Source organism: Phodopus roborovskii, unplaced genomic scaffold, assembly GCF_943737965.1.
Source record: "Phodopus roborovskii unplaced genomic scaffold, PHOROB, whole genome shotgun sequence".
In the NCBI taxonomy this organism is placed as follows: domain Eukaryota; kingdom Metazoa; phylum Chordata; class Mammalia; order Rodentia; family Cricetidae; genus Phodopus; species Phodopus roborovskii.
Window position 1 is genome coordinate 6,682,363 of NW_026126515.1, and position 144,179 is coordinate 6,826,541.

General features: G+C 43.6%; 2 protein-coding genes across 3 annotated transcripts; both read right to left on the minus strand.

Annotated features, from left to right (window-relative positions):
- Positions 1 to 1,867: 1,867 nt before the first annotated feature.
- Nek9 (NIMA related kinase 9) lies at positions 1,868 to 38,779 on the minus strand. 2 transcript variants are annotated; one of them, XM_051196351.1, is made up of 22 exons: positions 38,445 to 38,779; positions 35,812 to 35,989; positions 33,879 to 33,934; positions 33,266 to 33,336; positions 32,105 to 32,210; positions 30,065 to 30,196; positions 28,127 to 28,237; positions 25,869 to 25,933; positions 22,389 to 22,439; positions 21,423 to 21,615; positions 19,150 to 19,294; positions 18,030 to 18,230; positions 17,874 to 17,920; positions 16,680 to 16,835; positions 15,243 to 15,351; positions 14,036 to 14,197; positions 12,416 to 12,586; positions 11,277 to 11,336; positions 9,448 to 9,656; positions 7,820 to 7,981; positions 5,647 to 5,853; positions 1,868 to 4,347 (listed from the first exon to the last, which is right to left on the minus strand). In XM_051196351.1, exons 1-22 carry the CDS (start codon positions 38,658 to 38,660, stop codon positions 4,225 to 4,227), a joined length of 2,931 nt encoding a protein of 976 aa, XP_051052308.1. In that variant the 5' UTR covers positions 38,661 to 38,779; the 3' UTR covers positions 1,868 to 4,224. The 2 variants fall into 2 exon arrangements, with proteins under 2 accessions (XP_051052308.1, XP_051052309.1); XM_051196352.1 differs by lacking the exon at positions 35,812 to 35,989 and adding an exon at positions 33,635 to 33,773 and having other exon boundaries at positions 38,445 to 38,581.
- A 4,513-nt stretch (positions 38,780 to 43,292) lies between these two features.
- Positions 43,293 to 79,090, minus strand: Tmed10 (transmembrane p24 trafficking protein 10). Its single transcript, XM_051196355.1, has 5 exons — positions 78,811 to 79,090; positions 60,638 to 60,749; positions 56,821 to 56,894; positions 46,953 to 47,079; positions 43,293 to 46,340 (listed from the first exon to the last, which is right to left on the minus strand). Exons 1-5 carry the CDS (start codon positions 79,033 to 79,035, stop codon positions 46,219 to 46,221), a joined length of 660 nt encoding a protein of 219 aa, XP_051052312.1. The 5' UTR covers positions 79,036 to 79,090; the 3' UTR covers positions 43,293 to 46,218.
- Between the last annotated feature and the right edge of the window lie 65,089 nt (positions 79,091 to 144,179).

Below are 144,179 nucleotides of genomic sequence, written 5' to 3' on the forward strand. Positions count from 1 at the left end.
AAGTTGTATCCCCATAGATGTTCTTTTTTGTTGTTGTTGTTGGTTGTTTGTTTTTAGAGACAGGGTTTCTCTGTAGCTTTGGAGAGGCTGTCCTGGAACTCACTCAGTAGCCCAGGCTGGCCTTGAACTCAGAGATCCACCTACCTCTGCTTCCGAGTCCTGGGATTAAAGATGTGTGCCACCCAGGTTCTCCAGCCCCACCCCTTCCTTTATTGTTATGAAACATTCAAAACTATGTTCTGACTTTTAAAATTTGGGGTAGGAGTATCTCTTGACAAACTGGAGGCGGTGGGAACTGGGCAGCAACCACACAGGTTCACAATCTGGGCAGGTTCACAATCTGTCACTCCTTCGGCTGGGAATGATGGCAAGTACAGCCAGATTCCCTTGCTTCATCTGCTGGGCCTCTTAGACATGTGGGTTTGGGATCCTACAATGTAATTAGGGCCACAACTTAGAGCTCTCAAGGGGAAACAACTGTGTGTGGGTTTTTCTATAGACCCAAGCAGTCACTCATTCTTAAATTGCCAAAGAAAGAAAACAAGAACCCAAGCCTTTGTGTTCCCTTTGGCCTCAGTTTTTGTCAGTCTTCTGAATTTAGCCAGCTTTGGCTCTGTGGTGTGTGTGTGTGTGTGTGTGTGTGTGTGTGTGTGTGTATGTATGTATGTTTAAGAGCTATTTTACAACCTCGATCTCTTCCTGGATAGGGGTCACATAGATGCTTGTAAATGTCCATAGTCTGTTACTTTAAGCACATGTTATAAACATTATACATTTTAAAGTTCAAGAAGCTAAGGGGAATTCTCATGGTGAAACTCACAAGGTAGCCCTCTGCATTTAGAAGTGTGTGCAGACATGTCGAAGCAGGATTTCCTAGCTCACACAGCACAGTGCCTCTTGTCAACATTTGCTCAGTCAGTTGATCACCCTACACAATACACAGATGGCAAGCAGAGCTGTGATAGATTTTCTTCCCCAAAGCCCATGACCTGTGAGCTTTAATGACCAGCATGTTTATGTCTGCAGTTAATCACTGAGGCAATAAATGACTCCTGGCTTTGCAGAGAATCTCGACAGCAGTGTACCCTACCCTCCTGCTATCATGACTGCTATGTCCTTTGAGGCTGGGGATCTCATGTGAAGGACTTTCTCTAAAGGACAGATTTTCTATGGGCTGCTCTCCCTATCATGAATGTTTCTGGATAACAAACCAAGGGAAACTGAAGCGTTAGGAGCCTTTCGTTTTAAACTTTAGTGCAAAGCTCAGCCAAGAAAAGTAACAGCTGTTATGCCAAGGAGACCAAATACAACTCAGCTTTCCTGAGGAACTTTTATAGACAACCTGGCATCATCACTTAGAGACTCCTCCTCATCAGGACCAAGGAGGTATGTAAAAGAAATCTGATGCCTCTCATTATTGTGTGTGTGAATGACGTGACAAGGGCAGGCACACACATGCCAGCGTGTGAGATCAGAGGCAGCTCTGTGGGTTCTGTGGGCTGAACCCAGGTCACAAGGCTTGCCCAGGAAGCCACTGTGAGCTGCTGAGCTACCCCGCTAGCCCAGGACACTTCTTTTAATGTCTTTCTTTTCCCTGTCTGCACTTTCTGAAATTTTCAAACTTTTGGAGGAAAAGAGTTGTAGCAGCAAAAAATATTTTTCTGGCAAGTATGAGATAGGAAAACAGCAGAGGTTATTTCTGTGTACTGTCTCTTGCACCGTTTCTGTTAAAAGAACATTTTTTTTTTCATTATTATCATTTATTTATAGAAGACTCACAGAATCAAAGATTTCCCGAGGTGCAGGACGAGTGTTTCGTCCCGTGACTGAGGTGGTATACAGGCTTACGCTGAAGTATAGCACTAGCTGGGAGTTTAAATGTTTATTTAAAACAGAAATGCCACACCACTCCACCCTCACCCTTTCCAGCATCTGGCTAACAATAAGCTGGCTTTTCAGCAAAGTGTTGGCACAGAGGGTAACGCAGGCTGTACTGTAATCAAAGCAACACTACTGGTGCGCCTCAAGCACCTAGCACTGCATAGAGGACAAGTAGGACAGTTAGCAAGATTTAGCTACAGGAAACCGTTTGAAGACACTTCTCCTGTCTTGTGTTTTCCTCAACCCAGTGTATGGCTGCCACCCTTGAACTGTTTTCTGTTTGCATAGCTGTTTGGGGGGGGGGGGACGGGACGGGACACGACACCTTATGGCTGTCCTAAGCACAATTCCGGAAAGTGCAAATTATCCTAAGGCACAGAACTCAGATCCTCAGCGGGATTAGTACAAACCTAGACTTCCATGGGAACATACCAGAGAAAACGACCACCACGCTCTCCTAGAGAATGACCCCCCGGGGCTCCTGCCCACCTCCACACTCAACTGTCAACACACCGTCAGCAACATGCTCATGCCCCTCAGCTCCCAAGCAGAAGCAGTGCTCAGAATGAAGACCTTACACCCTGCCTCTCAGGCCTGCTGAGATTGTAAGATAAGGATACGGGACGTCGAAAAGGCCAGCCAGTCCTGAAGAAAACCGAAGTTGCATTGATATGATGAACCAAAACTCTCTGACAGGGTTTAGAGCCAATGGCCAGACCCCTAGAACTTGTGACCTTACGTCAGGATTGGGCCTTCCCTTATTCTGGGAAAAGGCTTCAGTGATTACATAAGTACTATTGTACTAGGCTTCTCAGAATTGAGAAAACAATGGGACACCAGTAATCCCATTGAACAGAGTTGCCCATCCCCAGAGATGGGGTTTCCTCCCAGCACCAGCCTTTACACCACCAGTTTAGGGAAAGAGCAGAATTTCTCCTGCACAGGTAGGTCCTCCTGAAATATTGAAATAGACAGCAAACTTTTCTTTTGCTTTGGTTAAATGAAACAATATTAATTTAGCTGTATGTAGCATGGAGGATATGGTACTTATCAAAGCAGCTGCTGTGGCCCCAAACACAAGCAATTCACTAGACTTGGTGGAAGCACAAGGCTCACATTTAAGGGAAACCATCATATGCTTGCCTAGAAGGTTGGCTCTTCTAGGACACAGCCAGTCTTTGGAAAAGGTAGCTTGCTCCTCTCAACAGGAACACAGCAGAAGTGGGCTTGCAGCCAATTTCCTCTCACCTGGCAGGTTCTACCTGTCAAGTTTTTGGGACCCCAAGGATTTGGTGCTGGCTTTGGGCCACTCAAGTATGAAAGATGATACTGACTTACTGGGTATGATATGGCTTCAAAACACACCAAAGAGGAAAAATACTGACTAGACATAGAAAGGGGGTGCCTGGGGCTACTATCCCAGTCATTCAGACCCCTAAGGGTCATGACGCTAGAGGTACGAAGAAGCCTTCACAGAGGCGGAGTGCCCATGAGGCTCGCTCAGACTCCAAGGCAAGGCACTAAAGGAAGTGTCGCCTCCGCGCCTGCGCCTCCCACAGCTGCACCTATAACCCCTGATGGAGGGGCTCTCTCAGACCTTCCTCTCTTGGAGGAGTCCGCCAGAGCTGGGAAATCCCACCTTATACTAACAGTAGCCTGAAGGCTGGGCTATTGTGACGAGGGACCTGCCCTTTCTCTGCTCCTCATGATGTTCAAGGACCGCCACAGGGAAAGCAACCCAAGCTTTCCTCACAAAGCACTCTGCTGCACAAAGTAACTGAACTTCCTGAGGACAAGCTCGAGACTGACTCTGACAGGAAACTTGCCTGGACTCCGGGCTTCTGAGAAGACATGGAGACTTTACCACTCTCTGGAGGACCCTGGGCAGGCCAGGCCTGGCCACAGCCCATTCCAATTTTACATTTTTCCTTCCTCCACCCAGAGGTGCAATGCCTGGGGCTGAAATCCCAAGCAGCTTCCAATTAATGGCGAAAATGGGATATGAGCTGCTACCAGCGCAATTAAGGTGAGTACTGTGTCTCCTCTTCGAAGGTGGGATCAAAAGATGAGGTTCAGAGCTGCTGTCGCTATGGCAGTCACTGATGACAAAGCTAGGGCCACAGAGCCCTTCCATTCTCCAAAACAACAATATCACTCCTAGATCCTATCTAAAAGGCAATGCCACTCTCCAAATGCACAAGGAAAGTGCTTTAGAGCCTCCCTCTGCCCTGTGCTCCGTGTCTGCAAGTGAACAAAGCCAGGAAAGCTGCTCTCTGCACTCGGTAAGTGTGCGGTGAAGTTCTTTGGGTCCCAGTTTCCTGAGGGCTATGTGGACTCAGGAGACTAGAGGCTGGGTCGGCAAGAGTCTGTTCCAAGGAGGCACCAGGAATCCGAATCCAAGTCAGGCTTCGGATCCATTTCCAGCTCTTCCTTTGCTGTCTGAGTTCCTTTGGAATGCATCCCCACCTGTGCGGACAAAACAGTCCCACATTAGCCACAATGCTACTGGTCATGGCACTTCAGGACTGTGTTTTCAATAAGGTACACTCTCTCAGGGCCTGCTGTCTGGGTCTTGTGGAAGGCTCTGGTGGCACTGTCCTGGGAACGGTCTCCATCTTTACATTTACGAAGGTAGTGTAACTAGTTGTTCTGGTTGGCTCAGGCCCTTGGGGTTTGTAGTATGAAAAGTGAAATGGCTGGGGATGGTGGTGCACCCCTTTAATCCCGGCACTCAGGAGGCAGAAGCAGAAGGATCTGCCTCTGTGAGTTTAGAGCCAGCCTGGTCTACATAGTGAGTTCCAGACCAGCCAGGGCTATATCTCAAAAAACAAAAACAAACACCCCCCCCCCCACCATCCTGGATAAAACAATTTTGTGCCTACTACCACTGCCAATCTAATGTCAGGAAGTACATTACCTCCTGAAGTGTTTCATGGACATTGTCTCCCTCAGACTTCAAGACAACCATATGCAATAGGTTGTTCACAAAGTAACAAGTCCAAAGTCACATAAGACAAAGCCAAGGAATGGCTCTTCCCTTACTCATAGCTGCATCGAGATAGAGTGATACCAAAGAGCATCATATGCAAAATGTTTCCCCAAACTATTTAACCTGAATGCCATAGAGCCATAATTCTAACTCCAGAGTTCAGAAGAGAGCATGAGCATGTTCATGGCACTCTTGGAGTGCGCAGGTAAGAGGACAACCCTTGCCTGGGAGTTGATTCTTTCCTATCACTGTGAGTTCTGGGGACTGAATGCAGATTGTCAGGTCTATGTGGAAACGGCTTTACTTTCCCCAGCCTTTCATCAATTTTAGACTCTACTGTAAAATGGTTCAGCAAAGGCTGGGGATATAGTTTAGTGGTAGAGCATTTGCCTACCACGTGCAAGACACTGGGTTCAATCTTCACTACTGCACAAGTAAACAAATAAAATGGTTAATGTAAGTATGTTCATACATATATACACCAAATAGAGTGACATGTTAATAATTACTGATGGGCATTCATTATAATTTTAGACATTTTCATAATAAAAGAAAAATGCAACAACTAGTAATAGAAAACAATGAAAGTTCTGTGTTAAAAATGATAAAATCCAGGTACCCAAACTAGGTAGATTCAAGGCTTCTGGAATAAAAGTCACATCATTAAGAGACAGGGAATTACAAAGGGCTAAGTCTACTTAGTACCTTATGTTTTGTTTCTGTGAACTTGAAAGCAGATAAAGAAATTCAATTACTCTTTTCATGAATGATCTCACCTGCTGGCCTCCTTCCAATTTCTTGTTCAGCTTTTGTAGTTGGGTAAAAATCTGGAGGTTTTCTTGTTGTAGCTTCTGTTGTTCAGCCAGACACTTTAACACCAGAGCCTGCAACCTCTCAACCTCAGCCTGCAGAGCGCTGCACGCACAAGTGGGAGAGGCCAACACTTTCCCAGCACACGGTACTGCAGGGTTCAGCCGGGGAGGCTGTGGGTGAGAAGGGGATAATGCAAGGAGGGTCTGCAATGGGCCCCACGAGTACAAACAGCTTTTACTTTAACCAACACAGTAGGGCAAACATACACAAGAATAGGTGAAGGTAAAGCAGAAAAATTCCTGGATTTCAACTGCACTTGGTACTAACAGGACAAAGGAACTCTCAGTGCTTAGGCCTCATCAGGCTGCAGTAAGACTCATCGCTAGTTGGTGGTGGCACACGCCTTTATTCCCGGGGGGGGGGGGGGGGGGGAGCCAGAGGCAGGTGGATCTCTGTCAGTTCGAGGATAACTGGTTTACGGAGACCTCCAGGATAGGCTCCAAAGCTACACAGAGAAACCCTGTCTCAAAAAACAAACAAGCAAACAAACAAGCATGTCAGGGGCAAAATCCCAGTACTTGGAGGCAGGTGGATCTCTGAATTCAAAGCCAGCCTGGTCTACAGAGTGAGTTCCAGGACAGCCAAGGCTAAATAGAGAAACCCTGTCCAAAAATAGGAAACAAAACAAAACAAAACCCCACTTGCCAGTCACAGTGATGTACACCTTTAATCCCAGGGAGGAAGAGACAGGTAGATCTCTAAGTTCAAAGCCAGCCTAGTCTACAGAGTAAGTTCCAAAACAGCCAGGGCTGCACAGAGAAACCTTGCCTCAAAAAAGCCAAATAAATCAATAAAAATAATAATAAATCAGATCAGCAAATAACAGCCTACAGGTCAATTCTGGCCTACTTTGTAAATAAAACTTTATTGAAATATAGGCATACTCATTCATTATGTATTACAGGTTGAGCATGCCTATCTTGAAAATCCTAAATTTTCCTAAATCCAAAACTGTTGGAGCACTGATACGCTATCACAAGTGGAAAATGCCACATTTAAGCTCTTGAGATGGACTACAGCTCAGAATAGGTACATTAAAAGAAGACACATAAAAGAAGACCCCCCCCAAGCTAAATTCCTAAGGGCTCTATGGAAAGGAACTTATGTTTAGTCTTGGGTCCTAGCCCTAAAATACTATATATATGGAAATATATATATATGGAAATGTTCTAAAATCGAGCAAAAAATGAGGTTTAGAAGACTTCTAGGTCCCAAACATCTGGATAAGAGACACTCAACCTGCATGTGTGACTGCATTTGTGCTATAATGTTGGAGTTGTTGTCACAAAGTAGACTATACAACCCACAGAGTCAAGTGATGCCTGTGCAGCTTCTTTAGAAGAGGCTTGATGTCTCCTGGTTTAGAGTTGTTGATTTACCACAATTTCATTTCTACGCAGGTTGGATATATACACACTGCTCCTTTAGTATAATACAGGCATTCTTTTTTTTTTTTTTTTTTTTTTTTTTTTTTTTTAAAGAAAGGGTCTCTCTATATAATGGCCATGGCTGTCTCGGAACTTACTCTGTAGACCAGGCTGGCTTCGAACTTACAGAGCTCTACCTGCCTCTGCCTCCCCAGTGCTGAAATTAAAGGCAGGTGTGCCACCATGCCAGGCCCACACATTACTTCATATACACAGCTCACCTCTCTCATGGTGTCATGAAAACTGAGTTTGGGGGCTAGGACTGTGACTGTTTGTGGAGTACTTGCTTAGCACTGCATAACTGGGTGTGTGGCACATGCCTGTAATATCATTTGGGAGGTGGAGGCGAGAGCAGCAGAGAAGTTCAAAGTCATCTTCCATCCTTGGCTGAGCTACAAAATTTGTTTCACAAAGAAACAGACAAATTATCACAACAAAAAGACCAGTTTGCAAATGTGCAGTTCAGTTTTGGTACTTCTGAGGAAGAGGGGAAAACTTATCCTCTGGTGCTAGAAGGTAGAGAGTGGCTCTTAGAACTACCAGAGAGATAGTGTTGCAGTGGCCCAAGGAGCTAGAGACATGGTGAATCCAGGAGAACCCAAGAACTCACAGTCTACCTAGTTGAGGTAAAAGACAGAAGTTTAGTTACCCAGGCTCCTACTGGGGGCTGGTGTTCTGGAGGAACTTCAGATGCGACTTTGAGTCCTTGTAGCTCTTCATAGGGCAGGGTGTCCTTCTCTGACTCTGAAAATGCTGCACTCAGGGGAGTTGGGCTGTCAGGCATGGGGATGAACTCGGCATTTTCCAGCTCCTAGGTCCACAAGAAAGAATCTCATCAGTTTGCAGCAATTTACTTTCTCCCAAGTTCCCCTGTAGCTTTTACTTTCATTCTGTGTGACATCAGCACCCTCTAGTGGGAAGAAGAGTGGTGGCTAACAACATACACTATCTAACCTGAAAATAAACAGCCATCCTTTCTTCAGTGATGAAAAATCCAGACTCAAGTTCAAGACCAGTTGTATGTGGCTCATTTCCTCAACACAATTCTACTCACACCATGTAGCTGGTAAGGAGGCCGAGGTGGAGGCTGCTGTTTCCTCTGCTCTCTACCCCCACTTGACCAGTTAAGTCTCATTGGATGAAGAGCTTTAACTGTAGGCCACCACCACCACCCCTTCTGTAAAAAACTTGTGGTGGTGGTGGATGCCTTTAATCCCAGCATCCAGGAGGCAGAGGCTGTGAGTTTGGAGCCAGACTGGTCTACATGGTAGGTTCCAGGCCAGCAAGAAAAAAAAAATTCATAAACTGTAAATGTTTGCTGGCCATGTTAAACATGCTAGTGATTGAGTCAAGAAGGATGCAGCAAGAGGTAGTTTAAGGCCTCCAATAAAATGCAGCAATCTCATCACCCTGAGAAATAACCATCATACAGAGGTCACTAGATTGTCTGTCTCATCCACATTCTTTTGTGCAATGTGTTTTCTGAAAGAACAAGGTCTTACTGATAGAAATTCCATCTTTTCATATAAAATGAGTTACATTTTTACTGTCTGTACCTTATCTTTAATACACGATTCCCACTGTAAGGCATTTCAACTGCCCAATATTGCACTTCTATAAGGAATATATTCTCCGTGAGCTAAATTTTTGCACAGGGTCACTTCAATTCCATTTAGGTATGGTTGCTGGTAGGTTAACTAGATTCCAGCGGAAGGACATACATCTAAGAGTATATGGGAAGAACAAACTTAAAAATGAGGGGGCAAAGTTGGGTTCATAGAAAGAGGGAATGGATCTGGGAAGAGTTGAGGAAGAGGGATGAGTAAAATATAATCAAAATAGAATGTACGGAATTTTCAAAGAACTAATAAAAATGAAAGAAATATCTTTAAGATAGGTTACAAAAACAAAAAAGGTAAGTTACATGAATTTATTACATTCACTTTAATAATACAGGCATAAAGGAGCTGGGCTCACTGGTGGTGCATGCCGTTAGCCCCAGCATTTGGGTAGCAGAGACAGGTGGATCTCTGTGAGTTAAAGGACAGCAAGGGCTATAAACAGAGACCCTGTCTTAAAAAAAAAAAGAAAAAGAAAAACAAAACAAAAAGGGGTGTGAATGAAAACCCCTTCTTAGAAATGAAAACAGGATTAGCTTTGTGGTACCTTCTTTCTAGGTGGGAATCTGAAGCCTCATCTCCTGTCTAAATTAATAGGGCAGAAGAGACACAGAACTCGGCTCCTGCGACGACTCTGAAGTATCTGTCCAGGGATTACCTTTCGAAGCCAGCCAGGGCAGGAGCTGCTAGCCCCACAACTGTTCCCCACGGCTTCTGTAGGGCTGATTAACCCTTCCATTCCACGGTCTGCTTCCATTGTCCCTCGGAAGCCTCCACTTGGATCTGGAGTTTCAGATTCCTGTGGACTGTCTTCCTCTTCACCGCCGCCGCCGCCGCCTCCACCTGCTGGGCTGAAGCTCTGAACCACTGGTACATGTGTGGTACAGAAAGAGAGCTTTTCTATGCTGCAAAGAGACTGATCATCTGACTAACCCCCTCATCCCACAAAGGTTCCTAGAGTTGCACAAAGTAGAATGTTCAAGCAAATATTTAGACTAAACTGTTCGTTTTTACATAGGGCTTAAATTTTTAAAAATCACTTTTAAGAGATTTGTTTTATTTATGTGTATGAGTGTTTTGCCTGCATGTATGTCTGTGCACCATGTGCACACACTGCCCTCAGAGGCCAGAAGAGGGGGTCAGATCCTCTGTAACCCGAGTTACAGATGGTTGTTAGCTGCCATTTGAGTACTGACTGGGAACCAAACCCAGTTGTCAGTAAAAATCAACGAGTGCTCTTAACTGATGAACCATCTCTCCAGCTCCTCACTATTTTTAAACATTATTACATTAGTTTATTATGTGCATGCATGTGGGCATACGTAGAGGTGTAGACAACCTGCAGAGGTTAGATCTGTGCAACCATGTGGATCTTCTCAGGATTGAACTCAGGTTGTCAGGACAGCAGCATGAGCCTTTACTCAATGAGTCATCTTGTGGGCCCAAATTTTATCCTTTTGTTTTTTTGAGACAGGGTTTCTCTGTGTAGCTCCTGCTGTCCTAGAACTTTCTCTGTAGACCAGGCTGGATTTGAACTCACAGAAATCTACCTGTCTCTGCCTCCTAAGTGCTGGGATTAAAGGCTTGCACCACCACTGCCTGGCTTATAAATTTTTATTCTTGAGACAGAGTCCTTATGTTACCCAAGCTGGTCTTGAACTTGGCATGTAGCTGAGGATAGCCTTGATCTTACTGCTACATCTTCTCAGTGATAGGATTATGAGCATGTGCCACCATTCTAGGCTTACATAAAGGTATTTTTATGTTATGATCACCATAATTCATGTCTGGTTTCCAAATCCTAGTACATGTCTAGCAGGTAATTCACTAGCAGCATCATCCACTGGCATTTATTGTATATTAAAAAGTTCTTCAACAGTGAGTCAAACACCTCTTAAGTTTTCACAAAATAAGAAGATCGATTCTGAAACATTGGTATACACGTGGCTTCTCACAGGAAGAAATGGGGTACAGTTTTAGCTTCCTGGTGTGGACTCAAGTAATAGAGAATCATGAAGAAAACCATAGTTGGAAAGCTAGCAGAGGGTTTAGGCTAACTTTCCTAAGTTGAAGGCTTAACTGACTTTTCTTTCTGAGGGCCTATTTTGAAGGTAAATTTGGTATGGTTTTTGGAGACAGGTTTCACTATGTAGCTCTGACAGACCTGGAACTTGCTATCTACATCAGTCTGACCTTGAACTCACAGAAGTTTGCCTGCCTCTGCCTCACAATTGCTGTAACTTTTTAAAGACGAGAATACCTGGAATAGCATGAAAGTGAAAGGTTCATGTGCTGGTAAGGAATACAAACGTCACATCACAATGTGGAGACGCCTCTTAACTGCTACCACATGTGATGCTGGCATAGAAGACACAATTTCCCGGGTAACAATGCCAGAGCAGCAGCACCCACCAACATACAACTCTCCCTCTGAGTCACAACTTCTCAACCCACAGACCAAACTGGCACCTGGCCACCTTCACTCACCGGTTCCGATGGACAGGCCGCTGCTATTAGAACGGATGGTCTTAGAATTCAATACTTTCTCTGGGGAAAAATATGCAGCAGGTAAGCACTGTATACAGACACTGGCAGGAAGAGTGAAGGGAGGCAGGGCAGGGAGCAATGTCACTGATGTCCCTGACTACAATAACTTAGTACTTACTATATACAAGTTAATCTCACAAGTGAAACACGTACTGAGCTACCAAACACAGGTACCTTTGCTGTTCACTGGGAGCACCATGGAAGTTTTACAAAGTAATAATACCTAAATCTGACCCCAGAGATCCTGATTAAATTGCCTAAGGGTGGGGCAAGACTAAGATTTATAAAAGCTAAGGTTTTTTTTGTTTGTTTGTTTGTTTTTTTTTTTTATATATCATGGAGTTCAAAGTAATCTCTTTGCAAAAGCATTTGGAAATTTTCTTTTAAAAGAATAACTGAACTAAATGATGGTGGTGCACACTTAATCCCAACACTGGGGAAGCAGAGGCAGGTAGATCTCTGTGAGTTCAAAGCCAGCCTGGTTTACAAAGCAAGTTCTAGACAGCCAGAGCTGTTTCACAGAGAAACCTTGTCTCTAAAAACCAAAAAAGAAGAAAAAACAAAACAAAACAAAAAAAAACAAAAAAACCCAAGAAACCCCAAAACAAAACAACAAGAATTAAAGCTAATGCAGACAAAACATCATTAGATAAATGGAAGTAATAAATTCTATGACGTGAAGTATTTGGGTGGAACAGTTCAAAATTAATCACATTAAAGAAATGTCCACACTGACTGTGAGGGACCACGCTGTAATTCCTGTGCTCAGGAGCTGGAGGCAGGAGGGTCAGGGACTCAAGGTTACTCTCAGCTACTGAGTACTGAATTTAAGGTTACACTGAGCCACGCACAGACCCTGACACAAAACAGTTCACTAGAAGAAACAGCAGATGACTAACTTGGGGAATTGGAAAAGTTCTGTTCCTACCACTCTGTATGGAATCTCTGTCCAGGACAAGACTTGAAAAAACAGCCTCTGTTTCTGGATACTTCTGTTTCCAACAATGTCACCACTAGTACTTTAGGTGAGGGTCAATCCTGTCCAAGCCACCCCTACTCCAGATACACGAAACCCTTACCAACAATAAGAATGGTGTGCCAGCCACGGCAAGAAAGGTCTGGGACATGGTGCAAAGATCCAAAAATAGGTCGCGGCCATGAGGTACAGATATCAGAGCCGTGTGGTCTCTCGGTGGGAGTCATTGCCAGGCGGCCGTTGCCACCATTTCCCCAGGCAAAAATGTGATTATCTAGAAAAAAAAACCCCAGCGGGTTAATAGAACACTATCTGCCCAATTCTATGGGTAACCCACTGTCACACCCTGGAACTAGGAAGATGTCCTACTAAGTACCAAATGAGAGGAGAGCTGATGATTTCTCTATATAGAGCCTAAGACTCTTCCTGATCCCACCTGCGTAAATGAGTACTGTTCCTATGGCATCCATCCATCCATCCATCCATCCATCCATCCATCCATCCATCCATCCATCCAAACAAGTAAGCAGCAAGTGTTGCTTGAGGTGTCTGAGGCAGGACATAATCCAAGTGCGTGCTGCGTACTTCGGTGGGGACAATGACAACACAAAAACAAAGAGCTGTCCCCGTTTCAGGTAAGGGTACGTGCTATGGAGGAAGGGGAATGGAGGTAAAAGTCGAAGGATGTGAGTGGCAATGGGATGGCATTTCATCACTTTAGAGAAAGTAGTCAGAGGAGCACTCTTTGACACTTGAGCAGAGATTTAGCTGAACTGACGGGGTTTCCAGGCAGACATAAGAAGAAGAGCAAGGCTGCATGAACAGAAGGAGATCCCGAGCAAAAGTAAGAGAGGGACAAGCGGCAGGAGAGGTCCTCGTCATATGGAGCCACGCAAGCCTGACTGATGTACCAAGCCACGAGAGCCTCTTAGCAGGGGGATTTTAAGAGAACCTTCAAGGCTATGAGAACCATTGCAAGAAAGCTCAGGTGGAACCAGAGACCAGCTGAGTACTGACAACAGCAAGAAGTTGTGGGGCATATTCTGAAGACAGTCAAAGGATTTGCTGGTGGGTAGGATGGAGTGTGGGGGGAAGCTGGCTGGGGTAATGAGTCTGCAGAGGGACAGGTCAGGGCACAGACTCACAATGTTTGATGTGTCAATACTAGAAATCTGATTCTTGTCCAGTTCAGTCTCTCTCTCTCCCTCCCTCTCTAATGAAGGGTGGTTGATTAGTGATCACAACAGGACAACAGATTTGGATCACGACATGGGCTACACTGCCAACTCTGGCCTCAAAGTTGAGGGGCTGTGGGCCAAATGTCTTTAGGTCAGGGATGGTAGTACAAGCTGCAGGGTACCAAGGTGGGGAAGAGGGCTGAGTTCTGGAAAGAGGGGATGTTTCTACACAGCACCCGAAGACTGTGTATGTGCTCCTTCCCACACACCCAGCCAATGCCGACCAGGACCAACACAGTGCTATACAAGACAGACACAAGAACTCAATGTTAAAATCAAAATAAAATTGGGTGAACTTAAAAAAAAAAAAAATTGGGTGAACTTAGAATATTAACCTGCCATTATCGAGAAATCTAGCCTTTAAAAAAAATGTACTATATTGGACATAAAATCACATGTCACTTAAACAAAAACTTCCCTTTCCTAATAAAGAATTAAAACAGCTACCTGTCTGGAAAGCTTGAAAAGAACACAGACAGACTCACCATCAGTGGCAGCGATGGTGAACTCATCACCACAGGAGACCCTGATCACTTGCTTCCCACCAAGGGGTCCCCCCAACAGGTTGATTCCCAGGCGCTTCTTATAGTTTCCAACACCCAGCTGCCCACACTTATTACAGCCAAAAGTCAGCAGCCGGCCTCGTTCTAAGAGAGAAGCAAAAATAGCCAGTCACAAACGGATTATGAAACAGAAGATACAGCAATGTAGGCTCCATGCACTAGAAGATAGAAATATGAAGATTCCCACATGACTTGAGGTGAGGGTATCTAGGCAGCGTAACCAATTAGAACTAAACACAGCATTTCCTTTCCAATATTTCAAACAACATTAAAGCAATCCCCAACAAATGATTTATTTGTTGTGAGTGCATAGGTGGGTGCACATGCCATAGTTGAGGTCAGAAGATAATTTTTAGAGAACGAAACTCTCCTTTAACCCTGTAGGTTCCTTGGATCAAACTAAGGTGTGGTGGCTACCCTAACACTGCACTTTTAATGCAGAAAAAGGTACTACCTTAATTTAGAATACTTAGCATAGGTGACAATTATAAATGTGGTTTTTGTTTTAAGAGTATTTATAGCTGGGCATGGAGGTGCACGCTTTTAATCCTAGCACTAAGGAGGCAGAGGCAGGAGGAGATACAAATTTGAGTCTAGCCTAGTCTACAGACAGAACTCCAAGACAGCCAGAGCTACACAGAGATATCCTGCCTCAAAAAACAAACTATGACTGTATGTATGTATGTATGTGTGTGTGTGTGTGTGTGTGTGTGTGTATGTATGTATGTATGTATGTATGTATGTATGTATGTATGTATGTCTCTCTCTCTGTGTATGCTACATGTACAGAGGTGAGAAGAGGGCATCAGATCCCCTGAAGCTGAAGTTATAGTCAGTTATGAGCAGTCCAAAATAGGTGCTGGACACAGAATTCGGGCCATCTGGAAGACCTGCAAGTAAGCAGTATTAACCACTGAGCCATCTTTCCAGCTGGAAGTGCGGTATTCTTATTACAGGGTCTTTATAAAGACCATGTAAAAAATCTGTGCTTGAATGACTAATTTGTTAATAAAGTAATACTGAGTACTAGGGAGAAATCAGAAGGATGCATATGTCATTAAGAAAGCTAATACGGCATAGCAGAAAAGAACCAGAGCTTTAAAGCGTAAGATACAGCTGAACAACTTACCATCAATAGCAGCTGTATGAGTCTTGCCTGGGGCAATGGTACGAATTTTGTAAAAGGACAACTGTTTGGCCAAGGTAAAGGAGGTCGTATAGGGAACTTCATGGTATGCCTGAGACAAGTAAGACACAGAGCAACAGACTCATGAAGCAAACAATGGTGGTGGTGGAGTGGGGGGAACAGACTGAGGATGGCAAAGGCTTTCACACAAATCCTGCCACATAGCTCCCCGTCTTCAGCAGGACACAAGAAACAAGTTCAACACAGAATCAGAGAACTTGGTGTAGGAAGCAGAGATTTCTGGTTACAAAATCTACATTCTGACTTAAAGCATGCCATAAAAGAACTCTTCATCTCAGAAGATAATGATCTAAGGACAGAAAAATTGAATCTGTGTTGCTTGCATACTCTGCCTAGCTAACAAGGGCAGGGCAAAATTTTTTTTCAGCTTACAAAGAAATCAGTTATTATGATCTAATTTTACCTACAAGGTACTGTTTCATAAAATTTTACTACACATATTCCTCTGACTACACACACACACACACACACACCATACAGCAGGGCAGTGGTGGCACATACCTTCAATCCTAGCACCATGGAGGCAGAGACAGGTGAATCTACAGAGTGAGTTCCAGGACAGCTAGGACTATACAGAGAAAAACCACCACCAATAACAAAGCCAAAAACCAAAAACCCATGGAAACAAAGTTCACAACAAACCTGCATTTTAACAAACAACAAAATGGAATGCTCACCACTCTCCAGCCTTTACTCTTGAGTTTGTGCTCTCCCGAGATTGGACTTTAGACTACATACACATCAATCCACCTTTTCATCAAGTTAGGGAATGGTAAATTTACTTGATTTTTCTATTTATTTATTTACTTTTGCATTTGAAGGTGAGGGACAGGGAACAGCCTTGATCTTTAGAAATGACAAAAACTCATGATACTAATACAATTTGAAGGTGTAGAATGGTAATCACCCATAAGTTTATGTGGGGTGAGTGTTTTGGAAGCAGTAAGTCAGAAATCTACAGAGACACAGAAATTCTTTTCCAAGGCACAATACTTTTGTCCCTACCAGGCAGTAGTGGCACACACCTTTAATCCCGGCACTCAGGAGGCAGAGGCAGGTAGATCTGTGAGTTCAGGACCAGCCTGATCTATAGAGTAAGTCCAGGACAGCTAGGGCTGTTAGAGAAACGCTGTCACAAATAAACAAAACAAAACAATGCTCTTTTAGCCTGTCCCTGAACTTCATTCACATAACATAATCATACCGGGAACACTTTTGTGGCTGGCTTCTTTTGCTAAACATAGTATCTGTGAGATCACTTTATTCTTAAGTCAAATTCCATAGTCACTAACCTATAGTAACAAAGAAATCCCAACCCAGAATTCTGTCGATGTGGTTAAAATCTCAAGGGCCACTCACTTCATGGTTGATGATTCCAGACATGCACTGATTCAGCCCCAGTTTGTTGAACTCATTGAGTCCACAAGCCAACACTTTGCCTGACTGGGTGAGCAGAAAGGTCCCATCACAGCCACACTGAACTGCAACAATGATTAAGGCCTTTGGAACATCCACCTGCAAAGGAAAAAAAAAAAAAAAAAAAAAAAAAAAAACTAGAACACCCTTCCTAACATGGAGCTCAAGATTTACAACACAGAGGAAAAGGCTGTGGTTGGAATGAATACATGCTCCCTGTCAGTCTGTTTTAGGAATGGGCCCTACTTCTAGGCGAAGGCTTTTGTAGAGGGGAGACTATGCAGACGCTGGGAGAGGGGTAGCTCCAATCTCTAGGTGGCTTTGCCTTCTGACACGGAGGGCTCCTGGATAGCTTTAGAATAAACACAGCAGTCTAGACATTGTACAGAGGTAGCAGCTAGGACTTCCATATCCGTCTCCAGCTTGTAAGACAGGGTTAGAGAATGAAGGGTGTCAGATGGGGCCATGGATATGTGTTAAACCTTGAGCCTGTTTCTTTTCACAAGAGGAATGGCTGTTAATGTAAAGACAGTCTCTATACGCGCCATTTAATCCTTAAGATACAAATAAAAACTGGCCACCATAAATGGTAGTGTAGTTAGTGGTGGTTAACCTTGCAGTGTCAGGTAAGCCTGGGCCCTAAGGCACGTAAGAGCTGTGACTGTGCGTGTCCCTCAGCTGACTCAGGTCCTGGGAGCCTCTTACAGTGCCAGCTCCACCAGTCCTGACAGTAATCAGATATGATATCTCCTACTGCACAGCCTCTAAGCAAAGAGTGTCATCTGGTGTTCAACTCTAATAATGGAAGGCTGGGGTAAGAGATAACATGTCACTTCACACCATCTTAAGGAGATTGAGCTGTCTGTGACACTTTCTGTTTTATGTGCTGATTTTAACTTCATCTCTGAGTAAGATGTGACTGCAGTGTCCATAATAGCTGTATCCACTCTCTCAATTTTCTGTGATTTAGTCAGATGACAAGACCACATAGTGCTAAATCAGGAGCCCTAGATTGTCAGTCTCCTAGCCGGGAAAGACTTCAGAAATAAACACTGTGGTATGAGAAGTCAGGAGAAAGATGTCCTTTTGGAATCTGTGTTTTAGATGGGCTGTAGGAAAAGCTGTTTCTCAGTTTACCCTCTGTGGTGTATAGTAATCCTCTTCTGAATCCAAACCCAGGCGTCCTGAAACACACACAAGAATGACACATTACACCACGGGTGTTCTTCCCCCGGAAAAGACTGAAATCATGGTGAGCACCTGGAAGGAGCAGAAGGAACAGGCTTCACCTACCATATTCACCACAGCCCCAAGAATAGACTTCCTTGCTTCGAGTCAGAACCACCACATGGTTATCCCCACAGGAGACCTGCTCCACTGGATTGCTGAGGAAGAAGTTCAGCTGCATGGGTTCTAGCACTTCAGGGCCAGAAACCTTGTCCACCCCCATGCAGCCATAATAATCTGACCCAAAGGCATAGAGCTGACCCTCATCTGCAAAAGGAAAGAAAACCCATCACAGAAAGGAATTATTGTGTCCAATCAGAAAGCTCGGCAGAGCTGGAATAAGGGCTACCTTAGCCAATGGTCTCACATGAGATATGATCACATCAGTAGTCAGGAAGGTAGACTATACAAACAAGCAGAGTTGTTTGTAGATAGGGAACCACGTATAGTATTATTATTGTAATGAATCTAGGATTATCTAGATCTAAATGATCTTCAGATTTTCTGGAGTCTTCCCTGTTTTGTAGACAGAAAGAAATACCAAGGATGGGACCAGAGAGATAGCTTAGCAGTTAAGAATATGTACTGCTCTTCCAAATGGCCCTAGATTGATATCTAGCAAACGTACCAGGCAGCTCACAACTATACACCAGTTTCAGGGGGTGGGGGATCTGAGGCCCTCTTTTGGCCTCCACAATAAGAATTACACTGATGTGCACAAACCTATACTAAGATATACATATACAGGTAAAATTAAAAAAATATCAAAGACTTATAAAATAATGATAAAATCAAAACTATATATAACTTTTGATCCTGATTTTGTGTCGTACAAAACCTAAAGTAGGACACATAGTAGCTTTCTATCTCTTATCTTCTCCATTATCCTCCTTTCTTTTTCTTGCTCATCACTCTACATCATAGCATATTGGGAAGTTTCTTTTGTTTGTCTTAATTTTGGGAACTGAATTTACGGCCTTGCCTATGTTATACAAGTGCTCTACCACCGAGCTATTCTCCCCAAGTTTGGGAATGTTGTTATTAATGAGTACATTTACTATATACTCATTATAATGGGTAGACTTTTGCTATAAAATCTGAACTAAAATTGCATAACATTAGTACAATGTCCCATATTAAATGTACTCAAGATTAAATGTACTCAAGTGTTTTGTTAGTGGCTTACCTGTCACACAAACAGTGAAATCATCACCACATGACACTTGGTGGATAGCTTTTCCCTGCAACTTTTCCACATGCTTTGGCTGTCGATAGGAAGCTTTGTCTCCATGTCCTAGCTGACCATGAAGTTTAGTGCCCCCTTGCATGTTCTGTTAAAAAAGAGGTCTCGTGAAGTTTTAACTTGTCACACTAAAAGCTAATCTTTAGTATCCCTTCTTCTGAAGAAAAAGAGAAGAAAAAAATAGCTGGAAATTTAAAGACAAAAGTGGGTAAGGGGATTAAGCTTTCAAAAGACCTTTTTTTTTTTTTCTTTTTGAGACAGGGTCTCACTATATAGCACTGGCTATCCTCAAACTAACTCTCTGTATAGACCAGGCTGGGCAATCTGCCTGCCTCTGCCTCATGAGTGCTGAGATTAAAGGTGTTCACTGCTGTGCCCTGCTAGGATAAAGCATTTATTGGTTAATATAAACCCCTACCTACAGGTAAATAAGTTTTTAAAACACATCCGTATTCATACCCATCAGGGCAAATTCCAAATTGCCTTTATTTTCGTGTAAGATGTTTAACTATGGGTGATGATGAAAAAGTTCAATATAGCGTATATTTTGGTTGCTTTCTGTTCTAATTTGTTTTCTGCTACTGTGATAAATACCATGATTTAAAGCAACTTGGGAGGAAAGGGCTTACAGTTTACAATCTGTCATCAAGGGAAGCAAGGACAGGAGCTCAAGTCAGGAACTGAAGAAGCTACCACTGTTTACTGGTTTGCTCCTGGCGGTTTGCTTAGTTTGCTTACCCAGGACTACCTGCCCAGAGTAGCAACACCCACAGTGACCTGGGTCCTCCCCAAGCAATCATCAATCAAGGAAATGCCTCACAAAATGCCAATCTGATGGAGGCAACTCCTCAACTGAGGTTCCCTTTATCCAGGTGACTAGTTTACATCAAGTTGTCAAAAACTAACCAGAACATTTTCTAAATGAGTATAACCTCTTAAAAAGCACCTGCACTAGAAGTTTATAAATTTTGGGCAGCTTCCTTAAAACAAAACAGTTAAAAAAGACTGTAGCTGTACTAAAACAAAAACAAAAATCAGAGAGAATTTGGTTCCATCAAGGAAGGTGCTATGCGGTAATAAGAACTGTCTTTATAGCTTTGCAACAGTTAACACAGAGACAGCAATTCTTTCCATGCACTGACTCAATTATAAACCCTTTAATAAACAGTTGTAAGGCATCACTTTCATTCCATTTCATACTGCTGTGTGAGGCTAATTCTCTAAGGGATAAGGTTTTGGGAAATAACACCCCTCTGCTACAGAGGCCAAACCTCTCATTCTTTTAAGATTTTACAATTACTCGTGCTCCACTCTCACACAAGGGAGATAAATCACTGGATAAGCCAGTACAGTCTTTGCGCCTATGAAGAAAGCTGAAGCCACTGAAAAACAGAAGAGCTCCCTCAGATAGGGAGCAGGAGCAGGGCAGGGCTAGGTAGGAGCAAGTGCCTAAAATGCACGTGCAGAAGGCGCAGCAGCGAAACAGAAAGCCAAGCGCGTGTGCTACTGTGGAAGCCGGTTGACAACAGACCCTCGAGGCGGGAGAGGTCATATGCTAGGTGTTGCCGAGAGGTCAGCCTAGGTCAGGACAAAAGGGGTTATTTTATTTTAGCAGTTTACAGGTCATTTGGTCAAGACAGAAGCTGTCCTGTAGGTTAGTGAGAAGACTGGGAGAGCTGGAAAAGGCAGGAAGCGCATTCGTGGTGCACACCTGTAACCCCAGCACTTGGGAAACTGCAAATTCTAGATCAGCCTTGGCTACAGGGTTAAGACCCTGTCTCAAAAATAAAATACGACAATAAACAACAACAAACGACAGGGCTGAATTTAGAGGACAACAAAGGAAACTTCTAAGCCGTGTTCATTCAGAGACGAGGGTCTGGGGGTTTTGGCACGTGTTCCATTTGTTTACCACGTTCACAGGTACTAGCTGTTCTAACCCTGCTGACAGGACACAAGTGCCTGACATATCTGAAATCATCTGGTTGTCCAGGCTTCTGAGCCCAAACCCAAGGTTCTCTCATTTTCCTTTCCCTCTCTCATCCACAGGGACCACTCTGCCCTAGGAATGGAGCCACGTGAGTGAGCTACAAAAACTGCTCCCATGGGAGCTCGTGTCCAATAACCTGCCTCGTTCCTGCAGCACAGGGACAGCTAACAGACGCCCACACAGCTTGGGCCCAGAAGCGGTGATGCTTGCAGCACACTCTACTTACCACCCAAGTGTACAGTTCCTTCTCCACGGTGACCACAGCAAAGTGGGTGTTCCCTGCGCACACCTGTCGGGCACTACAGCCACTCTTGATGACGTCCAATTTCTGGGGTGTGGATTTCCCACCCCCCCAAACATAGACTTCACTGGTTCGTGATGTCACCACAGCAATAGGTGCTTCAGTCACGGTGCTTGACCTGCAGCAATCCCCAAACATATTTAACACATAACATAACAATAGTTTCAAAGAAGACAGGGCTTGACTAGGGAGCAGGAAGCCCTGGGTTTGATCCCTGGTGAGCCTCATAATAAAAGCAGGGTGGGTTGCATGCTTCTTTCAAAAAAGAAAGTCTATTCCCTCAGAAAAACTGCCAATTTTGGCACAAGAAAGTATGTTCTTTCAACCCTTTCTCATAACAGGCCTCATCATAGCTCAGCCAGAGCAGGTTTCAGCCAGTCCCGAACAGCTCTACTTTTCCACTTTTCAAAATTCATCATGGGAATAACACCCACTTTATTGTGAGGGAAAATTAGGGCTCTCTTTTTCTCTTCAGAAAAGACTGTCTGGAGGCTGGGGAGATGGCTCAGCGGTTAAGAGTGTGCAGTGCTCTTTCAGAGGACAGTTCCCAGCAACCTTATCAGGTGGTTCACAACTGCCTGAAAATCCAGCTCCAGGGGATCCAATGCCCTGTTCTAGCCTTTGAAGGCACCTGCATGCACATATTCCATACACACACACACACACACACACACACACACACACACACACTCACATCTATACAAATAAATCTTAAAAAAAGAAAAAAGAAAGAAAAGTAATGCTTGTCTGACACTTAAGCCGATGTTGGCTCCTAAATTGACATCACAGGCTGTGGGGATCAAATGATGCCATAGTAGGCTCAAGTAAGCTTCCCATATCAGGACCCGAGGATGCATACATAATATTTCCACAGAGCCTCCTGAGCATTACCTTGGTCTTCTTGTAGGCGCATTAAGCAGAGTGACTTTTTCTTCCATCTCTCTACCAAAAGAAGAATAAGTTACATCAGTGAAATGCCAGGTATATGGCAACCATGTCCCTTTAACACATTTCATGAATTAAATCTTATAACCATATGCATGCATCTACAACATGACAATATTTTTAGGAAGGCAACTCAACAAACTGAGTCGCACAGGCCTGACATTGTATTGGTTGAGAAACGGTCCAGGCTGGAATAGGGAGCCTTGAGAGCCTCTCCATCTGGTCTGCCCACTGACTCACAGACACAACATCTTCTATCCTGGGCACAAGCCATCTTTCTGCCAAGCCAGCTTTTCTTTCTGAGTTCCATAGTTTTGTAACTGACAATCCTCCTTCCTTCTCTCCTAATCAACTCTAGTCAATTCTGACTCTTATCTCCCTTTCTTTACCATGCCATTTCTACAGAGTCTACTTACATGGCACTTTTTAATATTTTCTCTCGGGTCTTCCTATATAGTTCAAACTGGCCTTGAACTTGCAATCCCCTGCCTTTCATTGTTGTATACCATTATACTCAACGACTGTACCCTTTCTGCTACTCTTCCTGGCCAATCCAATCTCACTACCTTGGTTCTCGGCGGCTTCACTTCCCATCTGACTCAGACACAGTAGTGCCTCCAGGCCAGCCTGGCTTAGGAGAATTCAAATCAGCCCTTATGTCCTAAATTAACCTAACAATGGATACACGTTCTGCTGTATAACTTCTTTGGGTACTCATCATATAAACTGTCTTCTAATTAGAACATCCAATTCTTGTATATTCTCTTTTCCTTTTAAGATTTACTTTATTTTACTTGTGTGTGTTGGGAAGTGGTATTTGCATATAAGTGCAGGTGCTAGCAGAGGCCAGAGGAGTCATATTACTTGGAGGTGGAGTTATAAGTGGCTGAGGGCTGCCTGAAGGGAATGCTGGAATTGAACTCAGATCCTCTGCAAAAACCAAGTGCTTAACCCCTATGACATCTCTCCAGCCTGTGCACTCTCGTGTGAACTAAGCTTGGCCTTTAAGAATCCCAACCCCTCTTCCTTTCCTCACAACCCGTATTCTAGCCAGGCTCACCATTCTGTACAAATCTATGAAATACTTTAATATCACTCAGGCATCAATAACTTTTGAAAGCTCTTCAGAGAACATGGCCAGGTTTAGAACCACTAATCTAGCCAAATAAAATTTGTGTTTCCAGAGTATTTTACATAACTTTCTGTATTTATGCTTTTCATGCTTATTATTCTCTACCTAGAATGTGGCACCTTATATTTTACAAAGTACAAAGAACAAAATAAAAAACTTAATTAAAAATTAATTGAAAAAGTTCAGTTAAGAGATTAAAGCCATATTTTATTGTTGAGAAATAAACTAGATAAAAATGTCAAATATGCTTAATGAATCCCAAATGATAATAGTGCCTGAATATGCACAGAACATATATAGAAGTTCATAGGCTGTATCTGGGTCTAACATAATTCTAGATATTGAACACTATTTATAAAACAACAAGGCTTAGCAAACACTGGGGAAGAGGAGGTGGAGAGGATGCAGGAGCTGCAGGATGGGGCAGAGTGCTATGCCATGCTGTCTTCTGGACATGACATGAAGTCACTGAGGGTATGGTTACCTGAGCAGATCAAATCAACAGGATCAGTTACCATCCCACAGGCAGGGTTAGTTAAGATTCAATGGGTTTTGTAAAAACAAAGTGAGAAGACATGAAGGTGGGAGGGGGTGCTGGGAGCTTCTGGGGATGAACTTGGGTTGGAGGTGGATACGATCAAGATATATTGCATACATGTATCAGACTGTCCGAGAACAAATAAAAGACACTGTTGTAATTTTAAAAATCAGCACAGGAGAGAAAGATGCCATGCGGCAGAACTTGGGTGGAGGGGTTTTTATTGGGGGGAAGTGAATGGGAAAAGGGGGGAGAGAAAAGGGGAGACACACCTCTGGGGACAGGAGCAGCAGAAGAGAAGAGAGAAAAATGGGAGGTGGGCAGGACCCTTTTAAAAGAAAACACAGTGAATATGCACAGGTGGTGCTCTTAGTGGCTGCAGCTGAGGACGTATCCTGTCAGAATCCCAAGGGCAGGCCAGTACAGATGCCAGAAGAAAACAAAGGGATAGAGAGATGGCTCAGTGGTTAAGAGCACTTACTGCTCTCACAGGAGCCAGAGCTCTGGTTCATCTATCTGTAGAGCAGCTCACAACTGACTATAGTTTCAGGCACAGGCTATCTGTTGCCCTCTTCTGATCTGGGCATCTGGTATGCATGTGGTGCATACATATATGCAAACAGAACACACACGAAAAATAAAATAGATAAATCTTAAAAAATAATAAAACAATTAGAAGCCAAGAAATGTCAATTATGGAATCAAAATTTCAATGTGCCCTAAACTATAGAAGGATTAGAAGAAAATACAGGAAAGGAGTTTCAGAACATGGACTAGACAAAGCAAAGGCAGTAAGAGCAAAAATTAAAACACAGGACACATCAAGTTAAAAAGTTTCTGTACAGCAAAGCAAACAACGAAGTCTCCTACAGAGTAGGAGAAAATATTGGCAAACTTCACTTGCTAATTTCTCAAATACATGAAGAACTTGAACTATTCAATTAAAAGAAAAAAACCCTAACCTTATCTTTTTGTTTGTTTTTTTGAAACAGGATTTCTCTGTGTAACAGCCCTGACTGTTACACTGGAACTCACTCTGTAGACTTGGCTGGCCTTGAACTCACGGAGATCCTACTTCTGCCTTCCGAGTGCTGGGATAACTCATATTTTAAGTAGTAACATGAATTAGAGACCTCTCAAACATAAAAAGGAAATTGCATGTGTATAAGAAATATTCAATATCACCATTACACACATAACAAGAGAGCAAATCAATGCCAGAAGAAATCTTCTTGCCCCCATTAGAAGACCTTCCTCAAAAAAGGCTAAAAAGTAACAAATATTAGCAAGAATGTGGAGAGACAGAAACTTACTTACTCACTGCTAATGGTAATACAAATTAGTAGGCTATGAAATGGTATGGAGGTTGTTTAAAAAAAAAAAAAAAAAAAACCAAAAACTAAAAATGGGCTGATGGATGCTTATAATCTCAGTGCTTGGGAAGCTGAGGCAGGAGGATAACACCTTTGATGTCAGCCTGGATTACAGAACAAGACCCTATCTCCAAACAAAAATTCCCCACTCCAAGTCCTTAAATGCAAATCTTAGGAAGCTAAAGCCTCAACTGTAGAATAAAAAGATAGGGAGGAACAGAGAGCTCTTGGGTCCTATCAGGACAACTCCACAATAGGATAAAGAGTTTGTAAAAGCAAGGAAGCACCCTTAAGCAATGAGGGCAGGGTGTTGGGGGAGGAACAGTACCCTTCCTTGTGAACTGTCAACCATCTCTGCATGAAGTGATTTCTTTGTAGATTACCTCCTGCGTTTCCTGAGAAGGGGGAGATCCAGAAGTTCATCTGCAGTCGGTCTCTGCTCAGGATCCTAAACAGTAAAAAAACAGTAATTTTCTTTTAAAGTGAATGGACAATATGAGATCTAGTGAAGAATTTTATTTTTGCTCAGAAGGCTGTAGATAAATTAGCTGAAGACCATAAGCACACATACTTTTATTTTAAAAATTATAATTTCCACAAATGAGAGGCTCAGAATGCCTGCTGATATATCCTGTCCCCTAGATACAACAGGGAAATGCATCCACGAACTATCAATAATATGGTTGCTGAATAAGACCAGCATAATGACACCACCAGTTAATATATCAGTAAGGATGGGAAATTCCACATGGTATCAGCCCTAGATGAAGAGCTACAGGTAGTCAATGGCCATTGAATAAGGAAGAATCAGTCTCCTCCACAAATGAGCTCTCACATAGGTTGTCCAAACCCAAGTGGTCAGCCCTAGACATGTGTACATACAAGAAAGAATGTTGGATCCTCTGGAACAGGAGTAACACATAGTTGTGAGCTACTGTGTGGGTTCTGGGGTCTGAACCTTGGTCCTCTGGAAGAGCATGCAGTACTCAGAACTGCTGAGCCATCTCTTAAGCCCCAATAATGCTATCTTTATATAACCAGGAACAATACAGTCATCTTTTTTCTTCTAGAACCTGGACTCCATAGGTTATACACACACACAGACACACATGAATATATTTACATGTGTATATACATGTAACAATAATTAAAGAAGAAATAAAAAATTTTGGAGGAGGGACATGGAAGGAGTTAGATGGGGAGGGAAGGAGGGGTGATGAAGCACACATGTATGAAGTTCTCAAAAAAATGGCTCAGCAGTTAAGAGCATTTGACTGCTCTTCCAGAAGTTCTGAGTTCAATTACCAGGAATGACACAGTGGCTTAAACCATTTGTAACGGATCTGATTCCCTCTTTTGGTGTGCATAAAGGCAGAGCACTCACATACATAAAACATATGAATATGTAAATATTTAAAACAATAACAAAATTATAATAAAAATTATAATTTCTTGCCAGCAATTAGGATGTAGAGGCAGGTAAATATTTGTGATTCAAGGTCAGCCTGGTCTATATAGCAAGTTCCTGGCCAGTCAAGGCTACATAATCAGACTTTGCTTCTAAAAATTATTTTTTTCTTATGTCACATTCCCATGTTTAATGCTTATTGATTGTCTTGCTATGACAAACACTGCACAGAGTAAGGGTTTGTATAATGTGCTCAGTTAAGACAGCAACTCTCAAAGCCTAACACAAAAGCACTGCATCACATTGGTCACTTGTCAAGACAGATTTCTGGGCTTTACTCAGATACTGAAGTTTGGTCTGAGGTAAAGGAATCTTCTTTCTCCTTATGAAACTGGGTGATTCTGACGCTAGTGGCTTTCTGGCCATGCCATCAGTAACACTAGAACTCAATACACAATAAAGGAGCTTTAATATAACTATATGTATTCTTTATGCTAAGAATTTAAAATTATACCTGTCTATAGGTTGTTTTTTCCCAAGACAGGGTTGTTCTGAAATTTTCTCTGTAGAGCAGGCTGACCTTGAACCCACAGAAATCCTCCTGTCTCTGCCTCCCCAGTGCTGGGATTAAAGGCATGTGCCACCACCACTCAGCATGACTGTAGTTTTAAAAAACCAAACTAATTTTCCTACAAGGTGTGATGATGTATATTTACAGTTTCAGCACTCAGGAGGCTGAGACTGAAGGATCATACATAGTAAGCTCAAGGCCAGTCTGAGCTATGTAGTCACAAACCTTGTTTTAAAAAAAAAAAAAAAAAAAGATAAAACTTGATCATAAAAAATGGAACACAATTTAGATGTTAAAATTACATATTGTCCAAAATAGAAAAAAGTAAGGGCTGGAGAGACCAATCATCCATTAAGAGTATTAGCTGTTCTTCCAGAGGACTATGGTTCAATTCCCAGCACCCATATGATAGCCCACAACGTCTGTAACTTCAGATACAGGGGATCAGACATCCTCACACAGACAAACATGCAGGCAAAACACCAATGCACATAAAATAAAAAAATCATTTACAAAATATTCTTTAAAAATAGAATAAAGCAAGGCTTTGTCTGCTAAAGCATACAGATACCACGGATTACCAATGGTTATCCTGTAACAAGTCTGAGGAGAGAGATGTGGTTTTGTGTGCTACATGAAATAAATGAATACACCAAGCCTACCTGGTCAAGGCACGCATGGACCAACTGGATCAGTTCCAAAGAATACTGACTAGAGTCAACTTCCATGGCCCGGATTCCCTGCACAATCTTCACACACAGGTTGAGTGGGTTCTAGAAGAAAAGGATAACTGCTTTGTTCTTTGTTATATAGAAGGCATCATTGGGGCTCAGCAGTTAAGAGGACTGATACTCTTCCAAAGAACTCAGGTTCAATCCCCAGCACCCACACAGTGGCTCACAACCATGTGTTACTCCTATTCCTGAGGATCCAACACTCTTTTCTGACCTCTGCAGACACCAGACATTTATGTGGTGCAAAGCCATGCACAAAGGCAAAATACCAATATGAATAAAACAATTAAAAACTTTAAAAAGGAAAACAAAAAGACAGCATTATCTCTATTAAGGAGATGTCCAGAGGAATCTGAGACTATGCAGGGAAGTGGCAACAGTTCTGTATTAGCCAATTCCATCTTAGAACTATCAGTATGCATCAGAAAGGTAAGATCTGTTTCTGCTATCAGATGGGATGAAACAAACTCTAGCACAGAGGTCAAAACTAGCTAATAGTATGTACGTTCCTTGGAATACAATACAATCTCACCCTTCAGCTGAATCTCAAGAAAAAGGGAAACATAACCAGGTGTAGGAGCATAGGGAGGCAGAGACAAGAGGATCAGGAGTTCAAGGTCATCCCTGGGTAGATAGTGAGAGAGGCCAGTGTGCTCTACTTGAGGCTTTGCTCCCACACACAAAAAAGAAGCATGATTAAGTATGCTTCTTGGCTTCCGGTAATTCCCTTGCTAACTAATTTGCCTCCAGTAAAATATTTACAAATTATCTTAAGATGAAACAATAGCTAACACCACCTGAGGAACTACCACAAACCAGACAGGCATATTACATACTTCTATTTTTATCTTTATAAATGTAATGTAAGTTTCTAGCATCATTAATTTGTACACAAAAAAGTGGAGCTCAGAAATATAAAATAACTTGTCCAAAGTCACAGATAGTAAAAATCAAGGGTTCAGAACATCCAAAGTCTGTGTATTCCATAAGTTATTTCTCTTCTACTCTGCTATTTGGGAGAATTAGAGGTATACCACTTGGGATAAAAAACAGATCTCATAATAGACCAGTGAGTCTGCATTAATTCACATTTGCCTCTTTCCATATGTGGTATCAGAAGATACACATCATTTCTATTTTACAGGATCACAGAAACGATTTGTCTATATTCTCACACCGGGTTGTAGCAAAGTGGCCGATTAGAATCCCCTTCAGCTTCAGCTACTCCAGAGTGTGGTCTATGGAGGAGAGCCAACAGTGACCTCTGGGAGCTTGTTAGAAACAGAGAACTCAGCCAATCCCACCCTACCTGGTCAACAGAATCTACATTGTAACCAGATGTCCAGGTGATTCCCAAAGTGTATTAAAGTTTGAGAAACAGGTTTTGTTTGGTTTATGTTGGGCTTTAAAGAAAAGATTTGCTGTCCACAGAAACAAAGGCCATCTTTATTTAGAGAGCGTGTGATATTTCAAAATACTTTGATAGGCATTATACATAATATGCCTTAGCTTGAAAATAAAACAAAACTGATGTAAAGTATAAGAAATGAAATCGTTTTTCTAAACTGTAGCATCACAAAGGTGACTCTAGAGACTGTATTAAAATTATAGTCAAAAAATTCAAGTTCAATGCTCCAACTGCTTGCTTACAGTTTTTTCATGGAGGAATTCAAGTTGGAGATAAACCCGGTGTGTGGCATTTTAATAACATACTATAATCCAGAATCTAACTACAAGTTTTTGTTTGTTTGTTTTCCTACAGGTGATTTCTGTTCAGTAAATCAGAAATTCAGGGATAAATGAAGTTGGATCACTTGAACATGTATTACATTACAAAGACATTATGGGGACAATACACCAACTTACTGTAGCATCAAATGTTCTTTTTAGAGTAAGTAGTTCAAAAATGACACAGCCAACTGCCCAGATATCAGACTTGAAATTGTACTTTACTCCTTGACAGAGCTCTGGAGACATGTAATATGGAGTGCCCACAAGCTAAACAACAAAAACAGCAGAATTAATTTCTCAGGTAACTAAATAAACATTTCGAGAGTTAACTTAAGAGTCACAGGAATTAGTAATAACAATCACAAAGCATCCATTAGCAGATGGCAAACAGGTTTTCATGAGATGACGTCAACTCGAGGAGAAACAGCAGTGCTGGGGACTGGGTTCAGAGGGGAGAGAAGGGGCCCAGCACATCAGGAGAAACAGTATTCACAGCAGCTCTCCTAAGCCACTTACCAAAGGGCAAACTTTGGTAAAGCACTATGGATAACTTGGAAGACTACAGCTCAGTGGTTCATGCCTCACACTGGCTTTACACATTCAAGGTCTACTCTAAACTTCAAACAGGTAAGTCATTGTGACAGCTACTGTGCTTGACAAGTTGACCACATCTGGAATCAACTAAAACCCGAGCAGTAGGGCACACCTGTGAGGGATTTTTCTTGACTGGAACATCTGACGTGGAAACACCCATCTGAGATCTGAAGTTGGGCACAGTGGCACACACCTGTAACCCTATTCCTGAGGCAGAAGAATCTCTAGATCAAGGCTTACCTGGGCTACACAGGAGTCACTACCTCAAAAAAAGAACACAAAGGTCTGAAAATACAAATGTGTATATTAACTAAACTACTTCCAGGATCACAGACATTTTTAATTAGCAAATCAAAATTTTCAAAAGGCTTACATGGCATTTATACATTTTTGTATCATTTCTTTATTACATTTAACTAGCTAAAAATAAGAGCCAAATTTTGATTTTATCAGATTGAGGTTGATGAGAAAAAAATATATAAGGAAAGAATAGCTTCTTTAGAAGTTCAATTTAGCCAGGTGGTAGTGATTCATGCCTTTAATCCCAGAACTGGGGAGAGGAGACAGAGGCAGGTGGATCTCTGTGAGTTTGAAGCCAGTCTTGTTTTCAGAGCAAGTTCCAGGATAGACAGAGCTACACAGAGAAATCCTGCCTCAAAAAAAAAAAAAAAAAAAAAAAACCCAAATTCATATGGCCACTACTATACAGACATCCCTGAAACAGAGACTATCTACCCTGGATATCTAAATTGTTTCCAGGCATGTCTTGACATTATCAGAAAACATCAGGACAAAGTTAATTCTATTAACTTAAAAAAAGAAAAAAGAAAAAAAAAAAAAAAAAAAAAAAAAAAAAAAAAAGACTATTTATTCATTATGTAGACAGCGTTCTACCTGCATGCAGGCCAGAAGAGGGCACCAGATCTCATTATGGATGGTTGTGAGCCACCATGTGGGTGCTGGGAATTGAACTCAGGTCCTCTGGAAGAGTAGGCAGTGTTCTTAACCACTGAGCCATCTCTCCAACCCCCTAATTCTATTAACTTATATTTTCAAGTCCTTTTAGAGACAGAGCACTGTAAAACCAGAAGAGCAATACTTGAGTTTTAAAGCTAAAAAGCTAAGATCACTGTCCTAAAGGCCAGCTTAGGCCTACCTTTTAATTAATGATCTTTTCTAAATTAGATAGCATGGCTCAGCTGCAAATGACACTTGCTGCTAAGCCTGACATCTGAGTTTGATTCTCAGGATCCACATGATAAAGGAGTGAAGTGACTCCCTCAATATGCATATATGCAAATAGGCATATATGCATGTGTACTCACAAAAAATAAACGAAATGTAACAAAAAACATATTAAGGGGGCTATAGAGATGGCTCTATGGTTAAGTATACTCGTAGTTCCCAACATCCACATTAGGTGGCTCTCAACTACCTATAACTCTAATACCTTCTTCTGATCTCCATGGGCACCTACACTCATGTGTATATAAACTCATGCAGATACACACACAACATGCCACATATATACATAAATAAAAAAGAATTTCAAATAAAGTTAAAGATAAAGGCTATACTCACTGTCTCAGCCATGGAATACTCAGAATTAAGTTTCTTTGCTAGGCCATAGTCTCCAAGCTTTATCAGGTTTGCCTTGGTCAGAAAAATATTTAATGTCTTTATATCTCTGAAAAAGAAGGTGTAACATATTAAACCCCTGTAACAATGACCTTTACCACCTCTTGGTTTCTGCCATGCTACTGAAGAAGGCTTAGGAAGGGAAAGTTAGAGAACTGTCTTCACAGCAAAGGAGTATCTCACAGGTCAGTGATGATATTGGGAGAAGAGTCAGATGACCTAACAGTGCTCCACACACCCATATTCCTATGACACACACTGCCTTTTCAGCTATCAGTTAATCCTTGAATTGCATACCTTAACAGACAGATGGCGTCAAGGTTTCAAATAATCTGTTAAGGCACAAAAGACTGCATGCCTCAGAAAAAACATGCTAGGCTGTTTTATCATCTAAATAAAGCTACTGGCCACTCTTTCAAAGATAAACCGATCATATAACACAATCTCTATCTGGCTTACACTCTAGCTTCTTTTATTGCAAAATGTGAGTTAAACAGAACAATATAGTTCTTTACTTTTAATAAGAAAGTAACAATCATGCAATGGAGGCATTTGGTAGCTTTAAAGAAATATAGTCTAACTAATTGGACTAACTACAAAAAGAAACTCTGGTATATTTTAATCAATCGCTAGCAATGGTCACTCGCTTAGGAAGGATATAATAATGCAGAAATTTGGTTCTACTGTAAGAACCAAATGGTAACCTTTCCTCCCGAAATTTTCATCAAGTAAAGACTTGGCAAAATCATATGAAATGAATATTCTATTTAAATTGAAATAAAGTTACAGTAGTAACAATTGCCAACTACTCTTCCTCAGAGAAAACATTTACTGTGAATTCCCTTCCCACCACTTTCCAGGCTTTAGAGATACACCAATGGACTTGACTAAGGTACAGCTAAAAGAAATAACTAAGAACTTAAGGTCTTAGCAGCTGAGGAGATTCTTCTCAGATCACAAACCTGGTCTGCCCTCAGAGGGAAGACAGCACCCTTCTTTATTTTCTCCTTCCCCCTAACTGCCAATGGGGAAACCGTGACAAGAATGACAATGAGAGGTCTAGTAGTGAAGACTCCAATCCACAAGTTCCTTTTCAGTCATTACCTATGGAGGATGCCAGCTCTATGGATACAGCTCACGGCTGAAACAATCTGGAAAAGGTACCACACCACCATCTGCAGATTCAAAATAAGTCACATTTGGATTAGAAACAGAAACTCCATTTAAATAAACACACACACACACACACACACACACACACACACACACACCAAAAGAAGGTGCAACCAGAGGTTACAACTCAACATGACTTGATAGCCCTTGCTGGTAGGTTGAGTAGGCAAAGAAAAGTAGTAAGGGTGAAAAGAAAATGCAGGAACTAAAATAGTTCCAAGTTCATGACATACAGATGGTAAAGCAGACTTGTGGAAAGAACCCCAGGAAGAATGCAAAGGTACAGAAAACTGGGCATACCAGTATGCAGTAATAGAACCAGGAAAGAAAGCCCATAGTGAATCATGGTGTGGAGGTAAAACGTTAGGAAGCAGCTATAGACAGCTTCCTTGTTAGAGGTTTCCTTTCTCATGAATATCACTCAGAGCCTGGAAGGAGTCTGAACAAAAGGAAAAAAACACTCTTCATTGTTGAAAGAGTAAATGCAGAACCAGAATGCAAGAATTAAACATAACTCTAGCTTCCTTCCACACATATGAATTACCTCTTCCTCGAACAACTTGTCCTTCTGACGAAGGATTTTGTCATACAGGTTCCCCCCTGCAATTAAACAAGAAACAGGTTGAGTTGCTCAAGGCAGAAAAAAGCTTGGATCCTGAATTGATAGAGGTTTTAAGAGGTGACATCAGGAAATGAAGGGTTCTGCTTCCTTTCCAAAGGAAATTATTTCTTCCCTCTTGGTTTTTCACATAGATATAAAATTCTTCCCATCTCCGTGTCAGAAATATTTGTCAAACGTCTCCTCTCCCAAGCCAAGAAGCTCAATACAAAAATGGGAACTATCTGCTTTGAAAAACCTGAGTAAAGATCACTCACATACCTCTAGGAAAACATTCAGTCAGAGCATTTTCTTTGCTAGACTCCCTTGTAAGGAATCTGCAATATTTTTGTAGAAATTCTGCCAGCATGATTATTAGAACCTGTGGATTTTACGTCTGATGCATGGATTTAAAAACACAGTGTTTATCAACAACTTCTGCTTTGCATTGAAAAGGTTCCTAAAATTTAGGATCGACCCCTAGATCATTTTAAGTTGTTCTTCCTCGTAAGTTATTATTTCTTCCTGTGGAATATGTGTAAATTTTGTCTTATTTCCTACGCACAGTTCCAGTTTATGATTAAATTTTTAGTAGTCTCCTCCCCTGCAATTCGGTAATGCAGAGTAGAAAAAAAAAAAAAAACAAAAAACAATTGTTCTACTTCCTCTTGGCCACAAAGGAAGTGAATCATGTAAGACTTGTGCTATTTCAAAAATTACTTGTACATTTAGGGTGGTTCAGAAGCAGAAATAATCTCCAAACAACAGTGCAGATGAGTGTGCTTGTATCTCCTTAGTGTGCACTCAGAAAAGCTCTTTGGGGATTCTTGTGTGCAATAAGGCCGATAGACAATAAGGCTGTATCAAATACTCGCTACGTATCAAGTACTCACTTAATAAATCTTTAGAATCAACAATTCATCTAAGATGAGGAAACAAGGTTATTATTTTGTACAAGGTTACAGAGCAATGGAACTTAGGATGTGAGGTCAGCTGATATCATATCTTTTTTTAAAGCTTTATTTATTTTTTTATTTTATATGCAGTGTTCAGTCTGCATGTATGCCTGCAGGCCAGAAGAGGGCACCAGATCTCATTATAGATGGTTGTGAGCCACCGTGTGGTTGCTAGGAATTGAACTCAGGACCTCTGGAAGAGCAGTCAGTGTTGGTGACCTCTGAGCTATCTCTCCGTCCCTGGTATTTTGTTTCTTAAACAACTAGACAAAGTTGCTCTCTATAAGAAAATTCATCCAAGAAATCAGAAACCAGAAAAATAAGGCTACATCATATTATCATTCTCATTCACTTATGATCTTTAGACTATTTATCAGCAGGATAGCATTAACTGAAGTTAATGTAAATAAGTGTTTCCTATAAGATTTCATTAAATATTACACTGTTTGGTACTATGTTATGTCTAAAATGTCAAACTAATGTCATTCCATGGGGAAAAACCCTGAAAAAAAATCTATACAAAATACAACTGAAAAAAATAATTTGAAGAGCCAGGAGTGGTAGCTCACAATCTCTGCACTGGACAGAAGGCTGCTATCAGTTCTAGGCCAGTTTGGGTTATATACTGAGTTCTCCATGAGCCCGAGATACAGCAAGACTCACAAAACCAAACAACAACAACAAAACCAGAAAAGAACCTCCTTCAACAACAAAACTCAATAATTTAAAATGGCCAGAACTATACCTACAAGAGAGTGACAACTCCTTTCCCATACTCTGAACAGCATCTTAAAACTCTCCGAGATCTCAACTTTTTCTCTTTAACTCCAGAAACCCATTTAAAGTGTTATCACTGTTCCTCTTTTCTTAGTCTTCTCCCTCACTAGGTAATATGGTCATGTCTCCTCTGAATTCTACCTTACCGTTACAATATTCCAGCTCAATCAGCAGAGTGGTATTGTCCATGAAGTGATTGTAGTAGGCAATAATGTTGTCATGCTGCAACAGTGCCAGAATGACAATCTCATTCAAGGCATCACGACGTTCCTTTTCAGAAAGTCGGGTCAAATCAACTTCCTTCCACACCACCAGTGAGTCATCCTACAACACAGTAGCAGGAGCATTGTGTTTTCCTCTTGCCTGGCAGAGCACTGATCCATACCCAACCTGTGAGCCTGGAAAGAAAACCTCCTAGAGGGGCAAGGAATGATTCTTTACTTTCTCCTCTTAATACACTTTAAAGTTTCTGCACACAATTATTATAATTTACTGAGGAACTAGGGGAAATAAGGCAATAAGGTATAATTTTCTGGCTTAGAGAGATGGTTCAGTGTTTAAGAGGGTGCATTGCTTTTGCAGAGAAACAGAGTTTGATTACCAATGTCTACCTTAGGCAGCTCACAAATGCCTCTAACTTTAGCTCTTGGGAGGACCTAGGTGGGATCCAATGTCCCTGACCTCTGAGGGGATCCATACTCCTTTGCATATACCCATGTACAGACAGTGAATTAATAATAAAACTAAATCTTAAAAATAAGTTATTCTGAGGGCTGGTAAGATGGCTCAGTGAGTAAAGTTGCCTCCTGTCAAACCAGATGACTTGAATTTGAGCCCAAGAGCCTGTATGGTGGAGAAAGTGACTCCCACAAGTTGTCCTCTGATGCCTCCATACATATGCACAAAATAAGTAAATGCAGAAAAAAATATTAAATCATTACTTTGTTGCTACCCTTAACTTGCACAGATGGAATCTCAAGGATTCTACTGAGGGGTGCTGTTTGTCCCTAGTCAAAATGGGTTTGTAGCAGAGCTACAATTTGGGGAAGAAAAGTGCATAGCAGCATCTACAGCTGACAATAGATCCTTGTAAAATCAAAGTATCAAGTCTGCCTGATTTCTAAAATTTAAACTTCATGAATTTCACTTATTTGTTCAGGATCAGAGCAAATATATCATCTTATCACCTGCAGTAACTTCCGTGCAAACTGACCTAACTCCATTTTGGGATGCATGTGATTCTTTATAGATGCTGCTTCTTAACCTATCAGCATCCTCACCTCCGTTAACATTCCTGTAGAATCCCTCTGTAATGCCCCTAAAACTTTCCTTTGGAAAACTTTGAGCCTTTCACCATACACGTAAATACACGAGTCATTCTTATTTTCAGCACCCACACACAGAGTTCTCCATTCTTTTCCCCCAGACTCACACCCTGTTTATTAACGTGGCTGACTGGTCTGCTTACTGAACTATTACCTAGAGGGTAAGGGCTGCTCCTAATAAGCTTTGTAAATTCAGATCGAACAAATGGTGATACAGATAATGGCATGCAGTTCTGAGGAGTGTGATAAAAATTAACTCAGAGCTAGTATTCAAGTTCAACATGACAATAAAGGAAAGAGATGTGAAGCTAGAGTCATCTATTGCCTGAGGTTTATTCTAAACCTTGGTAAGTCACCTTGGCTTAAGTGGGAGAAAAGAACAGTGATGCTCATTTTGAGCACAAATAAGAATACAGTCGATTACAGATGGCATTAATTCTAACCCTGTTTATTAATGGAGTACTGGAGTAAAAAAGAGCAGAGTTATCTCTTTGCTACCACTTTTCTTCCACCTCTCTGCCTTACACATGCATGCTGGGGGTTGGAAGTGGGGCTCAGTGGTAGCTGTTTTGACCCTAGCACCAAAAAAAGAAAAAGAAAAGAAAAAAAAAAAAAATGCTGGCTGGGAGCAGATACTAAAATTGCAGGCGGATGAATCACCTTGTGCAACCTCAGCAAGTTCTCATTAAATGTTTATCCTAAAGCTAGAGCTTTAAGGCTGTAGTGATTAAACCCAATTTATGGTTAGTTTGGGGGAGCAGAATCACCACTACAGCGTTTTACATCAGTACATATTCTTAATGTGGGAGTCAGGATCCATGGGTCTCTTCAATGGGTGCAAACTGATGCAAAAAGGCGGGAAAGATAACTCGGCTTTTCCGGAGTTCTCAAAGAAAGGAATCCCCCCCCCCCAATAGTTAAGAACTAACTATACCAATGAAGTGTTTGTCTTATACAAACACTGACACGATGATCTTCCTGTTGATCTAAAAAATGCTCCAACTGGGTGATCATTTATGACTAAAAATAACGACACTACTAGCAGAGTTGGTGTCAGCGCGGGTATTCAGAAGCATATACCAACTTCCCATCCCGACCTTGAACAGCTATATGAAACTAAGCAAGCTTTGGCAACAGACTGTTTACAGTGTGCAAAGCACCTTCGTTTGGGTCTCAAGATAACCTTAAAAAAAAGTAAAAGTAATTTTTTTTAAAGCGTAGTTATTGCTAGGTCCAATTACAAATGGCAAAACGAAAATTCGAAAGACTGCTCAGTGACTCTCACTCAGTTCGCCTGGTGAAATAAAAGTGACAGTGACAGAGGCGATCAAACCAATTTCCTAGTGCAGGTGAACCGAAAGCGCGCTGGAGCTCCGAGACTTAAAGCCAGTGGTTGCCTGCACAGGGGACTCGGGGCAAGCGGGGCCGGCCGGGAAGCGGGCGCGGGCCGCTACCTCGGTGCGGCGGTACAGCGTGGCCTCCCCGAAGGCGCCGCGGCCCAGGACGCGGATGGGGATGTAGTGCAGCTCCTCCTGCTCCGCCGCGCCGCCGGCTCGCGGCCCCGGGCTGGCGCTGGGCCCCGGGCCCGAGTCCCCGCCACCTCCGGACTCGCTTCCAAAGTCCGAGTTGATGGAATCGCAGTGTCGCTCGTACTCGCCCAGCACCGACATGGCGGAAGCCAGCGTGTCCGCGGCGGGCTGCGCCTCACTCGCCTCAGAAGCCCGCCAGCGGCTCAGGCAGCCCCACTGCCCCGGGAGCTTCCATGGTGGCTCCTGCCCCCTGCCCCGGAAGCAGTTCTCGGTGCTTCCGGCTCGCTGAGTTTTTCCTCCGCCTTCGCGTGCCCACTTGAAGCCGGGGAGGCCCCCATGCCTTGGGGGACGCTGGGCGTCCGCTACCAGCTCTCCGAACTCCCGCGGTGACCACTCTCACCTCGGAGCTGTGATTGGTGCAGCAGTCACTTGAATAGTTGGACAGGACTCTTGTTTGAAGCGATACTGTAACAAGCTGAAACGCTTCGCTTTTGACGTGAGCCAGCAGATCCAGCTCTTCCTCACAACTTGTTAATATATGTGTAAGTTTTTTTTTTTTTTTTTTTTTTTTTTTTGAGTCAGGGTTTGTCTGTGTAACAGCCCTGGTTGTCCTGGAACTCGCCCTGAACTCAGAGATCTGCTTGCCTATTATTCATAAATGCTGGGATTAAAGGAGCACGCCACCACCGCCCGGCATAACTCCTAAAATATCTTAACTCTGCTTCCCCTATTCTTTCCTCCCTCCTCATCTTCCAAATTCAACATAATCGGAGGCGTTTTTGCAGTCTTTGACAGACCGATCTAAAGAAACATTCCCGAAGCATCAAGGCCAGACATTCACGGTATTGGAGAACAGAGACTGGATGCTTCCATACCAAGTCCCCAAGGGGACTGCAATACAGTCAACAGTTTCATTATTATGTTACCTTAAGCAACTTCATAACTACTATAAACTTAACAATTTTTCCCCTATAAAGTTGCAGTACTATTACCTACATCACAGGGTTGCCCAAGAGGGCACTGTGCTAAAGGTTTTTATTTGTATTATGGCCCTCAATCTCACAGTACCATGGAACAAGGTGTGTGTGTTTGTCAGAATAGGGGGGCACCTTGTTTATCATAATACAGCTAGCTAAGAGGAGCTTGATAGTCAAACCCACAAAGGGCAGGATGTGACCAGGCTAAGAGGTTGTGGAGCTGGAGCCCACTGCCCATGTTAGGTAGAAGTAGAAAGTACAGCTTTGTGTGTTGTGCTGTTTGATGTTCCCTGTGGATGGTGGAAAAATTAATGAAAACTTTAAAGCAAAGGACTATATGGCGAAGGCCGTGTCTCAAGTGTTTTTGTGTGTGTGCTTTATTTTTCCAGACAGAGTTTCCCTGTGTAACAGTCTTAGCCATTCTGGAACTCACTCTGTAGACCAGGCTGGCCTCGATCTCACAGAGATCCACTTGTCTCTGCCTCCTGAGTGCTGGTATTAAAGGTGTGTACCATCACTCCCCAGCTCCCAAGAGGGTTGGTTTGTTTTTAATACCATTGTGTGTGCATATAAATGATGCGGGTGGTGTTTCCATGGCACATATATGGAAGGCAACTTTGTGGAGTCTTTCCTTAAACATATGCATGGGTTCTGGCTATCAAATCCAAGTTGCCAGATTGGCATGGCAAGCTCCTTTGCCCACAGAGCCTTACAGACTCTCAATTTGCCAGTCTTCTGAGGAAATCTGTTTCTGCTGTCTTCCTCTACACAGTGACTAAACATTCTTTTGCTCAAGTGCCGAGCTCAGTTATTACTCTGATTCCCTTAGGGTAGGAACCAATTTGATTTTTACAAAGAACTGTGAAAGCAGTGTGTAGAACACAAAGACTGGCAGGAATGTGGTCAGTTAGGAGGTGATTGCTATTCTAAGAGGTGCTAAGACAGTATCACTGAGTGACAAGGTTCAGATTTTAGAAATCAGTTGAGATACGGTAAGGCAGATGTAGCAAGTTCAATCCAGGACTTTAAGTAGCCAGAGATGGCACACTCAGGAGGAAGACAGAGTAGGTAGTGGTGTGAAACACTTCATTGGTGTTCCATTTAATATATGTTAAATGGAAAACATTTCACACTACATCTGGATAGTAGACTACAAGGGATTTCTGTTGTCTGAATTTAATTACTGCACCAATCTCTGTAATGATAGTTTGCTTGTATGATGCTCACACTGAACTAATCTAGCTCCTTTTTACATCCAAGTTAATAGGCCTTCCAGTCTATGAATGATGTTTTAAGGATGCCTATCTCTCACATTCTGATGTTACTGATTAATTGCTATCTCAATTTGTTATAATGTAAGCTCATGAGAGCTTAGGCCTTGCTTTTTTTTTTCGTTGCTATGTATCATCAGTTCCCAGAAATGTAAAGGTTGCATGAACAGGAGGTTATTATGCTATGGTATGTCACACTGCTTGCCTGACAACTCCCTTTTACTTGCTTTTGAAGTACTTTAGATTATACAAGTGTTAAATTTCAAATTCTCCATTTACCAAAGACCAAGTAACTTCATGTGCCAGGTGCTGGATTACAACACAGAATAAAAATGGTTCCTACCCTCATGGAGTTCAGGGTCTTCCACATAACCCCCCCAAAAAAAAACAAAACAAACAAACAAACAAACAGGCAGTGACAATTTTGTGTAAACGCTTTTAGAAGTCCAAGGTTCCAGAAAGCTGTTTCGGAGACATGGGTCCAAGCCGAACTTGTTGGGTGTGTGAAGGGTTCTCAGAGCACAATTCAAAGGAAAATGTTAATAGTGATTAAAAGGCACTTTGAGAATAAATAGTGTCTTCTATTTATCTGGGTACAATAGATTTTTGCTAAACTAATTCTACTAACAGAATAGGAAGTTGGTATATATCTGAACTGATATATGGAGGTGGGGGGTGGAGGTGGGATGGGGTTCAGATTACTTAAAATCAGAAGTGTTGACTTTCATTCCAAGAAAATAAGTCTTGCTGAAGCCTAACAATTCATTTTCCTGGTACCTTTGTAGTGAAGAACTATCTAGCTTTCTTTAACTTGACTGCCTAAAACTGTGAATGAATGGTTTTAGTTATAATGTCTGGAACTCTCTTTGTACATCAGGCTGGTCCCAAACTCACAGAGATCTGCCTGCCCACCACTACCCAGCTATAAAAATTTAAATTATGTATGTGGCTCATATATGGGATATCACCAAACAGAGTAATTTATATATAAAATGTATGTATCAACTATAACAAATATGCAGTGGTTTTATTGAAACAAGCTAATTCAGTTTTAAAAAAGACTTTATTTCATGTGTTTGAGTGTTTTGCCTCCATGTATGTACAGGTAGTTTGTAGCATGTGTATATCTGGTGCCCACAAAGGTCAGAGAGGGCACCCGTAGAACTAGAATTAGTATGTGGCTGCTAGGAACCAAGCCAGGGTCTTCGCAAGTGCTCTTTCCACTAAGCCATCTCTCCAGCCCCCCATTTATAAGTTTTGCCAAACTCAATATGCTCTCTAAAACAGCAGTTAGAAAACATTTTGGTGTGTATGTGTATGTGCAGGTACACACACAGAGGCTAGAGATCAGAAGCTATCCATCTTGGTTTTTTGAGACACGGCCTCTAATCAGTACCTAAAGCTCAATGATTAGGCTATGTCGACAGGCCAATGAGACACAAGGATCCACCTGTCTCCGCCTTCCCAGTACTGGGATCATAAGCACAGGCTACATTTTATGAGCACATGCTCAGCCTCTTATATGAGCACTAGGAATCAAACTCAGATGTTCATGTTTCTGTGTCATGCCCTTTACTGGCTGAGATATCTCTGCAGCTCCCACACTTTTTGATGTTAAATTTTCTTGGCCAGGTATGGTGGTTCATCCTTGCAATCATAGTACTTGAAAGACTGAGGCAAGGGGACTGCTATGAGTTTGTGGCCAGTTTGGCCTACATAGAGATTTTTTTTAAAAAAAGAACGAATGAATAAATAAATAAATCCCCAAATTTTGGGAAACACTATTTAAAATGGGCTCAAGTAGACTGTGGATTTACTAATTAACTCTGTGTGTGTGTGTGTGTGTGTGTGTGGCCAACTAGTGATCTATATAACACTTCATGTTGGCTCTTAGAAAGAAGATTCATGGGGAGATGGAGAAATGGCTCAGTAGTTAGAGTACTTGCTGCTTTTCCAGAGGACCCAGGTTTGATTCCCAAGGCGGATCACAACTCTAACTCCAGTCCCAGGAGATCTGACCCTCTTTTGGCTTTCAGCTTTCCCAGACATACATGCAGGCAAAACACCCATACATATAAGAATAAATAAATAAATAATTTTAAAGGAATATTCATGAAAAAATGTTAAAAAGTAAAAGGGGAAGAGAAACTGCTCTTTGTTGTCTGGGGTATAGTTTACTCAGATAGGCCAAAATTGTAAATATAAAACACTTCAGGGTTGTATTTCCAGGACAGAAGCACGCGGAAACTCTGGAGAAACTCCAGTGGTAGCTGCAAGAAAAGACACTACAGAGCAGTGTACAGCCCCAACCTATCCTTTCTGATGACACACAAGGAGTGATTAGTGACATACATGTATGTAAGGGTTTACTAGTTCACATATAGGCTTTATCCATGTGTAGTAAATCAGGGGCAACATTTTCTTCCATGTTTCATTTACTGCACCCTAAAAAGCAGCAATACTGAGGAATCATTGCTAAGTGGGACACAAAAGCACTAAAGAGTAATAGCAAAGCACACCTCAAATGGTTTCTGCTAGCCTTTATTTGTGAAAGTTTACACAAAAATCTCCAACAGGTGACTCTGTATAAATCCCACATGCCTCTTTCCATTAACAAACAGCAGAATGGCTCTTGGGGGGGGGGGGGTTCATGACAATGGTATATAACAAGGTTTGTTGAAACTACTATTCTCAGATCATCTTGAATATGCTGAAAATGGAGGGAAGCAGAAAACATACCTGTTTATAAAGCTGATATGCTTTTGTGCTAGCCTGTTGTCCAAGGCAAATGCTCTTCAATTAACTTTGTAACTGAAAACACAATGTCCAAGCTGGTTGTTTTTGGCATGAATCAAAACAAAGGATTTGAAAGAATTTCAGTTCTACAAAGCTTAAGTTTAGAGCTGTACTTGGAAAGAAAAAATATGGACAAAATACTTATTCTATCTTCTCCTACCTTCTTTGACATTTTTCAGAACAGAAAACCCTAAAAGAGTAGATTTCATTGCTCCTTAAAAGAGGGGAAGGCACAAGTCAGAAATAGGAGTCTCTTGTTAGGCTAATGGCACAGACTACGGTTTTGCATTTAAAAGTCTACAGATGGATTTTGACCCAAAACTTTGCTTATTCTTTTCCTACCTGAATTGTTCCTCTATGACTTGATATATGAATGTTACAGATTCCTGAACACCTGCTGTTGCTATGGTGAGGACTCAACTGCTAAATTCTTAGAAGGGAGACCTATCACTTCTCAACTGCAGGTGGCAGTGTTGTACCAGAGAACACTTCATGCCACCCAAGAGGAATTTACGGGAGTCATAAGACAAAAAAGGCTTTTGAGTTTACAGTAACTGGGACCTTAACAGAATAGCCTGAGACTGTAACAACAGAAATCATTCCCTTTCACCTTCGCACTCCATCCAGATCAACTCTACAGTGTTCTCTGACGACTTCAATATTCCACTTCCTTACGGCAAGCAACATGGGCCTAAGACCTATAATTCTCAGCTGAGCAATTAAGACAAGCCCTTGTCAGGTCAGCAGGGTTTAAAGATTACAGAAAGGACGAACGCCTACTTACTTTCCTGGGCGAAGTGGGAAAGATATCAGATGACAAATGAGTATTTGTCCTGTTTACAAACATTTGTACAACTTTCCCCCTAGTGTTGGGGATCAGGTTCAGCGCCTTCCATGTTAGGTAAGCACTCGACCACTGAGGTACACTCCCAGCCCCACATCTCTTTTGTATATTAGACTTAGCTTTGAGGTACCTAATACTCCCAAACAAGTGAACCTTTTACAACACATACTTTCAAGTATTTACCTTTCTATGACTTTCCTAGATGTCTATTTAAACCCCATGTCCAATTCTCTATAGATTAGGACAGGTGTTAAGGACATAGAAAGAATATAAGGACAGGAATTATAAGTCAGTGATTGGCCATGCATGAAGGGCTGGTAAAATGTACTTATTTCTCCCTGGTAGAAGTCACGTGAAAAATTCAAGCAACCACTTGTCTGATAAAGGACCTACACAAAACTCAACAGTGACATGAACAAATGATCCAAGTAGAAAATGGGCAAAAGCCATGAACAGACATTTCACTACCAAGGACATACAGATGGCAAATGACTAGCACACGAAAGGATGGTCAACACCATTCACCACTAGGAAAATGCAAATTAAAACCATAATGAGCTATTACAGGCACCTATCTAAAGGGGCTAAGTTACAACATCAGGAAGCACTAATGAGAACGTGGAAACGTAACATGCTGTAGCCACTCTAGACAAGAGCAGGAGAGTTTCTTTAAGAATTCTTCCCACACAGCATAGCAATTGCCCTCTTAGGCATGCATCCCAGAGTGATGAAAACTTACATTCACATAAGAACCTTCCTAGTTAAGGGCCAAATCCCAAACCCACCCCTATGACCTTTAAGAACAATGCAGTACCATCCATAACCCTGGAGTATTTGCCATGAAAAGGGAACAACCAGCAATACATGCAACAACCGGGAGGAGGCGCACTCCTGGGAGTTACGCTGAGAGGCAAGTCAGCCTCCAAAGGCTACTACACTCTTGATGATTCCACTTACATAACAAAGTAACAAAGTTACAGAGATGGTGAGCAGACTAGGGAGCCGGACAGAAGGGGTGTGGCTATGAAAGGGCAGTATGAAGACCACGTGATGGAACTACTCCACCTTGAAATGATCACTGGGATCCACACGTGACAAACTGAAATAGGACTAAACACACATACACACAAGGAGTTCAAGCAGTTGAACACAAACATTTTAATTGTCTAAAATGAGATTTTTCTTTTAAGAGATTATCTACAGTTCAAAACTCACTTTTTTATGTGTCCCATCCATGACCCCTTTAGGAAACAATATTATGAAGGATATCACCAGAAACTATGTAAACATTTCATCTAAGGGCCAAGAGAAAGTTCAGGGTGCTTTCACAAGGAAACCGAAGAGGACAACTGCCATGAAACAAGATGACCATGGCCATAGGAACATTGGGAGGAGAACTAGAGTGAAAGACCAAGGTGATGAGTAAGTGGGAGGGAAAAAAAGGGAAAACAAAACCAAACAGCTCAAATGATCACACGAGGAAACCCAGGACGAATGCTGGCTTTGGCATTATCTAGGTAACCCCTGTTTTTTTTTTTTTTTTTTTTTTTTGTCTTGTTTTTCCATCGGTGACTTTAATAATCTTGTCAAAAAAAACAGTCCAAATCCTACCGCATTAAAAAGAAGTCCTCATTGACTTGTTGGGTGTAGGTGGTGTCCCATATTTTCCCACACCAAAAGAAATCAGTTCTGGCAAGAAAGCTCCACTGTGCCTTGATGGTACTGTTAGTAGGATGGCCTTGAGCTAGGCCAGGCACATCCCAGCGATGTTCTGCCGGCTGAGATACCCGGGGACAGAAGACTGAGCCTCCTTACTCTATCAACTTCTTGGCCTTGAAGAAGCGACGCAGGTAGAAGACCTGCCAGGTGGCTAGTCCAATGAGGCAGAACATGGAAAAGATGCTGAAGTACAGGACTCGGGTGTTCGTGGACTCTGAGAAAGAGAAAGCATCATGAATGGAATGAAATAAGTTGCTTCAGTTGGCTAACAATGGCTAGGGGGAAGACCAGCAATTAACCTCATTATGTCCCTAAGTCTAAGAGCGCAAACAATTAAGAAAAATAAAAGAAAGCAAAAAGACAGGTGTAGTGTAGTAATGTACCCATGATGTCAGCACTCATGAAGTTTAAGCCAAGAGGAGTCTGAGTTTCAGGGCAGCCTAGGCTACACAGCAAGACCCTGTTAAAAAGCGTTGGCTGGGGAGGTGCCTCAGTGGCATACCACTTTCTTTGCATTACCAAGGCACTGAGTTCTAGCTCCAGTGCTGTTTTGCTTCTAATCCCATTTAAAAAGTTAAAAACTACAAATTGGTATTTGCTAACAAGCCAATCAAGCTCATGTTGATTGTATCACAGAAAATTCCATTCTTTGATAATCTAGCCAGCTGATTCACCTTTAAGTAGCAATAGCCCCAAAGAAGCAATTTTCTTTCTCTAAGTATGTTCCACTTTTCCCAAATGGAGAAAGGTGTACTCTAGCATTCAGGGTTCAGGACCTGTTTCCTCTACAGTTCACTCATCAACATGAGAGCCACCCTGCCCTCACCATTGGTGTCGCGCATCTCCTCTTCCCGCTTCTTCATGTAGGCAAAATCATTAACGATCGATTCTGAAAGGTCCTCTAGGCGACGTAACTCCACCTCCAAAGGTTTGAGTTTCTCAACCTTTGCAATCTGGAAAAGATCAGAGTTAGGGCTCCACTCCCTGAAAAAGCTGCTCAAGTAAAGAACATCAAGCACAAAAACAAAACAAGCTATCAAAGTGGGAGGGTTTGTAGGGCAGGGGTCAGCCAGTGTTGGAAAAAGGCCAAATGGGGGGAGAGAGGGAGGGAGGCCAGAATGCACTATATACAAGTATGAAATGTAAAAAGTCTTTTTACAAGTTTACCACATTCAAATTTTCTTCTGTCAATCATCCTAAGTATTTGAAAATTTGACTTTCTACCTTTGTCTGCAAACTATATTTTTTCCACCTTAGGTCTTTAATTTTGATTAAAATTTCTTTAAGACTAGGATAGTAGTAGTGCAGGTAAATCCTGTATTCAGGAGGCGGAGGCAGGCACAGAAGCTCCCTTTAAGAGACAAGCTCCGCCCACTCCTGCTCGCTTTCCTCCATTTCTCTGCTTTCTTTCCTCTGTTTCTCTGAAGAGGTAGGCGTGTCCTCCTCTCTTTTCCCTTCCCCCAAAAGTTCAGCCTGCATGGCATGTTTGTCCCTCACCCACCATGGGATCCACCATGGTCTCCCTCTTGCTCTACCATAACAGATAGACCCTGTTTCAAAAAAAAAAAAAAAAAAAAAAAAAAAAAAGGTTGGAGAGCAACAGAGGAAGGTGCTCAATGTCTTTCTCATGTTCATGACTTATACACCAAAACAAATAACCCACTTCTTCATAGGTACTGTACAATGAAGGCTATAAAGATGATACTCTATTTCCCCAGATTTACAAATGAAATAAAGCAGTTTATATTGCTTTTTCATTCATTGGAAGGCAACAGACACTACAATTAGTATGGTAGCTTTGAGAGTCATATTAGGTCAAATATACACAGAAGAAGAAAGTATATGTTCTTACACCACCATGGAGTAACTAAAAAGGATACAGCCAATTATCAAATCTCTAAGGTTGAGGTGTGAAGGATGGTAAGTAGAGGTACATATCACACAAGCAAACATGTAGTTGCTTTATGTTTGTTTATCAGCTATTATTTCATTAAAAAAATATATATATATACATACATACATACATACATACATACACCCTCCAGAAGTGGAGGCAGGAGATTTAGGTAATCCTAGGCTAGCTACACAGTGAGCTTGAGGTCAGCCTGGTCTACCCGAGGGCCTATTACAAATACACACAAATATTTTTAACAACCAATCCAAACAAACCAACAACTTCCCTAATAAGACGGTCTCATTATGGCCATTTGCACAGTTGATTCCAAATTTCTGAACTCCTCCCACTGCAGTGTCTCAAGTGGCTGAGAGTATAGGCACCTGCCATGTCTGGTTCATGATTTACTTTCAAAAGTCTCTCAGGAGGTTGAGGCAGAAGGATCCTGAGTTCAAGGCTAGCCTGGGCTATGTAAGAACACTCAAAAATAAGTAAATAAAGGAATATTTTGGAGCTTTTAAGTTTTCCCAAACAAAGGATTTTTCAATAATTCCCTTTCTACATTTGCCATTTGTTTATTTCTTTGTTTGGCAGAGTCAGCACAGGTTGACCACAAACTCAAAGCAACCCTCCTGCCCCACCTTCTGGAGTGTTTTCCATTAAATGCTACTAACATGGAATGAATGGAAAGGGTTAGGAGTGATTTCCATGTTCTTTTCTAACCTATATATATCTTCTTCCTGGCACAAGGTCTCACTATAATTTACTATCCTTCTATCTCAACCTCTAATGTGCTGTGATTACATGTGTGCACCAATCCACCCAGTTTATTTATCTACTCTTGGCTGAATGAGCACAGAACAAGATAGACATTATTAATTATAAAAATATAATCACTCAAATGTTAAAAGAAACCAGCTGCTAAGGCAGGGATAGAGAAGCTGTGCTGCTGCTGCTAGACACCTAGGTCTTCACGGGACGATGACCTCTTCACACTGGGAAATGCTGCCGCTATGTAAAGTATCTGACAGCTGTGTAAGATTTAGCCAGTAGTTAAATGTTCTCAGAAACAGAGGATAAAAATCCAAAGTCTACCTTGACAGCTCTTCAGTTTCCTTTGGGAGGCTATAAACTTAGCATACAGATCTGCAGACCCTGTTACAAGAGATACAGTGTTTATGCTTTTCTAGCTGAGGGTCCAGGGTTGCCATTAACCTACAGTATTTATCTGTCGTTTGATTTCACACAAAGTTACAGAGCACAAAATTTCCCAAGAAAAGCCAGGTATAGTGGCACATATTTTTAACTCCAGAACTTGGGAGGCAGTGGCAGGCAGATCTCTGTGAGTTCAAGGCCAGCCTGATCTACAAATTGAGTTCCAGGACAGCCAGGGCTACACAGTGAAACACTGACTTAAAACAACCCGAAACCAAACAAACAAAAATCCCCAGGGGAGAAGGTACCAATGAGATATATACTAAACCAAACTTAGTCTTTTAATATCTTTCCTTTCCCTGGTCTATGCTTCCCCATCCAAAGCTTCCTGAATGAAACAGAGAAAGGCCACAGCATGAAACTTCTTAGACATCAATTATTTAAGGGTCCCCAAATAGAAACTTGCAAAAAGGAACTAGAAGTGAAACTGTGGTTGTGCTTCTGCCAGCTAGAAATTCTGTGTGTGTGTGCGCGCGTGCGTATGTATGTGTGTGTGTGTGTGTGTGTGTGTGTGTGTGTGTATGTATATGTGACACATAGATATGATAGATGGCACTAGCCAAAGGCCGAAAACCCAGAAAAGGCACTGATATCAAGGATGGCCTATGTAAATTACATCTATTCTCCATCTTTGCAGTATTTATTTCTCAGCTGTATAAGTAATACATAAATGCTCTCAGCTAAAAAAAAATGTTAATTACCCAGAAACAGGATAAAAATCCCAAGTCTACCTTGACAGCTCTTCAGTTTCCTTTCAGAGGCAGTTATGGTTATAAACTCGGCACACGGTTTTCTAGATCCTGTTAGAATATATATGGCGTTTACACTTTTGTGTGTAGTAAGTATACCACAAAACACAAAACGAAATGTATTTACTAATGGTCCATACTATACAGTGTCCTATGGCTCACTTTTTTCCAATCTAGGAAGATCTTGTAAAAGCATCAGGACTTTGGGTTCACTTCATTCTTCTCAATGACTACATGGTATTCCACAGAGCTTATTCAGCCATTACAATCTGCAGTCTCTTCCTAGTACTGGGCTATTAGAGGTCTTTACCACCATCCAGAGCTAAGCAGTTCAATTTGACTTTATTTGCTCAGTGAAATCCATACTGAATCCCCATCCTTTTTTTCAGAAAATTATTTCCAGGCTACTATTAGTGAAATAAAAATTTCATTAAAATTAAAAAGGGAAGCCTCATTTTTGATGAATAATGACTTTGCTCTTGATATCAGCAAATAAAAGGCTCACAAGTAAGGCTGAGAGTCAGGCTTGGTGACAACTACTCAGGAAATTGATGCAGGAGACAGACCTTCCTGGACTATAGAGTGAGCTCACTGCCAGACCGGGCAACTTAGTGAGTTCCTATTTCAAAATACCAAAGTAGAAAAGAGGGCCAAGGCTATAGCTCAGTGGTAGAGCACTTGTTGAATATGCAGTAGCCCCAGGTCCTGTCTCCAGTACCAGAAAAAGGAATGGAAGGAGAGGGAGGAAGAAAGTGATAGAGAGGGAGAGGGTGAGAAGGAAGGAGGAAAAAGGCCTAAGCTAAACCGGGGAAGAAAAAAGCAACATACTAATTAGTCCTATTAGCACATGTATATAGTATGGGTTACTTTATGTTTTACTATAACTTTCAGTCATGGAAAATATCATCCTTATGTTTTTAGCAAAGGACCTAAGACTCAGAGACAAAGTAACTTCTCACGGTCTTCCAGCTTGGTGGAACTGAGACGAGACTAAATCTAACAGAGTGTATTATTCATTCTGTAGGTTCTAGAAATTTGATGAAGAAAATCAGATTTCAACACTAGGATGCTTCTGAACCAAAAGTGAAGTAAGAGCAGGTGTATAACCCATAATCCTAGCACTTAGGATGCCAAGGTTGGAGAACTGCTGTGAGTGAGGCCAGCTTGGGTTAGAGATGCTGATCCCATGCATGCACGCACCTTCATCTAGGTGCTGGTACACACTTGTGACCCCAGCACTTGGGAGGTAAAGCAGGAGGATCAGAGGCTTTAGGTCAGCCTTGCCTGCCATATAATGAGACTGAGGTGAGCTTAGGCTGCACAAGACCCTATTTAAAATAGACTGATAGGTAGATAGAAACACATATATATAAAGTACCCTCCCCCAAAAGGTGAATAATTATATTAGGTCAGAGGGGTCCAGTCAAATTTTTTAGACTAGTAAAGTTTGAGAATCTTTCCAGTTTTTCCCATTACAACTCTTCTCATGTTTGTAGGCAAAAGAGTAAAACATGGAAAGAAATTCTGAGTGCATTCTCCAGAAGGCCCTCTTCACTTGGCCAGGACTAAGCATTCAATGAGTATCCCAGGACTTCATATACTAGTCAGTTCAAATCCAGAGAGAGACATCGCAAGGATGGGATGTAGCTTGATCAGCACTGTAAACATTAAAATACATATTTGTTTAAACATTAAAATACATACTTGTTTAAACAAATGAAAACCTACCACCACCCTCAATTGCTATCTGACTTAATGCTCCAAGTTTCTAAAAGAACACCAGGTTATATGTTTCATGAAGACAGACTAATATGCTAACTACTTTTTTTCTGTAAGGCTGGAAATAAGGTCTTTTAATTGATAAAGGCAGACCACAACAATGCACAACACAAATATTCCACTAGGGGGTGCCACTCTCCTTATATGTTGTATGTAGCCATTAAATAACCAGAGTATTAGAGGAACCCATTCTATGAGCCCCTCATTTTACAGAAGAGGAAACTAAACATCCCATAGTCAGCCCCTTCGGTGGTGGACTAATATTAGCAGCACCATGGTCTCTTGAATCACTACCCAGGCTCGGGCATTTATTTAGCATCAAAACTGCAAAGCTTGGCTAGAAAACCCAAGAATATTAACCCTGTAGTTCAGAAGCATACAATCTCATTCTCCCCAAGCCTACTCATCTGCAAGTGTCAATCATGAAGACTCCTTGTCACTCTGTCCATGACAGCTTCTTTTCCATATTGCCTAAAGCTGTGGCTGGCACAATTAGCACTCATACACTGATACATGCACACATTATTGTTTGACTTATATCTCAAGACTGATCTCAAGGAAATTACCTAATACACAGCACTGGCCTCAAAGGAGCCAGCTTTCTCAAGTACCATGGCCCCTGAGCAAGTGCTCTCTGTGGGGATATTGCTGCATCTTTTCACCATGAAGTCCAGAGGCCACCCTCCATCCCATCCCCATGGTATGTATCTACCAGTTTAACATGACTAGTCCATATTGCTTAGAAAAACCTAAAAGTCATGTGGCCTTTCCCTGTCTAGGTACCTTCAGAGCATCAATAAATTATGCTCTTCCTAAACTGCATCCATGTCCCCCACGCTGATGATGATGTGAACCAAAGAGTTCATAGACTTCTCCATAACAGCACTGAGAAAAAATGGTAACACTGAAGCAAAACTAAGCAGAACAAATAAACTCAACTTGTTACAAGTCAAATTCAGTCAAATTAATTTGCTGCCTCCTTGCCCCACCTCAAAGAACAAATCCGCTCCCAAATGCTCCAAAGACAAACCAATAAAAGTGAGGGACATGTAGGCTAACAAAAGGTAAAGATAAAGAACAAGACCCAAGGATCAATTTTCTGGTACCAGGGTAGGCACACGGATCACAAGCCCACTCACAGCATCTCACAAGCTGGAGCTTGTCAGAGTCAAGTTCAGATAGTAAGTTCAACTGCAGGCAGGAAAATGTGAAAGCTCTTATTTACTTCTGTTGTGATCATCCGACAGTCTCCAGGATGGGCAGGAAAGGAAGGCGAGATTCACACTGATCAACCATGTCTCAGGGGCCTTACTCACGTCCTGTCCTGTAACTCAGGAGGGTCTGTGGGACTGGTGCACAGAACCAGAATCCCTCTCCCCTGACAGCATCCAGAGAACCGGAACACTTGGGAAGTCTTCAGCTGTGGCACTAACTGTGTTTTGGAGTGTCTACTAATAGGAGAGCAGACTAATAGACAGGACTTCTTCATGTTGAAAATGTGGGCATCCACAGTAAGAAAGGCTCAGGAGTTAGGGGATTGATCACGGCTCCTTCTTTATGAAAAACTGCCTTTGCCACCAGAAGAATGAAAAAAGAAATAAAAAGGGAAGGACATGACTGCTCCTATGTATGGTGGGGGAGAAAGTTTATTATGGCTACATGCAAGAGCACAGCCAGCCAGAGACATGTGGGAGAGTTCAGCTGGACATGACCAGGAAGAGTGAGAGAGAAGGGAAGGGAAAGGCGGGCCAGGTACATTAGCCAGGGAACACAAGAGTAGACGAATGCACGAGGTAATCAAAATAACTGCATTATATAGGGAATAGCAGCCCCTGGGCTGGAGAATTCAGGGTGGAGGGCAGGGTATGCCAGCCACGAACACCCTGTAACAGGTAAGGCCCGAGAGACTTGGGGAGAACCTGGTCCGCTTTGGTATGTCAGACAGGCACCTAAGTCGTTTGTCCCAGGTGTGAAACCCGACAGTCTCCCCAGTTACACAACCAGGGAGTCTATTCCTGCAAACAGAGCACAAGCAGCTCAAAAAAACTTAGAAAACAAAAAGGCCAGATTCACATACACATACTGAATCTAAGAGATAACACTATCTAAGGAACAGAGGCATGACAGTAGCAGAAGTTCTTAAAACACAGGGAGCAAACATCTATTTCTGTGTACAGAGCACTCTTTCTCTTATGAATTCAAAATACAAGACTTCAGGTTTCTTTGCATTACAGCAAGTATTCTCTCTTCCAAATACCATATTTGTATTAAAACTATATAACAATTTTACTAATTAAGACCCCCATATCATTCCAAATAGGTTAATATGCTACTCTGTCCACTATTCAGACACTGATTAAACTGGTGATACAGGCTGGCAGTCCTAGTATCAAAGAGGCTGAGATTTAAGGGATTGACTGAGCTCAGCCTGAGGCTACGTACTGAGTTCCAGGCCAGCCTGGGCTACACGGTGAGGCTGTCTCAAACAATTTAGCATTACTGAATTTTACAGACATACAGGATTTCAGAACTGAGTACATATTCTGGAGATGCTGGATGTGAAGAAAAAAAAAATGTCTTCCTGCAGCCAAATGGTCCAAACCCCTTTGGGCTAAAGAGTCTCCATTATCTCCAGGGCTTAAAAATGAAATGTCTCAAAAGCTCCAAACACGCCCAATTAACTCAGGAGCAAAAACACTTCTGTTATCTTTATCTGGCCACAGGCATTATTAGCCTGGGACAAGTCACAGCTATTGCTAAGTAAGGTTCAAGGAGTCTAGTAGCCTAGCTGTAGACTCAAAACAAGAACTGATTTCAGCCTGTCATAGCTACTCTGCCTTTCTCCATCTGCTCTGCCATTGGGAGCTGGGAGAGGGAAGTCATTAAAGACAGTGGTGGGGGAGAGTTTGTGGTTAGGAAGCAGAACCTTAGAGCTGTGTGGTAATCATGTGCGTAAAAAGTTTAGGACATGCCAGACAGCCAAAGCAGGAAGCAGGCAAAGGAAGCCATGTAGTTCCTTTCTGCTAGGGATTCCCCTCTTATGTTAAGCAGAGGGTCAAAAAGATAAAACTCCTTTTCCAGTGTTAGTAACACGTAAAGGTACTGGAAATGCAGGAATTATAGAGACAATTCCTGTAGTATGTGGCATGAGAGTAGTATCCATACCATTCTTTTTATAAAGCTACAGTAATGCCAATTGTTTTGGAGAGAATATGCTACATCCCCAGGTTAACAGGCCTTCAGGTACCGTTATTTAACACATATGCGCCTTAATGACAGGACAGAGTTATGGCAGGTGACCCAGGAGGAAGCGGTGCCTGTGTCAGAGACTCATCTATGGGTGGGGACAGCAGAGACAGCAGCATCGACGGCGCACTGAAAACACCATACCTACTCTTGTAATTCGGAAGAGCTGCATCCCCAAGGCTCCGGGGCGCAGGGAGTGCGGAGGAGAAGGAAGCAGAAAGAATGCAAGCTCTAGAGGACAGGGAGGAGGACAGCTGTAAAATGCTGTCTTCCACACATGACATGGTCCTTGAGCACACAAAGAGCTCACAGCAGCTGCACAAGATCTGAACAAGCCTCGCTGAGGAGCTGTTAATGGCTAGGGGGAAGCCATTGTTCTTTGGGAATGTGGCCACTGCCAGGCTGCTCATGCCCCACAGCCATGTGCACATGGACAGCACTAACTAGACTCAGTGGGCTATAAAAAGTTAAGACATAAATGGGGCAGTGGTGGTGCACGCCTTTAATCCTAGCACTTGGTGGGCAGATCTGAGTCCGAGGCTAGCCTGGTCTACAGAGTGGATACCAGGACAGGCAGGGCTACACAGAGAAACCCTGTCTTGAAAAAAACAAAAAAATCGAAATAAAACCAAAGGCCACAGCTTTCTTAGTGTCTAATATCTCATAATAGCAGTTTAAAACATTGTCTTATTTCGATATGATTCTTCAGAATCTTGAAGACTTAAACTTTCACTTTTAAACTCATCAAACAGAGGCTCTCTCACTTTATTTCTTTAATTAAATGAGCCCGGAGATACAAGCAATTTAGTCTCTACTGGGAACTGTCTCTTAGTGGGTACTGTAGCATTTGCTCGCTTTATCTAGTGCTTCTAAGTTCCTCTGGTTTCACTCCCCTGAACATGTGAACAGAAAGAGGGAAACTCCATGCCCTTATAATCATTACACTGACACTTCCTGATGCACAAATGGCCAATCATTTCCTATCTGCTTCCACTAGAGAACAATCTCCTTCCAAAGTCTTGCTGGAGCAATGTCTGTTCATCATTCCTAAAAATTCTTCTAAACCACATGAAGCAACTTTTCCTTAGAATACCCCAAAACATACATTCCTATTATTCGATAATATTTCCTATCAGAATGAAATTTCTGTCTTGCTATATAACCCAGACTGATCTAGAACTGGCCTCAAACTGTGGTAACCCTTGCACCTTTGCCTCCCAAGTGCTGGGATCACCAGTGTGCACCACAAGGGCCTCCTTCAAATTTCCAGTCATCATTACAGCCCCTCTCTCTAGCAGCTTTTTGTAACACCCTGCCTTCTTCCTTAAGTCTGGAATTACTTTAACTAGAAGTTATTTTTTGACTACTATTGCTTCTCAAAACCTACACCACTATTCAAGACTAAAAGACACTGAATCTACACCCTAAGATCTACACCTACCTATGGGTTTGGAGGAGGGGAAGAGTAGGAATTTAAAATTTTTAAAAATTTTTGACGGAATTCCAGTTTTACAGAATTGTTTGTGTGTCTTCTGCCCCTAGAATGCTAATGGCATAACTGAGCTCTTTACTATACCAACCACAGCTGTATAGACAGCTGGTTCAGTCTACTAGTTATAATCACAGCCAGAATTATTGTTCAAGTCTGTTACTACAACCTTCTGTATCACTGGGACCGTAGCTGGCTGTCACATGACTGCTGAGAAAACCACAAACTTCTGGGCAGAGTGTAGCCCATTGGCCTGATTAGGTTACACAAACCTCGAAGTCCTGAGTGTTACTCCTTCTTCCTCTGTTGGAGCAGTACATACCTCTTCATAATTTTTCGCCTCTACTCCATGCTTCATGTCTAGAATCACGAGTTGGTCAGGTATCCGCCCTGTTCCTGAGAGAGAAATCAAAAGACTCATTGTGCAGAATACTTAAAATTCCGGGAAATCACCCATGCACCCTCCCTCCTCCTAACCCTATCTTCTCAATAGAAGGAAACAGTCATAACTGCTCCCTGCCATTCTGCAGCAGCAAAGTCCTGGCTTGGACTGAAGTCACCAGCACTGCAGACAAAGCTTTCATCTGTGTGGGGTGCCAGGAGCAAGCAGAACACGCCGCTGGCAAACATCTCTGAGCAGGACACAGAGACTGCAACTGGTACAAAGGGCAGACTAGGGAAAAGAAAACAACCTTCCTGGACTAAGATACTTAAGTCACACCAGCATGAAACTGAGTGGCGTGCAGATCAACAGGAGTGGGTACCATTTCTACATCTCAAAAACAGGGCTCTGTCAAATTCCAAGAGACAGTCAAGACCTCTTAGGATTATAGGATATGCTAAGATAGATTACTTGGAACAAACCTTAACATTGAAAATATAGGTCTTATCTAATACCCCTCTTTGTTTAAAACACTGAAGTAGGGCCTATTTTAATAGGTGAAGAAAAGGTTTTAGGGATATCCCCTTAAGCCTTTGAAAAGCTTAAAAAAAAAAGCGGGGAAAAAGTCAAATTTATAGTATAACCCTCGGGATGTTTCTTAGAAGGAAATATCCATCTGGGATAACAGGCCTAAGCAATGCAGCAATCAAAGCAGAAAATTAAACTGATTTAGTGGCTCTTAAGACACTAAGTAGAAGAGGAAAGACTCAAAACCTCCAGAAAACTGTCCACAATTTCCTGGATTTTACCTATTTATAGAATGAAAAACTGCCTGCATAAAGCCAGGCATGGTAGCACACACTTTCAACCCCAGCACTTGGGAGGCAGAGAGAGGCAGCCTGGTCTACAGAGTTCCAGGACATCCAGGGCTACACAGAGAAGTCCTGTTCAAAAGCCCAACAAAAGAAAAACTACCTGCATAAAATCAGAAGCCTTAGGCAGATCTAGTGCCATTTAAACAATGTGTTTCTTGATGTTATTAGCCACAGAGAATTTTACTATTTCCTTGCTGCCTGAGAGACAGATTTTCTGAAACTGGCTGAAGTCAACTCAAACGGTACTAATGGAAAGCTCACTGGGAGCTAGAATTGCACTAGTGAGAGTTTTCAAAGGTATAATCTCCACCTTCAAATGATCTGATGATGATATAGGACAGAGAGACAGACAGACAAACACATACATAAATTTAAAAAATTGTAAACAATAGAGTGTCCATATTTGATCCTGTACCCACGCTGTGCCCTCTGTACAAACTGCTTTGCTCCAGTCTTGCACTCAGATGCTTGCTAGCAGCTAATGTCAGCCTAGAGCTCTCATCTCCTCTCCTTTCCTTCCACTTTTGTTCCATAGCTAGGTTATCTGAGCTAAGGGTTCACATTTAAATTTTTACAGTGTTTTGCATTTTAACCACAGGTGGCACGCGCATGCATGCGTGCGTGCATGCGTGTCTGTGTGTGTGTGTGTGTGTGTGTGTGTGTGCGTGTTTGATGTGCAGATACCTATAGAAGCAGCCAAAAGAGGGTGTCCCCCTGAGCTGGAGTTACAAGCAGACCTACACCACCCAATCTGGGTGCTAAGAACAGAACTCAATTCCTCTGGAAGAGTGGCAAACACTTTCAGCCAATAAGCCATTTCTCCAGCCCACCTTTCCCCTTTTAACACAGGGTCTCATGTAGCCCAGACTAGCCTAGAACTCACAACATAGCTACTAAGTTTGACTGTGACCTCTTGATTCTCCTGTCTTCGCTTCCCAAGTACTGGGATTACAGACATAAACATACATGGCTAAGTATGTTTAAAGACAATAAAAAAACATTAGGATAGACTAGAAAGATCAACTTGCAAGCAAAAGAAAGACCATATAAGTGAGATAAAGATTCTGTGCAAACACAAAGACCTGAGTGCAACCCCCAGAACTATGTAAAATCCAGACATGGGTGTACATCTGTAACTGTAGTGCTCCCACGGCATGAGGCTGAAGGCCAAGATAAGAGAATCCTTAGGAGCTCCCAAGTCACTACCCTGCTACACTCAGCAACAAACAAGGTGGACAGTGAGAACCAAGACCTGCAGCGGGTTGTCCTCTGACTACATATGTGCTTTGGTATGCAAGTGCCTGCACTCACACATACAAACACTCAGAGGTATGCGAGAACACGTGAGCTCGAGAACACACACACACACACACTTTTAAACATAAAAACAAAAAACCCAGGAACTCCAAAGACTAAGACAACCAAGGGTGTTTTCTGAATATTAAATCAACAAGTCTACAATCAAGGCAGCCAAAGCAGCCTCTTCGCCCAATCCCAGGTGAACTCACGAGAGTGACACTGTCCATAGATGTGGTATAAATTTGCTTTCCTTCCTACTTTAGAGGGATAAGAGGCAGATAAGAACAACAGGTCAGAAGTTAAACTTGTTACTCTTGCACAGGACTTGGGTTTCGTTCCCTGCACCCACATGGTATTTCACAACCATCCTTAGCTCAAAATTCTAGAGGATCATACAACCTCTTAGGAGTCTTCTTAGCAACAAGTATGTATTCAGTGCACATACACATAAAATAAAGTCTACAAGTAAATAAAGAAATGCACAAACATACCCAAGCAAGTGATGTCCTAGTGTTTTGTTAACCTGACTCAATCTTGATTCATTTGGGAAAGAAATCCCAACTGAGAAAATGCCTTCATCAGCTTGCCTGTAGGCAAGTCTACAGGGTAGTTTCTTGATTGATGACTGATATGGGAGGGCATACTGTGGGTGGGGCCATCCCTGGGCCAGTGGTCCTAAGTGTTATAAGCAAGCAGGCTGAACAAGCCATGGGGAGCAAGTCAGGAAGCAGTGTTCCTTTCATGGCTTCTGCATCAGCTCCTACCCTGACTTCCCTTTACAATGTACTGCAAGTTGTGCTTGAAATAACCCTTTCCTCCTCAAGGTGGTTTTAGCTAGTATTTTATCAAAGCAGTAGAAAGCCAACTAAATTAGGTGACTATAGCTCACTGGTAGAGACCTTGCCTTTAATGCCCAAGGCCTGAGTTCCATCCCTAACACTAGGGGTGGCAGGAATCCTGACACACACACTTAACCATGCCAGTACTTAGGAGGCCCAATTAAAACCACAAAACCATGGGCTTCTGGCTGATCTGAGTATAAGCTATACAATTTCTTATTAGAACAGTTATCCTATTTCCTTGCCTGATCTGAAGGCCTTAAAGGATCTTGAAAGCTTGAAGAAAAGAAAGGAAGGAAGAGAGGGAGGGAGGGAGGAAGGAAGGGCCTTTCTAGTGATATCTCTCTGCATTTATTTGCCTGGCAAATAGTCTCTTGTTTGCTTCTTCCAGATTTTAGTACAGAAGATCTAGGCTCAAAGCAAAACTACATGGAAAAGATTTAGTTCTCTCCAGCTCCTTTATCATTACACAGGCCAGCCTCCCCCACTCCCAGCATCTGCTATGGGAGTGAACGGTAGATGATGACCCTACACTGATACATGAACATCCATAGCATGAGAGGCAGTGGAATAAATGAGCCAACACACACTGCCCTAGAAATCCTCTGTGCTATATTTCTTCAACCTTTAATTCCACCCAGACAATTTATTAGAAAAACAAGAACCAAATGAAGCCAGAAATCAAGTCCTGCAGAGCTGGAGAGGAGGCTTAATGCAAGGACAACCAACCCTGTAATTACTTACCCTTGCTCTCAAAACACACTTCAAACATGTCATAGTCTTCCGTGGTGAAAGCAAATTTCCCCTTAGTTGCATCCTCCTTGGCATACAGAATATGGCCCGCAGAATCTGTGATCTAAAGAAGAAATAAAAAGTTACTTGGTGAAGAACCCTGAGGAAGGGCAACTCAGAAACAGGGGAGACTGATAATATAAAGAGATAGCCAGGGCTTGGGGAGGTTGCTCAGCTGAACAGGGCTTGATCCCCAGCACTAAATAAAAACTGAGTGTGGCAATGCACACCAGCAATCCCAACACTGTTCAAGTGGAGGGGGGAGGGTCAGAAGTTCAAGGTCATCCTAAACTATATAGAGGATTTGAGACCAGCCAAGTCTATATGGGACCTTGCCTCAAAAAAAAAAAAAAAAACTAAAAAAGACAGCGGGGAGCTGGAGAGAGGGCATGTACTACTCTTTCTGCACACACGCCCAGTGGGTAACAACTACCTGCAACTTCAGCTACTGGGGATCTGCTGCCTCCAGCCTCTTATGTATTCATGTGTACATACCCACACGCAGGTACCATATATACATAGCTAAAATTAATAAAGCTTTTTGAAAGAGACAACAACTGGACTAAAAGATAAAACATCCCCGCCAAGTGTGATGGTGAAACTGAGTATATGCCTTTAATCCCAGCACTAGGAGGCAGAGGTAAGTGGAGTTCTAGGCCAGCCTGGTCTATAAAACAAGTGCCAGGACAGCCAGGGCTGTTACACAGAGAAACCCTGTCTTGATTAAAATAAAAACAAAAACAAAAACAAAAAAAAAAAAAAAAGGATAAAACATCCCAAATAACAATAAAAGTTTATTCATTTAAATAAGTTAAACACCCTCTTTCTTTTACTTTCTTTCAGATTATTTTATGTATATGAGTTTTTGCCTGCATATATGTATATATACCATGTGTGTGCCTGATGCCAGGTGTTAGGTCTAAGGCTCTCCATGTCTAGAAATGAGCTCAAGCTGTACTACAACTCAAGTAAAGCTGGTTAGAAAAAAGCCAGCATTACCCAAGAACTTGTAAAAAGGACTTTTTCAGGGTTTCTATTCCCCCAAAGAGGCAACCCTTATAATCCATATGATTTGTCCACCCCACACTCTCTCAAAGATAACCCTGGCCATGTCCAGTCTGTTTCTCTTTCTCTCTGCTCTGGCCCCTTGCAGATACCTCTGGATATTTTTCTCTCTAACCCACAATAAAAACCTTCCCCCTAATGGAGTGGTCATGTTGTAGTTTCTTTACTGTGCCCCGTTGGGATACACCAGTAGGTCAGAAAAGGGCAATAGCTCCCTAGAACTGAAGCCATCATGTAGGTGCTTAGGAACCAAATCCAGGCCCAGTGCTCTTAACTGCTGAGCTCTACAACTGCTAAAATCTGTTTCAAAAAGTTTTAAACTGTATATGCGTCTGTGTTTATTATGTATGGGTACATGTGGAAGTCAGAAGACAACTTAGGAGACTCAGCTTTCTCCTTCCCCATGTGAGTCCCAGGTGTCGAACTTGGATTGTCAGGTTGAGCTCCATCTCACTGGCAATAAAATCTGTTGACAGTATAGGACCGATCCAGCCAGTGTTCTAAGTTATACTGACTTTATTGTCAAAAACTCACATTAAAGAACATAGACTTATGTATTCCTTAAAGAGAGAGATAACAAAGAAAGATACAATAAAACGCATTTCTTATATAAAATAAATCTTGACATAGCAAGGTTGGAGGGGTGAGAATAGACAGGACACTCTATTACAAAAAAGGAGAAGCCATGTATACACACAACCCATTTCTGAAAACGTCATGTGAAGGGCTGGAGAGAAGGCTCAGTCAGAGCTTAAGAGCACATACTGATCTTATAGAGAATGTTAAGTTAGGTTTCCAGCACTCAGTCAGATGGCTCACAGCCATCTGTAACTCCAGCTTCAGGGAGTTCTTATGCATTTCTCCTCCTCAGGCACCTGAGTATCATACACACACACACACACACACACACACACACACACACACACACACACACACAGAGTTTCTCATATACACATACAAAAAATGAATCTTAGACATAGAGGATAAGCCCAACTTTCTTTTCAAACAGACATGTTTAGCATTCACAAATGATGACTTCTTTATTAGTGGGTCACAGTAGTCCTCATTATTTTTAATTGCTCCATTATGAACGATAACCTACAAGAACAGTCGAAGGGCATACTGTGGTTAAGTGGCCACATGTAAAGCAAGGGGACGGTGCAGCAATTTAAGGGATAAAAGCACATATTCACTCATCTTAAAAGAGGAAGCTACTTTGCAATGTGAAACACAAAAAGTAGTGGCTTCCTTACATTGATAGATGAAAAAAAAAGTTTTAAGGTAATTCTTCTCATATAGCCCTGGAATTCACTATATAAACCAAGCTGGCCTTGAACTCACAGAGATCTGCCAGCTTCTGCATGCTAAAATTAATTAAACTCATGTACTACCATGCCCAGTCTAGAAGTGAAAATGTAAAAGTAAAATTGAGTAGCAAACATTCAGACCTTTTTGTTCTTTTTTTTAAAATAATTTGTTTAATTTTATTTTATGTGTATTGGTGTGAGGGCATCAGATTCTCTGGAACTGAGCTAAGAGACAGTTGTGAGCTGCCATGTGGGTGCTTGGAATTGAACCCTGGTCCTCTGGAAGAGCAGCCAGGACTCTTAACCACTGAACCATCTCTCCAGCCCCCCCCCTTTTGTTGTTTTAAGACAGGGTTCGTGTAGCCTAGACTATCCCTGAATTTGTTATGTATCAGATAATGACTTTCAATTCTTCATCCTCCTGCCTCTTCATCCCAGTATGCAGTGAGATTGTAGGCATTTAGCTCATGTACACAGCCTATGTATGCACATATACACATAAGCATTCATGCCATTTACTTACTTAACAATGTGCTCAGTATGTTGTAAAATTTCAAAATATATAAACCCAACTATAGAGATCAAGGAGGTCTTGAACTCACAGGGATCCACCTGCCTCTGCCTCCAGAGTACTGGGATTAAAGGCATGTGCTACCATACCTGGCCCAACACATTCTTCATATTTGTAGAATGGATAATTTAAAATACCTTAATTATTTACCAGGGTGTAGTGGGGCACACATTCAATCCCAGCACTGGGAGAGGCAGGCAGATCTCTGAGTTCAAGATCAGCTTGATCTACATAGTGAGTTCTGGGTCAGTCAGGACTGTAGAGAGACGCTGTCTCAAAAATAACAAAAAATTATTTTTCAATGTGTTGAGTGTTTTGCCTGCATGTATTTCTGTGTACCGTGTGCATGCCTAGTGCCTACAGGAGCCAGAGAAGAAAGTATCAGATTATCTAGAACTAGAGTTATAGACATATGTGAACTGCCATTTTGGTTCTGGGAATCAAACCCCGGTCCTATGGAAGAGTATTAGTGCTCTTAACTACTGAGATGACTCTCCAGTCCCAACTACTTTACTTCTTAAGTAGTTGGTGTTTTACCAGAAGGAAAAGCATAGCAAATCCAAAATACACATCAACCTGTCCAGCAAGCACCACCATCAAGCCTTTAGGGCCTTTTCCATAGCAGCCCTGACCACTCCTAGTGACTGCAGAGACAGAGCTGCTGAAGCTCCAAAAGGGCTCTGAGACAGCAAGCAATGTATGCAGTGATTGAAAATACCTATCCAAATATTTACACATTAAGTACACAAATATATTAATGTTTTCTTTGGTTCCACCACACAAAGAAGTAGAAGCACTTTTTGTTTGCTGTTGTTTTAAGACAGTATCTCCCCATTATGTAGTCTTGGCCATCCCAGAACACACTACGTAGACCAGGCTAGCCTCAAACTCAGAGGCATGTAATACCATGTACCACAGGTTAAATAGAAGTACAGTTTAAGAGTGGTTAATTCTGAATGGTAGGACTTCTTCACACACACACACACACACACACACACACACACACTTACTTTTTGTTATATTCACTTACTTACTTTGATAAGGGCAGGCGCCATACATGTGGAAGAGGGCAACTTAAGAAAGTTGACTGTCTCCTTCTATCATAGGGATTCTGAGAATTGAACTCAAATCAACTTTTGTTTACGAGTCCTTCTATTTTCTTAATTTTCTACCATGGCATATGTTACATAGCAGGAAAAGCAAAGCTATTTTGTTTTGGAAAAAATAATAACTAAAGAAAGTTAACTTATTAGACAAATTTGAAAGGATATGTTAATAAAACTCCCAAATTCTCTAATAATACTGATTAATATTAGTTCAGTGTTTCTGCCTTTCACATTATCCATTAACCTGTGAGACAGCAAATTCCTGAGCTCTGTGGTCACTGGGTAAGTGAGGGAAAGGTCATTTATCTATTTCCTTTTTGCCATTTCAGTTTTGCATTTCCTTGATAATTAAAGATGATGGAGACACCTTTTTGTGTACCTGTTGGCTTTTGGAATGAAGTGGTGAAATAATCTAATTAACTTGGCTTATGAGAGTATCAACATGGTATATACAACTTCTGTTCACCAATTATACCAAAAATGAAGCTGAAAGCAAGACACAAAAAGGACAGCTGGAATGCAAGGCAAAGCATCACAGCTACAGGTGCACAGGAATTCGGAGTGCATGGTGGGTTTGGGAGAATGAGCTGAAACTTAAAGGATGAACATCAGCCAAGGGAAGAAGAGAGGTAAGAGCTTCCTGCAGCTGAAAGGCCTCTCGAATGGTCCACAGCACTGCTCTTCTGCATTCACACCAGCAACATCAGCAGGCAGCCACAGGGCCATGATCTCAGCAAAGAGATGTTAAAGCCTCTGTTCATGGGACACTTTTCCTGAGTAATCAACTACGGAAAAAAGAAAGCAAGCAAAGGGCGAGCAGGGAAAAAGGTCTGGGAACTTGTCAAATCCCAAACTCATGTGGCCAGTGTGGTGCCACACTTCCTTTGTTCAGAATCAGCCCACCACTAAACACTCCCTTTCCTACTCCCAGCCTCCTAAAAGCACACTGATGTCCTTTACAGAAAGCTCAACAAGGCAGACTGACGGGATGGCTCAGTGGTTAGTTGGGAGGATGTTGCTTTTGCAGAGGACCTGGGTTTGATTCCTAGCACCCAAAAGTGAGCTCACAGCTATCCACAACTCCAGTTCCAGAGGATAAAACATGCTCTTCTGAACTCCTCAGTTACCAGGTACACATGTGATAGAGCATACATGCATGTAGGCAAAATATTTGTACATATAAAATAAAATAATTCTGAAAAAATTTGAAAAAGTAGGAACAAAGCTGATGTGAAAATCCCAATTTGATTAATCTCCTACGAATGGTGTCTCAGATAACACAGAATGTTTCTAGTAAATCTAGGTGAGATTTCACTATGGTCACTAGTCTAATTCTAAAGGGAGTGGAGCTGAGGTGTGTTTAATCATAAGAGAACCAGTAGGGGACAACAGGGACAAAGTAGTAAGCTTACAGCAATGAACAATCAGAGATTTCATCTTCTCCGCACTCAGGCAAGGAAGGGGACGAGGTCACTGCCTAGACAAACAACTCAATTTAACAGCATTTATGAGAGCCAACACACATTTGCCCAACCACCTTATTTCCTAGAAGAGAGATTATGATCACTTTAATTTTCTCCTAAAATATTAAAAGTGTCCTTCAATGATTTTTTTAATTTAATGAAAGGAGCCTTTCCAGATTATAAAAGTACTTAAATGCAGGTCATAAACTCTTACTGAAGCACTGGTAACAATGTTGCATGGAAAGATTTGCAACATAAATCAAGAACTCAGCTGTGTTCCTCTGAAGGACTGCACAATTCCCACCTCCAACTGGTCCTTCTAAATGACCCGTCTACACTGTGCAGAGAAACTAGTCATGGAAGGACTGCTTGTTCTGTCTGTTCCATGACATCTGAAAAACCATTAGAGGTTAAGTTCATTCTAGGGCACAGATGCAACTGTATTACTAGAGGGCTGAATGAAGGACCCACATTTTTAGGTATTTTTCAAATTTAATTTTATATGCATGAGTATTTTGCCTGCATGTATGTATGTGTAACACATGTGTGCCTAAAGGCCAAAAGACATTATATATTCTGAAACTGGAGTTACAGATGGAGTTACCATGAGGCTGCTGGTACTGAATCCAGGTCCCTTGCAAGAGAAACAAAGACTTTGAACTGCTGAGCCATCTCTCCAGCCCCCAACCTGTAGAGGTCTCAGCTTACAGAAAGCACTAGAAACCAGAATTGTTAAACACACGGCCTTTTTTCTTCAAAAGGAGGAAATGGTGCCTGTTCCCTGGAAGGCCGGAGTGGATGCTGTCTAACAACTTGCTGATCTTTTACTATGCTATAGTGCCAGCCTTCACTCAAATCCCCCAAATCCTCAGCAACCCTCAGTCAATAGAACACATCTACATGCTTATTTATCACAAACCCTTCGTCCCTAGACCCTTATCCTGAACACTGTTTATCAATCAATAAAATTCATTTCTAAAGTCAAGACCACAGGTGCTTGGCTAAAGAGATGTAGCCATGCCTAAAGTTTTGTTGTGATAACTGTCATATGGAAAGCTTTCCCCAAAATTTTACTGTGTTTAAATGTCTAAGAAAAATAAACTGCTTAGTCAGGCATTTAACCCAGCACCAGCTAAGTCATATTGACCAGAGTTTCATTTTTACCTCAAGAGGATTATTTCCCTGGCAACTGTGACATTTGCAGTGACGCCCCCCCCCCCAACCCCAAATCCACTGCCTTTCATCAGCATGAAACTCGTCTTCCAGAAATAATGTGCAATGATACTTAGCACTCTTTTGGATGTCACAATTCTATCCTCACCACTTAAGCTAACCCAACCATGAGGGAGTAGTTATTTGGATTCTTAGAAATCTATTAAACTAACTCACACAAACTGCTGGGCATTCTAATAAATCTTAGTATCTTCCTTAAAACCAGTAAGTCTTCTATCAAGTACAAACAGCTGCAAAGCTATTAGTCTTACAAAGTAAAAAAACATTATATAAACCAGCAGGTGACACATTAAAGAATAGGAAACTGGGCCAAACGCAGTGATTAATTAATCAGAGCCCACAAAGTCTATGGGCTGAAATGATGTGATGAATTAATTTATTTACTGGTTCCCAGGTAAGGTTTTGCCTTGTAGCACTGGGTAGCCTGGAATTTGCAGTAACCCTCTGCCTCAGTCCCCTGAGTGCTAGGATTGCAGTCCAAGCAAATGATGTTGCTTTTTGTTTTGTTTGTTAATTGTTTTGGTTTTCCAGACAGGGTTTCTCTGTGTAGCCCTGGCTACCCTGGAACTCACTCTGTAGACCAGACTGGACTTGAATTTAGAAATCTGCCTGCCTTTATCTCCCTATTGCTGGGATTAAAGTTGTGCACCACTAAGCTGGGCACAAATAAGTTTTTAACTTTCCTTTAATTACAAACTTTTGATTACAGCTGGGCTGGAACTCAATCGGCATCAAACTAGGGTAATGTCACTATGGGATCCTACTCCTGAAGCCTACTCCCTGGTGATAGGATTACAGCCACAAAACATCCTGTACTACCATGCCTGGTTAAACAACAACAAAAACTTGTAGTGATTACCATAGAGTTCTCTGGTTAAATAAAGGTAATATTAAGCTCTAAAATTTGTCCATAAATGACATCATGGAATAGGAAGTAATAAAATTTTGTTTCTAGGTAACAGTTTCTAATGAAAAGCAAAAAAAATTCACGACTTGAAGAGAGGGAAAGGTGTTAATTGTATAAGCAGAGTAGTTGATGTCAAGACTGTGAATACTCACACTGAAACTGTCAACTCAGAGAGAAAATGGGTCACTGGGGAGATAAACTCATCTAGAATGCTGTCTTCTTGGATTAGTCTAAGCAGTGGTGAGGAGCAGGTTCTTGAGCTGGTCCTGAGGCCTGCCTGCTGACCAATTCTATTACTAAACATTCAAGATAACCCCCTGCCAGAATGCAGAAGGAGCTGAAGTAGCTCAGGTCAATAAAGCTCTTGGGAATAAAACAGAAGAGTGGGCGTGTGGAGGGAGTGTTTCAAGAGCCTGGGGTCTGTATGGCACTTTTGACCTTAAGTCTACATGAAATGGAGATGAAAAGACTGGAAGAAAAGCAATCTGAGCTATATATGATTTATTTAGTGATGAAAGCCCACAAATTTATCTCAGGGACAATTTTCCTGGAACTAAACATGAACAATTTATCAACCACAGCCTGCTAAAGACACAAACAGAGTGGGTTCATCTGGGCAGTCTTAGTGACCTGACCCTCTCTGTATTGATGATGGCCTGACCTCATACAGCAACTGCACCAGGACCTCGAGGAACCTGAATGTTCCCAAGCCCTGGCTCTCTGCCTGGCCCCCTTACCTCGACTCTCTTCTCCATTCCAGCCCACTCCTGCTGCCCACAGAACACCAACCTCGCTCCAAAATTGCTCCAAAATTTGGCCACCCGTTGCTACAACTGTCCGGGGGAAGGGCATCAGAAAAAAAATTAGTAACAATATTATCTCTATTCTAACAACAGGTAAGCCAATAAAAAACAGGGTTCCCTGAAGAAAAGGGGATCCTGGACTCTAGGACCAATCAGAAAATATACAAGATTATAACATCTTACAGTGCCAGAAAGTGAGGAAGCCCTCAAAAACAAAACCCCGGGGCAGGAGTATGTGAAAGAGACAAGCCCAAGGACAGTGCCCTGAACAGCCAAGCTGTTCCACAATCGGATCACTAAACGAAGTGGAAATGGGCTGTGACTGGAAGAATACTGTGTCTGTGAACCCACGCCAATACCACACGGCTGAACCACGGAGGGAGAAGAGGCAAGTCTCTTTCAGTAGACTGGTGCCACACCCTCCGGGAAGGGAACCCAACTCCCCTCTCCCTGAGTGAGAGCTGGCTGCACTAAAGGACTTCATCCCAATGTGTACAGCATAAAGAACAGCTACAGAGGAGAAGGCTGGCAAACACTAACATTTGACCTTTGTGCCCCCCTCAACACACAGCGTTTTATCATGAGAAAATCATCAGACAGAAGAGCCATCCTAGGGGCTGGAAAGGTGGCTCTGAGCTAAGGACACTGGCTGCTCTACCAAAGAACCCAGGTTTGAGTCTCAACACCCACACAGTGCTAAGAACCATCTCTAACTCCTGTTCCAGGGGGTCCGACACCCTCTTCTGGTCTTGGTAGGCAACAGGCTCGCACCTGGTACACAAACATATATATACAAGCAACACACATATAAAATAATCTTACATGTTTCACTGCCTCACCCTTTCCCCCCAAGGCAGATTTCTCTATATAATAATAGCCCTGGCTGTTCTGGAACTAAGATTTGTAGACCAGGCTGGCCTTGAACTCACAGAGATTCACCTGCCTCTGCCTTCCAAGTGCTATTAAAATTTGTTTAAAATAAATTTAATAGAAATGTGAAGATGCAACTCCCTTCAGGTTGGCCTTTATCTACACTCTTACCCTCTTAGGTTTAAGGACAATTACCAACCTTGTAGGTCCATCCTACAAACTCTAGTACAGAATAAAAATACTCTCAACAAAGCCACCTCCTTCCTTCCTTTGAGACAATACAGGATGTTAGTTAAGATGGAAGGTTCTGGGCTGGAGAAATGTTTCAGCAGTTAGGTATACTTGTTGCTCTTGCAGAACACCCAATTCAATCCCCAAGACCCACATAATGGTTCACAAGCAACAGTGACTCTGCTCTCAGGGGACCCAAGGTTTCCTTCTGGCCTCCTTCAGGACCAGACATGAATGTAGTACACAGATATACATGCAATCAAAACACCCATACATGAAAAATAAAATCATTTTTAAAAAGCTGTGAGGTTCTAAGCTGGGCATGGTAGTGCTTGTCAACACTCTCAGCTCTTGGGCAGAGGCAGAGGGTCAGGAGGAGTCCACAGAGTTCAAGACCACCTGGGCTATGTGAGAAACAACAATAACAAAAACCAAGGGGAAGAAAAATGATGGAAGGTTCTAGAGTCTTGGTCTATGCTTAAATCACAGCTACATCACTTACTGGCTGTAAAGCCGTTGGCATGGCATGCCTTTACTCACAATGTAAGGACCCAGTTGTGCATACTTCATAAGATCACTGAAGAGGGTCAAGGCCTGGACCAGTGCCTGTCACACAAGCACTCAGTGGAATGCTGCTGTCTGAAGGACTAGCAGTACTTATCACGACTGTCTGTTTGGCCTAACCCAGAACTCCCTAAATTTTCCTAATTACCCTCATTTTTCTCACCAAACTGTATTTAGAGACAGCAGGGAAGTATGCTGTGCTAATGAAACCCAGGGACAACTGGGGCTCAGATGCTCACTGCATGGGAATGGAGGGAAACAACTGGGCCCATCTTCAAGGGAACAGTGGGACACTTAGAAGCTGTAGGGCCCAAAGGCCTGGCAAAGCAGAGAGGGAGAGTAAATGTGCTGGCTGGTGTTTTGCCAATGTGACACAGCCTAGAGTCATTTTAACAAGTGGGAACCTCAACTGAGAAAATGCACCCACCAGAATGGCCTGTGGGCATTTTCTTCATTAATGACTGATCCAGAAGAGCCCAGCTCACTGGGGGCAGTACTACCCCTGGGCAGGTGGTCCTGGATAACATAAGAAAACAAGTTGAGCAAGCCTCAAGGAGCATGCCAGTAAGCTCCATGCCACCATGGCCTGTTTCAGTTTCTGCCTCCAGGTTTCTACCCTGACTTGCTGGACTACAAGCTTAAAGTCAAGTTGTGTTTGGTCATGGTGTTGTACACAGCAAGAGAAACCCTAACCAACACAGTGAGGAATCCAAGGTTAACTCTAGCACTTCCAGAGTGTGGTTTATAATCTGATAGAGCAAACTACAGGCATAATCCAACGGGGAGCCAGGGTTGCTGGTCCTGCCTGTCACCCCAGCACTCGTAGGGCAGAGAGGGAGGGTCAACTGTGAGACCAGCCTCAGACTGGAGGGAGCACCAGGGTTTCCAGGTAAGACTCCATCTCAAACAAACTAAAAACAAACAAAAACCCAGGAGTCCTAGTCTGGGTAAAGGATGACAAACATTTTCAAAAGGCTATGGCTGGCAAGATGGCCAGGGTGCCTGATGACCTGAATCCAATCCTGGAACCCACAGTAAAAACAGAAAACCAATTCCCGCAGGTAGCCCTCTACTTTCGCATGCTCACACGGGGTTCTTACACATGTACACACATGTACACACACGTACACACACACACACACACACACACACACACACACACACACACACAGAGTGTTAGGGGAGGTAATCCATACCTATAGTTCCAAGTTCCAACATTTGGGAAATAGAGAGGAAGAACAGAAGAGTTATCCTTGTTCTCAGCTACATAGCAAGTTTGAGCCTAGCCTAGAACATGGCCATGTCTTAAGATGAAGGGGAAAAAAAGACAGACTACCTTAGGGCAGGGGTTAGGTAAAGTGAGTATTCTGTAAATTCTGAGGTCAACTTCCTGCATAAACAAATATGCAAACACAAGTTGCCACCATATCTCAAAAACAAAAAAACATGAACAGAATTTACTGATTTTTCTTTCTTTCTATTTCCTTTTTGTAAAATTTATTTTTAATTACATGTGGAGGTGCAGATGGCCCTGGAGCTGGATTTATAGGTGGTTGTAAGCCACCACCGTGGGATGCAAGGGACCAAACTCTAATTTTCGCAAGAACAGTACCTGCAGCCAGGCTTAATCCCAGCACTCTGGAGGCAGAGGCAGGCAGATCTCTGTGAGTTTGGGGCTAGCCTGGTCTACAGATCGAGTTCCAGGACAGGCTCCAAAGCCATACAGAGAAACCCTGTCTCAAAAGCCAAAACAATAAAAATAATCAAAAAAGAATAGTACCTGATAATTCATACCCACATAGCCATCTCTCTAGTCCCTACCCTGACTTTCCAGTCACGAGCAAATACAGTCTATCAACCTTATTTCTGGAAGTCGGAAGAGCACACAGATTATACTGAGAACAAAGTCAAAGAACAAGCAGCATTCAACACTACATCCCTTCAGTTTTCCACCCAATTCAGTGATGACACGGCACAATACGCCCATGGTGTTTAAGACAAAATATGATGGGGGGGGGGGTTGTTCCTGTACAACTCTTGGGAATCAGAAATGGGAAACTTCCCAGCACTGGTGGCATGACAGGCAGATGCTCTCTTCCTGCTTCTACCAGCAGTTGCTACGTTTTAACACCAGCAATAGTCACGCTTGAGTGGAGGGGGCGGACACAGGGAAGAAGATCGAAAGAGGGAGGGAGGGAACGAGAATGAAAGACCATTGCTGTCCTAACAACACTACTGCGGGGGTGAAGCCAGATCAAATGTTTTTTTTCATACTGTTCCAGAGTTATTTACGGTAAAAACCTCCAGCGTGACCCCTTTAGGCACAAACAAAGCCTTGTTCTTTTTTAACAACTAGTCTCTTGATTTCCCACACATCATGTTGAACAATGAAGTTGGGGCGCAGGATAAAGCAGATGACATCAACCTCACTCAAGTCTGAGGCTTAGTTGGGGGACCAAATCCTGGTCCGTGGCCAGCTGAGTGATTTCACAGAGGGCCCTACTGTCTACACTGCCAAGCTGATATGAATATGGGGGCGGTGGCTTAGCATCATCCAGTCAGCAACTGACAAATCAAAGTCATTGCACTCCTCCAGGTCAGCTTTATAATCTGTTCCACTTCCTAAAAACTGAACTGTCTTCAGAAGTTATCACAGATTTCAAAAGCTAAGCAGCACCCCTTTCCACGGTTCCACGGTTCAGAAGACGCACAGCTATAGACAACTGGTCACTGAGTAAAGAGTTAGTGAAGAAACACTATCCTTTAACTTTTATGAAGAAGGAAATAAAAGGCCAGAGCTTAAGCAAAAGCTAGAAGATTTGTATATAATACAAGAAGAAACTTGACTGTAATGCAATCAAATGATAATGTACCAAATGGCCTTCCGTAGCAAACCACCTAGTTACCGGTAGCATTAAATATCAATTTTAAAGCGCCATATTTTCACACAAAGAAAAAGGTAAGCTCAAGTTAAGGAGTCAATTCCCATGGTAGCTACTGATAAAAGAGAAGCTTCTTTTGAGAAATAAGCAACAAATATTTGATTGTCCTCTACAACACAAAAGTTCTCAGTATAGACACCAGAAATATAATCATTCCCTGAAAAACCTGGAAACTGTATTACATACATTGTCTCGTCACACTGTCCAGCATGCATGTTCATGTCTGCAGTCCCTACACTTAGGACCATCAATTCCTACAAAGGGCTTTATTAGGACATGAAGTAATAAGGCAATCTCTTCTTTGACTATGGATGGTGAGGGACACGTTCAGCTTCAAATTTGGGTAGCAAGTCTTTATAGTCTATTACTATGGACGACTTAGTATCATTTTGTGCAACGAGTGGGGAACACAGTGGTAAGATAGACAGCTATGTCTGAGAGAGCAGTGCTTGCATGAGAAACACACACACATACACACACGCACGCAGGCTCACATGGCTAGCTGTCCACAGGACTTCCATGACCACTTAAGTAGTCTTTATCCACCAATCACTTCCTCCCTTATTGTTTGACTTTTCAGAATACTTTTTACTACTGGAAATCAGGCTTTTTCATCTTCTTTTATGTTTTATCTTTGTTGTTCCTCATTACAATTCATGGACTTTAACTCATAAACCATTAACATTCAAAAATATTAAAGAGATATTTTTGGATTAACAGAGGAATCACAAACAGAATGCCAGAACCCATCTCATTAAAACATTCTGTATCATCAGGTGGTGGGAGAGGAGAGAGAGAAAGAGAAGAATAAGACATTATGGAGATCAAAAGGAAGCATCACATTACACTAAGAAGGCTGTCCTGTCAAGCAATGCATAATGAAAGCATATGGAGGCACCCCAAAGCTGAGAAATGGATCAACTAACAATATTATATTTAAAGATCTGAAAGATATTCAGTATGGCTAAAGTAAAAGTGAGGGGATGGAATTGAAAGGGAGGGATCATAGATGAGGGAAGTGTGATAACCACTCATCTGTTCACTCATTTCATTAATTCTACCATGAGCTAGGCATTATATTACACATAGCATTGCAATGGGACACACATACTACTCAAAGAACTTGCAGCCTATCCTGAGCCGGGTAAACACAAGAAACATAGGAACTAGTACATTCACTGGACATTAAGATGTTCTCAGACAGGAGGATGACTCCCTAAGGTTCATCCAAGCATAGCTTAGCCTGGTGGCACAGGCCTGCTAATACTTGGGAGGTTGAGGCAGCAGGTTTGCAAATCAAAGGCCTAAAAACTAACTTAAGAGAACTGGGGACAGGGACACAGTTCAATGGTAAAATGTTTGTCTACCAGATTCAGTCCTTAACTCTACCTCCAAAAAGGGATGGGGATGGAGATGTAGAGTGTTTGCCTTGCGTGTATGAGGCCCTGGGTCTGTCCCTAGCACCACATAAAACAGTCCAGTGGCATATAGCTACAAAGTAAGTTTGAGTGAGTATTTTGGGATAGATGAGACCCTATTTCAAAAACAAACAAAAAAGGCACTAAACAGTCACAAAGATCCTTCAGGGCGGTCACCACGGACCACGTTTAGTGGTTCAACCATACTAGACAAAGTCCTCATTTCTCCTACCTCCACTCAAACTGAACCCGAGCCAGTTGAAGGGTATGTGACCACCTAAGAGATGACAACCCATAGGCTGATCAAAGACCGGTACTGTGTGTGTCCTGACATGCAAGCAGGAGCTATGTACTTGGGAGGTACACTTTTGAAACTAAGATGACAATGCACTATAGGGATCCTTGAGGCAGTATTTCAGCAGGAGCAGCCACAACTTTAAGAAGCAGAACTAAGTGAATAGATACTTTAGTTGCAATCTAATGAGGAGCTTGAAAGTAAAAATGAAATATATGTTACATAGAAATATGTTTTTTCAAGACAGGTTTTCTCTATAGCTTTGGATCCTGTACTGGAATTAGCTCTTGTAGGCCAGGCTGGCCTTAAACTCCCAGAGATTTGCCTGCCTCAGCCTCCCCAGTGCTGGGATTAAAGGCTGAGAACTGTTAACTAAAAAGTTACTGCCAGGCGGCGGTGGTGCACACCTTCAATCCCAGCACTAGGAAGGCAGAGGCAGGAGGATCTCTGTGAGCTTGAGGCCAGCCTGGTCTACAGAGTGAGTTCCAGGAGAGCCTGGGCTACGCGGAGAAACCCTGTCTTGACCACCCCCTACTATAACGTCTTCATTAGCCCTGTTTACATGAATTGTAAATTTCAGCGTAATCAAATGGTGGTTTTTAAAAATCACAGAAAAGAATCTGAATGCTAACAGGAGCATCTTATCTTACAAAGTATTGCATTTTTGGCCATACTACAAATAAAATTTTTTTCTCAATTTCAAAATAAATGCCCAGTTATAAGAAGCAATGTTTTTGTAGATATGGTGCCACATGTCTTCCAATCCCAGCACTCAGAAAGCTAAGGCCAACTTGGGCTACAAAGACTGTCTTAAAAAAAAAAAAAAAAAAAAAAAAATCGATCCTGGCGCTCAAGAGGCAAGGGCAGGCAGATCTCTGAGTGTGAGGCCAGCCTGGTTCTACACATCGAGTTCCAGGACAGCCAGGGCTACAGAATGAGACCTTGTAATAAATAAATGAATAAATATCTGCTTCTGGCTTGAAAAGCCCCCCACCTTCCTCTTCTCTGATTCCACTCCACATAGTAAACCACTTAGGTAACTTTAGTGTGGTCTTCTAGCCACTAAAGTGACGGGGTTGTGTTACTGCAGCAGCGGGACCCTAAAGCACACTTGAATTCAGGGAATCTATCATGGCCCTCAATCCCACAGTACCACCCATGAGGTAAGGAGACTTCGTTTTTTCAGCACTGGGCGTCAAACTGGGGGTAAGTGCTCTACCATGAAGCTACATCCCAGTCCCATACAACACCAGCTCAAATACCCACACCAAAAACATAAAACTGAATCTGATTCCATATTTATACCTCACTCCTTTTATAAGAAATATGGTGGTGGAGTGGGGGAGGGGCGATAAGCTTCCAGAAGTGGGTGCTAGGAACCCAACCGAGGGCCTCTACAAGAGTAGTATGCGTTCTTAACAGCTGAGCCAGCTCTCTGGCCCCAACAAATACATTTTAAATAGGTCTTTTTCAAACATGTGGAAATGTTATAAATTTTTGGGGTGTGTGTGTGTGTGTGTGTGTGTGTGTGTGTGTGTGGGTGGGTGGGTGGGTGTGTGTGAATAGAGAGTTCCAGGCCAACCTGGGAGGGTTCCAGTGAGGCCTAAAAAGAAGGGTACACTGGTCACTCCAAATTCACTTTCTCCACCACTGACCCTTATATTCCTTTTATCATCATTGCTTCCTGGTTTTCTTTTCTTCTTTAATACCTGGCTCAATTCATTCCTGTGTACTTTCTACCTGGTGTTTGGGTTTAGGATCCCAGTGGTCCAATTTAGCTGGCCAGTAGCAAGGACACAGCAGACAAAGTGAGATACTAGTGAGGAGAAGCACAAACTGGTGATGCCCCTTCAACAGCCTTCGTCTCCACCCAACCTCAGATGGTCACCACTCTACGCTTACACCACCCTTCCTATCTCACTGAATGCTGCTAGAAACAAGGCAACACACTAAACACTCCAGAAAGCACAACCAGGAAAACAAGTCCTGCCCTTAGGAAACTACTACTAGCCTAATAAGGCGGGGGGGGGGGGGGGAGGTGTCAACAGAAGCAGTTACTACCTGCTCTGGTCAGGAAGGCCCTAGTTAGAACACAAACTGGAAGCTAACAGATCTCACCAGAGCTCTATAAGGCATGTTGGCGAATGGAACTTATCAGACAGGCAATAGTGAGCCACTGAAAGGTTTTCAAACAGGACTAGAGGAGAGACAGCAACCCTGTTTCAGGCTGGAGAGATGGCTCAGGGTTAGAACACATCTCCTCTTTCAGAAGACCCAGGTTGGGTTCCCAGCATCCACATGGTGGCTCACAACCATCTGTAACTCCAGTTCTAAGAAATCTGATGTCCCTTCACACCCCAGGCACCCACATGATACACATAAATACATACAGGTAAAACACTCATATGTATACAATAAAATTTAAAAACTTAAACTGTTTCTTCTATTTAGCTTAAGAATGTGAAATCTTCATTCTGTTAAAAAGAAACAAAAGATTACCAGTGTTTATTGTGAATGAACACAATTACTCAGAACACAATCAACTCTTGGCTATTAACAATTCAAAAACTCCACTGAAAACTCGGACCAAATGGCATTATGTAAAGTAGCTGTCACCATCCAAGGGTCAAGAAGACCCTGGTGTCGTTAAACGAGAAGGCACTAGAGACTAAGCATTTAGTGACCAATAAATGGACTCCAATAAATCCCAGAAATCACAAACTAAAAGCAAAAGGAAGATTGTTAGCACTTTTCTGCCAATAATATTTAATGGGCCAATTCCATCTGGAACCCTTGTTCATTCTGAGTCTCAGTTTCCTCGTTTATATAAGACCAACGGTACCCATCTGTTCCATAGGGTAGTGTCTGAACTAAACGTACAACCTTTAAGAGGCACAGGAAGTGACACGGCAGATGCTTAATAAGTAGCAAACTTTATTAGTCACAGTCAACCTTATTGTCTCCACGATCCTGTCTGCGTTGAGGTGTCTTATGATGCCAATCCCCGCGGATCCTCTAGAGATACCTCAGGAAAATCACGTTATTGCTCAAGATTCCTGAGCCCTCACAGATACAGGATCCTGACGACAGCCGAAATAGTCCCAGGTCTCCAAGAGGCTCGGGGCGCCAACGCCTCACAACCCTTCCCAGGGCCCGGAATTTGGCGCGCAGCCCCGCCCCGCGAACCCCAACGCGCGGGGTGAAGGGGCGGTGCGCACCGCACGTCCTGAGCGCTGGGGGAGGGGGCCAGGCCCAGCCCCGGCCTCCGCCCGCCGGCCTCCCCCACCCCGGCCTTCCCCGGCCTCCGCCTGCCACCTCGCCGGCCGCCCCCGCGCCGCCCCGGGCCGCACCTTGAGATGGGTGCGCAGGCCGCCTGCGCCCCCGGACTGGTCGGTGATCTCGTACGCGCCCGTCACTAGCAGGTCCTTGTGGATCTCCTCGCGGAGGCACTTGCGAGAGTTCACGGGCAGGTGGAAGGAGATGGCGAGGACCGAGCCGGGGCCGAGCAGGAGCAGGAAGAGCAGCGCACACGGGCGAGGGCCAGGCCGGGATAGTGGGCCAGACAAACCAGACATGGTGCCGGAGCCTCGTTCACCACCCGGGGCCTCTAGCGCGCCGGAACCGGGCGGACCCACGTGACTCGCCTCTGACCTGGCGAGGCCGTCGGCGCCATCTTGGAGATGGGCTAGTGGAGAAAGAATGTCTAACAAATAAATCTTAAAACTCGAGGAAAGATGCGGTAGTGTGTCAAAACCACGGGCTTAAGGGGCTGGAGGAGTGTTGCAAGATATTTGTTTCGTGCGGGCTTTGTTTTTTTACTGGAGCGAAAGACCGCTGAGTGAGCCATGGTAAGTATGGGCAGCCCTGGAAGTAGTTCTAGTTTAACCTACCGGAAGTGGTTCCTGCGCGTTTTAAAGTCTGTGACACCATAGCAACCAGGCCCCAATAAGGAACAGCCACAAAGTCTTTTCCTTGGACCCGCCCACCGACTGCTTAGACTGGGGCTAAAGTCACAAAACGAAGATTAGTGCCCTAAAGCTTACTCTGGTAGCAGTTGTGATAGTGACGCAGTGAAGAGGAAAAATGCAAAGGGAAGTTTTAATTTGGGGTTCAGTGAGTGTGGGCCACTACTAACTCAGAGAAGGATGCGTAGAGGCCAACTGGTGAATGTGAATTGGCAGGTATCCAGTTAATGCCTCTGGATCCAGTATTCAGTCTGGTCTAACTTTGGTGTCCGCAATGTTATTTATTGAAGAAACGTAATTGTCTTCTGTGATAAGCCATACTCTAACCAAACATTTAAACTTAGGTTTTGGTCCAGTCAAAGATGAGCATAAAATATTATTTACCAGATGAGCATTGTTAAGGGAGTAGACTGCCTGTTTCCGAAGCTCGTTCTGTATGTCCAAGTGACTCATTCGTCGTGAGTTGATTCACATAGGAGTCGTTCATTTATCTGTTACCTACTGTGTCTGTAATGTGTTTATTGGTGTACCTCCTCATATACTCAGTAGACCTAGCATTCTTATATCAGTGATAAAGCAACCAAACTAAGTGATCCCTAACAAAATAGTTACTACATACTACTGGTTGATTTAAAAAATATTTAGTACCTGGCATAGTGGTACTAAATCCACCTTTAATCTAAGCACTTGGAAGGCAGAGGCAGGCATATCTCCCATTAGTTCAAGGCCAGCCTGGTCAACATAGTGAATTCCAGGTCAGCTAAAGCTTCATAGTGAGATCTTGTCTTGGGTGGTTGGGGGGGGGGGACCCAAAACAAAAATTGAGCGTCTTTATGTTACAGTCAAGTATTTAGAGATGAAATAGATACCAATAGCTTTCCAACTTGGGCCTGGCAGAATGGCTCCTGCAAAGAAGAATGTCGAGAAGAAGAAGGGCCATTTTGCCACCAACGAGGTGGTGACCCGGGACTACATCAACATTCACAAGCACATCCATGGTGTGGGCTTCAAGAAGCATGCTCCTCAGGCACTCAAAGAAATCTGGAAATTTGCCATGAACGAAGATGGAGGCTCTGGATGTGCACATTGATTCCAGACTCAATAGAGTCGTCTGGACCAAAGGAATAAGGAATGCTCCCTGCCGAATCTGTGGACTCACCAAACAAGTCATGTACATTGGTAACCTTCATGCCTGTTACCACATTCAAAAATCTACAGTCAATGTAGATTCAAAAATCTACAGGATGAGAACTAACCTGCTGAATGTCAAATAAAGTTGGAGAACTGCCTTCAAAGAAAGAGAGAAATGTGCCAAAAGCCACACTTAGTACATGCTTGTAATCCCAGAGTTTAGGAGGCTGAGGAAGGAGGATGGCCTTGAGATTGAGGCCAGCTTGGGCTATACATTGAGTTCCAAGCCAGCCTGGGTACATGTCTCAAAAAACATACTTTAATGCGTAGGAATAAACAGTAGCCTATGTGTGTAGCCATTAATCCACTTCAATTCATGTTTCTTGAACATTAGCAAAATTAGCCAGAAGATGAACTGTATGCCCTTAGTGATTTCGGTGGTTGATTTTTTTTTTTTTTAATGACTCCTTTTTTGCCTACCAAGTTTTTTCCTGGAACAGAAGTCTGAAAACAAAACAAACATAAATATAATAGAGTTGTTAAGCATTTTAAGATCTACAAATGCCATATAATATTTTGCGAGGCGTCCACTTAGGAACATTTGGTTTGATTGTTTTATCCCTGATCTCAGATAAGATTGACAGTCTACTGTCATCCTGATAATTTGCATAGGCCTTTTTCCTGCTGATGCAGGGGAATCAACATAAACGGTTGTTCTAACTCATTGTCCACTCAAGTCCTAGGGGTCTTCTGACCACTAGCACAAAATTTGCGACCTGTAAAATACTTGTGCATAGTTTCTTGTCTTTTTTTTTTTTTTTTTTTTTTTTTTGGTTTTTGTTTTTTAAATATATACCTTCACTTTTTTGTTTTTCTTTTGAGACAGCATCTTTTGATCCAGGCTGGCCTGGAACTGGCAGTGTTTCTGCTATCTCTGCCCGCTACGTGCAGGCATTCTCCATCAGACACAGCCTGTTTTCACTTATCTTAGTGATCTCATCTGATATTTTCAAAAACCCTGTAAAATAATTTAGGCAAACGTTTTCAGTTTTTAGATAAGAAACTGAGGGTATGAGGTGATAACAGACTCGGTAATATTTTAAAAAGTGCTGATGATGCTTAGCTAGGAGAAATGGAATGCTTCATTCAAGGAAACTGTGGAGCCAGATGTGCACCACAGTGCTGTAATAGGATTGTATGGTAGGGGACAGATCTTCAGCTCGACTCCTAAGGAAATATTTGGAGTAAGGGGGAGTTCTGGTCAAACTGACTTAGCAGCATCCTTGCTGTAAGTGAACAATGCCTGGGCACAAAATTCAAAAAAAGACCTGTAGTTGAGAAATAGTTCCTAATAGCCTGAATTTAGACTCTGTCAATGTTCAGAATCCTAGGGGCAGGTGAGAGCACCAAGAGTAAAGTGGCACTTGCTGGAAGCTTGAAAACTTATTCCTGGTACCCACGTGGTACAAGGAGAAAACCAACCCTGGAGAGTTCTTTGACTTCCAGCCGTCCACACAGATAGATAGATAGATAGATAGATAGATAGATAGATAGATAGAGGGATAGATAGATAGATGTGAAACAGCAACACAATCCCCACAGCTTAAAAGTAATGAAGGGCCAGGTGTGGGCATGAGCATTTTTAATCTTAGCACTCCCAGAGGCAGGCAGAGCTCCATGGGTTCAAGGGCAGCCTGGTCTGCATGTTGCATTCCAGGACAGCCAGATTGTCACATGAAGACCCTGTGTCAGAAAAAAAAAAAAAAAGTTACAAAGGTCAGGAAAACACTCTTAATATTTTACAAATAGAGAAACTGAAGCTGAGAAGTTGGGTCACTTCCTGTATCACACACAGCTCTTGAATCCTTTCTTGTCCTGCAATCTCACTTATTCCCAGCCCCAACACTTTCTGTAGCTGCCTCTATCATTTATTTCCCCTATTCGCTCTCACCATTAATACCACCTCCATTTTATTTATTTAATGTATTTACTTGTCTGCCTAGCACAATGTCTTTTTTGTAAGGGCAAGGGTTTTTTTTTTTTTTTGGTTGTTTTTAGTTTGATCATTGCTTTCTCTTCTTAACCCAAAATAGTGCTTGCCACTCAGGCACAGTCAGTGCTGGCGCCATGAAGGCAAGACAAGACTGTTTCCTGTTCCTGGCTCCTGCAGAGGGCCTAACAGCAAATTCAATAACACACAGTTATTGAATATACGATTTATCTAGACCATAATCCTGACTTCAGTTTTACCACCATTATGCAGACCCTTTTGCTTTTGTTTCTTTGGGTCAGGGGTCTCCAAGTGTAGCCCAGAGGGTAAACTCAATCCTGCTTCAGCTTCCTGAGTGGCAGAATTGCAGGCACTTTGGACCATAGCTGGCTGTGTTTCCCTTATTAGAAAAACGAGTTCATAGAAGGACACAGAATAGCTACAATGACAAAGTCTTGTCTCTGTGCTGTGAAGCTGGAGGGCAAAAGACAGCTCGTGGGAACCCAAACTTACAAACCCTGTACTTGCACTGGAGAAGGTAGGTACCACCTGACATCTGATTGAGGGAAAGGCCTCATTTGGAACTGGTGATGGACTAGAACGTGTGCCACAATCAGAGTAAATGATTCTTCCTGTCTAGCAGTCCTGGGCCATCACATCTGTCATCCTGAAACATAGCGAGCCACATAACCTAAAATTCCTTAGCCACAAAAGTCTTTGGAGTTAAGAACATCTAGTCTACTGGGGGTTAGTGCACTGGCACACACCTTTAATCCCAGCACTCTGGAGGCAGAGGCAGGTGGATCTCTGTGATTTGATTCCAGCTTGGTCTACAAGAGCTAGTTCCAGGACAGGCTCCAAAGCAATACAGAGAAACCCAGTCTTGAAAAAACAAAACAAAAGAACATCTGGTGTACCCCTAAGTCATAGGTTTCTAAACTTTTATATAAGAAGGAGCATGGTTAAAACACACCTCACTCACTCAGTGAGTCAGCCTCGGGGGCTGGCTGGTGGTGGCACATGCCTTTACTCCTACCAGTTGGGAGGCAGAGGCAGGTGGAGCCCTGTGACTTTGAGGCCAGCGTGGTCTACATGGTTAAGTTCCAGGTCAGACAGGATTATATTCTGGGTGGTTGGGGGAGGCATTTGAAACAAGTTTTCTGGGTGATTCTGTAGTTGGGAAGCATTTTGGGCCTCTCAGACCACCCACTTTTATAACCAGCTAGCATTTAAGCATGGCCTGAGTTTTGTGGGCACCAATCTATAAGGATCCTTGGCTCCCACGTCCCTTCCCATTCATGTGTAAAATCCTACACATAATGTGTATTTATGTAGCTGACACAGGCTAGTTTCTGTGAAGATAAAGACCCTTTGGAAAGCAGTTTGGCAGTACTTGCTGTGTGTCCCATTCTCTGACTCGAGACTAATCCCAAGGATCCCATCAATGGGTCTTCTAAGAGACCTGGCTTGAAACACTTGTGCTGCTTTCTGGTGATGTCATCCAATCCCATGACTTTAAATGTATCTGCAGACTGATAACTTCCAGACATGGATCTGTAGCCCTGACCTCTGCCCTAAACTGAAGAGTCTACATCCAGTGCCTGTCCCAAGAACTCCATTTAGATGAGTAACTCTTGATTTCCCCTCTCCTTTGCCTCTCAAATCTGCATCCTCCTCATCTCCTCTGCAAATAGCACTACCTTCTACCCAGTGCCTGAAACCATCTCTGCTTCCTCTTCCATTCTCTCTCCAAACACTGGCAGTTCATCAGTAAATCCTATCAGTTCTGCGTCCTAAATAGATAGCAATCAGTTTCTCTTCTCTAAGCCAGAGGCTGCGAACTACTGCTCAGATAAGCAGATCAAATCAGGCAGGGGACCTTCTGCTTCTGTATTGCCTAAGAGCTAAGAATGTGAGCTTTTTTTTTCTTCTTCTTCTTTCCTTCTTTTACATTTTTAGAGGGTTAATAGAGAAGGAAGAACAGGATTCGTGGCAGAGAACTGTGGCCCACAAACCCTGAGATAGTTACTATCGGGTCTTTATGAAAAGTATTTTGCTTTTCTCACCCAGCAGCCTCCTCCTTAGTGTTCTCTCTTTCCTGTCCTCTAACCTTGTTCATTACTGTACACAAAGGGATTTTTCAAAGTCCTGTTTATTATGTGTGTTTTGCCTGCCTGTATGTGTGTCTGTGCACCACGTGTGTGCCTGAAGCCCCTGGAGGACAGAAGAGGGGCATCAGATCTCCTGAAACTGGAGTTACTACAGATAGTTTGTGAGCCACTTTGTGGGGTTTGGGTTTCAAACCAGAACCTTCTGCAAGAGCAGCCAGTGCTCTTAACTGCTGAGCCATCTCCAGCCCCCAAAGTGATTAAGAGGAAAAAAAAAAGTAAACTAAAATAAAACCTAAGCAGTTTATCACAACTCACAAGGTTACTGAAACCTCTCTCTGACTTTGTCCTTCCCAGTGATGACTTTCTCCCCATCGCTATTGGTCACCCTTTTATAGTCATCCAGCCTCGCCAACAGCTTCTGCTCCAACATGCAGGTCTCCCTGGAGCTTTGGTCCTCAGGTCTTGTAGACTCGGCTCTGCAGTCTAGTCTACTCTATTTAGGTCGCAGTTCATGTAACCCCACCCTCAGCTTACTTCCTAGCATGCTATCCTATTTCCTTACCTGCACAGTACTCATCACTACCATGTATGTTTGTTTTCGTGTGTGTTCACTGTCATTTCACTGGAGTCTAAACTCAGAAGAGCGAGGGCTTTGTTTGGGATCTGCTATTTTTCTGAGGCCAGGCATAGTCTCCCGTAGATAAGTGTTCAACAAATATTTGCATTATGATTGAATGAAATACTACAGCATAATACAGAGTGCTCAGCACATGATGGGTAGAGAACAGTTGTGCAATAAATGCTAGTTCCTCTATCTAGCAGTATTTTAATGACCATTTTTCATGTAGAGAAGCTGAGGTCCAAAGCTGTTAGGTGACTTGTCTGAAACCATACAATGAGTCAGTGTTAGAGCTGAAAATAGAAGGGACCAGTTTTCAGATAGGTTTGTCACTACACTTGATAAAATTTCATATTTCGTACTCAGTTCCCACTCTGTTGAGAAGCTTTATACTTGTGGGTAGTCTTTCTCCGCCCAAACTAATGTTCATAATTCAACACTTACAGTTCACATGTAAATTTAAGTCTTCCAGAACATCTACAATGGTGTTAATAGTGCTTAAACTTATAACATCTCCCCTCAATTCATTTTGCTTGGAAAATGTCCATGGTAGTACACTTCTTTCTCATGGGCCTAAGGGTTAAAGCCAGTCCCTCACATTTGATAAGTAAGCCCTTCACTGAAAAAAGCGACATCTCTAGCTCTAGTGTGCTAAATATAGATGGGAAACAAGAATTCCCCTCACCAGCTACCCATGGCGATCCATGTCTTTCCTCCATGTTGTCTGTAGAACACTTTAAGATCGATCAGAACCCCGCTGTGTGTGCTACAGCCTATACATTTCTCATTGCCAAGATCAAAGTTCAGTTTGGTTTAGTTTATTTTGTTTGTTTTTTTTTCAAGACAGTGTTTCTCTGCATAGCTCCGTAGACCAGACTGACCTCAAACTCAGAGATCTACCTGCCTCTGCCTCCAAATGCTGGAATTAAAGGTCTGGGCCACCACCGCCCAGCCAAGATCAAAGTTCTAGTGATATCTGTGAACTGAGGTTGTAAGATATCTACACTTAACTATAAAAACATCAGAAATCAGTAGCTGTAATGATTGTGCTTATTTAATCATTGTACATTGTATTGTGTATGAAAATATCACACTGTCCTTCACAAATATAATTATGTCAGGTTTTCATTCAGAAGAATCTTAGAGATTCAAGCAAAAGATGCAAAATATGCCTCAAAAACACGTTTCAGAAAACCTGTGAGTTGAAAAGGATGGATCTAGAAGGGTCCCCCCTTCCTCCCTCCGTCCTTCCTTCCCTCCCTCCCTTCCTCCCTATAAGCTCTGTTTGCTTATGGACACTGTTGCTAGAGCCTGGTAGAGATTTTGAGTCCTGGAAACCAAGGAGACAAAATCCTATGGCAGGCCTGAGGTAAAAAGAAGTTCACTGGGCCAACATGAACGCAGTAACTGAGGAACAAAAAAAGACAGAATTTTAAAGATGCAGTTATAGGGGATAAGGAAGTAGGGTGAGTGGCAGAAGATGAGAATTTCAGGGGCCTCTCTTTACCTTGTGTGAACAGCCACTTATACTACAAAGGAGTAATAAAGATATGGAGAAAGACAAATGGGGAAATTGTCTTGGGAAGTAGCCCTGGATTTCCCTAAGGCCTCCCAGGAGAATTAAGACAGAGTCAAAGGGCATCTACTCCCAACATCAGCAACACTCTCCACCTGGACACAGTCATGCCTGAAGCGTGCGTATATGTAGATTCTCAGATGACCTAAGATGACTACTGGAAGCCCTGGAACCATAAAGCTTGGTGTCCTGGAGTGAAAAACTACACTGATAACAGACCTTCATTCCTGGCTCGGAGAAAGTTTGTGTATTTCCTCCAATGCATTTCCCTTCCCAGGCCACTGAGTAAATCGGCATCTGGTATCTACTATGTTTGTTATTTATTTGACTTTAAAAGTTGCATTTTCCTAGCTAGGTGATGTGGCCCATGCTTTTAACGACAGCACTTGAGAGTCAGAGGAAGGTGAATATTTGTGAGTTCAAGGCCAGTTTGGTTCACAGAGTGAATTCCAGGACAATCTGGGCTACACAGAGAAACCCTGTCCTAAAAACAAACAAACAAACAAAACCCCAAAAGAACAATAGTGTGTGTGTGTGTGTGTGTGTGTGTGTGTGTGTGTGCATGCACATACACATGCATGCATGGCTGTTCACGTGCTATGATATGTGTGTGGAGGTCGGAGGACAAACGCTTTTACTCAGTAAACTACCCTGCTACACAACTTTTTGTTTTTTAGAGACAGTCTTGCTATGTAGCCATGAATGGACTTGGACTTCTGTCGGTCCTGCTGCTGCAGCCTCTTGAGTTCTGGGGTTTCAGGGGTGTGCTACCTCACCTGGCTTCGAATTATCTTGAAGCCTGCTAAAACTTGATTCTTTTATTCTATTATTCTTTAATGGGAGCTCAGCCCCACGAGAGACATGGTGAAAAGAAAAACAGCTTGAGGAATCTTGGTGATGTCTGCTTCACTGTTGTCCTTTCATTATCTACTAGACTGGCCTCTGCATACCAGAACCACCCGGGCACCTTTGAAACACTCCCACGGCCTAAACTCTAACTCAGAACGAAAACAGGATATGTGGGCATGCCATCCGGAATAATGTTTTCATCATGCCTGAACTGTGCTTGTTGCACTTTAGAATCATCTGGAAGCCTATTGTGAACAACTGGGAGCTGTGTGTGGTGGTGCACTACTTTAATCCCAGTGCAGGAGGGACAGAAGCAAGAATACTGCAAGTGTGCAGCTGCCTGAGCTACAAACTGAGACTTGGTCGCAAAAAACCAAACCAGAGCCCGTGAAAGAGCTCAGTGGGTAAAAGTGCCTGCTGCTAAGGCTGACAACCTGAGTTCGATCCCTAGGAGCCACCCACGAAGTAGAAGGAGAAAATTCAATTAGTTTCTGTTGTCTTCTGACTTACACACACACACACACACACACACACACACACACACACACACACCCCATAATACTAGGACTTACTAATTGAAAAAAAAAAGTGACCCTATTAGTATAGGCCTAAATTGAGGCTACCTAGGGTCTGAAACAGGAAGATCAAAGGGGTAATGGGGTCTGCCAGGCAGAGTGGTACACATCTGTAATCCCAGAACTTAGGCAGCTGTGGGGAGACTTCTGTAAATTTGAAGCTAGCCTGAACTATATAACAAGACCCTATTTCAAAGAAAATATATATATTCAAGGCTTGCCTGGGCTACAGAGTTGTTTGCCTTATTTTAAAACTCTTTCTCAAAATAAAAACTAGTGTTTGCATAGCACATGCCACAGGGATTAGGATCAATCTCCAGTATATTAAATCAGGTGGCTAGATAGAGGGATAGATGACAGACAGACAGACAGACAGACAGAGGCTGATGCCTAGCTCCCACTCCCAGACTTCTAGATGCAACTGGTATAGGGTAACAACCTGAATATCAGGGTTAAAAAAGGCCCCAGGGTCCCATTTGTATCCAGGTTTGAAAATAAATCTAACTAGCTAACCCTTGCCCATTTCTGCTTGAGTCCCTAAAATCTCCATGCCTTTCTCAATAAATGTTTCTGTTTGATTTGCGTTCTGTTTTCTCCTGCTAAAGCCCTGCCACCCTTTCACCTAGAATGCAATGCAAAATTTGTCCTCTGGTAAGGAGAGTATTTGCAATACTAGCTTGAGGACAAGGCTCATTTCCCGCTCCAGCAGACCATTTGCCCCCCAGCTTAAGCGCTGGTGAAAGAGGAGTGGGAAGCAGGGCTTCAAGGCTGGAGGAAGAAGTAACTCTCCAAGGCCCCAAGGGAACCCTTTTTCTCCAAGCTTGCGGAAAGTCGCCATGGCACGTGGACAAAGGAAGTATTAATAACTTTTGTGAAGACATACTTTATGAAGCTCTGTCAACCGCAGCCAGAGCTGTCTGTTCTACAGATGGCCAGCTTCTGCATTTTGAATGACAGCTTTTGAAGCTGGTACAGTTCTCATCCCTAAAGCAGAAGCCCCCAACTAGGGGGGAGAAATGGTCTCTAGGCCAGAGGTCAAAAGCTGCTACCCACATATTGGTCATAGACCAAAAACCAAAAAAAAAAAAAAAAAAAAAAAAAACCAGTCATTGGGGGTGTGATCTCTTTTGGAGTGAAACTAAAGGAACGTTACAGTGTCTTCCCAAACAGGGCTTTAGTGGTATGAAGCGGCCATAGCGTTCCCACACAGCCAGAGACTTTAGATTGATATTTATGTGGGTAGTGTTGACTTCCTTCTTTGTAACTTGTGAAGCCAGAGGTGGGGCCAAACTTTTCTTTGACTTCTAACACATCTGTTTCTAAACTAGGAGTGCTGGCTTAATACACCTGTAGTCCTAGCATTCAGGAGGCTGAGGCAGGGTTAGGCTTAGCCTGGGCTACATAAAGATCTCAAGGCCAACCTGAGCTACTGTGTAAAACCTTGCCTCAAAAATGAAAAAGCCTGGTGGTGGTGGCACACACTTTTAATCCCAGCACTCAGGAGGCAGAGGCAGGCGGATCTCTGTGAGTTTGAGGCCAGCCTGGTCTATAGACAGACTTACAGGACAGGCTTCAAAACTACAGAGAAGCCCTGTCTTAAAAAAACAAAACAAACAAACAAAAAAGACTTTAATCAGCCATTTAATGCTCAATCAACCAATCCATAAATGTTTGCTGTTTTGTTACAGTCGTCTCTAAAATAAAATATATGAGTATACGTAATAAAAAGTAAAACAGAAATATCCAAAGCAAAGCATGTCCCTGCACCCCAAGAGAAGAGCGGTAACAGGCCTACACAGGCACCGCCACACCGTGTTTTGCCATCCTCCTTTGGGTCTCAGAGTCTCTTCTAACTGCAGGCAGTGACTTCCAGTGCTCAGTCTGGTCTCGCTGACCTCTGCAGGGACATTCGTGTGCCTAGGATACAGGCCCCTTTACTAGTTTCCTAGGATAGCCACAACAAATAACCACAAAGTGTATGGCTTACACATCAGAAATACATTCTCTCGGCATGAGTAGGGATGCTCTCCCTCTGAGGGCCAAAGGGAGACTCCTTCCAGCCCCTTCTGTCTTCTAATGGCTCCAGGCAGTTCTTGGCTCTGGCTTCATCATTTTAATCTTGGTTTCTATCTTCACATAGCCATTCTCTCCTGTTTGTACCTGTTCTCTGTGTGCTGAGGACGCATGTCACTGGATTTAGGACCCACCGAGTAATCCAGGATGGCTTTAAGATGCTGCACTGTCCACATCTCCAAAGATCTTTATTTCCAGTATGGCCACCTTCACAGATTCTAGACCAGGGCTTCTACCCGTCTTCCAAATAGCGAAGAGTGGAGGGATGTATAAAATTCTACGTGTCCTTAAAGTTTAGGTGTCGGAGGTGTTGCCTCCTGTCACAGCACTGAGCTCCTCCACAGAGCCTTCTCTTTTCTCCTCTCGTGACATGTTTTTCTCCCTCCTCACATCTGGATCTCCAGCATTAGACTACCTAAGGAGGACCAGCAAGATGTTATCAGGTAGAGGCACCTGCACTCAAGCCAGAGACCTGAATCAATCCCAGGATTCCATAGGTGGCAAGGAAGAACTGACCTCCAGGAATTGTCCCCTTACCTCCATACAGGCACTGTGGCATATACATGGCTGCACTCAGACAGGTACACACACACACACACACACACACACACACACACACACACACACACACACACACAACTTAAGAAACCCATAACAGAATGACTTTACTTACAGAGTTAGCTAAAAAAAAAAAAAAAAAAACCTAATTTCTCTCCATTTCGTGTCAGTTCTTACTGTCACTGCTACCAACAAATCCGGCTTTCTGGGATCATGCCTAGAAATGTGCAGTTGAAATTGTTTCCCTGGGAGATTTTCTTAAAATATATAACTTTTAGATTTTTATTTTTGTTTTATTATGTGTTTTTCCTGTGTGCATGTGTGCGCGTGCACACCAGAAGAGGCCATTGGACACCCTGGAATAGGAGTTATGAGTGGTTATGAGCCACCATGTGAGTGCTGGGAGCTGAATCTTGGTCCTCTGCATGAGTAACAACTGCTCTTGACTGCAGAGCTATCTTTCTAAAGCTATGAATTGCCACCTAACTCTCTGTCACATAGCCTTTCTATATCTCTAATATTTTACCTTGCATTAAGCTAATGGGTGGCAGGATTTAAGGATGAGGGCCATAGAATCAGAATATTGGAACTCTGCTACTCAACTAAATCTATCCTGTCACACACTTGCAATGTGACAATAGCTTTTCTGAATTCACTCTGTTTCCTCATGTAACCAGGGGTAACTGGAGTACCTACTTCCTAAGATTGTGCTGAGAAATAAATTAAATAAAACATTTAAATGGCTTAGAAGAGGGTGCCAGGTGTTGGTGGCTCATGCCTTTAATCCCAGCGCCCCAGAAGCAGAGGCAGGCAGATCTCTGTGAGTTGGAGGCCTGCTTGGTCTACAGAGCAAGTTCTAGAACAGGCTCCAAAGCAATATAGAGAAACCCTGTCTTGAAAAACAAAACACAAAACAAACAAAAGAGAAAGAAAGAAAGAGAGAGAGAAAGAAAGAAAAAGAGGAAAGTAGAAGAGGCTCTGTCTCATGGTACAATTCCAAAATTTTAAGCTGACAAACAGGAGAGGTTGGCAGTGGCTTATTTTCTCACTGTATTCTTAGACCCTTCCCTCCCAGGAGTTTTGCTCTTTCTGCCATCAGTGCTGGTTAACATTGATACGATCTTTTCTTCTTCTCCTCCTCCTCCTCCTCCTCCTCCTCCTCCTCCTTCTTCTTCTTCTTCTATACACTATGCTAAGTTCTGTACACAACCAACCATGAATGGTAAATAAATACATAAATGTAAGAGCAATTACATCTGTCCTGGACATAAACATCTGTCCTTTCCCTTTGTTGTTTTCCAAACAGGACAGTAATACAATTATTGTTGTGGCGGGGGTGTGGTTTTCAAGACAGGGTTTCTCTGTGGCTTTAGAGGCTGTCCTGGAACTAGCTCTTTGTAGACCAGGCTGGTTTCTGAACTCAAAGAGATCCACCTGCTTCTGCCTCCTGAGTGCTGGGATTAAAGGCATGCGCCGCCAATGCCTGGTCCTATAAAAAGTATTTACATTTACATCCTACCAAGTAGTATAATCTAGAGATGATCTAAATTACATAGGGAGATGCATTTTGTTCAAACAATGGTTCAGTGCAAACACTGTACATTTTAGATAACGGACTTGACCATCCTCAATTTGATAGCCAGTAAGGTCTTAGTAATGACTCCTCCAAATCTCATTTCATGCTGAGAGCAATGGTCGAAGGCATGTGGTATAATCTTTCACCTAATGGATAAGGGAAGGGAGGGTTGGACGGTGCAATGGCTAATCTTGGTTGTCAACTAGAAACACCTGGAAAGAGGAAACCTCAACCGAAGGATTGCCTCCATCAGACTGGCCTGTGGGCAAATCTTCCGGGCAGGGATTTCTCTACATTGTTAATTGATGTAGAAGGATCCACCCCACTGTGGAAGCATCATCTCTGGGCAGAAGGGCCTGAAAGGTAGCTGACCTTAGCCTAGGAGCAGGCCTCTGTGGCTTCTGCTTCAGGCTCTGACCTTGAGTTCCTGTCTTAGCTTCTCTTCATGATGGACTGCAAACTGTAAGATGAAATAATCCCTTTTCTTCCCCAAGTTTGCTTTTGGCCATGGTGCTTATCACAGCAACCGAGAGCAAACAGGAACTAAAACAGATAGGTTAGACAGCCCGCTCAAATCTACAGCCAGTGGACCTGGAAGTGAGAATAAGTATTGGTTTGGGTCCCGCCTCTGAATCCTAACCCTCACTCCACCACATGGTTTTACAGCAAACAGTTCATCTCCTGTGACCCCCGCCACACCATGCTTTTCCATCACCCTCTTGGTCTGCTCCCCCGAGTGAAAAGTCCTCTTTTCAGACGTGTTGAGCCTGACCATACTTCTCCGTTTTCCTGTGACAGTCTTCAAGTCCTACATGTGCCTTCAGGATCCTCCAGGTTCAGTTTCCACCCTCAACATCTCTATCCAGTGTTCCAAGTGTTCCAGCTAGCCTGTCCCATGTCTCGCTGGGTACACTCGTTTCTAGTGTACCGCTGCTTCATTTGCCCTCTCTGCAGCTCCTCTGGGAAGAAGCCACAGGCCTAGATGCCAACAGCAGCCAAACCACCGTCTTCTACTACATCCAAGGTCTTTTGACCACCTCTGGCCCTTCCTTCCTCCCAGCCAGGACATTTTGCACACAGGCCCCCTCTGTTGCTCACTGCTCGCTTTTTCTCACTGGCTCAGGGCATAGGGCTTACTACCAGGCACACAGGCCTTATCACTGTGCAAATACATCCTTTTTTTTTCCAGGACTGGTTCTCACCCAATCAGTAATCAGGGTAAACTTCCTTTGAGAATTTACTGAACAAACATTTACTGTGTAACTGCTCTAGGTAGGGTTCTGGGTAGGCCTCTAAGGAGACCAAACCCAGTCTATGCCCTGAGGTGTCTCATTCTGGTACACAGGAAGCACAGGCAGGGATATGTGCTCTGTGGTGGTCCACCCGCCTTCCCCCTTACCTCGTTTCTGCTCTTGGCTCACTTTCTTATATTAGTGCAAGCTGGTTACCCTTTCAGACCCTGAATTTCCTTAACTGTTCATGGGAGTAACACTGTGTAAGTTTGTTGTTGAGAATGAACAAAGATAAGGTGCATGAGGGGTGTGGCAGGGCCTAAGATAGGGACACTAGATCCAGGAGCCAAGAACTGGTGCCACCGTTTAGATAGAAAACAAGAAGTTCCCACCTGCTGGAGGGCCAGCCAACCGGGCAGGCAGGCAACAGAACGTGTTAGAAATCAATGCGTTTGCCGTGTTTGGGATAAGGTGGAGCCCAGGAGTGAGGCAGTGAAACCAGCGTAAGTGGGTGGTGGCAAGATTAGCTGTAATGTATCTGTATTTTAGGATAAGACTGTTTCCCAGGTAAATGCTAATTCTGTGGGTAGTCAGTCTATCAAGGAGAGATCACCACGGGCCTGGAGTGGCTGGGAAATTTCTCACTGTTGAGGAGTCAGCATGCAAAAATCACAGCACCCCAGGCAAAACCCTCGTCACCACTTGAAAACACACAGTGAAAACACTTTCTTCCCTCAGCTTCTCCAGCACAATAAGCAACCAAAGTGGCAAACATCTAAGCATCTGTGTTTGGTTCTTCCTCAATTCTCTGGCCTGGATTTACAGGGAATGTGGGAAGGAAGAGGAGAGATGGGGCTAGAAAAGTCTGGATGGTTGAGCCTGGCAGCATAGGCCTGCAATGCCAGTTTCTCTGCAGGCTGAAGCAGGAGGGACACAAGTTCAAGTCCTGCTTGGGCTACAGAGAAAACTCAAATTGAACTTGAATTTGTCCTTGTTGGTGAGACCTTGTCCTGAAACAAAAAGTAAGAGGAGCTCATGAGTGCCCACCTCTGTTGCCAAATATTTGTTTACACTGTAAAAATGTACCTCTGCCTAAGACATCTTCTGATTGGATTAATAAATGGTCAACCAATAGCTAGGCAGGAGAGAGAACTTGGGAGGAGGAATCTAGGCACGTGATTTTGCCAGCAGACTGGAAACAAGTTGGATGTGCCATACTAAAAAGAGGTAACCAATCCACATGGCTGAACACAGACTGAAAAAATATGGGTTAATTTAGTTATAAGAGCTAGATGACAGTAAGGCTAAGCTTTCAAAATTAATAATCAGTCTCCAGGTCATTATTTTAGGGCTGGCAGACCAAAGATAGTCTGCAAAGAAAGCTTGCTACACACCCCTCCTTGGAAATTTATAAAAAGTTCTTGGTGGTGGTGGTGGTGGGTGTGTGAGTGTGTGCTATTTTCTCCAGTGTAGCCACTGGGAGGGTGGCCACACTTCTGTAAGAATTTACTATGCAGTTGCCCTGGTTAGGGTTCTGGCTAGGCTGTGAACAACCCTAGGTATAGTCCTGCCCATGATTCTGTAAACAGCCCTAATGAAACCCACTGGATTACCAAAAACCAAACAAAACAAAATAACACTCAAAACAACACACACACACAAAAGTATGAAGATAAATGAGGGGTTAAATGGGAAGAGTATTATCCGAAATGAGAGAGATCATACTGTGTGTGAATATGATCAAAGTATATACATGTGTAAAAATGTAAGTTAACCCAATGTTATATATAGCTAACATATACTAATAAAAACTGAGTAAAAAGATAACTGTAGATATTATTTAGTGGTACCGTGGGGAGAAGAGGCTGTGAGGGCACAAGGGGAAACAGGAATTGGAGAGCTATGCCAGCTGCCGTCTGACTTCACTCGGGAAAGGATGCTAACTATCCCTCAATTGGAGGAATATTCTATAGAAGGACACCAGAAAGGCACAAGGTGTGGCCGTGACCATGAGCTTTGGTGTGTAGCAGGCCTTGATTCTCATCAGACCTTCAGTACAGGCTAGCCATGTGATCTTGGCAAAGTTACTTTATCTTAAAAAAAAAAAAATCATTTTTCTTAATGTACTGTATTTCAATCATGTTTTTCCCTTGCTCTACTCATTCTAGATCCTTCCTACCTCCCTACCTGTCCAAATTTATGTTTTTCTCTTTCTCTTGTTTAGAATAAAGGAAGGGAGGGAGGGAAGAAGGAAGGAAAAAGAAAGAAAGGAAACTCAAAACACCAAAAAAAAAAAAAAAAAAAAAAAAAAAAGCCAAAACTAAACAAAAAGCACACAAAAACCATGAAGTCTGTTGTGTGTTGTGTGTTCCAGCTACTCCTGGAAATGAGGCCTGCCTGGAGTGTGGCTGTTATTCTCAGTGACACTCAGTAAGAAAAAAGCTGATTGATACCCAGCAGATATCAACTGCAAACAGCTTCTTGGCTAGGGACCTTTGTATCCATTTCCTCTTCTCAGGCTTGGGCTTTCGTCCAGTTTACCCTGTGCAGGTCTCATACATGCTGCCAGTTTCTGTGGATCCATATATGTATCAGACCTGCTGTGTCTGGAAGACATTTTTTCCTGGGAGTCATTGCCACCTCTGGCTCTCACAATTTTGCCACCTCCTCTTCCAAATAGACCCCTGAGCCTGGGGAGAGGGGTTTGGTGAAGACACCCCATTTGGGACAGTGACTGCTTCAAGGTCTCTCACTTTGTGCACCTTGACCATTTGTGGGTCTCTGTGTTAATTTCCATCTACGGCAAGAAGCTTCTCTGATCGGGGCTATCTAGTGCTCTGTTCTATGGGTATAGCTGTAGGTCATTAGGAATCTTTTTATTTCTGTTTCTTCAGCAGAATAATAGAACTAGGTTTCCCCTAGGTCCATGATCTATCTAGTCTCAGATTCTTGGCCACATTAGCAGTGTTAGAGATGGGTTCCCTGTCATGGAGTGGACCTTAAATCCAATCAGAAAGTGATCGGTAACTTCCATGACATTTGTACTTTTATCCTTTTGACCCTCAATTTCTTACTGTCCAAATGAGGATACATTTCTTAGAATTTGTAAAGATTATTAATTGCACAACACAGTATAGACAAGTGATAAAAGTTTCCTTCTTCCCTCTTGAACTTCTAGGAATGGCCTAGAAATATAGAATTGACTATATTTAGTGTCTAGCTCTGTCCCGGCCAAACCATGGTTAAATTAGGATGAAGCTATCTATGCTTAAAATTCTAAGTTTTTCTGGTAAATGCAACTGGACTTGGGCGTATCCGTTCACTGTCGTGGCTTTTGGAAGGCTGTACTCAGTGGCTCCTGATGCAAAAACCTGTTAGACCAATAAACTCTGTTAGACCAAAAGGCAGAGAGGTGAGGAGGCCCAGCAGCCTCCTTTCCCCGCTCAGGGTGCTCAGATCTGGGTTCCCTCCATCTCTTTTCCTTTGTTGATGGTAAGTGTGGGGATGGGGTGGAGAGGCAGGTGACTTCAGTAGAGAAGAGAGAGGGGCTGACTGACCTCACAGAGCTCACAGTTCAGGAAGATACCTAGTTTAACTGGCTTGGGAAAGGACACTGTAGTAGCAAGATGTCCCAGGGCCAGGACTCTCGATAGATTATTAGACACTGCCCACTCTGGATGTCCATAGTCAACAAGATTTCCATTGATGGGGTTGGGTTGGTCTGTGGAGACTGTGGAGCCCTGGCAATTAGTCAGCAGTGCTCATGGCAGCTGCACTATGTAGCTGAGGATGAAGACGGATGATTCCGAAGCAGGTGACGTAGGCCTACCTGTCCCTCTGAATGGAGCTCCTTTGTGCTCCCTCCTGAGGAAGGAGTATGCTGGAAACTTAATCCCCTAAGGCAACAGCATTGAGAAACTGAATCTTGCAGCTATTTTTTATTATATTTGTGTGTGTGCGCGCTTGCGCCTGTGATGCCGTGCAGTCTTGCTTCCATCCTGACCTATTTAAACCATAGCAGCCTGAGTGATGCTCTTATATAGAACTGCATCCCATCCTTTGCTCATCCTGCTTCAACGTTTCCAAGGTGTCACATTCCAATCTCTTCACCATGGGCAGCGGCCAGCAGGGACTGACCTTTCCGTTCCCTTTCCCCTCATTTGTGCTCTTCCTTCTGCGAGGAACCTTGGGCTCCTAACACCGAGCTACTCCTGCCCTAGGGCTTTGATTCTTTTTCAAATAAAAACTTAGCATAATGTACAACAGACTTGAAGACAATACTTCACTACATAGTTGGCAAAGATTCCATGGCAGAGAATCCAGAATTAAGTGGGGATAGAATCAAGGGCCCCTGTTAGCACTTTTTTACCACATTTCTCGGGTCCACCTGTATGTAACCTGAAGGTCCTCTGTGGCCCAGGCTTTTAGTTCCTGGAGTGTCTTCAGTTCCAGTTTCTGTTTGAAAACCTCATCTTTATCATGTCTCTCCTGCCTGCTTCTTAGATCTTTCAGGAGCATCTTGCTACCTTCCTGGCCCAACAGGGCACTTGACACCCCTCCCCAAGACTCTGATCCTGACAGTGGCCCTATGGCTGGGGTTGTAGCTCAGTGAATGGGAGAGCGCTTGCCTGAGCCCTGCCTACGACTTTGGTAGTCTCTGTGCCTGGACCCGGGTATTCCCTTCCAGCTTGGGTTGTGTGTGGTTTCTCTTCTTTCTCTGGACACGGAGGTAGCCTTCTCAGAGAAACATTCTCTCGCATAGTGGGTCCACCCAACACTCATTCTCCACACCTTCCCTGGCTTTCCTTGTGGCACTGAAAATGCTCTCTTCTAAGAGAGTAAATCCCTGAGAACAGGGAGCTTTGTCACTGTGTCTGACACAAAAGGGTTCTCTCTAACAAATGAGCAAATAAGCACACAGAAAACGTTTCTGTAGAAGAGGCTGTGTTTTCGTGTCCACAGACACATGTGTACATGTGCACATGGCGGGAGGTCTGGAGTGGAAACGGACCACGGACCACATGGCATTGAAGGAGAGGGGGAAGGACTGCTATTGAACTGTATCTCGATGCCGCACACTGTCTCACGACTGTTAGTACACTTGATCCTTACAATAACCCACTAGGCACTGTGAAGAAAATTCCAAGGATCTGAGCCATCAGAGAACCAGGATCTTAGGGATGGGGTCTGGCTCTATTGTCCCTGTATAGATAAAGAAACGGAGTCTTAGAGAAAGAAATGGCTTGCCTGAAGGTAAACTATTAACAGGTCTAGAGCAGGATATGAAGCCATGTTTTTTTTCAGACTGTATGGGTTGTCTTGTTACTCATTACCTCTCTTCATTGTTGGAAAACAAAAGAGAAAGCTCTGGCAAATGTGACCCCTGAAAGCAATGGCCAGGTGGCAATTGGAGCTACTAACATTGGCAGGAGCTAATAACATTGGCAGGAGCTAATAACATTGGCAGAGGGAGAGGGGAAGCTAAAGAAAGACATTTTCTAATCGTCTTACCAACAGATCAATCTGGAATCAAGACTGTCCCTTCATTTTATTTATAAACTGTTGGACTTTGCATCACTTTTTAAAATATGTATAAAAAATGTATAAATGAAGCTGGTATGCTAACATAAAATTTCAAAGTGCATTAACTGTGAGTAAGACTTCCTGAGTCATCAAGATGTCCCGAGGACACAAGTAACCTTTTCTGAGCATCAAATTGCATAACCCAGAGGAGTCTGGCTTCAGTGGGGAGCTGGACTAGTGAGAGCATTCAGGTTTCAGAAGAGTCAGGTAATACAACTGACCTATATTACCAGCAGTTGGGAGACAGAGACAGGAGAGTCAGGAGTTCAAGGCCAGCTCTAGCAATACAAGACATGAAGCCCGCCTCAAAAGCAAACAGACAGTAGACTCATCAGTTCAGGCTTCCTGTCTTAAACTTTCAAATTATATTAAGCCACATAGTGTGGGACTCACGGAGATAAGTTAGACATATTCTTTACCTATAAAATCCATGCCATTCACTAGCCATTTTGCAGGAGACTGTTATACATGGGTTTAAATTAGTTCTTAGTCAGAGAAAAACCATTAAACAGCATGTGAGGACAATCTGGAGAATCCGTATTGTAGAGAGCCACCAAACCTGACTCGGAATTATTAGTACCCACCCCATTTCTAAATCCTTGCTAAAATTTCTGTTCCAAGAGAGTCTGACTGGTTCGTGTTGGACCGTATGAATCTCTCATAGGATTTGGATTTGACTGGCCTCTAGTGTTCTGTAGATAAAGAAGACAGGTTTTCAAAGAATAGATGATGACCACATCGAAAGAAATGTGTGCATGAATAACTACTGGTCGTTTCTGAGGGTAGAAATGATGTGACCAATTTTCATCGTGTTACTTGTGCTACTTGGTGCTTGCATAAGTAGCTGTCTTTGATCCTTATGATATAGTAGTGTAGGCATATTTATTTAGTGTGTGTATGTGTGTGTGTGCACACACATATGGAGGTCATAGGACAACCTGAGGGGAGTCCCCTTTTTCCCTCCCACTGTGTAAGTCCTGGGGATTTAACTCTGGTCCTCAGGGTTGGTGGCAGGTACTTTTCCTGCTGAGTCATCTCTCTGATCCATTTTTGATCTTACTATATGATTTTCTTATCCTTTAGAATAATTGAGTTAGCTTTGGTGTTCAAAGAGAAACAAGGCTGGATGTGGTAGTGAGCAGGTCAGGAGGCTGAGGCAGGAGATTTACCTGAAGTTTGAGTCTAGCTTGTAGGTATTCTATAGTGAGTTCCAGGGTAGCCTGAGCCACAGACACGTGAGATTCTGACTCAAAAACATGAGTGAGAGGAAGGCAGGGAGAGAGGGAGAGAAGTTGGACAGCTGTTAACATCGACAAAGCATTGAGGAATGGACAAGGTTGAGCTGATGGAGAACAGTAGAAAGCAACTATGGAATAATAAGGCTCCAGGGATCCAAATATAGTTTGCAAACTTGATTGAACATTTGAGCTGCTGTTAAAAAGGTGAACCCAGAAACTCATCTCCCTCCTGAACTAGAATATTTTCTGGGTGTTGCCTGCAAATGCTATGTTAGTTATGTTAGAAATGTCACCTTGTTCTGAGGAGTCTCACAGTATATTACCCTGCTGTTCCCAGCAATTCTCCTGTCTCAACTTTCTGAGTAGTAGAGACTATGAATTCATGCTACCATACCTGCCCTAGAATTGTTAATTTTAATGATTAAACGTGTGTGTGTGTGTGTGTGTGTGTGTGTGTGTGTGTACGCGCACGCGCGCGCGCGTGTGCGTGCACACGCTTCCTGAGACCGGATGACATAGTGGAGCGTGTTCTGTAGCTAGCTGGACATATATCTGTAAATTGGCCCTCAGGAGTCACTGACCTTTTAGACTTTTTTTTCTACATGTCTTTAGTCCGGTTTCTCATCTTATCTCTTGCTATAGCAATTAAGTATTATCAAGGCATAGCTTTTGAGTGCTTGCCATTTGTACTCATTATATAAGAGCAGATATCTGCAGGATCTCGTCTGAAGTCTTCAGGACAAGACCAAGGACGGAGAGGTTCAATGGCTCCAAACCTTCCCTTTATTTTGTTAGTGTGTCTGGGGCTTGTGGCTCGTAACTGGGGCTTCAGGGAGATGACACTGTCAGTTTTTCCTTTGAGGACAATAATCCAAGGTCACACCCTTCCTCTCACTGTAGCTAAGCCTCCATAGCAAACACACCTACGTCTGGTATTTCTGAACTGATAGCTGTGTGCTGAAGACATGCCGTCCTTAGAGCCAGGTCCATTTTGCAATTTTTCCTCCTCCTCCACACCTTGGTCCTGCCGACTAGCTCTTCCGAGTCTTGACATGTGACAAGTCATAGGTTCTGGGTGTTCTCTCTAGGATGTCACAACACTGTTGACTTTCCAGTAATAGCAGGAGTTCAAAAGGATGGTGGTCTCTGGACATGGAGATCTGGTGTAGACATATCACATGATCTTAACTTGTTCTTTTCCGTTCCTACAGCAAGGGGGCTCAGAATGCATAACTAAGAAAGGGTTTCTAATTTTCAGTCTGTTGAATACCATCCTCATTATGTTTGCCAAATCTGTGTGCTATCCATCTGTTATTTATTTCATATTTCATATTTTCATTAAATTAATTACTGTGCTTTGCCACAGCAATCTCCACCCCAGCCTTGCTATAAACAAGAATATTCATGAAGTTACCAATTCATGAAATCAGATCTGTTATAACACTAATTTTTCCAGGGCACATTAAAATAAATACACATTTACTAATATTGTGAGCTACCTACAGTCTCCTCGTGTGCCAGTAGATCTGTGCATTACATTTTGGGGAATTAGCCTAAGAAAGCTTAGGCCTGAAGAAGATGGTGAAGGGTGAAGCAGGTCCCACTTCCACCTCCTTGGCCAAGTTTCTATCTTACATACGTGAGTCTGGAACCACCATACTGGAACACTGCTGCTGTGGGTTCCCATGTCCCCTGACATGGTCAGTGTTCCATAGGGAGGGAGGTCATGGCTTGATCTTCTGCCTTTTAAATCTCTCATGCTGTATCTTCCTTCCCTAACTGTGAGGGGGGTCTGAGAAACACAATTTAGAGAAATAGAAGGAGGCTCAGGAAGAAGAGAATGGATGCTAAGAGCCAGTCAGTCCCAGCATCTTGCCTGTCACTGGCAGCACAGCTTCTGTGAAGGAAAAACAATTAGAGATGGGAAAAGAGAACATGATCAACCCAGCTTTTTATCACACTGTGAGTGTGTGTGTGAGAGAGAGACAGAGACAGAAACATAGACAGAGAGGCAGAGATAGAGAGTTTTTACATAATCTGAAGTTACATATTTACATACAAGTAAAATCAGTAAGAGTGACCTTGGTAGTTCAAATTGACCTGCCATTCCCAAACATTGGGAGAATGAGACAGAATATTTGTTTAACTATGCATTTGTTTAACTACATAAAAATGTGTTTCATTTGTTTAATTATGTAAAGATGTTGCTATTTTACCTTGCTTTTACTAAGGCACCTGATTGGTCTAATTTAAAACTGAATAGCCAATAGCGAGGGAGGAGGGATAGGTGGGACTTCTGAGCAGGAAGACTAAGTAGAAGGAGGAATTAAGGCTCAGGGAAGAAAGAAACAGAGATGCCGGGGTGGGGTGGGGCAGCCAGCCAGGCATGGAGGAAGCAAGACATCCAGAAGGAAAGAAAGAAAGAAAGAAAGCCCCAAGGCAAAACATAGATGAAAATTAAAAGAGCTAGTGGGGCAAACCTCAGCTAAGGCCGAGCACTCATAATTAATAATAAGTCTCCATGTCTCTATTTGGGAGCTGGCTGGAGGCCCAAAGAAAATTCCAAGTACGGGAGAATGCTATTGAAGCAATTAGTTTTGGCTTCGGCTGTTGGACAAGGTCTTGCTGTATAATCCAGCCTGGCCTTTAGCTCAAGACAGTCCTTATGCCTCACACTCTCGACTGCTGGGATTGTGGTGGGGCTGCACCATGCTTGCCCAGTCATGCCTCCTATGACGTGTCCAGTGTTGACCTTAGCAGCACTTTCTGCCTTATATTCATCCCTTCATTATTAATGCTATAGGGACCCCCTCCCATAGTCCCTAAACACTTGACACATTAGGTTGACTCTATCTGAATACAAGCTCAGTCTCTTCTGTTACCAGAGATATTTATTAGGAGGAAAAGCTTATTTTCATAAGCATAGTTTCAATCTATGGTTGGTTGGTTATGTGGCTTTGGGCCTGTAGGAGATCGTATATCATGGTGGGAGTAGATGGCAGAAGAATGTAATCCCTGTACTGGGAAGGCAGAGATAAACAGATTACTGGGCAGCCAGCTCCAAGCAGCCTCTCTCCAAAAAAGATGGAAGACCAGTGAGGTGGCCTGGTTGGTGCTTTAAGAGGACTGGGTGGACAAACCTGGAAACCTGAGTTTAATCCCCAGACGACTCCACATAAAACTGGAAGGAGAGGACTGACTCCACATGTAAACACACACACACACACACACACACACACACCATGCACACATATACAATAATGTGCACACACATATTGTGCACATACATACAATAGAAGATAAAACAACAAAATCAAAACAGAGAGCTCCTGAGGAATGATACCCAGGGTTGATCTCTGACCTCCACAAGCACATGCATACACATGCCTGGCTACATGTATCCATACATACCACACACAGGAACACAGGCAGGTCCTAAATTCCCTTTCAGGGGTAAAAATAAAGCGAACAAGTTGCACTGTTCTAACAGACAGCGCTAAGTAAACAGTCCGATTTCAAAAATGTAGACTAGGTTCATCGACAAAGACTACACGAGGCTTTTGCAGAGGACCTAAGTTTGGTTCAAAGCACACATCTGGTGGTTCACAGCTGCATGTAACTCCAGCTCCAGAGGATCCAGATACTTGTGGCCTCTGAGGGCACTTGCACTCATGTGTGTACTCGCACATAAATACACATAGTTAAAAATATGAATATAAATCTTCAAAAGTGGAAGAAAACTAAGGAGGAACTGAATCAAAAGAAAACTCAATCCTAGTAGGGCAAATGCTAAACCCTGCAGCTCTGGCGCCTGTTTGGCTCCAGTATCTAAGAGGCCTAGACTGGTGTCACATCTCTAGTGAAACTATGATATCTATTTCCCACATCTGCAACACTTCTTATAGTATCCAGCATATAGTTGCTACTCGATATATGTTGATGAAGCTGGCAGACACAGGAGAAATCTGCACACAGCCCTGGTCAAACCCTCCTGGGCTGGCCTTTGACGCTGTGTTGATATTGGAGTCTGTGCAGTTCCCAGGATACTTCCCTGAGTCTTTTTCTTGCATTTCTCCACCCTCACCCCATATACCATTTCCCATTCAGCTGGTTAAGTCTTACTATTCCTGAGCTCAAATATGAGCTTCCATGTTGTGGAAGGCCAGGGGTCAAGATTAGCTTCTCTGGAGCTGGCTGGAGAGATGGTTCAGTGGTTAAGAGCATGAACTGCTCCTCTGAAGGACTTCAATTTGGTGTTCAGTACCCATATTGGGTGACTCACAACTGCCTGTAATTCAAGGTCAATGGAGTCTGACTTCCTGGCTTCTGTGGGGACCTGCATTCAATGTGTACAGGCTCATGTGCTCACACACACACACACACACACACACACACACTTAAAAAATAAATCTCAAAAAAAAAAAAAAAAGATTGGCCTCTTTTTCTTTCCTAGTAGAATCCTGTCATCACAAATGTCCTCAAGATCATTGTTTTGTTTTGGACATGAAATGTCCCCACAAAGGCTTACAAACTAAAGCATTGGTCCCCAGCAGGTAGAATTGTCTTTGAAAGTTTTGGACACATTTTAGGAGGCTGTTACCTGTCCTGGTGAGCTCTGTCTTTCCTTTCCTTTCCCTCCCTCCCCACTCCACCCTCATGCTTCCAAGCTGTCATAATGAGTGATACTAGATTCCACTATGCCCTTCCTATTATGGTGGACTGAGGCCTTTGGACAGTGAGTCAAAATTACAGCAAGTCAAAATGAACTCTTTTTCTCTGAAACTGTGTTCACCGCTATTTGTCACAACATTAAAAGTTTGACTAGGAGCCGAAGAGATGGCTCAGCAGTTAAGAGCACTGACTGCTCTTCAGAGGTCCTGAGTTCAATTCCCAGTACCCACATGGTGGCTCACAACCATCTGTAATGAGATCTGGTGTCCTTTTCTGGCCTGCAGGGATACATGCAGACAGAACACCGTATACCTAATAAATAAATAAAACTTAAAAAAAAAGTTTGACTAAGACAATCGTTGATGTTATTCTCTACTAGATTGCATGTCCTATTATGGCTCTAGATAGAATTTCTTTTTATAAAACTGTTTTTGAATGGGGAGTGGAAGGAGGTGTTGAGGTTAGAATCTGGGGCCTTGAGCATGCTAGGAGAGCCTTCTATCACTGAGTTACAACCCCAGCTCAATTAATTAATTAGGTAACTAACCAGCTAAATAATTAACTGGTTAATTTTCCCTTTTGAAACTTCCCCAGTCTCTACTAAGGGCTGGCTCTCAGTCAAGATCATAAACATCTTAGCTGTTGTTCTTCAACACCTGAGACTCTTGCTGAAGCCCAGCTTCTGGTGGTTGGGCCTGGGCAGGGCCTGAGAGTCTGCATTCTGTCCACAGCCCACACCCTAAGCTGGGAAGGTGGTGCTTTCACTATCACCTCGATGTGCCAAAAGATTTGCACAGAATTGGAGGTGCAAATAATGGCCGCAGGACAAAATTTTCCCTTGACATTGCTAAGCCAGCTGCCTCTTTCAAAACCAATAACCTTGGCCTTATTAGCAACTGAGCTGACTCCTGCAAATGAATAATGACAACATTTGGCTCATTTGCATTTTAAAACTGTTTCCTTCCTTTGCTCACACTCTAGTGGGAGTGCTAATGAACCGAGAAACGTCTGGAACACTGGCGGTTGAGGAGAAAGGCTGAGCTGACCCATGCCTGGTGATTACCCATCTTCAAAAGGCAAAAGCCATAGATACAAGGTGGTATTTTGGATCACACACACACACACACACACACACACACAGAGGCCATTAGGAGATGAGCAAGTAAAATCAGAGTGAACTAGTGAGTTAACGGTAACATGCTGGTTTCTTGGTTTTGATAGCGACAGTAGCGTGGTGATATGAAAATGCTGACATTAGTAGAAAGTGGGGGAAGGGCATGGTCTTTCCAACTTTTCTGAAAATAAAATTCCAAGATAAAAACTTTCCTGCATTCAGGAGGTAGGGGTGGAAGGGTAGTGATTCTGAGGCCAAGCTGAGCTACTTAGGGAGACCATCTCAAAAAAGACCCAAGGTAAACAAAACAGCTGACTTAAAACCCCAAGAGCTAGACTGTACGAATTTCCTTGCTTTGCAGAGTGTCATTTGTAAATATAAAGCAAGTTTCTGAAATTATTACTTAAGAAAAAAAAAAGTGGAGATAAGCATTCATGGGGAAAATTCTCTCATTAAGCCCGAGTAGCTTTAGAGGGTTGCTAGTGCTCGTAGTACACTTGGTAAGGTCTCATGCCGATAGCACTCTGGAAATGCTTGGTCATACCTCATGACTTCTAAGATGTCCTGGCTACTATTAGCTGCTGATTCTTATCGTCCTTTCTTGAGCATGTCAGAAATTCCTCTCATTCTTGGTCGGCTTTCTGTTGCTATAATTAAACACTACAGACTAATTTGCAAAGAATAAAAGGTTATTCAGGTCACAGTTCTGGATATGCAAGGCAGAGGAGACAAGTCTGGCAAGGGCCTTTATGGCGGTTGGAATTAAGAATGGCTCCCATTGGCTCATATACTTGAATTCATAGTTACCATGGAGTGGAACTCTTTGAAAAGATCAGAAGGTTTACGAGGTGTAGCCTTGTTGGAGGAAGTGTGTCACTCAGGGTGGGCTTTGAGATTTCAAATTTTGTGTGTGTGTGGGGGGGGTGGGTGATAGGGAAGGATGGAAGGGTGAGGGAACTAGGATTGGCATGTAAAACAACCTTGTTTCAAAATAAATAAATAAATAGCCCTTGCCAGGTCCAGATTTCCCCGATAATGCCTGTAGTTCAGGATGTAAAGTTCACAGACATTGCTCCAGCTCCCCACCGTGGTGATAATGGACTAAGCCTCTGAAACTGTAAGCCAGCCCCCAATTAAATGCTCTTTCTCTTATAAGAGCTCTGCGGTCATGGTGTCTCTTCATAGAAACAGAACAGTGAGTAAACAACCTTCTTGTTGGTGAGGATTCTGCAGTTCTAAGATGGTGCTGGGTGTCATGTAGTGAGATACAGCGTGATATCTCAGATCTCCTCTCCTCCTATATGGAACAAACTTACTTATTTATGTATTGGTTTTTGAAGACAGGCTGGCCTGGAACTTTCTGCAAGTATTCTTGCCTTACCTCCTGAGTCCAGGGTTATAGATGTGGGCAACCACACTGTCATCACACTGCATCTTGCTGCAACTATGTTTCTTTCCTTTTAAAAATAACTTATTTTTATTTCATGTGCATTGGTGTTTTGCCTGCATGTATGTCTGTGTGAAGGTGTGCGAAAACCCCTGGAGTTATAAAGTCTTGAGCTTCCATGTGGGTACTAGGAATTGAACCCCATTCCTCTGGAAGAGCAGCTGGAGCTCTTAACCACTGAGCCATCTCTCCAGTCCAAGTCTATGTTTCTTTATAAAGGAAAGTCCATATGTTTGAACTTGCAGAGATCTTGAATTTTGCCATTACTGCAGTTGTAACACCTGACTACCAACTGGGTACATCATAGATGCTTAATTATTTGTTGGCTGGATATGAAGTAAACTCCTGCCTGAAAACCGTGGTTTTCCCGATGATGTTTCATTATGGAAATGATATCCATTTGGTGAAAGTTTTGTTATCAATAGGCTTTGTTCAATTCTGGTGAGACTTCAGAAAATCATGAAGGTCTTATTAAGTCTTTGTTATAGTTTGGACCTGGAATGGTCAGAGTCATGTGTCGGAAGCTTGCGTTATTGGAAAGTAGTGATAATACCTGATGTGGAGGATAACTCTGAAGGGTCTCTCTCGTCCCAGCTCCCAGTTGGCTGGCTCTCTGAGCTTCTGGCTGCTGTGAGGTGAGTGGCTTTGTTCTGTCATGTCACACATCCATGATGTCCCACCTCAGCACAGGCTATCGTGTCCTACACGGGACCAAGTGACTATGGACTGAAAACATCTGAGACTGTGAGCCCAAACAGAACTTTCTGTCTTTCAAGAGTCTCTTGGTTGTTTTGTTTCAGTGACTGAAAGCTGGCTATCACACTCTTCTAGAAACTGCAACTGTAACTAAGATCATGCATAATGACTGCACCAGAATCAGAGGTATTAAATGTGTATATGTGTGTGTGTGTAATTGATTTATTTTTATTTTATGTGCATTGGTATGTCTGTGTGAGAATATCAGATCATGGAGTTAGAAACAGTTGTGAGCTGTCATGTGGGTGCGGGAAGAGCAGAGCCATCTCTCCAGCCCTGTGTTTAATGCTTTATCTGTCCTGTCCTTCAGTGTGATGGGAAAGGAAAGGATCTTAGGGTTCACCTGCCTCTTTGGTAGGTGTGTGATCCCTGTAAGGTGGTTTCTAAAACTTGGAGCTGGCCTCTGTGAGAAAGAAGGCTTAAAGAGTAAAGGTGCCTGTCATACAAGGCTGACAGCCTGACTTTAATCCCTGGACCACATGTAAAAGCAGAAAGACAGAGCCAACTCCAAAAAGTTGTCCTCTGGCCTCTATGCATACACACTGTGTGTAACACACACACACACACACACACACACACACACACACACACTCACAAACTTATTAAGGAGAATTTAAACTTGGAGCTGAAGGAGGAGAGACTTTAGTTGTTAAAGAAGCACAGAGTTGGAACACGGTGACTCAGGGCGACTCAGGGCAACTGTCAGCTGTCTTCCCTGTCATGTAGAGAGAACCAGCAGCAGGAGAGAGCCTAGACCCAGCAAAGCTTAGAGCAATAGAGAAAGAGAGAGACCTGGCACTCATGCTGGGTGCTGGATCCAATTATACTTGAGGCCACCTTAGCCATCTGAACTCTAGTTGTGACAGCTGACAAAGTCCCCCACCTCTCTTTTTCCCCTGTGGCTGATCTAAATTTCTGCCAGTTGCTATGGAGTTTTGACTACTTCTATTGCTGGGGGGGGGGGAGACATACCATTTCCTTCCCATTCCAAATGGGAACTAGCACCAGTCAGAGAGCCTTCGAGGTCCCTCTGCTCGGATGCAGTGCTGTCTACTCAAAACCTAGACCCTTCCTTCCATGACACAGACTCTACTTCCTGCTTCTTGCCCTCTGGTGGGGATATGTAAGTAGCTTTTACCATGGGCATCAGCGAAGATGATGTGTGTCCCCGCCCAGCTGGGAGGGACTCATGCTCTCCTTTTGGTGTTTTTGGATAGGGTCTCACTACATAGCCCAGGCTGTCCCTGAGTCAGAGGCAGTGATCCTCTGCCTCAGGTTCTCGAGTACTGGGATTATATGTTCTCCCACCACAGCTGGATGATCATGAAACATAATCTCTGGGTGAGGAGGGGATGAGATTATGTTTGCCTGGTGTGCTGTTGGGGATTGTTCTGAGGGCTTTGCCTATGCAAGGACTCTGTTACTGAGCTATGGGCGTAGCTCTTATTTACTCCTGTTTTTGCTACCTATCAACTGAATAAAAAGAATTTCAAGGCCCTCAGTGACCAGAGCCTGGGTGCAGTCTTTCGTTACACTGTAAGTAAGGTTTGTGCCCTCCAAAACTCATGCTGAGAGAGCTGGGAGCAGCCATGATGTACGACGGTAATCTTAGCATTTGGGGATATAAAGGCAAGATGATCAGGGGTTCAAAGTCATCCTCAGATGCATAGTGAGGTCAGCCTGGGCAACAAGAAACCTTGCCTCAAAGCAAAAAAAAAAAAAAAAAAAAAAAAAAAAATTAAATTAAATAAAAATATAAAAACTAAGAAAAAATTAGCTGGTGCTGGTGGTGTAAGCCCTTAATTCCAGCACCCTGGAGGCAGAGGCAGATGGATCTCCATGAGTTCGAGGCCAGCCTGGTCTACAGAATGAGTTTCAGGACAGCCAGGGCTGCACAGAGAAACCCTGTCTCAAACAAAATAAGACAAAAACCAAAAAAACCCAAAGCACAACAACAAAACCAATTCATCAATTTGACATTTTTGATTGATTGCTACTGTGTTGGAGGTGGGGCTCCTGAGAAGTGATTGCATCATTAGAGGAATGCATGTATTTTTCATGAGCGGTTGCTAGAAGCCAAGTCAGCTCCCCTTCCTCATTAATTCTGAAAGTGTCTGTATGCCCGCTTGCTTTCCTGCCACAAATTGAAGAACTGATTACCCCTTTCCAGAAGTTGCCATCACACTCTTGGACTTCCTAGCCTCCAGGACCATGAGCCATAAACTTCTTTTCTTTGTAGATGACTCAGTCTCAGGTGTTCTACTATAACAATAGGAAGTAGACTAATACAATTCCAGGCTAGGGAATCTCAGTGCATTCAAGTCTGATGTGCTAAAGTAATAGGTTTTCATTATGGGAAGATGTTGAAATGGGTGGGATTTGTTTGGTATAGTAGCCAGCATTGCTCTATCTGCTGCCTTTCTAAGGCCCAGAGCCGCCTCAGTAGTCAGGGATTTTCTAAGAAAGAGGCACGAGCCAAGTGTAAGGTGCATTTCGGGAGAGGCCATGATTTAAGATGAGAAGAGCTGAACTTTGTGGTCGAGTCCAAAAGATGATTTCAAAGACAGAAATGGGGAGAAGGTTGGGACATTAGCAACCAGGTAAAGTCTAAAGGAAATGGGTCCTGGGAAGCACTACCAAGGGCAGATACAGAAGCACAGGAAGTGAGTGTGCCCGTGGTCCCATTCCTGCAGCTGCCAGCAGCCAGAGATGGGGCGAGTCTTCTGGGTTAGAGGGGCAGGGGTGGGGTGGGCAGGAAGCACAGGTTACTGAGGGAACGGTGCCAGGCATCCGGCCAGTGGGGGGGATGAGTCGAATCCTCAAACAGGAAATCAGTCATGACGTCAGAAACTGCAAGGTTTTTGGAACATGTTGGGATGCAGAGCTGGAAACAGGTCAAGACAAGTGGTTCAGAAGTAATGGCTGAGGTATTTTGGAAGCTCGTTTTCTGTGGAGTCTTGGGCTGGGTCTCATAGGTAACAGGGAAGGAAAGCAGCCAGCCAGGTGGGGATGAGGCATCCAATAGTGCAGCTGCATCCCAGCTCCCACTGACCGCTCCCAGGCGATCACACCCCAAGGTCCTCAGGTCACTCCCAGGCGATCACACCCCAAGGTCCTCAGGTCACCCCCTTTTCCAAGAAAAGCAGGAAATTACACCCCAAGGTCCTCAGGTCACCCCCTTTTCCAAGAAAAGCAGGAAATTTAGATTTTTTTTTTAAATGTGCAATCTCCTGCATGTTATACTCTGGCAATGAACTGAACATTCCAAAAACACCTGGTAGGCCAACTAAAACACATGTGCAGGCTGAACTGACCCACAGGCTGCCAGCTTTGAGCCTCAGCTTAGAAGAAGTGGGCAGACACAGAAGCATGTTTTTTTTTTTAAAGGAATATATATGTGTGTGTGTGTGTGTGTGTGTGTGTGTGTGTGTGTGTGTGTGTGAGAAAACTGTTCAGTTTCCCCTCATTTGTAAACTGAAGACACAACAGGACAATCTTTGTGATGCTGGCTAACAACACAATGCCCTTGGTCTTCAGAAGAGGTATGGACACCAGAAGTTGCCATAGATGTTCCCTGTGGTACCCCACAACATTGCAGTGTCTCCAAATTGTCCTTTCCTCTTTGATGGAGTGAGCTGACTTTCCTTGATATCCCTATCAGGTATGTCCATTTGGAAACTTACTCTCTTTTCTGAAAGGCCATCAACTCTATCTTCACAGTTGGGCTTCCAATAAAAGCAATCACTTGCACGAAGGCAATTTAGAGAAACCGTGCCTGAACCCAGCATGACCTCCACTAACTGACTTTTATAATAGGAAGTGCTTCCAGGCCAAAAACCTCAAAAGTGATCAAAGGTTTTCAAAGACTGCATCCAACTAGCTCAGTTTATTGACCTTGGCCTGTGTCTGGGCCATGGTCATGCCCAGAGGATGTGGCAGAGGCAGAATCTGATTCACTTAACTGTGGTGTCTTTTAGGTGGCTTATTACCTAGCAGAAGGTTCATGCATCTGCACCATCCTGTTTGCCTAGGACTGGGATATTTCCTGGGATGTGGAGCTTTTGGGGCTATAGTCGTCAGGGTTCTCTAGAGGAACAAAACTGATAGGATGAATATATATATATATATATATATATATATATATATATATATACACACACACACACACACACACACATATGTATATATATACACATACATATGTATGGGAATACACACATACATATCTACATGCATACACTTATATACATATATACATGCATACGTACATGTATATATGTATATATGGGAATTATTAGAGTGGCTTACAGGCCACTAGTCCAGCTAGTCCCACAATGGCTGTCTACCAATGGAAAGTCCAAGAACCACAGTAGTTAGTTGTTCAGTCCACAAGGCTGGATGTCTCAGCTGTCTTCAGTATATGCCGGAATCCTGAAGAAATAGGCTCTAATATCAGTGAAGCAATGAATGTGCCGGCAAGGGCAAGGGCAAGCAAGCAAAGACAGCAAGCTCTCTTCTCCCGTGTCCTTTCGTATGGGCGGCCACCAGAAGGTGTGGCCCAGATTTAAGGTGTATCTTCCTGCCTCAAAAGATCAGATTCAGGGTGGGTCTCCCCACTTCAAATGGTTTAATTAAGAAAAATTCCCCACAGGTATATTTAGCTGCTTGGGTGTTAGTTGATTTCAAGTGTAGTCAGGTTGCCAACCAAGAACAGCCACCACAGGGGCTAAAACTTAGACATCCTTGTGCAAATTAGCATGACTGGTCACCCTGTATCATAGGGTACTTAGAGTTCATGCTATGAAGCTTTGATATCTTTTGACTGTTCCTTGGAAAAACTAACGACTAGGTATGCAGCTGCATAAGATCTCTTGCCTGTCATGTTAAAGACCCTGGGTTTGGTTCTCAGCACCAAATCATCATCAACAGTCTTATCACCATCTGGCATAGTGGCATAAGCCTATAATCCCAGCAGCTGGGAGGTGGAGGCAGTAGGATCAGGAGTTCAAGTCTTGCTTTGGCTATATGAGACTCTTCTAAAACAAACAAACAAACAAACAAAGCAAAGCAACAACAGCAAACCCCCAAAACAAATTAAGGTTAAGACCAGTCTGGGCTACATAATGAGACCTCCTGTCTGAAAAATCAGTGAATTATGGGTGTGTCAGCAGGTAAGGGTGCTTGCCACCAAACCTGAGATCTTGAATTTGATCCCTGGGACCTGTAGGCAGGCTATTATTTTTTGGCCCACAAGTTCCCAAATAACCACAAAGAGGCTTAATATTAATTATAAATGATAGGCCAATAGCTCAGGCTTGTTATTAGCTAACTCTAACATTTTAAATTAACCCATAATTCTTATCTACCCTCTGCCATGTGACGGTACCTTCTTTCAACACAGGATGATTATCTTGCTTCTTTCTGCATCTAGACTCCTCTGACTCCGCCTTTCTTCCCAGTGTCCTTAGCCTGGTTTTCCCACCTAACCTTATTGTGCCTAGCTATTGGCCAGTCAGTTTCTTTATTAAACCAATCACATCGACAAATCTTCACAGTGTACAAAGGGACTATTTTATATCAAGGATCCACATGTGGAAGGAGAGAATTGACTTTGGAAAGTTGTTCTCTGGCCTCCTAACAAGCCCACCCCACCCGAAATAAATATATAAATATAATAAAAATTTAATTAACCAATCAGTGTCAAGACAAAACAAAAAACAACTCTCCTCTGTGAATTATATTGGAACTTTCTTAGTTTTCTTCCTGTTTCTAAAATTGCTCGCTCTCTCTCTCTCTCTGTCTCTTTCTCTGTCTCTGTCTCTCTCTGTCTCTCTCTCTGTCTCTCTCTGTCTCTCTGTCTCTCTCTCTTGCTCTCTCTCTCTCTCTCCCCCCTGTAGAACAGGCTGGCCTCAACTCGGAGATCTTCTCACCTCTGCCACCTAAGTGCTGGGTGTGAACACACCTGGCTCACTTTTAGACTTTTTTGTCCCCCACCCCCACTCCGCCTTGAATTACTCGTCCAGCCTTGAGGCTTTTGTTCTAGTTTTGCCCAACTCAGTGGACTCACCTTTACATGGAAGATATCTACAGTTAGTCCTTGAGTTCTTGCTTGAGATCCAACCCTGAAGCTCCAGCAAGCTCACGAGCATTTGCCCAAGGACGCCCTGACAGTCTCAGTCCTGAGTCATCATCTTGCAGTCCAGCTTCCACTCACTCATTCACCACCCTCTTCCTCTAGAAGCACTCAGAATCCCAGCGATGTCCCAAATTAGCATCCACACACTGTCCACAGCAGCCACCTGGCAGCCGGCATGTGGGAAGACTCAAAAGACTGGAGGCTTAAGAAAGGGGTTTGGGCTGTAGCTCAGTTAGCAGAGTGCTTGCCTAGAATACAGAAATCTAATGATGCTATTGGCAGTACTGAATGAACCTGGCCTGGTGGTACATACTTGTAATTCCAGCACTTAGAAGCAGAGGCAGGAGGGTCACAGGTTCAGCATCATCTTTGTCTACATGGCAATTTGAGGCTAGTTTGGGCTACATCAGACCCAGTATGAAAGAAAGAAAGAAAGAAAGAAAGAAAGAAAGAAAGAAAGAAAGAAAGGAAAGAAAAAGAAGACAACAACAACAATTTTAAAAAAAAATGACTGCCTGGGATTTGGAGGAAAGGTGTTAGGGAAAATCTGGGTCATGTTATCATTGCTAAATTTAAATTTAAATTTAAATTTAAATTTTCATTGGATTGGTGCTGTGAAATATTTGACTATGTAAAGACGTGTTACATTTGTTTATGTTGTGAAATATTACTTTAACCAAGCAAAGATGTGTTACATTTGCTTAATTATGTAAAGGTGTGTTGCTGTTTTAACTTGCCTGCCTCAGACACCTGATTGGTCTAATAAAAATCTGAATGGCCAACAGCTAGGCAGTAGAGGGACAGGCAGAGCTGGCAGGCAGAGAGAATAAGTAGGAGGAGGAATCTGGGCTCAAGAGGAATAGAGAATGAGGGGAGAATGAGGGAGGGAGAGAGGGAGATGCCCAGGGCAGCCAGTTAGGCAGCAGCCAGACACGGAGTAGGGCATACAGAATGAACGGAAGGTGAAAAGCCCTGAAGCAAAATATAGGGGAAGAGAAACAGGTTAAATTAAGTTAATATAGCTTAAGCATAAGCTAAGGCTGAGCATTCATAATTGGTAATAAGTCTCTGTGTCTTTATTTGGGAGTTGGCTGGTGGCCCAAAAGAAAGCCTCTCAATCCAGTTAAGTTGACAACTAAGATTAACCATTACAAGTCCATTCCTTGGCAACCTGACACCCAAATTTATCTCCTTAAACCATACTGACTTTACAAATAAACACAACCAAGGTCATGATCTTTCACAGCCTAATATTCTTTTCCAGAATAGAAGACAGGGGTTTTTGATTGATTGATTGATTGATTGATGGTGTGTGTGCACGTGGAGATCAGAGGACAACTTTTGGAAGTCAGTTCTCTCTTTCCACATGTGGTCCAGAGGATTGAATTTAGGGAGTCAGGCTTGGTGGCAATTACCTTCACCTCTCCATCTGCCATCTTAGCTGCCCAAAGGAGCCTCATTTCTGAAATGATTCTAGAATAACTAAGACTTTGGGGGCTTGAACTTTGGGGAAATGGTAGTTGTTTATGTCTATAATCAGAACTCTTGGAAGGCTGAGGCAGGAGGCTCTCCATGAACTTGAAGCCGGCTGGGATTTCAGGTCAGCCTAAGCAACAGAGAAAGAAGACCCTTTCTCAAAACACACACACACACACACACACACACACACACACACACACACGTGCAATAAATACATTTTGACACACACGTGCAATAAATACATTTTGAATTAATAAAGGATTGTGTGGGTTATCTGAAAACTATTGTTCCCCCTTTTTTTCTATAAGGAACTTGAGTGTCCCTGGATTTTACTATCTGTGGCAGGTTTGGAGCCAGGCCACCACAGACAGGGATGACTATACTGTGTTGATACACTGTCAGATGCTCCTGGCCCCTGACCATCACAGGATCAAGACACTAAGTCCAGATTCCACTCCTTTGCTTCATTTACTGGAATCCTGAAGGCAGAGTGCTTCTAGTCACCAAACACTGCAAATCAGACCGAAACTAGCAGACATAATCCAGATTTTTTTTTTCTTCCTTCTGTCTTCTGACTTCTCTTGCATTCTTCTTTTCAAAGATTTTAGATTTATCTTTGTGTACGTGTGTGTGAGGTGCTGGGCATGTGCCAAGTCGTGTGTGTGGAGGTCAGAGGTCAACTTTCAGGAGTCAGTTCTCTCCTACCATGTGAGATCTGGGGATCAAGCTCAGGTTGTCAGGCTGGGTGACTGGACCATCTCACATCCTTTTTACTTATTTGGCTTTAATTTAGTTTTGTTCTGAGATATTCTGGTTATGTGGTGCAGGCTGGTTTCCAGCTCTTTCAGAATCTTTTTAGAGGTATTTATTTTGTTTTATGTGCATGAGTGTTTTCTTTGCATGTACATATGTATACCACATGCCTGCTTGGTGCCCTTGGAGGCCAGAAGGGGGCACTGGACCCCCTGGAATTGCAGTTACAGACAGTTGGTAGCTGCCGTGTGAGTGCTGGGTATTGAACCTGGGTCCTTTACTAGACCAGGGCTTTTCATTGCTGAGCCATTTCTCCAGCCCCTTGGGCTCAAACTCCTGCTCCTTCTGCCTCATCCTCCCGAGTGTTGGGATTATGGCGTGCCCATCCTTCTTGGTTATAGCACATGGTTTGTGAGAGCCAGCAGCTTGGAAACACTGGTTCCGTTTCTTAGGGGACTTTTCTGGCTATGTGTCCTCCTGTTCCATAATCTTCAAGTCTGGATTCTCTGGAGCTGCTTTCTTAGAAAGCACACAGCTCAGAGTGCACCCTAGCCTGGGCTCTCCCAGCCTCAGGAGTACTAGCATTATACCTGGCTAATTCCTAAACAAGTGGCGGTGAAGGCAGAACGAACATTGCTTTCTGCTCTCCTGTTCATTGTGGAGTATCTACCAGCATCCTAGGTTTCTTCCTAAAGCTACTAATGGCATGCATACACCTTCTGTCATCACCACCCCAAATGTTAACAGCCATTGCCAAATATTTGGCGGGAGACAAATATTGGTCCTTTTATACAGAAACTGACCACAAGCCCATCCTAATAAAAAGTCATCTCATCCTATAGTCCCAACAGGTCATGCCCCAGCCTGCAGCTGTTCCCAGAGATGGGAGGAAAGGACTAGTTCTGAGCAAGGTCCAAGGTTGTTTCTGACAGTCCACTCAAAGAGACAGATGGCACCCAATTTCTCCTTTAGAGGATCCCTGCACCCAGATGGATGCTGGGGTTGGAGAAAGGCTAGGCTGAGTCAACAGAGCTGCTGCAGGCCCTGGGGATTTCCATGGGGAACTGTGTGGACAGAATTCCCCTTGGGATGATGGTCTAGACAGCGCTTACCCTTCCCTCTACTCAGCAGGAGCTTCTGCTTCCCCATTAGGAAGAGGAAATGCTCTGCCTGTTTATTTTGGGACTGAGGATGTGTGGTGTATGTGCCCAGGATAGGTACCAGGACATGCTTTCCTACATGGGGCCTGGTGGGAAACACGTGGTCAGGCACTCCAGGAGTGCAGGTAAGCCATTAGAACAAAAAGTAGAGTGGAGAACAGAAGTACCCGAGAGTTAGTGTGGTGAATAAGGGCATCTTAAACTGCAGGTTAGAAACTGGCCTGGTGACCCATGCCTGAAAGCTGAAGCAGCACCTGAAGCAAGAGACAGATCTGGGCCAGAGACAGACAGACACACAGACAGACAAGAGATATGTAAATTAGAGCCAGGTATGCTGACACCTAGCTCTAGTCCGGGCCCTCAGTAGGCTGAGGCAGGAGGATTACCAGATTTGAGGCCAGCCTCGCCTATTTGCAAGGCGTGTCTCAGAAGCAAAACAAAACAACAAAGAACAATGGCAACCCCCAGAGGTTGTTAAATTGACTTCCATGACAAACCAACACAAAGAGTTGGGCACTGGATTAATTTTCTGCATACTATTATGTGGGCTGTCTTCCTTACATTTTTACTTACAAAAATTTTTTTTTCTAGACAGCATTTCATGTTAATAATGACATATGCTTGTTATTGTTTTTAAAAACCAGAAAGCTTTTTTGATGATGTGGATATGTCATACTGTTATTATTACTATTTTCTCATTATTATTAGTGTATGTGTGTGCATGTGCTTCCGATGCTTGTCTAGGATAAAGGACAACCATGGGCATCCATCCTCATGTTCCATCCTTGTTTGGGAGAAGATTGGTTTTTGCACTGCATATGCCAGGCTAGCTGGCCCATGGGCTTCTGGGAGCTCTCCTGTCTCCACCTTCCTTCTCCCCATAGAGGTTCTAGGATTACAGGCATTTGTTTCCCAGCTTTTAAGTGGATTCAGGAGATTGGAACCCAGATCTTCATGGTTGTATGGCAATCACCTTGCCCACTAAGCCATCTCTGCAGCCCCCTACCACATTATTCTCACTAGAATCTCTTCCTGAGTAGATGGGACTCGCTTTCATCACACACTTCCTGTGGCACGCCCAAAGCACAAACATCTTCCAAGTGTGAGCGAATCGGGTACTCTTTGACTCTGTCCTTCCCTGTCCTCCCCCTTTTCTCTTCTCTTCTGAGACAGGCTCTTACTCTACTCTGTGTGCTGGGCTCATCTGGGACTTATTCTGTAGCTCAGGCTGCTCTTACATTTTGCGGGGATCCCTCTTAGTGCTAGGATGACAGAAGTCACCTTGCTATGGTGTGAATCAGGTTCTCTCCCTGGGGCCTTTGACACTCTCAGGGGAGTAAGCAAAGGCCAGCTAATGCCCAGGCTAGCTCTAGACAGTGACTGATGACAGAATACTACATTTCAGGGTGGGGCAGCGAATACGGATTCACATTCATCCCACGTTAACTGCGACAAGCACGACCTGTCCTTTACATGACACATCTGATCTCCGCATTTATAAATGGGAACCCTGAGTCTGGGACCAAAGTCTGTGGAATAAAAGCGTGTAAGCCTAGCTGATTCCACCCAGTGTGTGTGTTGGCCCTGCTGGGCGGTAGCAGGCACTTCCTAAGGGCCTCCTTCCTCTCACAGAGCCTCTTTCCTCTGTGAGAGGAAACTCCCTCTTCTCAGGACCCCTCTCAAACCTTTCCCTCACAGACATAATGCTCATGTACCAACCAGACCTGCATACTTCCTCCAACATGTCTGTCTTCTGTGTCTCGAATGTCCACTCCTCCCACTCGATTCCATGCACCATCATTGTCCTCTGGATGGCCTCCCCGCAGCCTTCTGGTTCCTTCCCTACACCACAACTAGCATGGTCTTTTTTAGCAGGTTATATCAGGCTCCTATTTCAAAGCCTCTAATGATGCTTCAAGAAACCTTCAACCAAACTCCTGCCTTGGAATGGATGTCACTCTGCTTCCCTGTCAAGCAGGCTGGCTGTGGGGTCAGAGGTTGCTGTTTCTCACAGCTGGAATGCTCTCCCACTTAGTTAGAATAGCTGGCTCCTCATCACTCTGAGTTCAGCTTGAAGGTCTCCTCTCAGAGGGGCTTTTCCAAGCCACCTGTGCCAAGTAGCTGCTTCGTCACTTGCTGTCACCTCTGCCTGTTTTAATGAGCCACGTGCTTACCACAATGGATGCTTCTAACATTCCATTTTCATTCACTCACTTCCTGTGTCTTCCCACTAGAGTTTGTCTCCAGTGCCTAGAACAGGGACGCTCGTTCTGTATTCATTGAATAAACTTTTGGGTGAATGTAGAATGACATTTTCATATAATTAACTGATTCAATTAACATTTATTATCTGTTAAGAGCCAGATGTTAAGCTATGTGGATGGGGAAGATACATTAACCCTCAGGAAATATTTGATTTGTAATGCCTGAGACCTGCTCTGAAATAACTTTAAAAGCAGGGTGCCGGGCATGTGTGCCGGGGTGAAGCTCAGGTGGTAGAGGGCTTGTGCAAGCCCGAAGCCCTGGTTTTGAAGCCCAGCACTAAATAATCCAGGCACTCGCTGGGGATCGTTAAGAGTTAGTTCATGGTTAGCTTTGGTTATCTGTTGAATTTGAAGCCTACTTGAAATCAGTACAACCACGTCTGACAAATGAAAAGAGACTGACCAAATGTTGATGACAACTGGGGCAGCATGACAGAAAGGGAATGTTATTCTGTCATCTTCTTGACTTTTATGTATGTTTAAAAGATCCACAATAAAGATGGTCCTGTTCGATTAAAAAGAAATACTTATGCTGTTGTAGATTGTTGTGAATGATATCAAGAAAATGGCATGGACGAAGAGCAGATAGGGACAGGTGACAGGTAGGGAAAAGAGCATGCACAATGGCTCAGCATCTTTAAAAACAACAACAACAAACTTGCTCATTTGAGGGTTCCAGAGAAGACCAGTGCTCTCAGATAAAAAGAACAAGGAACCAACTGGGGGAAAAGAGAAGGCTGAGCCACTGAAAAGGCCAGACCCACAGGGGTATGCAAGTCCTGTTAAAGATTTGGAAGTTTCAATTTAAGAAAGAGGATGCAGGTCTTGAGGGTCAGAAAAACTGCAAGAGGCAAAGGCAGCTGGGCTAGGCATTCGTGGTAAGGGTAACAGAGTGAACTATAATCCGGCAGGAGAAAGTCCAGGGTATTGAGGAAGTAGTCAGCACCCACGTGGGAGGAACCCTGGTGCTTGAATGGGTGTAGAGGGCAATAAGCGTAAGTAGGAAGGTCAGAGACAAATGCCAGCCATCATATTCTAGGAGTCTGGACTTTACTCCACAGACAATCGGGAGCCACTGAAGATATTGTGATCTCTGGGGAGATATGATCAGAGCTGTGCAGGATAGACTCAGTGTGGACCACAGACAAAGATAACTATGGGAGAGGCAGTCGAGGGCCCTTAACACTCAGTGATCCATCAGGCTCCAGGTAGCAGTCATTACGCCCAACACTAGACCTACGCAGGAGACTGCCCCTTCTGAGCTCAGAGAGGACTAAAACGACAACAACACAATGAAACGAGCCCTCAAAGAAGGGCTTGTTCACATGTGTGTCCACAAACATACAAAAAGGAGGGAAGAAAAGGATGAACAAGTGAAAGAAATAGACCGGAAGGAGCAGTAGTCAGAAAAGGCTTCCAAATGATTTCTCCCTTCCTCCTTCCTCCTTCTCTCCCCCGTCCCTCATTCCTTCCCTCCTTCCCTCTGTCCCTTCTGCCTGTCTTCCTGCAGTCCTGAGGATTGAACCTAACACCTTCTATAAGGCAGGCGAGCAACAGGCCACTGAACTACACTCTGGCTTTTCATGAGGCAGCTGGAGCTGGGGAGAAGAAAGGGCTCAGAGTTGGGGAGAAGCGTAGCGGATGGACCTGAGAGTTCTTCTTTCAAGCTTTTTTTTTTTTTTTATTGTTTTCTGATCACTATGGCAATGGACCCTCTTGCTTGCTGAATGAATAAACCTGAGGCCTTTGCTCCGTGGGGAGGGGGGTGGCACGCCCTTCTCAGTTCCTACTTCAGTGGAATTTGTTCTGTCTTTTACACTGTCCTAGCTAATAACGCTAGACCTAGTATAAGCAACTCTCTATCTTTGGTTGTGTCTATTAAAATAAACTATTTGAAGGGTAGGTGTGGTGCCACAAACTTGTAACCCTAATACCTGGGAGGATGGGACAGGAATACATAAACTTGAGGCCAGCTTGGGTCACATAGTGAATTCTAGGCCAGTCTGTGCAAAATGATCTCAAAATTAGATAGATAGATAGATAGATAGATAGATAGATAGATAGATGGATGGATGGATGGATAGATGATAGATAGACAGACAGACAGACAGACAGTAACCAGTTGATCAATTCTAAGAGGATGAACCCAGTCTGATCTGCATCTTTCTAAGTGCCATAGAGAGCGATAGGTTCATTCGGCAGGTGCATTATTCCCAGGGAGGCAGATGACTGGGAGTCATTCCAGGGAGGCATTCATGGTGGTGGGGTACAGGTAGATAGGAGCTTATAGTCAGGAACACCAAGGAATTAGAGTTATCAGAAGAAGGATCCCAGTTTAGATTTCCATGTTTGTGTAACAGGACAATTGACTGGGGCACAAAATACAGAGGCACTCACGGCTGTAGAGGTTCACAGTTCTATTTTGTATACAAGGTTATAGAGGCTAAGGAGCCTTGATAGCTCATAATAGCCTAAGGAGTCTGGACTTTAGTCCACAGACAGTAGGGAGCCATGGAAGATTTTTCTGATCATTGGAGAGGCGTAATCATATCTATCCTTTTTGAAGAATGGTCTTAGTAGGAAACAAGGCAAGGCAATCTTTGTGTAAGGGGTTGTGTGAGCCTGACTTTAATGTTCAACAATGTATTGAGTGCATGTTATGTGCTTGAGTTGGAGGGAACTACCAGATAGAAATGTTCTAGAGACAGCTGTATGTGTAGATCTGTGGGCAGAACAGGCAGCTGAGCCAGACAGAGGCAACTAGAAATCGCTAGGGTATGAATGTAGTGTATTGTGGCAAATAGCAGGAGAGGGCTGAACCCCAGCATTAGGAGATGGGCTGCAGAAGAAGAACACAGAAACAAATCTTAAAAAGAGTTATGGGAGGGAAAAGTAGATAGGACATTCATAGGAAGTGAGTAGCTAGGCTCTACGGAGGCAAACTTGTGCAAGAGTATGATATAGGCATGTAGGTACATATGTATCTTTTCAGTAATTCTTCCTCTTTAGCTTGAAATACAAAGAAAGAAAGAGAAGAGAGAGAAAGGGAAGGAGGGAAGAAAGGAAGAAAGAAGGAAGGCAGGAAAGAAAGAAAAAAAGAGAAAAAAAGTTCACAACAATCCTGGTGCCGTTGGGTGACCTGGCCCAACCCTTCACTATTGTTCAAGTGCGTCAGGGGAAGCCACCTGGCAGGAAGGAGCCAGGTGGAGCAGAAAGCTGCCAGTCTTATAGTCAATAACTGGTGATAAGACCAGATGTGTGGCAATATCAAATAATCAAGAACTGGCGTCATCCCCAGGCAGCATGGTCAACTGTCTTCAGTGTGGAGACAAGGAAGGAGTGGAGGAGTGTCCCAGACGTCTGGGAGGGGACAGGGAGGAGCTTGGATTTATGGAGTGGTCCAGGCACTGTGCTAGACTCCGTGAGTTCTCAGCCTTTCCTATAAAAGGCAAGACAGCTGAAATCCAGGGAGGTCAGATAACACAGCCAAGGTTACGGTGATTGGGTGACCTGGGATTTTACTGGGGAAGGCCAAAGCCACTGCACTGCCTCAGGGAGCCCTTGGCTACCACTTAAATCTGCCCATGCTAGGGGACTTCAGATGGACCCTGACACAAACCCACTGAGGTCAGAGCTGGATGTGAGTGGTGGCACACTGTCAACCCAATGACCTGGTTATATACTCTTCCTAAGTGGTCCCGGTAGGTGGGTGCTAGCTTCTAAACCAGACTTCCGGTCTTATTCACACCTGTCTCACTCTCTCCTGGGTTTTTTTTTTTTTTTTTTTTTTTTTTTTTTGGCCAGCCTTTTTTGCCACTCCCAGCATGGGGTGAGGTGACCTGGCAGCTTACAGTGAGGAGCCTGTCGGCTCTATTGACCCAGTTCCTGACAGGCTGCCAGGAACTCTGAGGATGAACTTTTCTTGCTAGCTTCTGAGATCCTAAAGACCCCAATCTGAGCCTATGTGTAGGCCAAGCAATGGTAAAATCTAAAGGATATTGGGTGTCTCTCTGTTACACTAGCTTAGCATCATAGGCCTGGCTTGCATTGTTGTCCAGAATCCTCAAGTAACCCAGGATGGGTTGAAGGAATGTGCTCACTGTGCACTCAGAGAGCTCAGAGAAAAGCATGGGTAGCCAGAAAATGCCAAGTGGGTTTGAATCAAAACCAGAGAGTAACTGCCAGGTCCCTCACTTCCTCTCCATCTCTGTCCCCAAGGGCATAGGTCCCCTGATCCCTAAGAAGTTCCCTGCCCCTCCCCTCTCTTTCTTTCTCTCTGACAAGGGTTCATGGAGCCCAGGCTGGCTTTAAACTCTCTATGGAGCTGAGAGTGACCTTGAATTACTCTTGATCCTTCAGCCTCTACATCCAGCGTGTTGAGCTTGCAGGCATGTGTCATCATGCTGAATGTGACACATGCAACCGGAGTTTGAACTCAGTACCTTGTACATACTAGGCAAGTACTCTACTAATTGAGCTATATCCTTAGTCCCTCTTCCTCTTTTCTAAGCTAACAGACTGACCACAGGTGCAGAATGGTAGCAAAGGCAATGTGGGCCTTGGGCATTCCTGGAGTCCCATTCAGAACCTTTTACTCCATAACCCTTTTTAAACAGAGAGGAATAAAAAATACTGTCCCTGTTCCAACCTTTTCATACTATCAAAGGAGCCAATAAAGAAGGCATAGGCGTGTGTGTGTATCTGTGTGCACGAACAAATGCTTACACATACACAGGAGTGGCCTGGGTGGCTGGCAAATAGACCTCTGGTTCCCCGTGTCTAGTGACACACATAGCTGCAGTGACCACATTACCCCATCCAAAGTGAGGACATATTACCCAGTGCAATGGTCTCAGAGGGACTCGCATACCAATAATGAAACTGATGCCACCCACATGAGCCGCAGAGGCTGCTCTCTAACAATGGAACAGATACACTCTGGGGACAGGCTCAAATCCTCTGATGGAGACAATGTTTTGTCAGGGGTTCAGGCCTGGATAATGTAAGTCCAGACTTCCCAGTCACCCAGAACTGATTAAGGATTAGTGTTAGCACACTTAGTTTTAAATCTGTTCTCATGGATGGGCTGGGACTCCTGCAACGTTAAGTGGAAGAAAGTTAGAGCCAGGTCAGTCATGGTGATTCTGGTTCACAATTCCCATACTCAGGAGGTTGAGGCAGGAGGGCTGAAGGTGCAAGGTCAGGGCAGTCAGTGCTACATACTAACATTCTCGAAGGGGTGGGGGAGACCTGAAATAACATCTGTGTTAGGGACTACTGTGGAGTGTATTACATAATAATTGGACCAGATAGGGATGCAGTTTGGTGGCTTAACAAACTTGAAGCCCTGGGTTTAATTCTAGGTACTATTACACACACACACACACGCGCGCGCGTAAAAATATTACTTCTTAAAATACTTAGCCGGTGGAGAGAAAAACAAAACAAAACAAAAACAAAGCTGTGGGTCTAAGCGACATCCATTCAACATCATTCCTCCTTACCCATTAGTTTCCAGACACTGCGTGCTGCAGCCAAGATAAGGGAGGGAGGCGGCGAAGTGCATAGGCTACAAGTGTGTAAATGACACAACATATAAGGAGGGTTATGGGACTGGTAATCTCAAGGTGTGGGGTTCAGAGGGTGATTGACTGGGGGAGGGCTGGCTTTACTTTCGATTACTGTAGAGCAAGGTAGTCTAGTTTATCCACTTTAGAGGACAATAACACTCTTAGTTTCTATGTGCCAGGGGTCCAGCCTGAACGAAATTGGATTCTCTGCCCAGGGTCTCACTAAGTGCCTGTGGACTGCATTCATCTCTGGAGTTTAGGGCTCTCTTCCAGGCTCATATCATGGTTGGGAGAATCATTAAGTCCTTGGCTTATTTTATTTGTTCATTCACTTTTATTTTTTCCTGAGGTAGTCTTCTTACATGCTAGGCTGGTTTATATGACACTGAACATCCAATTCTGCAACCTCCAGCTCCCAATCTTAGGATTGCAGGCCTGCACCAATGCTCCTGGATCCTGTGGGGTTTCACTGTTGGTTCTCCTGGCACAACCTCTCTACTGCAGAGATCCGTGTGCACCGCTTTGCATGACTGAATCCTTGTTTTGCTAGGTGTCGGAAGGGACCACACTTAGCACCTAGAGTTGCTTCTGAGTCCTTATCCTGTGGCTCCTCTGTAGGCCTTGAGACAGCTTGGTTGTTGACTTTCTCAAGGCCACTGGGAAATTTGTTTTGATTAGCTGAGACCCAGATAATCTTCCCCTTGATTAACCCCAAATCACCTGAATAGGGGCCTTCATTATATCAGCAAAGCTCTTTTGCCATAATCCAGAGCGTTAAAGTACTCTCAAGGGGAAAAGATTAAATGTGTGTACCAGAGACAGAGCTCTTGGCAGCCACCTGAGAGCCCTGTCCACTGGGGCTGGGGAGAGAAAGACAGCTGTTGAGAGAAGTAAGCTTTTTTTTTTTTTTTTTGATTTTTTGAGACAGGGAGCCTGTCCTGAACTCACTCTGTAGACCAGGCTGGCCTTGAACTCACAGAGATCAGCCTGCCTCCTGAATGCTGGGATTAAAGGTGTGAGCCACCACCACAGACTGGCAGGAGTCAGCTTTTCTAAGTACACCATAGAATACATTTTTAAAAGAGATCGCTAAGGTTTATTTTTATTTCATGTGTAAGAGAGGCAGTTCTCAACCTGTGAGTTGTCACCCCCGGGGGAGAGGTCAAATGACCCTTTCACAGGAGTCACATATATATGGCAAAATCACAGTTACAAAGTAGCAATGAAAATAATCTTATGGTTTAAAGAGTCAGCCATTAGGGAGGGTGAGAACCACCGTGTAAGAGTGTTTGCCTGCATACATATATGAGGGCATTTGAACCTCTGGAACTGGAGTTTCAGATGGTTGTGAGCCATCACGAGGGTTCTGGGAACCGAACCTGGCTAGTCTGCTAGAGCAGTCAGGGCTCTTAACCACTGAACCACTTCTCCAGAGCCTCAAGAATGAATTTAAGCTTCCTAGGCCCCTAGTGGGGGCAGGGGTGGGGAGGAGTGAAAGAGAAGATCGGAGCCAAGGTTGCTCATGCGCAAAGGGGAGAAAGGAGCAGGATGAAGGAAGGATGATATATTCAGCAGCAGTGGGGGTTGAGAGAGGTGGGTGTCCAGCTGAAAAGCGAGGGGCTACAGGAGGGAAGGCAGAATTCTAAGCGTCGATCTCCCTGCTTTTTCAGTTAGTTCTTGACCTCCATTCTTGGTGGCCATGCAAGGTAGGCTGACAGACGAAGACTGTCCCACCGCAGAAGCTTCGCTTTGAAGGTTCCCTCACTCTATTTCTCTACCCTGTCTGCGGCCCAACTCCTGCGGGAGTTCTTCCTTCAGAAATCTCTCCGAAGGGCTGCCGAGCTCACCCACCAGGCAGATCATCGCAGCTCTGTGGGTCTACAGAGATGCCTATCCATGCTCACATCACACCCTGCCTTACAAAGGGGAGGCGAGCTTTGCCCACTGAATCAGTGTGGCAGTGTGTGGAGAAGCCAGAACACAGGCGAATGGAAGAGGACTAGATCTATGTCAAGCTATAAAAATAAATAAATAAACATCTAAGAGGGAAGCGAGGAGGCAGTGTATCTGTGAGGGGGTCCCAGAGTAGCTATACTGGAAAGAACAGAAAAGGAGGGTACCAAAAATGAGGGTTTTTATGTTGATCAGATCTCTCTCATCTCACCTCATCTTTCTCTCGTCTCCCTCCCAAACTCTGATCTCTCTTTTGATACACGATGTAATTCCATGTCCCAGGCCAGCTGGCCTGGAATTCACTATGTGCTTAATCGGGCCATTTTTACTGCGAAATTACTTACTAATTAAAAATGGGAAATCCCAGCCAGGTGGTGGTGGCACTCACCTTTAGTCCCAGTGCTTAGGAGACAGAGGCAGGCAGATCTCTGTGAGTTCCAGGCCATCCTGGTCTACAGAGTGAGTTCCATGATAGTCAGGGCTATACAGAGAAACCTTGTCTCAAAAAAAATTTTTTTTTGTGTATTGTTTTGATTTTGAAAGCTGATATTAAACAGTCCTTGGAATCCACAGACATATAGCCAGAATTTATTGTGGTTATGGGCATAGATCAATAAATCATATGCAATAGTTAAGTATATTTAAAAGAGGTACATGTGTAATAGTAGACTTCCAGAGACTATAGTACAGGATGCTGGCACGTGCTTCCCTTCACTGAGTCTGGGCTTCAAACCCCAGCAGCCAAGACAGAGCCCAACAACAACAATTCATCCTGTCTAGTCTGTACTATTTTTCTGGTCTCTAGGGTCAGCTATGTTCCCTCCCTGGAGGTGATACCTGGTCCTCAGTGATGGAAGTAACAAACCTCATATTTATTTTCTAGCATATAGTTTCTGTGTTGCCTTCTTTCAAGTGGAACAGAAATCATGTCACTGCTGGAGGTGGACAGCATTTCTGCCCATCACACCTGGGAGCAGTGTTTATGACTTCCAGACAAAGTCAAAGCTGCAAAGCCTACACGACAGCTGGGCTGCCTTCCCCAGCCTGGTCTCTGCCCTTGACTTCTTGGCACCGTCTTTTAACCTCCCGATTGTGTGTGTTTGGTTCCGCTGAAAACAAAACAAACCACAGTCACACTTGGCTGTTGCTTTTCTGTTTTGCAGAATGAAGTTTCAGAGGGGCTGGCCTTCACCCTACCTGCTTCAAAGAGATGAGTAGTGTATGGTTCAGTGAAAAGAAATTGCAAAGTAGACTTGGGAACTGGCATGGGAGCTGACTTCCTTCCAATAGGCCTGAAACATTTTTGCACAATCCCACATAGCCAACCTCCTTGCCACCAGCTTCTAGGTCAGTCTTTTGAGGTGCTGTCCTCAGAACAGGCATCTACATGGTAGGCGTTTACACTGTTGAAACACACACACACACACACACACACACACGCTCTGTCTGGTGACAGATTGGGGTCTGAAAGCTCTGGCAGTCTGCGTGGCTGATGGCAGAGTGTTGAGTCTGTTCTGTCTCCCTGGAGTCCCTCTGCACACGCAGGTGCACGTCAGCGCCTGCTCTAATTTTATCCCTGGCTGATGGAGGAGACTAACTGAGCAGCAGGAAAGATGCTATTTTGAGTCTCTCTGCAGCTCTGGGTTATATAAAGCCTATCGCCGTGACCTGCATTGCTTTGAGGCTGAGCCTCACTCTCTTGCGCATTCTGTCACAATATGTCATCAGTTCAGACACACACACACACACACACACACACACACAGCTCTTGGGGAATGAGAAAGGAGGTGTGTGCTGAGGAGTGTGTGTATGTGTGTTCCTGCCAGCTTGCATATACTATCTGGTAGGGACATTGTGAGTGAAGGAAGCTCGTTCTGGAGGGAAATGGAAAGGTCTTTCTGGTGGAGAAATGTGAGGGTCTGTGCTTTGAGCTCTAGGACAGAGTGCTTGTGAGCCGATGTTGTGGATCTGTGGTTGGCATGGTGATAAGAATAATTTCTATTTTGGTAACTCTTTTCATTTTAAAGGAACCTAAGGGGCTTGTGAATTATACCCAAATGGTTCTGCGTTGGAATGGCAGGAATTTTTATCTGACATTAGCAGCAGCTGCTGCATGAGCAGATGTGATCATCCTGTTTAGAGATGGGCCATGACAGAAGGTGGCATTGCCCACACACATGGGGATAATCTCACCTGGAAAGTTTTTCCTTATAGGTCAAAACACCCCTTACTCTTCAGGGAATATGACTACCTTGCTAAAGAGCCCCACTGGCTTGGTTTAATTATATTCCATATATGATTTGTCTTCAGATTTTCTCTGAGACTGGATCTTTTATTTTTAGATATATACCTTTTGATAGATGAATATACCACGGACTCTTACAAGAGCACCCTTGGGGGTACTAGGTTTCTCCATGTGTGTGCCATTCACACAGAACAGGAGTGACAGGGCTCAAGGAGTTTATGCCCTGGGCATCTGTTCTGCTTCTCATTTCTAGCAGGGTGAGGAGACGTCCTGTTCTCAGTGAGCCAGCCACATGTTTCCCGTATATAATCCCCATGGGTACATTCTGGGTGACATGATGGAACCCATAAGGTATTGCCCAGGGGAATGCAGACTTGGCAGGTCTGAACCTTGGCTGTGGAAACTGCCAGAACGGGAGGCCCAGGGCTAGGGCTCCCGCACTTGATTTGGTTCCCGGCATTTGTTGCAGCTGTGGCCTGGAGTTCCCATAAGTCGTAACTTGACTGCTGCACTGTTTCTTAGCTGCCCTTTGAAAGGAGCTGATCCGATGCTCCCACTGGCCAGAGTGCTTCTGTGGGAGTTTGGAAAGAAAAGCCCGAAGCTTTCCACGAAGAAAGCCAGGGGAATCTGGCAATTAGTTACAGAGGGCAGAAAGGGGATGATGGGCCCTCAGAGAATTCTAGTGAAGGGAGCCTCCAGGAGAAGAAGGAAAGGGAAATGAACCAAAATCAAAGGCTGAGTTTGCAGGGACCAGATGGGGAAATGAAGCCAGAAATGGGGAAGGTACAGATGAATCACTGTGTGGCTTATTAATGATGGAATTGGATGGAATTTTGACACTTGTGCCCTCCTATCCCCCTTCTCCCAGACTGGGAAGTAGCAGCTCTCCATCCTGCTTCCTTGGTAGTCTACTTGATGCCCTTGGGCCTGCCCCTGCCCATTTGTCAATCTCAGTCTCTCTCTGTTTCTGTCTGTCTCTCTCTCTCTCTCTCTCTCTCTGTGTGTGTGTGTGTGTCTTTGTGTCTCTGTCTCCCCTCCCTCCTTCCTGCCCTCCTTCCCTCCCTTGGCCTCTCTCTTTCACTATATAGCCCAGACTGGCCTAGAACTTATGATCCTCCTGCCTCACCTTCTTGATTGCTGGGTCAGAATATCATTTCTAACACATAGATCTAGTTGTTCCACTGAGGCTGTCTCCTTAACATTCCATTTCTCTCTCAGGAAAAGGCCAGAGTATATTGATTGACAGTCAGACATGGCCTTCCCAGGCCTGCAGCCTGTCTCTGGTTTAATTTTTTTTTTTTTTTTTTCTTTTTGAGACTGGATCTCACTCTACGCATCCCTGGCTGGTCTAGAAATGCTCGGTAGACCAGGCTGACTTCAAACTCACAGAGATCTGCATATCTTTGCCTCCTGAGTGCTGGGATTAAAGGTGGGCATCATACTTGGCTCTGGCTTAATTTGCATAACCACCTTCCCAGCTCCTTCCTGTGGATCTACCCCTTTTCTCTGAGCCTCTCCCTGACATCTACAGCTGAGTGCTCTCAGACTCTTGTCTTCCATGTGTTTTTCCATCTACCAGGAATGTCCTTCCTGTTGTTGATGCTAGTTGTGTTTTGCAATATGTAGCCCAGGCTAGCCTCAAGCTTGTCATTCTCTGACAAGTCTTGTCAGCCTCCCAGATATTAGGATTAAGGTGTGAGTTTTCCTGGAAACATTCCTCAGTTTTTTCCCCCGCCCCCTTCAGACATTGACCCCAACAAGTTGTTTTGACTCCTCCTGCCCTGGATACGGTGTCTCTCCCCTGGCGTATCTGTCCACCTTTGCCTGAGTTGCTTAACTGTCCTGCAGCCCACCTAGACCATGGGCGTCTAGAAGACAAGGACCATGTCCAGTGTCCCAGCCCTCAGGCTGCCCAGCATCTGTTGAATGAATGACTGCATTGAGGCAGAAGCCACATTTCAGCACTAAAGCTTCCTCTGTGTCACAGGAGTTAGAGGGGGAGCTTGTGGGCATCGTGTGGTGGGAGAGGGAAGGGGAAATCTAAGAACACTCTAAAACCTAAACAGAGGGACCAGTTGTGGTCCATTGCCAAATCACACAGGTGAGATGCTGAGTAAAATGGCCCTTGTTACCAGTTAGCTTCTGCCTTCTGCACCCCATTGCAACCCATGTATGGAAATAGAATGGGTGACTTGCACATGAACCTCAGAGAATGCCAGAGCCCCCCCCCCCATCATGCCATAGTCCAGTCTTGCCAAACATCTGCCAAAACAGCTGTGGCTCCATCTTGACCATCCAAACTCACAGCCAGTGGTGCTGTGTCTGTGATCTTAGGGATTCAGGGAGCTGGAGCAGGAGGATTGTAAATCTGAGGCCTACCTGAGTGGCTTAGCAAGACTGACAAAATAAAAACTTGCCTAGCATGAGTGAGGTTCTAGGTTTAAGTCCCCATTACGTGGTAGGCGTGGGTGGTGAGAACGTCATATCTCCACTCACTGACTGCCATCTCTGCCTGGTCACACCTTAGTGAGGCTGACCTCAGGGACTGAGCCAGGAGAAAGTATGGAGCACCCAATGCTTGACCCAGTTGCACCAAACCAGGGATCAGGGAGCGGACGTGTACTTCTGAAAAAACCTGAGATAAGACCAGAGGAAGCCCAACTACAAATCAGGTTTAAATGGCTTATTTCATTTAGGTCATTTAATTTAACCTCATACAGTCCCGGCAATACTTTTCTGATGCCTTATCATCAATTTGTGTGTGTGTGTGCATGCACATAAATATTATCCTAAATCCTTTGCTCTTGCACTCTGAAGGACTTTGAGATAATAGAACCATAGCGACAGCAACCCAGGACTAAACTGGCTATGAGAAGCGTGGGTGTATAATTGGCATTTGGGGGAAATTTTTAAAAACTTCAACAGTTCCTTTTTAGGATGATGAATCTTGATAGCCATCTTGCTTTGACAGAGAAGGGAAGAGAACAGCTTGTGTGATGGAGAGTCTTCAGGAGAGAAGACAGAAGAGGGCTGTTATCCTAGTCAGCGACGATGCTGCAGTAGCTGGGATAGCCCTGCTTGAATGAGGTGATGTGGGCCATGTAGGGGAAACAGAGAAGATCCTGCAGATGACGAAGATGACCACAAAGCGGAGAGAGGACTTGGGACACACAGGAGGAGAGGATTAGAGGATTATGTGTATTGGGCCCTGTTACCAGCACCCAGAAAGAAAGGCATGCACTTTAACTGCCAAGAAACTAATAATGAATTGGAACACCGTCCAGGGATGAGAGAAAGTTAAAACAATAAATTCTGTGCTCAACCTCTGTGCTATTTCAAAATTAGTGGCATGGTGGCTTTGTAGGACACAGTGGGTGAAAGCCAGTACAGGATCTTGTGTTGCCATTTAATGAATTAAAAATATATATATATATGTTTATTTTGGTTTGGGGGGGATAGGGTCTCAAGTTGCTGGCTGGCTTTGAACTTGCTATGTATCCAACAGTGACTTCGAACTCCCTGGGTTCTGGGTTTGAGGTATGTACCCCCACCATGTGCAATCTGATCTTTTTTTTTTTTTCTTTAAGTCAGGGTCTTACTATGTAGGCTCACTTGTCCCAGAATTTGCTATGTAGACCAGACTGGCTCAAAATCTGTTTGTCTCTGCTTCTAGAGTGATGGGATTTAAGGTGTAAACTACCACAGCTTGCTGGATCCTTTCCAGGACAGCCAAGGCTACACAGAGACCCTGTCCAGGGGTCTGTGGCTGGGGAGCAACTAACTTGGCTCTTATGGTAAGGATACTTGCTGGCATGCTAGCTGTTCTTTTGAATGTTCTACACCCATCGTTCCAGACAAACCTCACAGCTTTCCTGGGTAACCCTTTGCTAAGTAAGTATATCCATTTCACTGGTGGGCAAATAAAGCCACTGTGAGGTTAGACAACATGCCTAAGGCCACAGAGTCAGTGAATGGCAAAGCCAAGATTTAAACAAAAGCAGTCGGGCTTCAGATCCCAAATTGGTAACCACCACTCCATAATGCCTTTGTAGTAGCCAATAAGCCTTTTAAAAACAAAACAAAACAAAAGAACCTATCTGTTGGCATGCAAGGTGTGGCAGAAAGAGAGCAGCTGTGTGGAAATCCTGTATGAACGTCAGCGACAGCAGGACATCACCGAGAATGAACGCCCATGAATCCAGGTCAGCTTGTGTCATCCTCAAGACTTCACAGCATCATCTCCACACAGCACTCAGGGTGAGTCCCACTTCTAGAGGCCACGCCCTGAAGCATTCAACAAGCACTGCCTTGATGTGCTTGCTCAGTGAATGTTCCTTGAGCACTTAGTCTGAGCCAGGCAAGTCACACCAGGCTCTGGAAATTAAAATTGGCCTCATACATAGCCCTTCCCCTATGTACCAGGAGAGATGATAGGCTGACACCTTCAGCCACTGACCAATGGGCTTAAGGCTCAGCAATACCCTAAGGCTAATGTCACCCATTGTCTGTGCATCCTCTGAAGGATTACTTTTCTAGAAGTCTGGGGGTGTCTTGGTCATCAGGTGAGTGGGCTGTCATCTCTTCAAGTCACCTGTGTCTACAAATGTTTTTCAGACAAGAGCTTTAGTTGTTTTTGTTTTGGTTTTTCCTAGTTGGTGGGGTAGAGTGGAGATGCTGAGTCAGGGTCTCGTGTAGCCCAGACCAACCTCGGACTTGCTATGTAGCTAAGGCTAGCCTGGAACTTCTGGTCTTGCCACCTCCACCTTCTGCATATCCAACTGCAGGCATGTACCACTTCACCCAGCAAGAGCTTGACTGTCTTATCTAGAAAGTGATATGGAGTGATGTCAAAGATGATGGTCAGATGTGAGATAACTGTGGAGAGAATGGGTAACATCAGCCCACAGCGGTTTAGTTAAACATGTATAAAAATACGTGGCTAAACATCTCACCATTCACTGTAACTCAGTGACTCGGAATCAGACTGACTCTGAAGCCCGACTATTTCAATTCTGTTAGTATTGTAACTTTTGATTCTTCCTGAGCCATACATTCTTTCTGTGTAGATGGCAAATATTCTGTGCAGGCCATAGCAAAGCCCAAGAGAGATAATACAGACAGGCTCTCAGGATGGCACTGGAACACAATAAATCCTCTGCAAACATAAATGGTAAGTTTTTACTTTCGCAGAAGTGGTCATTTTTATAACAATGGTATTAGTAGTCATAGTTACTTTATTACTTTTAGAGAGTGGCTTGAAGGGGACAGAAAGGGAGGGCTTCACCCTTTTTTAATTGTATGACTTGATTTTTATTATTGCAATTAAAATGGGAATGAATTTTATAATTAGAAAAGGAAGAAAAAACAACAAACCTGCCTTTGTGCTCTTCAGAGGCCGTGGTTGAAATTAAATAGGTCATCTGGGTATCCTGCCCACCTGTTTCCACGTAGGATTGTCTCACGGCGTGGGGTGACTTCAGGTAGGAGACCTGAGAGGGGGGGTCAGCCTACTTTCTCTAAGAAACACCTCGTGCAATTGTATAGCCCAGGGCAGACTGATCCAGGGTCTGTCTCTTCTTATCACTCAGCAAGTCTCCTGAGCAAGCTGGAGCAATTTTCAGCCCCCTCCTGTTAGTGACTGACAGCAGCCCTAGCTAGGGCTCTGTGTGCTCCAAGCTCAAGACTAGTGTAAAACAGCTCCACTCCCCTCTCATCACTCCCTGCAAAGGTATCAGTGGGTTACACCAGGGTCACGTGCCCAAATCTGAACCAATTACTATGGTTGGAAAATTGAGCAAGGATCTGGTTGGCCATACCTTCAATAAACAGGTACTGAAGAGATGATCCAGACAGTCTTGTTGACTGATGCAGAGGCTAAGGGGAAAATGGGTGATTCCCTGAAGGAGAATGGGAGTCCAAGCAAAAGAAGCATGAATGTATTGGGCGGCAAAACAAGAGGTCCAATACAGCCAAACATAGTGGCAAATACCCTTAATCCTAGCAACCTGGAAAATGGAGAGTTCAAGACCATCCTGGGCTATATAGGAAGACTTTTATCAAGATAAATAAATCTCTGGAGAGACGGCTCAGTGCTTAAGAGCACTTGTTCTTACAGAGGAGCAGAGTTCAATTCCCAGCACCCACATGGAGGCTCACAATGATCTGTGACTCCACTTCCAGGGCATTCAAAGCCCTCTTCTGACATCTGTGGACACCAAGCACAAATGTGGTGTGTATTTACACGTGTGTGCATATATGTATAGGTTAAACACTTATATACATAAACTAAAATAAAAGAACCTAAAAAAAGTAAATACCCAAGCAAGGACCAGCCATATGGCTCAGCAAGTAAAGATGCCTGTCACTGTCACTAACCCTGAAATCTGAATTTAATTCCCAAGACCCCCGCATGGTAGAAGGAGAGAAACAACTCCTGCAAGTTGCATCACACACACACACACACACACACACACACACACACACACACACAGAATAAATATATACAATTTAAAGCAACAATGAAGAAATGACAGTTTTCCTTATGCTCAGGCTGGGAAGACACACACACAGTTGTCTTTAGGGTATCTGGCTTAGAAAGTAACCAAGGAAAGGCTAAGTCAAAATGAAGGATACAGTATACAGACTCGGGGTGTCAAGGGCCTCTACTTATGCCCTGGAGGGACAGCAGCTTTGTGTCTGCCTTCCACTTACACAAGATCAAAGCCTTAAATCTCAGATGTCCTTGAGTTCAGGCAGATAACACAAAGGAATACAGTGGATTCCTGCACCGACCCACATGACCGCTAGGCAGCTGTTTTTCCCTAACAACATCCATGAATCCCGACTCCAAGTGTTTGCACGCATGTGCATGCAATCTCTCTGTTTTTAAACACCGAATGGTTTTAAAACAGACTACATGAGCCAAAACAAACACACATATCAATGGGTCAGAATCGGCTGTGTACCCTCCAGTAGGTGACATCTGAAAGAACTGTATTGACAGAACGAATGAAAAGCCCTTCTCCTTTTATGGAGTACTAAGTCTGCTCAGTCAACAATTGCCCAGTGATAGCCCTCCTGCCCAAAGCTCAGTTCTTTCATCTCCACTATCTAATTCAAATCTGGAAAACACTGAGTGGGCCATGAAAGGCAAGGAACATGACGGTGAGAACTGTACTTTCATTTCCTGGCGGGGGTGTGGTTAAATTCACAACTTTGGTGTGACTCTAACCGTTGGAGGGTTTTACATTCAATTTCCTGTTTCCTTTTCTTAATAAAGAAAGGAAAAGCAGGCCCCCGCAGCAACTGTACTTAGAGTTCCATAGGAAGACACCACGGGGGTTCCGAGTTGGCCACAAGCAAATACAAAACAAAACCTGAAACCCAGCAAATAGCAATCCACGGAAGACCCAGGGTTGCCTGTCGCTATTTTCATCAGCCCAGGCAGCAATTTTCCACCCCTACCCCCATTAGAATTGTGGCCATCTCCGTTTCTGAGTTGCTGGGACCATTTGCCATGAAGGTTTGGAATGTACTAATGGGGACAACACTAGTTGTGGTAGCTGCCCTGTTTCAGGGACTGTCTAGAATTCTAGCGCAACCCCTCCAAACTGCACTTCTGCAAACTCTATTTATGAGGAACTAGAGGCATGAAGATGCTTTGATAATTTGTCCAACTGTCCTAGTCAACTTGACACAGTTTACCATCATCTGTCAGGAGAGCAATTGAGCAATTGGCTAGATAAGATTGTTTTGTGGCCGTAGCTTCGGGGGACTATCTTGATTGTTAATAGAGAACGCACAAAGATGGCTTATCAGTTCAGAGCACTGGCTGCTCTTCCAGAGGACCTGGGTTCAATTCCCAGTACCCACACACATGGCAGTTTACAACCCACACCCTCACACAGACATACATTCACGCAAAACACCAATGCGCATAAGATTAAAAAACAAAAATGGATTTTAGCCTGGGGTGGTGCACGCCTTTAATCCCAGCACTCAGGAAGCAGAGGCAGGAGAGTCTCTGAGCTCAAGGCCAGCCTGGTCTACGTAGGTCCAGGACAGCCGGGGCTACAAAGAGAAACCCTGTCTTGAAAAACAAAAAAAAATTACAAGTGAGGGCCCTGTGCTCAGAATGAATCCCGCTTGCTGAAAACAACCTGTATAGAGTCTATGTTTGGCATATTTGTCTGGAGTTTCCCTTCATTTATCCAAGTTCTTTTTAAAAATTTATGTACTTTATGTGCACATGTGTGCACCTGAGTGTTCATATATGCACTACATACATGCAGTGCCCTCAGAGGCCAAAAGAGGGGATCTCATGCCCTGGAGCAGACTGTGAGCTGCTCTATATGAGTTCTAGGAACAGACCCCAAGTCCTCTGTAAGGGCAATAAGGATGCTGAGCCATCTCTCCTGTCCTATCCAGACTCTTAATGAACACCTACTGTGTGCATAATTCTGGGCTGAGGCTAGGGGGACACAGAGAGGTGATAAGGAGCTGCTCTTGACTCCTAGAGTGTGTTGGGAAGGCTTTCTATACAGTAAAACATCGGAACACAGTACAAGATGCTGCCTAACAAGGACCAAGGTCAGTGGACCAGACAAAAATCAGAGTGGTTTTTAGCAGGCATGCTAGCATGTGACTGTAGTCCCAGCACATTGGATGTGGAAGCAAGAGGGTCAGGAATTCAAGGCCATCCTTGGCTATATGGTAAATTTGAGGTCAACCTGGGGACACTTGAGATCTTGCCTCAAAAAATAATCTTTTGACTGGTGGTGGTATCACATACATTGAATCCCAGCACTCAGGAAGCAGAGGCAGGCAGATTTGTGTGAGTTTGAGGCCAGCTTGGTCTACAGAGCTAGTTCCAGGACAGCCAGGGCTACACAAAGAAACCGTGCCTTGAAAAACAAAACAAAACAACAACTACAAAAATAACTTTTTTCCCCAAGGGGTGGTGGACTGACTATTCTGGACTTGGAATGGTTGGAGCAGCAAAACAATGAGATTGTGTGTGTGTGCGTGTGTGCGTGTGTGCGTGTGTGTGTGTGTGTGTGTGTGTGTGTGTGTGTGTAAGGGATGGTCAGGGTGCAGATAATATCTGAAGTAGGTATCCAGCCAAAAAGAGGCAAATCACAGAACAAAGGGAATGCAAAATGAAGAAAATGTGTGCAATACAGCTTAATTTGGCAAAGAAACCCTTGGTTGCAGCAGCCACGTGAGAAGCCAGGCTCTGCACCTTCCTACCTATGTGACCCTAGGTCACTTATATCGTTTGCACTAAGCCTTGGTTTCCCAACCTGTGAAGTGGGCAGAACCAACAAATGATATAAAGCAGTGTCTCCGCCCCTGGCAGCTACTGCTATTACTATGGTCTGTTTATGGGTATCCCTGCAGCTAGCTGTTCCACCAGAACAGTGGAGAGATGCATTGTGACCCAGTGAAACCATAACGTAAGAGCCCAGAGGACTGGAAACTACAGCCGTGAACTAAAAGCGACTTGTGCCAGCCCCAGAATCACATAACACAAGCAAACCACAAATATGCTGCTTAGGTCTTTCAAGTTCTCCGACAGGGCAGGGCCCACTGTAAATTACTTCATGCGATGGAGTCAAACCACAATTTTTTTTCTCTTTTTCTCACCAGACTTCACAGGAAATCTATTCCTCTGTTCAGATTTGAGATAAAACAGTCTTTCACCTTGACTCTCCTTTGTGGCAGGAACTCGTCCATGAGGCTGATCACTTTTCTGTCCTAGGCTGGATCCTCATCAGCTCATATTAGCAGGCATGTGGATCTGAACGGCACTTACGTTACAAGCAATGGAGGTTAAATCTATGAAGATGCACTCAGCCGTCCGGCTGAGAGGACAGTCTAAGAAAGGGAGATGAGGATGGCTAGGGTGACGCCAGCCAAGGCATGTAGAGTTTTTAAAGGTTGTTTATTTTGGGCCTGTAATCCCCTACCATGCTGTTGCCCAATAATTATTTTAGGTTTCGTGACTTTCAACCTAACCTCTATGCCCAACAGAGAGAATCTGTCCCAAGGTGTTGACATGATTTCTCAGTAGCTGTTACAAAGTCACAATGTGGCTGCTTCTCCATATTGACATAGTCAAATTATCAGGAGAACTGGCCTTGAGGAATTCCTAAGACCCCCTCCCTGCCCCCAACACACATGCCTAATGGAATGAGTCCACTGTCCAATTCTAAGAGTACTTGTTCCTACATCTCTTTGGAAAGAACTAGCTCGAGAGATGAAGGCAGGACGTGGAATAGTGGCTACAAACACTAGCCTAGTAGGCAAAACCTCATCTTGGCACAATCTAGAAAGAACCAAAGATAGTAATCCCACCACAAAGTACCGATGCCTGACCTCTGTGGAGTACTTGATCCCCGCCCCCACCATACACCTATTAATTCTAACAAGAAGGCATTATGGTGTAATGGTGTTGTCAGCATCACAGAATCTAGAATCACACTGAAGCAGGAATCTGTGGAAGATTATATTGATTGTGGTAATTAATGTAGGAAAACCCATTTCAATTTTGGATGAGCTTGGGGTCCTGTGGGGTCCTTTTTATTCTGTTGGGTCAGCCAAGAAGCAGTCCATTGTGAGGCTTGTAGCAGATGGTGGAATTATTGGAGCCGTCTCTCTAACCCAGGAACTTCTAGAGAGGCCATTGCGAGTTTGGGTACCTATCAGATGACAGTCTGGAGGCATGGGTCCCAAGGATCCCCAGGCAACTGGACTTTAAGGCCTTGAATGCATAAGTCAGTATGGAAATGCTGGCAGACTCCTTGGTCCCATTTCGCCTTCCCTGACTCTGAAGGAAGTTGAGCACACTCCAGGAAGTCAAAGTGAGTTTGGACCTCGGCCTTGCCTGTGTTGACTTTGAAGGTTACATTCTGTCTCTTATAATCAAACACACCTCATAGATTATTTAAGAATTACGTATAATTAGCTGTTAAGAATCTCCATCAGCCACCTTAAGAACTCCAGGGGCTCAGTTAACGTAGGTGACATAATTATCTACCTCTTGTCTCTTTTTGAGGAGCTTCTAACTGTCTCAAGCCCACAACACGTATTATCACATCCAGGTAGGGAGTGGCCCTGCCAGACCGCTCCTGGAAAGGAAATGGTTTCATCACCTAGCTGTCTAGGTCAGGGACACTTTCTTCAGAGAAGGCCCTTCTGCAATTTTGCCAGCTCAACATGCTGGGCTACACCAGGCACCACTGATCTGGCTCTGCCGGTCCCTAGCGTGTCAAGGAGCCCCTGAGAGTTACACACACACACCTCTTGGGCAGAATGCTCATCCATGACAGGCCTGAGTGTCATTGTGTTGGCTTTGTTCCTGTCTGACACAGGTGAGAAGCTCATGTAAGCTGGGGCACTTCTGAAGGTCCTTTTGTCCACCTGGTGACCATGACCGTCATCTTCAGCTGGGAAGTCCTTGAATTCCAGAAAGGCTGCTCCAGGGCTCATAGCAAGAAGGTTCTTTCTACAATTGACCAGGGGGCTCGAGAAATGAATTGTGGGTATGACCGAGTGGGGAAATAATGGCCGTGTCTGTGTAGCCATCCTAGCATAACATGGTCCTGCAGGAACACCAACAGTTGTCTTTTGTTCAAGGCTGTTGTGGTCGCATTGAAACTGTGTAACGTCTGGCAATTCCCTTGACTTCTCTGTCTCCATTTCTCATCCATACAATGCGACAATGACAACAGTATTCAAATACTCACCTCTGGGATGACTTTTTATAAAACATGGTTAGACTGCTGCCTGGTTAGTTGGATATAGGGGTCTATAGCTGGATGATGCACTTGGGAGACAGAGGCCCAAGGATCAAGGCTTCAGCATCTTTGGCTACACAGTGAGTTTGAGGCCACCTGGGCTAGAAGCCCTGTCTCTAAAATCCAAATACATACACAAGCAACAAACAAAAAGACAGTGCCTGGAATATGGTAGTATAAGTATGAGCCGTGGTTTGCCCATAAGCCAGCTGTTTCCATTCTGGACAGAGCCTCTAATAAATAAGGAGGTTAAACCAGCAGTCTGATTGATCTTGAAGGTTGCTCTCTTTGAATGTGATTACATTGTATGAAAAGAATATATCCTAGGGCTGGAGAGATGGCTCAGCAGTTAAGAGCACTGGCTGCTCTTCCAGAGGACCAGAGTTCAATGCCCAGCACCCACATGGCAGCTCACAACTGTTTATAACTCAGTTCCAGGGGATCTGACACCCTCACACATGAAGGCAAAAAACACTAATGCACATAAAATTAAGAAATAATCTTAATCTTAAAGGAAGAAATATATACTAAGTCCATATTTCACTCTCGGAGACAATAGTCTCCCAAAATAGACCAAAATCGTCATATGTCAGATTTTTTTTTGTTTGTTTTATTTCCATTTTGGTTTTATGACAGTGTCTCAGGTAGCCCAGACTGACCTTGAACGTGTGGTGATCCTCCTGCCTCAGCCTCTTTCCAATTGCTGTGATTACAAGCCTGTCACTTTGTGGACTTTTTGTTGTTATTTTAGAAGCAAGAACTAAGGTGCTCCTAAGAAGTAATGCAGGATAATTTAGCCCAAATAAATTTGACCACCGTTTCCCTGATCCCGGATCTCAGAGTGTCATGAATCTGGTAGGTTTGCCCTTTGACCTGAATCTGGGTGATGTTAGTAATACAGGAATAGGTGAAATGCCAGCCACGCCTAGCTAGCCTAGAAAAAGGAAATACTTCCCACACCTTGCTTTTGCACAGGAGGGCCCCCAGGAAAGGCATCCCCGGCACCAGGGCCTGGACCTGCTTCAATGCCTGGGCGTGGTTGCAGAAACCACCCAGTACAAACTGCAGTGAACCTGCTGCCCTCTCCCTCCCCCGCTGCCAAGGCAAACAGAACACTGGGAACACAAATAGAATCATCACAATAAACCGGTTGTTGGAGCCAGACACCGGACAACCTACTCCCTGGCACTGCCACCCCCATCACAGGTCCAGACGTGAGAAGAGCTCTGAAGGTTGATGAAGGTGTGGCCCTTGGGCATTCCTGCCCAGCAAGAAACCCTGCAGCTTGTCTGTACTTATTGCCACCTACATGCCTAACTTACTCAAGGAGCTGCTTGCCAAGGCAGGGGAGAGAAGGGTCTCCCATTCCTTCAAGCCCTGGATGGCTAGGAAATACCCTTCCCACCAGATCCACTTGAAAAATACATCTTGTCACGAGAGAACTTTTCAAATGCTTTCAAATCCCAAAGGCATCTGAGGGTGGGAAGCATTCATGCTGGACGTGCTTCTCTGCAGGGCCAGGCATGGGGAGAAACGGGAGGGGCCGGTCCTAAATGACAGCTTCAGATAGATGAGAGTAGAGTGCTCCAGGTAGCCCTGAACTCAGGTAGTGCCCTCCCTAGCCCAAAGCAGGTCAGACTCCTCAAACCGCCCAAACCTTCCTGCTGTGTGCTCTGGGGCATGTCTCTCTTTGCCTGCTAGGATTCTGAGCCAAGGAGGAAATGTAGGTTAGTTCCGAAGAGGCAAAGATGGATCCTCCTTCTTACTTCCCTGTGTCAGCACCTTTTCTAGCAAATCTCACAAATGATCTTCCACATCCCCACCTTCCCAACCCATCCCACCCAGGCCCCCAGCCCCCAGCCCACGCCCCCCCCTCCAGGGCACTTGCAGTCATTTTGTTTTAGTAAGTTTGGGGAAGTGATTGGAGCTTCCTTGTGGAAAGGAGCTCACATGCAATGATCCAGGAGGAAGTTTTCAAGGCCTGGTGAGAAGGGAGGATGGGCAAAGGGTCTGAAAAGGAACATCTGGCTGGGGAGCCCAGTTCGTTGTAGATACTGCATCCTTGACAGGCTGTGAATGTAAAAACGAAGGGCCTAGTTCCCAGGGATGCCAGACAGATAAAAATGAGACAGCAAGAGAATATACTGTTCTATCACATGAGCAATGCTAGGTGTATTACCCTTCAGTTTTCCTCCCTCCTCACTTTCTGTCAGTGATTTGCTAAGTCCTTGATTGGCGTGAAGAACTAGAGGAGAGCTTTGGAGAGAGAAGTCATTCAGTAAGGGAAAGTGTCATTC

Coding starts and splice junctions, on each gene's coding strand:
- Nek9 (XM_051196351.1), bottom strand. CDS start 38,660: ATGTCGGTGCTGGGCGAGTACGAGCGACACTGCGATTCCATCAACTCG. Junction 18,231..19,149: donor TTTCACTGTTTGTGTGACAG/GTAAGCCACTAA, acceptor TTCCTTTTGCAG/ATGAGGGTCAGCTCTATGCC. Junction 11,337..12,415: donor GCACACCATTCTTATTGTTG/GTAAGGGTTTCG, acceptor ATTTTTCCCCAG/AGAAAGTATTGAATTCTAAG.
- Tmed10 (XM_051196355.1), bottom strand. CDS start 79,035: ATGTCTGGTTTGTCTGGCCCACTATCCCGGCCTGGCCCTCGCCCGTGT. Junction 47,080..56,820: donor AGGCGAAAAATTATGAAGAG/GTATGTACTGCT, acceptor GATCTTTTCCAG/ATTGCAAAGGTTGAGAAACT. Junction 46,341..46,952: donor GGAGATGCGCGACACCAATG/GTGAGGGCAGGG, acceptor TCTCTTTCTCAG/AGTCCACGAACACCCGAGTC.